Here is a 133,280-nt window from a genome sequence, read left to right on the forward strand (position 1 = left end):
CTAACCGGCTGGAACAGAGCAGAGCTGCCATCTTTTCCCAGAGCCAGAAGCTGCTAGAGAAGGTGGGAAACAATGATGACATCTGCTCGTCTATCTTGACCTCACCTGTCCTCCTGAGGGCTGCAGGTGGTGGATGAGAGAGAGAACCCGTGCCCTGCAAACCACCCGCCCCGACTCCCTCCTGTGCAGGACATGCCTGGCTGAAAGGCAAAAGTTACAACCGCCATACAGACCACAGTGAGGTGTGTTTATTAAGCAGAACCACTGCTTTATAGATGCTTATGCTGGATATAGATGCATTATCAGTGCTCTTACAGTAAACCCTGGTATTTATTCATTTAAGCAGTAATAAGCCTACAATTTGATTTTGAAGACTGAGAGCTCAGTATAAACCAGCGTTGAGTTACGAGCAGGAGTGGCTGCGCTGTACTCAGGATCTGTTCTTAGTTCCCAGCTTTGCCCCCTTGCAAATTAACCAGCTCTTTGCCAGCGTTAACCTTCGATTCAACCAGATTAAATCTGGCCAGAATCGGTACTGTGCTTCCTTTCCTGTCAGCTGATCACTGAATCTTGCTTATCAGCTCCGTGGCCTGGCATTTAGAAGCTTGATACCAGATCTTGGAAGTCTGTCTGCACGAGAGCAGCACTGTAAGTGGCAACACGCTGTCTCTGAGACCTCCACCATCAGCCTACGCTTCCCTCGAGGAAGGAGGAAAGGAATGGATGTGCTGGTCAAAAAGGGCCTCCTACAGCACCAACATAATGAAACATCCTTCCTGGGAGTGCAGGACATTCCAGGAGGCATTCAAGGAAGCTCAGGTGAGGAGAAATGAAGTGCAGTGGGATTTCAAATAGCCTTTCCCTCAAAGCAGAGGCTCAAATGCTTGGGTTTTTTTTCCTCAAATCAAGTAAATCAAAATGCTAAGTGGCAAACATCCCCAACTAGGCCCATGACAAACTGGAAGATGACAAAGGGGAGAAGTTTCTGTTTGTTTATTCTTCTTTAAAATTATTTAAAAGCAAAATTGAAACACTATTTAAAAAAGAGGGGATTCAAAATATCGGGAAGCTGAAAATAAAACCACAACTGAGGCATTACAAGGTTAGCAGAACACAGAAAGTATAGTTAGCATAAAACAGATTTACAGTCTCAGTGAACAGCAAATTCATGCTGCCCATGTAAACGGAACAGCACGTAATACTGCCCCTACCCTCTGGAACACAAAATTCTTTTGCCATTTTGTTTCACTGTAGCACTGGATAGGAAAACACAACGACTTTAAATCCCAACATTTTTCAATTGAAAGGGAAAAACATTAAAAATACGGTATTGCTCTGTAGGCACTGATAAATGTTTTTCTAGGGTAAAAGAGTGTGCCAAAGCAGAATTCAAAATTGCATAATTCCTCTTAAAAATGATACAGCCCCAGTGTGACTGCACATAAAAACTCGCTATGCTATTTCTCTGGCACAGTGGCCCTGCCCACTATGAACCGTCTGCAACACTGGAGCTTGGACAGGGCTAGGCAGAAGCAACAGGCAGCAACACTGGACAATGACTAGATCTCCCGATAAGTCAGAGCGCTCTGACAGCTCAGATCCATCCATGGTTTTCCTTACACTGACAAAGAGTGACTGTGTGTGCTTGCCAAGGCTTTCACTCTGCCTGTTTCAAGTTACACCTGACTTTGAGGTGCTAAGACCTATTAAGGAGGAAACTGGAGCAAGGAAACGTTGCTGCCTACAGGCCTACTTAGAAACAGCCACTCGGGTGGCCAGTGGCTGCTGGCAGGAGGTCAGCTACAAGCCCTGCCCAAGCTCACCATCAGCAGAGTGCTTCCTTGTCCTCTCCCTCACCGAGGACAGGAAGCTCTAATGCTACTTATGTCCTCTGCAGAGCACTCTGCTCAGACTGTGGAGCCCTTATGTCCTCTAAGGGCAGAGATGTGAACTTCAGTAGGATCTGCAACAAAAAAATCAACTCAAAGCAATCAGAGGGAAGCAGCTGCCGGGGCCCTGGAGAAGGTTCGAGCAGTGCCTGAGCAGGGCACCTTGAAGCAGGCTTTTACCTGGCGAGCACCCTCGCTTGTCCTTCCCTACCTGTTTTGGCACATGCAGTTTCCCTGCTCCCCTGCTCTAGCGGGCAGGATGCCTGAGATTAGCAGTCCCGAGCCACGGTGTCCCCGCGCACGGGGGAGGAAGAATGCGCTTCAGTCTTCTCTTTTCCTAGGGAGTCTCTGGCTTAAAAAAAAGTCACGTTTAAAAATGTGCCATGGCAGGAAGCAGTTAATCAAACATGTCCTCAAACATGCGCCGCCCCATGGCTATGTAAACCTCTTTTTCCTCCGGCGTCATCTGGGCCACCAGCTCCGGGCGCTGGCTCACTTGGCTGTAGGAGTGCGGGCGCCCAGCCACTGTGACCGTGGGATCTTCCGCCACCACCTCAAACTCTTCATCCTCATCCTCGTCCTCCAGCCCGTAGGCTGTGGTGGTCGTGGCCGGAGGGCGGGGAGGGGATTCCTCCTCTGACTCGCTTGTCTCGCTCTCGGAGTCACTAGCGTTGGGACCGGAGAGCGGGGCGGCACCCCCGACGGTGACTGTTGAAGCAGAAGGTGTCTTCTTCTCGTGGATAAGCAGGGCACGCATCACCTCCTCGTTATCATCCGGAGCTGCTCGGCCCTCCTCACGCTCCTGGAAGGCATCCAGATCCCGGCCCCCTGAAAAGAGACACAGGGGAATGATTGTTTCGTTGCAGAGATCAGGGTGATGGCTCTGACGGCTTTCTGGACCAGTATTAATTACTGCCACTGAGCAACCTTGGCCAAGTCACACCCCTTCACTACACCAACTCCTCCTTCCCCTTAAAAGACAGAGATATTTATGTTTTTCCTCACAACAGCAGAGTAAATATTGGCATCTCCTAGGAGCTGTGAGGCCTGGAGTCACTGTGGCTTCCACCTGGAAGGCTTGGCCAGGAGCACATGACAAGAGAAGACAACAAACACATGATGGGCAAGGCACATGGAAAAGACTGACACCCTCACCACCACCCTACAGGTGTCCAAAATGGTCGGCCTTCAGCTGGGCTGATGCACTTTCCTTACAGTGGAGCAGAAAGCAGTCCTTGGGACCTAAATCTGGGCTTCCAGATCCCCAGACTACGTGCCTAATGTTGACACCTGTCAGAGATACAGTAAGTCTCTCGGTGCTGTTTAACAGGCAAACAAGCACAGACTGTCTCCTTTTTGTCCGCTTGTTTCCAGGTTGTATGACCACAGCCTGGAGGAGTTGCAGTGATAACCAAGACCATGGGGTGTTGCCAGCCCGGACCATAAACACAGACCCAAACCCATGCCCTGCCCTGCTGTGCTCCCCATCGATAGGGATTAAGATGGAGAAGCAGATGCATCCAGGCAGACGGGGACGACGCAGAAACCACGTGTCACAAAACAACATTCAAAGTAGCTGTGTCTGGTAAGCTCAAAGGTGGACCTCTCAGGGAAGAAGGGAAAAGCTCATTACAGGAACATCCTGGTGGTATTGAGCAGGGACTATCTCACAAAGCAGATGCCACTTACAGCATACAGCCAAGCTGCACAGCACAGCACGAAAGGCTGCATTAGAACGGCTCCAAGCTGAGACACAGCCCAGTCAGGCTCTCTGTCTCTCTACCTGGACGTCTTACTTGAAGGGGGCTGCAGCTTCTCAGCTGACAGACACACGCCCTGTGCTCCTCTTTCAGTCAGTTTGGCTGCACAATAGCGTGAGGGTCTGAAAGGGTGCCTGCAATTCACAGATTCAAAAGGTAGAATTCTGTTCAAAGACTTCTCCTAACCCTACATTTGCTGAGAGGACTGTGAGTCCACCCAGCACCAATAAACCTACGGGAAGTAGGGAGAAAAAAAAATCCAGAACAAAAAATGAAATACAGAGAACCTTATGCAAAAACAAGGCCTAAAAAGTAGGAGAGACTCAGTGGTGAACTTTCCCTCTTGCACCTAAAGACACTCCCTATAAACAACTGCCAGAGCTGAGATGACAGCATTCGGCCTTCATGAGTTACCGCCACTTTCCTGCTTCTCCAAGATCTGGACCCTTGTGGTTTCAGTACCACATCCAGGCAAGCTGGTGCCCAAGCCTTTCCCACAGGGTCTAAAATGCACTGGTTACTTTTTTTCAGCTTGAGATGAAAAAAAATCTGAGAAACAGGTGAACTAAGGACATAAGTTCTGCATTTAGCCTTAAAAGCCAGGAGAGTTTGTGGTCACCCCTTTCCTGTGGTAAAAGAAAGGCTGAAAACCCCACCTCTAATTTCACTGGACTCATGTTTTTATTTTAAGTGAAGCTGCAGCACTGGGTGATGGCTGCAATCACTATTATTAACGCATTGGCAGAATTCTTGAAATGAAGGGAGACTGATGGCATTGCGCTGGCAGCCTTCACTCTGCTTGTTGCTTGTGACTGTGGAGCAGAAGAGGCTATTGGAGAGCTTCTCTGTCAGATAATATCGTAGCTCATCACATTAAGAGCTGTGAAACGACCACAGCCCAGGGTAGCTCTACAAAGTCTGCCTCTGCAGCTCAGGAGTGGGGCTGTCTCTTGTTTGTGAGAACGGCTCCTGCCAGATCCAAGCTGTGAACCTTTTCTGTCAAGAGTCCCAAGCTTCCTTCCTCCTTGTTTATGTCATGCAAGAGCTACAGAAATGGGTCGCAGTAGCAGTTTCAGGCTATTTCTGCAAGTCCCCTGCTCCATCTCCAGTAGAGGTGGAGGTTAAGCAGTGATGTCATCATGCTGTAAAGAGCTATGCTCCCCCTCTGTGTCCGTCAGTGGCATCTGAGAAGCACTTATGCTGTGTACACCAGAAGTCAATTTAAAACTACAGGTGAATTGAATGTCTAGCACAAAGACGGGGTGAGAACTCACCATGGCTAGTGAGTAACAACAACATCTGCTACAGACTGCAGGAGAAGGTTATTTCAATCACCTCACTTTGGCAACTGCTTGGAAAAAGTTTTGGGATTTATACGCTTGAAAGGTATTACATGCAAACAAGATCATCAGGTATCTTCTGACCCTCATTTCACATCCATTTTCTTCACTTCTGCTATACCTACATCCTCCTCTCCTGAGCACTGCACTGGTTCCAGGGTCTCATACTCACTATCTTCTTTTTGCCCTTTCGCCATCTTCTCTTCCTGGGGCATCACAGTCACATTCTACAGTCCTCAGATGACTCGGAAGATTGCATCTATCGATCCACTTTTGTAATAATCACAGGTCACAGGTCTCTATTTCCTATTTTTAGTGTGCAAGCCTAAACAGCACACTTACTACAGCAGACTGCTTCTACTGGTGGTTACAAGATCGTGACTGACCTCAACATAAATGAATATAAAGCAAAGAAAATGAGAAACAAACAAACGCAACGAAGACTCACCTGGCATGGAGACAGACCTTCCTACTGTACATCCTGAAGCTTTATCTCTGACATATTCTTCATACAGAACACATTTGGAAAAATAATTGGCAAGAAGGTGGCTGGGAGCACAAGAGCACTGCTGGTAGATATGGTAGGCTTCCAACTGACAGAATGTTAAGTTGTGTTATTTTTCAGCAGTGACCTCGTATTAGGGGGCAGCTTTCTAGATGAGACTGAAAGATCTCCATCCAAAAGCAAGAAAGTCTCAAGATGGAAAACTTAACAGATAATTAATTAACATTTTAGAAGCACAAACAATTATGTGGTAACTTAGCTCTACTGACCTGTATTTCAATCCTGGATCTAATAAACAAGGAATTTTACATCCACCTACCACAGGTGCTTTGCACAGCAGAAGGGAGCACACAAAGTCTGGAGTGTAGAGAGCAGCAGTTGTACACACAGAGGAGAACATTTTTGACAGCAATCTGAGACCAACACATAAGCAGAGCAGCACTTCTGCTCTGCCAATTTTCTTACCATCTTTGATTTCATCAGGGTCATAAGCCCCCTGCACCGTGCTCTCCCGTAGCCAAATTGGTCTCTCTCTGGCTGGCTTTCCTTCACTTGCAGGCCGGTTAAGATCCTCCTGGTCCTCCATGCTGATGACAACATTCTGGGTATATAAGTCCTCGTATGATGGTCCTTTCGTGGTCCATGCCTCCCGATGGTGTCCACCTGCAAGGCCAGCTGCTGGCCCCGAACCAGCACCAGCTGCACGCTCCTTACTACATAAAAATCAAAGAGAGAAAAACAGAGCACTTAGCACAAGCCCTTCCTCATCCAGCACTGCAACAGTAACTATGAATAGTTCCCCCTCATGCTCTGCACAGAAGAACTCGCATTTTGACTTCTAACATGCAGTGCCAGGAATTTCTACACCAGCGTGCTGACCTGGGGAAGGGGGGAGTCTCTAATGGGAAGCCCCACATGAGGCCATGGCAATTTCCCCAACAGTACTTCCACAATAGACACTAAAGCTGCTGATGCACTCATGTAAAAACAAACATGAAATCCTAGAATATCCTGGAAAAAAGAAGTCACAGCAGCCAAACATATTTGAAGAATAATCTGGTATTTGGAACAGTCTGGTTTTGGCCTTTTCATGGCAACCCTATGCTGGCAACCCCCCAGCATGCTCAGCTCTGTGAACCTTTATTAATCACAGGATTTGTGAAGGAGTTAACTCACTGTCCAAAACAGAATTCAAACCTTTGCTTGGATTTTTAGTGACACAGCCCATGGAAGTCCCACCTCCCGTGCTGCACAGGAGATCTCTACTATCTGCAGACACAGCCCTGGGTGGACTGGGGAGCCCAGGCAGAAGTGAAGGTAAGAGGGCACCTGCAGCACAGCAGACCAGGGCTGGGGAAAAGACTTGGTGTGGTGATGGTGTGTGGGATGAGGCAAGACATAACTGTCTTCATTGTGGAAAAGCTGGAGAAAGAAAGGCCACGACTGATGCGAAGGGAACCTACGGCAGTCAAAGCCTAGTCCTACTTTTTTTTTTTCCCTGGGAGAAGCTGCAGCCAGCACATTTTCCTTCGGGCTCCTTTCTAGCTCAGGAGACTGATGGAGAAAAGAAACATCCCTGCTTGGATCTGATGGAAAGAGAACATCAGGTGGAGTATTTTCTGCACAGCAATGGCAATAAATGTGAAGTCCTGCCTCTGCCCTGTGCTGTTATGTATGCATTGGTTGGAGAAAGCAGCTGAATGGAAACTCACTGCTGTCTGGGTGGAGAAAGCCAAACGTGACCATGCCTCTACTTGAAATCTCTATTTCATCTTCTCAGAGAAGCAGACCCACTACAGATTGTGCACACTCTCAGCCATATAGTTTCCATCATCTGACTGCCAGCGGCACCTAAGGCTTTTCACAAGCAAGACTCCTCTTGTCCAGACCAAATCCGTCAAGGATGCCCACAGTGTCCCCGCTCTGCTACCAGCTGAGTTGACAGAAGCTGTCAGTGATCACGGTTCAGCCGCTGCCATCTACCCAACAACCTTCTCCAAACAAGAAGCTTAAAATAAGGTCACAGTTAGAGAAGACCTGAGTAATATGCAATTTTTTAATTCAGTGAGGACTTAACCATTGCTTGATGAGCTAATTCTGCTGGATTTTTAGGGCTAAACAGTGAAGGGAAAAGATGCTGGTTGGTGATCTTCTCTCTTCCCCAAGTAAAAAATACTGGTGGTGCTCTGCTGCAGTTTGGATTGAGGGCTACTTACAGCCCCTGGATAGTGAGTTTTCTGGGGTCTGTTAGCAAAATTCTTCAGATCATCGTGTTTGCACAGGTCCCCACATTAACTGGTTCTCTCCTGCAGCCAGCCTGCCTAGGAGAGCTTCCCAGCAGCCTTAGATTTTAGGGCAGAAGACTCATGCACATGTATTGCTTATATAACCTATGGAACCACACAGAGACCTTCCTCCCAGTGCGTTATTTCAAGTGTTGGTACCTTTCAGCTCTCCAAGACAGGCGTGTGCTCTGTGAAAAGCACCACTCTGCTTCCCACACAATAGAAATCTCTAACTAGCGTTTCCCTGACGATTTTATGTAATCCACTTTCCTCACAAGATACACAATGCAGCTCTCCCCCAAAGCTCTCCCTCCTCACGACTGCAGCGTGACAGCTAAATACTCAGGAGTGCCAGGAACTGCCTAATAATACTTTTTGCACAGAGATCCCCGTATGTGTGCCTGAAATGGACTTTTTTTTTTTCCTACACAGTATTATTTAGCAGCAAAACACTTATTCCATGACGTCAGGAACATTTTAAAAATGAAAGTAACAGCTCTAAGAGACACCTACGGTACTAATTACTTTAAGCCACCTATTGCAATGTCCCACACTTCGGTGGAACCATCTAGACACTTTCTGTCTACTTTGGGACCCTGGTGAGCTTTGCAAACATGTCTCAATTTTACTTCCTTGGTTGTGGAACTGCACGTTCACCAACGCTGCTGGTAGGACAGTCCCTCAAGACCGTGTGAGCAGGGGAATACAGCTCCACTGCTGGGAGAGACCTTACTGTTCAGCTACCCTGTTCCAGAGCACAGGATTAAAGACCATGGATCAGACGTGGAAGCTGCCTTACGGGCAGCACAGAGTGGGTAGATGAAGGGAGCACACTCTGAAATCTCTCTCTGTCAGATCCAAGACCTGCTTTTTCCCCACCTAGGTCTAGGCTTTGGCCATCGTGCAGTCAGAAACCGTGGCAGCTCCATGGTCCAGATACAGCTACATTCACTGCTACCCTCTGCGTGCCTTACCCTGGTGGAAATCCCTTAATGAGTGGCTATCTGCCTTTAGAGGCGACATAAATAATCCTCGGCGTGGCTGAGGTATGGCCCACAGAAACCACATCGTGCAGTGAGGAAACAACTCGTGTTTTCATCTCAACCCTGCCCAGACCATTAAGAGAAGGTCTTGCATAATGGGGGCACCTCTCTTTGTGCCGTGTTTGAAACAAGGCGCTTTTTCACCTAGCTGCTCCTAAGAGTTTCCACTTCACAGCAGAGAGCCCGCAGTCCTTGAGAGCACGACCACAGAAAACTAATTCCGTGAAGATTTCTGTTGCATAAAATCATGCAATTTTGACATGAGAAAACGGGGGGAATATTAAAATCCATCTGGTTTAGAAAACCACAGAGAAGAAGGGTTTAGGTAAAGCAGGTTTATTTTGAAACCTGTTGGACTAATTCATGCCCTGCCAAGATGAAGAATTTCAACAGCCTCCTAGAAGGATATCAATGAGGATCTGCCCAGCTTCCTGGGGCAGGTGAACGACGCTTACGCAATGTCAGCGGGCTGCTGAGAGCTGTAGCGCTCCTGGCAAGACATGAAGTTGCCCGTGTCGGTGCAAAGAGGCAACGTGAGCATTTGGTGACCTTTTCTGTTTGTTTTACAATCACCAACTGTCAGTTTTGTCACTCAAGATTTCAGACGTCCCAGGCTCCATAAAAACAGAGGAAAAAGTAACCCAGGGTTTGGCACTTAAAAAAAACCCCACCTCACAGTGGCACTTTCATGCAATTAGTTGCTTTGAATTAATAAGAGTTAATAAATAATTAACTCATTGTACGTACTGAAGCAAGTTGCGTTCAAGTAAGCATTTAAAAAGGCGCCTATTTATTTTGTCATTCCTTGCACAAAGTAATTAATCATTTACAATGTTTTTTAAGTATTTAAGAGTCAAGTAAGTGGGTGCTGCTATTTAATCACAGGGTCACACCAGGCTTCTGCTATGATAATTCCCTGTGCACAGAAGGGGAAAACTTAGAAATTACTCTTTTTGGTGGGGTTATCCCAGTTCTACTACTCAAACTGCAGAAAATGTTTTTTAAAGCAAAAGCTGGTGATTCAGCTTGGGCATAAAGGCTTCAAAGACTCCCCGTATCACCAAAGACATGTCGAGTGACCTTGGGAAAATCTCTTCCCCTCTCTATATTGCTTCTGTTTTTCTATCAGAATGATGAGGAAAAATCAGCTACCTTCTTGGCTAGGAAAAGGCAATGAACAAAGAACTTTTTTATTATATTAATTAGAAACTGTCTATTGTGAATATGAGAGGAACACTCTTTCTCAAGGTTAGCCTGGGAGAAAAAAATCCTTCTATAGATATATCAACAGTAAAAGGAGAGTCAAAGAGAATCTCCAGCCCTTACTGGATGCAGGAGGAACAATAATGACAAGGGATGAAGACAAGGCTGAGGTACTCAACTCCTTCTTTGTCTCAGCCTTTAATAGTAAAATCAGATGTTCCCTGGCATTCAGCCTCAGGAACTGGCTGATCGGGAGGGGAAGCAGAATGAAGCTCCCATGGTCAGTGTGGAAATGGTTCTTGACCTACTTGGCCAGTTAGACATCCACAAGTCAATGGGGCCAGATGGGATCCACCCAAGGGTATTGAGGGAGCTGGTGGATGTCCCTGCCAAACCCCTTTCCATCATCCATCAGCAATCCTGGCAGACTGGGGAAGTTCCACTCGACTGGAGGCTGGGAGATGTTATGCCCATATACAAGAAGGGTCGGAGGGAGGATCCGGGGGACTACAGGCCTGTCAGTCTGACCTCAGTCCTGGGGAAGATCATGGAGAGGGTCATCTTGGGAGCTATTGTGCAGCACATGCGTGATGGCCAGGGGATCAGGCCTAGTCAACATGGGTTTACAAAAGGTAGATTGTGTCAGACTAACATGATCACCTTCTATGACAAGGTGACCCGCTTAATGGACAAGGGGAAGGCTGTGGTTGTGGTCTACCTGGACTTCAGCAAAGCCTTTGACACTGTTTCTCACAGCATTCTGACTGAGAAACTGGCTGCCACTGGCCTGGACAGGCAGACCCTCAGCTGGGTTAAAAGCTGGCTGGATGTCCAGGCCCAAAGGGTGGTGGTAAATGGAGCTAAATCCATCTGGAGGCCAGTTATGAGTGGCATCCCCCAGGGTTCAGTCCTGGGTCCAGTTCTGTTCAACATCTTGATCAATGACCTCGATGAAGGGATTGAATGTTCCCTCAGTAAGTTTGCAGATGACACTAAGATGGGAGGAAATGTTGATCTGCTTGAGGGTAGGGAGGCTCTTCAGAGGGATCTGAACAGACTGGACCGACGGGCTGAGACCAACAGGATGCAGTTTAACATGGCCAAGTGTAGAGTGCTGCACATGGGACATAACAACCCCATGTAGCACTACAGGCTTGGGGGAGACTGGCTGGAGAACTGTCAGGCAGAGAAGGACCTGGGGGTGTTGGCTGACTGAGTGCCCAAGTGGCCAGGAAGGCCAATGGCATCTTGGCTTGTATCAGAAATAGTGTGGCCAGTAGGTCTAGCGAGGTGATTGTGCCCCTGTACTTGGCCTTCGTGAGGCTGCACCTCGAGTGCTGTGTCCAGTTCTGGGCTCCTCACCCTGAGAAGGACATTGAGGTCCTTGAGTGAGTCCAGAGAAGGGCAGCCAGGCTGGGGAAGGGGCTTGGAGGGCAAATCATATGAGGAGCAGCTGAAGGACCTGGGGCTGTTTAGCCTGGAGAAAAGAAGGCTGGGAGGAGACCTTATCACCACCTACAACTACCTGAAAGGAGGTTGTAGAGAGGTGGCTGATAGTCTCTTCAGACAGGTGACAGGAGATAGGACAAGGGGAAATGGCACTAAGCTGTGCCAGGGCAGGTTCAGATTAGATGTTAGGAGAAAGTTCTTCACTGAAAGAGTTATCAGGGCCTGGAACAGGCTGCCCAGGGAGGCAGTTGAATCACCATCCCTGGATGTGTTTAAAAAAAGGGTAGATGAGGTATTTAGGGATATGGTTTAGCATAGGACGGGAATGGTTAGACTTGATCTTAAAGTTCTTTTCCAACCTTGTGATTCTGTGAAAAAGAAGTATCCTGCTTACTCTCCCATTAACTAAAGCTAAACACCCAAGGCACTGTGGGAATGCTTCCCTTTGTGGTACATTTCCCTTCCCTCCCCATATGTGTTTAATTCATTTTTTTAAACACAGAGAAGTGCATCACATTTCAGCACAGATGACAAAACTGACAGCTCCCCACATCTTTCTGCATTATTTAAACATCATCTGGTTTTGCACAGCTAGGAATGTTCTGAAAGAAAGTGTCATTTCCCATGGGCAGGAACATTTTGAAGAGTTTTTGATTATACCATGGTCTCCTCCCAAGAAGAAGAGGTGTGTAGCAAGTAGGAGAAAATCACAAAAAAAACCACCCCAGCCCTTATTGTAATGTCATTGAACTAAAATGCAAAGTGTAGAATGCAGATAGCTTAGTTTGAAAAGCTGGGTAGAAGCAAAAGGAACAGATGAAAGGTAAGGGTTGAGAGAAAGAAGACAGTGTACAGGGCACCTTCAGAGCCTTGCCAAACAGCTGCAGTAGTGTGCATTTCCTAAAGACCAGGGTAAAGGGCCTGGTATACATCCCAGCTGCAGCACAGTGAGCAGCAGGTAATTCGAGTGCCTCACCCCACAGTGCAGGAGACTGACCAGGAGAACGGTCACCTGCCTCGTTTAGTATCAAATGGTTATGGCCCTTTTATCTACTTATAAAACACCACATTCCTTAGGGAATCTGTCAGTTAGTGCTGACCAAGTCAGTCCCCCAGTGCAGCCAGAGGCCAAGGAAAGCCTTGGAGAGCAGCTGAACGCAGTACAAGGAAGCAGCACAGTGAGGGAAGACCGGGCGCGCTCCCACCTCTGCTTCAGCGCAGGAATCTCTGTGGGTTCTGGCTCGAGGATTTCATAGGCTAAGTTAACGTCTTCCGTCTCACGAAGCAGCGCGTAGATGGGCTCAATCTGCTCATTAAATCTTGCCACAAGTGTCCTTGCATCCTTTTTGGGCATCGCCGACTCATCTTCCTCCACTTCAGTCTCACAGAAAGTACAGCGGAAAGTTCCTAAAAGGAAGGAGAAAGTTGCTAAGCGTTGGAAGGAACGCCACAGGCCCCATTCTCCATTCAGCCTTTTAAACAGCAGTGCTTTGCTGCTTTCTTGGCTTGACGCTAAACAGCCTCTCTCCCCCTGACAATCCCTTCCCACACACACAGCGTACCTGGTTATTATTTAAGCAGACAACAAAGCAAGTGTTCCGGTGCCACCCAGCGATAGCCAGTCGGGTACAGCTTCTCGCTCTGAAACGCCCCGGTGGGCTGCGGTACCCCTACCGAGGCATCGCCTCGTCTCGCTCCTCCTTTCTTGCTGCACACTTTGAACGTCAGCTACGACTGGGCTGCGACAGAAAGCTTCACAGCACACTCCCAGCAGTTCTAATTTCATCTCTTTCAGGTGTTTGCACTGGTATCTCCCCGGCCACATGAACAGACCAATTTCACAATGAAGCAGGGTGCAGTTTTACACTGCACTGGCCACTCTGCAGTAGCTGCCACACATTCACTCTGCAACTGACACAAAGAAGAGGCTGTTCCTTCCCTCTCAGGGCCACAACGTGTAAAACAGTCATTACTGCAGAGTGGCAAATGCAAACATTTATCCCATTTAACCCCCATAGCAACTTCTTGAAATTAAGAATGTCAAGATAAGAATTGTATGGATGGCAATTAAGAACAAGCTCGTTTTACAGACCTCATCAGAATCTATAAAAAGAGGTCAAACATGAAAGGCAGCTGCAATGGTTGCATGGCAGTGCAGTTACAAAGAAACCCACTGAAGCCCCCTGCACAGCAGGCTTTCCAGTGTCTTTGCTCCATCTGTGAGCAGGGCCCTTAGGCCAGTAGGACCTTACCACATGGTCTACTACAAAGGGAGCAGCACACACATGACTTATCTTTGCAAGTGCTAGACTGAGAATGTACCTCTGCCTCCTCAGAACACTTATATCCAAGTGACGATCACAGGCTTCTCAATTTCTTTTGTCCCATGTGGTTCTTTTAATTCATCTATTCTGTGACATCTACACACACCTAGAACCCCAGTGAAGAAAGGAAGACATCTTACTAATTGGGAGCCTGATAGGTCGTAGCAAGGAAATGATAAGCTTACATCTAAAAATCAGCATTAGAATCACTACTGAAGCCTGCTGTATCACGATGCTCCATGCAAACACAGTCAAAAGAATGGGGTCTGCCCAGGGCACAATGTAATGAGACAGGCTGGCAAGCCAGGGCTTCTGGTGTCTTGTTTTACTGCTTACACTGAGTTGCTAGCTTTGTCACTTTCTTTTTCAGAGTACATCCTTCTCTGCCTGTAAGACAGGGATAAAAACAGACCTAGCTTTTTCACTGATGGCTGTGAGGTCTAGACAATGCTCATGCACTCCCAGGAAAGCGAACAGAAGCACTGTTTACCACAGGAGGCAGATCTGCTGCCTCTCCCCACATTCTGTAGAGATGCCGTGTTCTTGCTCGGCACCATCTGAAGTAGCTTTTGCTCATCGTTACTCATGAATTAATGTGTGTTGCATATGTGTTCTGTAATGTATACTTACTTCCTGCAATGAAATCACTCTCTTTAGAAAAGTTTGTCTTAACTACATGCAAAAGCCAGAGCATCTGACAATGGCAGTATGTAAAGCAAGGGGGTAAAATGACCTTCTCTCTGCCATCTAAGCATGAAACACTCTGCTTATTTTTTCAGGCTGTACAAGTTGCCCCATCTGATTCAAAACCCATACATTGTATAAGCTGTCAGCCCAGGAAAAACTGAAGACAAAGTTTGGTCTCCTGATCCCACATCTGAGGCTACTGGCGCGACAAATTGGCAAACAAGTTGAATCAATTTAAAATAATTAGCACATCGCCGTTCCCATAATGGACTAAGTGAACAAACACAGGTTAATGAGGAAAACTCTCTTCTTCTCACATCCCCCCAAAAGTCCTGTTACACGTTCCTGAGACAGCTCAGCCACTGCGTGCCTCCATCTGTGAAGCCCACGAGTATTTGCAAGAGATTAAGATTGTAGGGAGAACGGCTCCAATTCAGAGCACCAAAAAATCAGAAAGTAAATACAGCTCTAATGAAACGGAACTCCTAAAGCTATCATGGATTTGCTGCAACTTCCACCCCTCAGGGTTCTTAGTAGGAGAAAAAGAGAAAAAGTTAATAGATGAATTATGTAAAGAATCTGAGAATGAGTGAAATGACAAGCTTCCTCCATTAATATGCTGATTTTTTTCGAGGTGATGCAGCATTTCACAAGAGGCGTATATGATTAGCGAACTGGGAAGTTGCTTTGCCGTGGCAGATGGCATTTATACATTGCAAACCTCTTCCGTTAGGCTTTAAGAGGTCACAAAATGTCACCAGAGCTTTTATGACATGGCACATCACATCAGCAGTGACACATGTTCCTTACAGATATGAATTTCATCTGACAAACATGAAGTGGAAGCCATCCAAAGGCTGAGAATGCCCCACTCCGACAATGTATTTCTTCCTTCAGCCCTTACACAACTGATAGTTTTCCACTCAAATATGCTGCATAAGACAGGACAAGTAGATATCCTGGAGCAGACATGAGGCTTTCCTGCATCTTGGAAACGCTAACAGAGAGCACATACATCCCCTTCCTTTCCACACACGCTCAGCCACTCAACAGGCCTCTCTGGCTGCACATTAAAAACCAGCCATTCCAAAGAGATCTCCTCATCCGCTCCCAGACTCTCCAGGGCAGATACGCTGGTAATCTGGCTCCCCAAGGCATGCTATGATTAGAGCAGCTCAGGCTCTGAACTATAGGCACAGAATATTTAAAGCTAATTCCTAATGACTTGATTTCACTTGAGAGAAGGAAAAGGTCAACCGCCCACACGCATCGCAGGCACGATGTCCAAGCGTGCACACTGCATCTGCTCTCCTGGACACATTTATATGGCCACAGCCTCCTGAGTCTGAGCCCAGGTCCTGCTCACTCATGCCCTCCTCAAAGGGTTCAAGCCTCATCCCCAGCCCAACAAGGTGTCTTCCTTCCATCCTTCTCCTCTGGGATTACTCCCCCAGACTCTCACTGTTCTGACACTTGCAAACTACTATTCATCCATTTCATATTTATTTACTGTTGTGCCAAAAAACGCACCTCAGCTCAGCTAGCTTCCATCTTGCTGTCAATCCTTCAGGTACATTTACATGTTGATGTGTTACCCATCCTTCCACCTTCATTTTGCAAGGCTCAGTAAGCCACAGACTTTTCTTTCCTTTTTAAAACCGGGCACCCATTGCTCTGACCACGCTATCAGCCTCACTGGGCACTTGCTCCAGCTTGCTCTCATCTTTCTGCCTTAAGCTGAAAGTATATACAAGTCTCCAGCCAAGTTCTCCCATAAGCCCAATGGCATTAGTGCTTCGCTGATAGCCAGGGAGACCTTTTAAGATCACAGCGTAACAGGTCATGAAAGTGCTGCCTCAATTATCACAAGATGCTCCCACATCTTTCTTCCTCCTTTGTAGTTTCCAGCTGATGAACTCCACACTTAGAGGAGACATTTGCAGAAGATGCTAGGTGCATGACACTGTACTTTATAGTATAATCTTTCAGCTCCTTTTTATTCCTCCAGTCTTCATCTCTGTCCAATTCTTTGTTCTTGACTGCGTCACAAAACATTAAGCTAATTTATTTTCAAAATCTCCCACAACCTTCTTTTAGAAGTAGCATTATTACCATCACAGAGCGAGCAAAGGCACAGATGGCACAATTTCAGAAGTATCTGCTGATTCTACCCATACTTGATTTGAAATGCCTATGAAATGCTTTTCTGAAAGTTCTGTTTCAGATAAGAGCGTGCAGTATTTTTACCACTCTTCTGCCAGGCTCTAGAATCTGGGATCTCACGTTAGGCACAACAGCTAATGACAGCCTTTGAGAAGTTTGGCTAAAAACGACAAGTCCAACACCACACAGAAACTCAGCTGACTGGGAGGGTGAGACCATGTTCCTGTGGCTATTACAGCCAGTTTCTTTAAGTAATTCCTTCTCACACTGCACGTTTTCCTGTCTTCTGCAGCTAGCCAGACGTGCATTATACGCACACAGCCCCTCTCGCTGACCAAAGCACATTTTGTGGGGGGAAAAGAATTACATCACAGAGAAAAAGTTATAGGGTCCCCAAGCAACCTGGATTTCAGCACTCCCAAACCCTGAGTGCTTCATTCGATGTCAAAGAGATTATTAAGACCCTGAGGAAAAGATCCTGTCCCTAGGATCCCACCAACAGGAAGCCAGACAAACGCCTCCTGCCACGCGATGCAGCGACAGCCATATGGTTAATCTGGAGACCCGGAGTGCTCAGCTCCACACAGGCCTCTGCCATTTGACTCAACAAAGAGAATATGACAACCTGCTAGTGCTGCAGGGGGAGCAGGATGCCTTCCCAGCTTGCTTCCTGGCAACAAAGGAAGGGAACACCCTGGGTCCTGCTCTAGCTTCTTGGAAGAGATGTGCTGCTATCCTACCTGCTAGCCCCATGCCTTCCCATCTGCTCACATCCCAGTTACTGGCTTTTTCCCACTCTGATGGCCCTGTTCTCCTTGCTCACAAGTCTTAGCCTATCCAGCCCTGCTTTCTCAGCCTCGGCTTCTCTCCGTTCTCTGACTTCTCTGTCCATCCTTCTTTTCCTCAGCTGCTTTTTCCAACCTCAGCCTCTACCCACTCACATGCCTCTCTGCCACATGTTCTTCAATCAGCTAATTCTGGTTCTTGATGTGATCCCTGGTCATTGGGTCAATTTCCTATTTCAAGCCAGAGAGATGGAAGATCTTTTCACAGCACAAACATGTCATTCAGAATGTAACACAGGCAAAGGAATATACATTTCTCCAGCCTCCTCTTCCTTTGTATCAGTCCATTCTTCAATATGGCCAAACTGGGGTTTTTTTATTACATTTTTATAAATGATATAAACTTAAGTCAGATACAGAGAACAGGAAAACCTCAGCATAAAGTAAGTGTTTGACAAAGTTTTGAACCAACAAAAATCACAGAACAATTCCTATGCCCACCCTCCACAAGCAATCCCAGCTCATATAAAAGGAAATATAACCTAAGTAATAGGCAGTGCTGTCAGTACAAATTATAACTAACTTCCTTTCATTTCTTATTGATTTTCAAGATTTAGAGGACCTTTTACAACAGCACCTAAAGGCATTTCTCTCCTGAATCATTAAAGACACGAAGAGTATGCAGAGTGGCCACAACAGACCTGGATCATTAGTTACCATAACATACCTACCAGAAGTAACAACCTGAGGGGTTAAATTGAAGATAGTTTTAACGACCTTAATGGACTGAGCTAGTAACAGAGCTAATGGTTAAACAGTGTATTGTTAACTGGATTAATGATAATGCTGATTAGATTCTAGGAGCTGTTGATCTTTAGTGAATCCCAGACTTAACAGAGACTTTTCAGCCTTCATTAAATGTTCCTCAGCATCTCAAAGAGAAAGCAACCCATTGTGGCTGACTGGGAAAGCTGCTCCCCTCCCCCAAAAGATGAGTCTCTTGTCAATCTTAACAATTTGCCTTCCTGGCCCCATGTCTCTTTCGTCCCTATATTGGAGACCTACAGTACATTTGCATTCACACTTGACTTCCAAAAACCCCAGTTGTTTTAGGCAAAAAATAAGACAAACCCACCAATAAAATCAGTCTCCTGAACATCACAGCAATACCATTTTCTCCTGCAAGTAACTCACTGATTCTGCACATGAATTAAATGAGCCAATTACAGAGCACAGTGTGTTATGTAAAGTGTAATGCCACATCTCATCTTTCCCAGACAGGTTTCATGGTCCATTGGATCTCCAGCTCTCGAGGACCGCCCAGGGCTGACTGCAGTTCTCTATCTTGAAATGTGACACACAAAGTGCATGTTTTTACATTCATCCTGTTTGGGATAGTCCAGAGCAGACACTGTCATCAGAGCTTCTTATGGTGCAAGGACAAAGACTGGACCGTGTGCAGGAGGTGTCAGCACTTCGGGAGGATTTGCTATCCCCGCTTCTGGAATGAAGCATCCAGCTTTGCCACTGAAACTCAAAATGCATCAGGCTCACTTTAAACCTTCTAACGACAGAGAAGAGAAGGTATATTGCAACTGAGGTGAGTAACCTTGGTCAGAGACACTGAGAGAGCAAAGCCAGAACACGTGGGTGACGCCTGAAAGCAGAGAACTGAGAAGTACCTGGGACGGTGCTGCCCGGAGATGCTCAGTGCAGTGGCCGCAGACTGAAGCCGAGAACACCGCACGCCTGACAACAGACCCTGCAACCAAATCGTGATGCTCTCCAGATGAAGCCTGAGCAGACATCAATGTGGGCTGCTAAATACAGCATCCTGCCCTCTAAACTGACAGCTCTCTTCCTAACAGCCTAAGAAAGTACAGAGCCTTCTCCATCCCTCTCTGCCTTTCCTTAAGAGGTACTAACCACGTACGTGTAATTAGGGCCACGGGCAGGAATGACAGCAACAACCAATACCAAAGGCTGCCTGACGCAGCATATTATCAGATCCCAGACTGAAATTTGCCAAAACATCTATTATATCACAATTCTGCCTCAGATGAGTGAAGAAGCGTGTGGAGTGCACGCTTATAAAATGTCAAGCACAGCAGTTCAGCCAGAAATGGGGCTAGGGACAAATAATGTAACTAATACTGTTATCTGAAGAGAGATTTTAATCTCTTCATGAATTTTTCCCTATTATCTGAATTCCTAAAAAAGTTGTGTTATCTGCTGCTTACAAATGGGATCAAGACCCCCAAAATGAAGGAAAAAAATATTCCTTTTAACTTTTCATGCCACAAATCCAGATCCAGTTTCTCCCAAGCCTGTACATATTCCAGCATAAATCCTACTGAGTCAACAGCTATGACATCAATACTTCGCAGAAACCACAAGGTTTTCAGGCAGGTTTCTGTGAATTAGAGAACGGGCAAGGACCAGTTCACCTGCTAGTTTTCACTGGCCTGTTCAGTATGAAATGGAACTGTATGGTGGAGGGAGGAGGATAAAAATCAAAGTCCATGGGACAGCATTCGACTGTCTAGGCCACATGTAACAGGTCTGGGAAGGAGTCCTACGTACTTCTACCTTTGAAATCAGCCTCCAAAAAAGGTTTATTCTGTGAATTCAGTAAGTGCAAAACCCAGTATTTGATCATACAATTCAACATTCATAATATATGCACACCAAGATATAGCTCTGACTTTTGAGTACCTGATTTTGAGCCTTAATAATGCTTCTTAAACATTTTTCTTGTTTAATATAGATTCAGAGTACTGAATTACCCACCAGGTATTAAACAGAGAGTAAACATTTCATTTGGATTAATGTAAATCAGTTTCTTTTCAAAGCTTCTATTACTGTAATATAGATGTAGCAGACACAGCATTTAAAGGCACTTATGCAGCAGCACTATTTCTAATTCAGATGTGGTAATTCTGCCAGAAATGTGTTCAAGAGGGTTCAAAACTGCAACTCACCAACATATAAAAAATGATCAAAGCCATTGGTTTCAAAAAGAAAAACAAGATGGCAATTTATAAAAAAAAAAAAAAAGACATACTCAAACACACAGCAGGATTGGCAAAAGATGAAAGAAATACATTTTATAATTGCCATTAACTAGTGTCTCACTATAATCAGAAGGCAATTTCACTTAGCCAGTGCATATGTCCATGTATTGTTTATTTTCCCTGGAAGCAGTGCATAAATGTATAAAAATTAAGAGACTGTCAGTCCTGGATACAGAAGGTCTCTGTTAAGCTGCAGAGTGGACTGTACTCAGGCACTTAGAATATCCTAGGCATAATTTGGAAAAATGGTGGTGTTATTACAGATGTGATGTTATTACAGATGGCCAAGAATGATGTCCCAGCACTCAGCCTGGACCCTCTCAGCACAAAAGGAACCCTGCTATTAACAATAAAAGTAGGAATTGCTGAGGTAAGACACCCTTGTCAACACCTTCAAATACAGAAGGACAGGAGTTTTCTTCCCCGAAAACCTCAAGCATTTAGGAACAAGGAAACAGAAGGTTTCAGCAGCTTGTTCCTGTTGTAGGCAATGGCAAACATGAAATACTTCCCATAAAAAATGGATCATGGGTAAACCACACCAGCACTTGTGATATTCTAGAAGAGGTCTATTTTTCCACGTTTGCTGTCACTACTGCATCCCCTGGTAAACACACAACAGATTCCCTGAGGAGAGAAATTTCAACTCTTGCACACCTAGCACACTACTTCTAGTCAAAAAGAGCTTCAAATTCAATACATGGTCGCTGACAAATACCAACAACCAAAACTCTTTATTTTCATATTCTCTTCAGAGTTAATGTGTAGTAAGAAAAATTCCCTACTGCATGAGCTTCCTCCGCAAAGCTACTAGGGCCACCAACAGAGAGCAATACAGATTAATAAAAAAAATTTTAAATGCCTTTTTCTCATTATTATAGACTCCAGTTAAAAAGAAGGGTACCCAAGGGAACACACCATGGATGCTAAGACTTCGCATTTCATGCAAATCTGCTCATGTGCACATAAGAAACCTTTTTAAGAACAAAGAGCAAGAATGAAACCATCATCCCAAGGCAGTATTTGAAAGGCTAAGGGGGCCAATGTCAGCAGCACGTGCTTCCATACCAGTGCTTCAAGCAGTGCTGAGCATTGGGATGGCAGCAGCTGGCAAGGGCTAGAAAGAGGAAGCAAGGCAGCAAGTTTCAAGCCAAGTGCATCATTTGCAGCCTTATTTTCAACAGCATCACACGACAGGACAACACCAAGAGTACAAGCTACTCTTCAGTCTGCTTCTCCCTTTTTGATTTCCGACAGGCTCTGCAGGCCCTTCACAATTAACAAAGCAGGTTTTTCAGATGCTGGTTACTTAAGAACAAAACCAGCCCATTATCAGAACAGATGTCAAGTTACCCTCCTTTCTGAAGGTCTGGAATAGCTTATGGGTGACACTCAACAGCTATTTACTGATGTCAGAGCTCATGCTCCTATAGCCTGCAGTTTTTGAAAGGTACCCTAGCACTGCAAAAATATACAACAGTACGTGGTAAGAACAAGTACTGCTCTCCAGTTGACTTCTTCCGATTAGCTTGTTGCTGGGAAATCAAAGGATGATGCAAACTAGCACCTTCTAACTCAACTGATTTGTATTCTCAGCTATGCCAAAGGCAACAGATCCCCTTCTGAAACTTGTGCATATAGCTTTTGCCTGCAAATCCCACCTTTCAACTGCTGCATTACACGCTACTTTTATAAATCTGTTGATTCTTTTCATATTTCTCTGAGTTTGTAATAGGAAGCCTCACTTGTTATCTGCCATCAAGAAAACTGGAATAATCATGTATTCTTTATTGCACCTTTAGATAAATCTTCTGGATAGCCACGCCACCCCCTGTTCTCTTTTTGCTGTAATGCTATGCCTTTTATAAACGCCTCCATGCAACAGGACTTTCAAAGGACCCATCATTTCTCTCTTCCTTGTGAAAACTGGGTATGCCACATGAGACACCCCAAACCAGTATGAGTAACGCTGCATGAAGGGCCACCTCTCATGACTGGGAAAGAATTACAGCCAAGCCAGATCCCACCTGTGCATAACCCAGTGCTCAGTCCCGCAGCCAGAGCTGGCAGAAGGGAGGGAAGAGAAGTCCAAAGCAGCGCGATGGCAAAGCTTCCTCCAAAGACAATGAACTCTGCCTAACTGCCCTTCTTCCCTCTCCATGCATGCAGAGCCATTAGAGTGATGGGAGCGGCATGGAAAGCTCAGGCTGCACTTTGCGGCCCAGGCAGTGGCTGGCAGGAAGGACCCCATATTCCCATTAAATAGAAGAGAGAGCAAATGGAAAGCCAGGCTCCTTGGGACTGAGCTGAGCTCCAAACTGCAGGACGGTGCCAGAATTGCCATGGAGAGAAAAAAGTTGGCAGTTTGCGAGCAGAAGTATTGCACAGATGCCAGGAGGTAACCTGGAGCACAAAGGGAGCTAACAGAGGCCAAGCCTATGAAAACACTGGAAAAAGAAACTGGGGGGATGCAGGGTGGGGAACAATAACAGCACCAGGACAAATTGCTGGTCCATAATACTGGGCAGCGCTCTTGTGAATCTGGGGTAAAGTCTGGACAGCTTGGGGGTAGAAAGGAGGGTCACAGTTTATCTCTTATCCTTCCAGAGAACAACCTTATCTCTTAATACCTAATCTCTTTTCTTTTGACTCATGCAATGGGCACCACATGGGCTTACAGAGGAGAGAGGGACTAAAGCAGAACAGCCCCGTGAGACAGCTGCAAGTGCCATGGGCACATGCTGAAAACAAGATTTCTGCTAACAACCCTTCAAAGACCAAATTCCCAGCACTCTCACCTCAGCTACCTGCTTGGAAAAAAGGTGCTGTACTCAATTATTGCTCTTTTTAGAGAAAAAATATCTTCTACAGCTAAGGGCAATTTTTGCCTTCTGCACTGCCATGTCTGATCACAGGTTTCACGGCAAGAATGAGTAATGGTCACAAATGGCACCTCCACACTACAGGGTTTCTATACATCCCCAGTCCTAACAGCATCCGTCCACTTAAAAGGATTTAAAGAGCAAGCCACCCCACGTGCACTATAACTTTCTCTAGACCATCCGCTCACTCCAGCAACCTGCATACCAAAAGCAGCAGTTTGGAAAGGCCAGGACAATGGAATAAACTGCTTCCTGAGATTATTTTGCTTTTAAAAAGTAAGACAGACAAGATATTTCAGACACTAGAGATGCAAAATACTAAGAGTCTTACCCTCCTGCAGTGGCACGCAGTAGAGCTGACCAGAAGCAAAGCCAGCGAGACAACTCTTCCAGTTAACCTGACCCATGCATAACAAGAAATAAGCCAGTAATTTATTTCCATTCTCCTCATTTGCAACATCAGCAGGAGAAAAGGAATTGTTAGTATCAAGAGTGTTCTAACAGTGTTTCTGACCTTAAGATTACTGCTGTTGCAGATAACCCACTGGTGATTTGTCATCTCTCATGGAGCTATTAAAGAGAAGTATTGATGAAGCTTATAGTAATGCCAGACAGAGCAATATAAACCTCCTTGACACCTGCAACTTTTGAATGTCCAAAGGGACCACCTCCCTTTATGTCATTCTATCCTACTACTGCTTTAAGTTTGTTTCTTCTTACTGCTAATATCTCATATTACATCACCTGAAAAATCAGATCCGAAGAAGCTTAATTCAGCCTTGCCTCCTATCTTGGTTTTAGCTGGAACAGAGTTAATTTTCTTCCTAGCAGTTGGTACAGCACCATGGCTTCGATTTAGAATTTAATGTTGGTAACACATGGATATTTTTAGCTGTCACAGTCCAAGACTTTTCAACTTCTCATGCTGCCCTGCCAACAAGAAGGTGGGGGGATGTCCAAGAAGTTGGGAGGGAACATGTCCAGGACAGCTGATTCAAACTGACCAAACAGATATTCCATAATGTATGATGTCATGCCCATAACTGAGGGGAGATGGCCAGGAGGCACAGAGCTCAGGAACTTGCTGAGAATTAGGTTCAGGTGGTTAGCAGAGACCCCCTGGGTTTTTTTTCCCCCTGATTCTCTCCCCCATCCCACTGGGAGCAGGCGGAGAGAGCAAACAGCTGTGTGATTGTTTTACGTGTTTTATCATGATACCTTGTCTTCCATTTACTGCTACATACAGACAGAGCCCTCAAATTATTTTGCAAAGGAAATACTTCTTTAGCAACCTAAACAGCACTACCATTAAAAAAGTATAAGAGTGGTTAAAAATTGCAAAGAAATAGCAATTTTTATCCCACCTCCCATATTTTACAGTGTATGTTTGTGGAGAATGTGCTATTTTAGGCAGACTGTACAGACCTGACAGTCCTAGATAAAAAGTGTTTAATGTATCACCTGAAATGTCTTCTGAAAAAGAAACCTGAGTTTTCCCTTAATTAGCCTCCAGCAAAATGTATCTTTGGACATCAGACTGGATAGGCACTGAAAGGAAATGCCATGACAGATACCTTGGGCTAAATTATAACTAATTTAGTTTAATATACATTATTAGGTTAACAAACAGACTGCCAGGTTATCTAAGTAGACTAAGTGATCAAAATTTACTGTTGATTTCCATTACAAAAACAATAACCAAAAATACACTTCCTATTTAATTTATCTGATCAAACAAAACATCTGCTAATTCTTATACCATTTCATTAACCTCTTTAGTAAAACAAACAAAGAAAAAAACTTCAAACCAAAGTTAACTTGAACAAATTACCCTTCATGTTGCTAAAGCATCAGAACTCTGGAGTCGTACCTCCGACACTGCCTTTCAGACCAATGGGTTGAGTCAGCTTTCTGAGTGTATAGAGAATTAATGTCGTGAATTGTTTTCGGCACACCAAGTATCGAGTCCTTTCCTCTGATACAGATGACAAATCCAAACCAAGCACATGCATGAATAATGTTTCATACTATCCCTATAGATTAGTGTTCATAAGAGTCTGATATATGTTTTAATTTCTGATTATCTACAATTCCACTGAGACAAAAGCAAGAAGAAAATGACCGAGATTGCCTGATTGCTTTTTAGGTACTAGACATACCTGCAGATATATACATATGAGCACTAGTACATTAAAAGGAACAACAAAACACTTCATAAAAACATTTCTGGTTTTCTTTATGTATAGTCTCTTCTCCATCAGAAACTTCTCATATCTTCAAAACAAGTGCTTCTCCAGTAACTCATTTTACAGAGCTGCTTCTCTGCTCTTCCTTCCCTCTTCCCAGGGGACGCAGTGGCTTCACTGATCATGTGCCACAACAGCTCCTGATTAATTCTGATAGACAACCAGCAGTTAGCTGGCACATCATCATCATCGCCCTAGGATGAACAATAATCTGCCTTGCCATCTGCTCCCAAATTTATTTTTAACCCGTCATCATTTCCTTCAGTGTGGCAGCACCCTTCTCCCTGTAAGTGTTGTGCTGTGAGGCAGTGGCAAGGGGTGAGGGGGGGATGTCCAGTCACACACCCTTGAGTGTCACAGGAGATGGGGAACAGATGGATAAATGCAGGATCAGGGGACAGAAAAATTGCTTCTTCAGCACTGGAGTAGGCAAATATCTTCCAGCAGACAGCAGTACCTGCTCGTCTTTCAGTTCCTTGGCAAGCTTGATAACGTTACACAATCCAAGGTGGTAGGAGAAAGAGTGGAAGGCCATATATGTTGACCATTTACGGATGGAACACACATCTCTGCATTTAGAGAGGCCTGTGCAAAATTTCAACATAAAAGGTTTTTTTGATCACTTTGGTTCACAGACAGGCCCTGCTCCAAGCCAGCTGGGCTGCCGTGACAGTCAGTCTCAACCTATGACACCCCTTGTCTAGCACAGACTTGACTCATTAGCTCTAAAGAAGAGCAGTGAGATGCTCCATCAGCATGGGAAAGCTGGCTAGCACATCAGCTCAGGCTTGATACAGTCAAAAGGCAGCAAGGAGACTCCTTTTGTAACTGCACAGCCCTGCTCACTGCCTTCATGCTCACTTTCAGGTACAGAAGTGCAGCCCAGAAGGTGACAATTACAGTGTCACTGTGGCTATGACACTGCTGAGAAGTGCTGCTGTCACCAGCAAACTGCAGGTGGACAATGACACATGGAAACTGATGTCATGTTGTAACAGAGAAAGAAATCAGGAGCAGCCCAGGGCTTGGTACAGCTGGTAAAACGAGCTTTGATATACTGTCAACAAGACCTGATGACCATTACCCCAGAGAAAACGGCAAACTCTGGAAAGCATTTTCCAGGATATAAAGAACTGTCTCAGAGGGACAAACTTAAAAGGGCAAAAAGAAGCTCTGAGGAACCTGAGGCAGGACAGAAAAATAGGAAGACCTTTGCAGGTCTCCAGTCCAGTCTCCTGCTTAAACCAGGGCAGTAAGACATTACTGGTCATGACTTTATCCAGTCGTGTCAGCTGGGATAGTCCAATGAGTCCTGATTACTGTTCATACTTTCCAGTGAGCAGCAGATGACTAAATTCCATGAATGCAGTTCAAAGGGCAGAAGGGGTTACAAATGCTTTGGGAGACACTATCACTATTCCAAATGGAGAAATGCTTGGACTAAGTATTATGACATTCAGTAGAGACAGGTGAAAAACACTACACTAGTTCCAAAAAAATGAAGTAAAAAGAGGGGGTACAGAGAGGGATGGGGAGGGGGCAGAAGGGGAGAATTATTTCAGCAGCATGCTGCAAAAAACCTGTTTATAACAGAGGGCAAAATCAGAAGCCAACAATGTTGTGCTGCAAAAAGAATAAAAGAAAATCTGGCTGCTATGTATATAAATAAGTATGTGGTGCAAAGCATAAGACAATAGTATGTTATCCTGCTTTATTCTGCCCTATGAATATCTCTGCTGATAAATCTGGTGCAGCTTCAGATCCCATACTTGCAGTTGGGGACTGACTGCATCAATTCCAAAGGAACAATATGACACAGCTTAACACATGTTTCATCAGGGAAAAAATTGGAAAGACAGACTTGTTTAGTTCTAAGGTGGCAATGGTAGGGAACAGCAAATTTTGGCTATTTAGTATGTTACAGTAATAAAAACAGTGACAAACTGTTCTTCGGTTTCACACATACACACAAAAGATTACTCACCACTTTAATTTGGGGTGAAAAACCCTTTAGGTTAGGGTATTAAGAAAAGCTGAGGATAAGCAGCACTGGAACATGCTAGCCACAGAGGTTAAATTTATCCTGCTTCAGAATAGGATAACGGGTTATCTCTTCTAGCACTGTGCTCTATCTGAAAACAGCCTTCAACACGTTCTGAAATGCAGATATCTTATTGTATGCTCATTCCCTACTTTGTACTTATTTTTCAAAGCAGAAACAAGCATAACATTTTTAAAGCTGCAACAAACAAAATTGACAACCAAGTAAGAAAAATTCAAGCAGATCTTCCATCCCACTACCGAGGGCTGTTTAATAAATAAGATTGCTAACAGCAGCTTTCCTTGGAAAATCTGATTCTGCAGCATTGTTCTGGTTCACAAACAAATGCTTTATCTCGTTTTAGGCTTTCTCCTGTACATTTTACTCCACAGACTGTTGATTTTAGATTATAATTTTCCACTATGCTTATGCTGAAAGTCAGTAAGACAGAGTCATGGTAATTGAAGGGTACCAAACTGTACATCACCTCTGGAGCCCTGTACTCCTTACTGAAGCCAATCTGTCAGAGGTTTGACTGCAGCATCAAGAGAGACTGGTTCAGTATGCAAACTCCACGCAACGGTGCGTATACAGACAGAAAGTGCAGCCCTTTGAGAAGGCTCTGCAAAGGATCAGGCAAACTGCCCTTTTGCAAGCACAACAGCCACTCGACAGCTGAGAGATATCCCTTTCCTCTGCAGCAGGAGGGAAAAACACAGGCTGCCCTGTCTGACCAGCTGCATACTGTAGTCATGTTAACCACGAGGCCACTGCAGAGGGTCAGTGACCCACCGAACAGCTGGCCTGAGCAGCCACAGGTCTGTGCTGTGCTATTGCTGCATGTGGGTCTTGGCCTTCAGGCCTGTGCTGCACGTAGACCATGGCTGCATGATAAACTTGGCCAGTAAATCATACCAGAAGAGTCCGTAGGCAGCACTCGGACCAGCTATTACACAGTTGTGTCTTGATCTTAAAGTAAGGTAGCAAGCTCTCATACAGACTCTCTTTTGTTCAACAGCAGAAATTAATGTTTTTTTCTGTTGTTTTTTTTTGGGTTTTCTCTTTTTTTTACTTTAATGAAGTATTTAGTCTCTGACTTGGCAACAAACTTATCATGCTCTTGTCCTGCTTCCCCAGTCTGCACCACACGCATGATGAAAGAAGTGTATAAAATTGCAGGTTGATTCCTATGAGAAATTCTTGATCCTCACACTCTTTTCACAGAATCACAGAATTATCAAGGTTGGAAAAGACCTAAAAGATCATCCAGTCCAACCATTCACCTATTACTACTAGCTCCCACTAAACCATGTCCCTCAATACAACATCCAGTCTTTCCTTGAACACCCCCAGGGTCGGTGACTCCACCACCTCCCTGGGCAGTGCATTCCAGTGCCTGACTACCCTTTCCAAGAAGTAGTGTTTCCTAATGTCCAGCCTGAATCTCCCCTGGCGCAGCTTGATACCATTCCCTCTAGTTCTGTCATTGTCTACACGGGAGAAGAGGCCGACCCCCAGCTCACTACAACCTCCCTTCAGGAAGTTATAGAGAGCTATAAGGTCTCCCCTATTGCTCCTAGTGTGCTCACTCACAAGGTATGCTGTAAGGCACACTCTCACCCTTTGGAAGACGCTGGATAGGGTGAACTTGCTGATTTGAAAGTGACCTAGGAGAGAACATAATCCATCTTGGACTCATTTAAGCAATCATTATTAAAAAAAAAAAGCCAGAAATATTCTTGTAAGCAGTTCCAGAGGTAAAGGCAACAGTTTACAGATCAAGAATGTTACCAAAAGCTACCTTCATACTCAGACCACCACCCAGAATCTGAGCAAAGATACTTGTTATCTCAGTTTGCTATAGGTGGTTTTAAAAAATCAAAGCACAGTAGCACAGCAATAACTAGCATAAAAACCCCACTTTAAGTACAAACAATTGAGTTTGGGGTTATAAATTATATAATAGTTTTCTCAATGAAAACTAAACCCTATCATTTTTGTAGGACAGCTCATTGTCTCTCTTGGATTGGCCTACTCTGTACAAAAGAGAAGTTTAACATACATCACACTATATGTGAGCCTAATTTTAATACATGCTGGTTTAATAGGTCTTCCAGAGTCACAGACTGAAAGCAGCATTCTTGTGGTGCACACGACAGCTAGAGAGGGCTCTTCCCAATGCACTTAAGTCACAGAAAACCAGACATGAACTTAAGGGCTCCTTATCCTCAAGGCTGCCTTCACTGCCAACCCAGCTTCCCCCTCTCTGCTACAGACCTCTTCTGCCTCCTGTGTCCACACGTCATCAGTGAATGCCTGAAGATGAACACTTTGTCTAGTATCAATCCCCATGCTTGGTAGGAAGCTCTGTTTCCCACTCTCATTTATTAAGTTGTTATTACTGTGACATTTTCTAAGGCCCTGCAAATACATTTTTAAGTAAAACCTGTGTTGAGACTGATTTTGGCTTCTTTCCAAAGTCTTCAAAGGAGTAGATAGAATTAGCTGCATCAGTTTCCAGAGATGCATTTTATTTTTATGTTAGCAGTATTAGCTAATGAAGAGTACCACCTAGTATTGGATATTTTGCAGCATATGCAGACAAAAAGTTTTACAGTTTTGAGCTGTGACTTGAGAAAGAAAATAACACTACCTCACCCTTTCAGGTTTGCTCCTATGAGAGCCATGAAGTCTGAACTCAAAGTCTAGTCCTAGATTTATCACCAAGTTATTTCCAATCAGGAACACATCACATACATCTCATCCATGCAACTTATGTTTACATATATATAGCTTAGCCAGATCTCACTGTAACACTGACAGTTAATGCCATCAGAGAAGAACATTACTGACAGAATTGTTAAGATCTTTTTAACAAATCTTGCTGCTAATAAATGCCAGTACATTTTAATATTAATATGTGAAAATGCAGTTTAGTGCAAGCATACACTGTCTGATATGGCATAAAAAGCAGTAAATGCATTTGCAGAAAAACAATACATTGCATTTCTCTTTGAGAAGGGCATTTACATGCTGTATCAGATGCACATGAAGAAAATTATTTGCAAATCTACCTTAGCCACACTAATTTAACTGATGCTTGAGTTACTCCCTTATAATCAAGGTCAGAAAGCTCCTGTAGTGTTTAGATTTTTCACATCCATCAGTGTAGTAACTTCTAGAGTCCGATGTCAATTTTCCTTCTGTGCTATGCCTTGCCTCATGGCATGTATGCCTTTAAAAAAAAATTTAAAAAGCAGCACTCTTACTTCTCTATTCCTGTATTAAGTATACTTTTTTTACAGAGCAGTTTCCATCAAAAATTCATCTTCCCACTCAGATCAAGGGTCTTTCCTTATTTACACAATCTAAGATATTCCCTGACTTTTGCATTAGCCTTCCTTTCAGCAAAAACTCTGACTCCCCTAAATATTTCCAAATTAATTTTGCCTCATTCACTGCAATCTAGGGAATGAAGCAATTTGTTCTGGTTCCATTTGAACACACAGGGACCAGGGGATGTTTTGCCTTAGAGCTATGACTAAATGAGGCGAACACAGAATAAAAACAAAACCCCAAACCACATAACCTCACTCTGCTGGCACCTGCACCGATCACTTACTGCACAAAGAAAAGCTGAGCTTTTAACGGGAGGCAGGCACAAAAGCAATCACTTGTTATCCCTGCAGTCCCAAACCAGAATATTCTCAATTCTCCTTGGGCACAAAGATGAAGAACAGCTCTGCAAAGTTAGTGGCATCCTTTTCTGTGAGCTCCAAGGACTGACTACCTTTCAGCTAGTTCATCATTTAAGTTGCAGTCGCTCCCATTTAATCTGTTCATTGTCTGCCTGATGCACATCCAAAGAGATTCACAAAAACACAGTGATAGAGGTCAAAGATGCAAGGGAAATCTCTCTCCGTTTCACAACAAAATATTCAGTACTTACAAAGGACTTACTTCAGGGTCAAGGAAACACAGACAAAAGATTTCAGTGGGAGAAAGAAGAAACATTCAGATTTTTGACAAAAGCAGTCAGCAAGAGATCAAGGTACTTTATTAAAACCATGCAAGTTTTCTAAGGAGCACAAAACACTGCCTTCAAAAATTCATAAACAAATCCAGAGCCTGATCTAACCCTTAACAAAATGATAATTCTCTGGATTTAAAAGAAAAAAATCCAAGACAGAGATCCTGACTCTGGGCAAGGGTCTGAAAGTTATCTTTGGCAGGGAAGGGATGAAATTTGAAGCTCCAGATCACTTGTCTCCACGTTTTTGTTTGCACACACCAGCATTAAAAAGTTTGAGCACACACCCTTAATATAAGGATATTAACTTATAAATGGCACGTACTATTTACACTGCTGCATTATGTACATTAGAAAGCATACATAAGAAATATTATGAGATAAAGATGAACAACAGGTTTACAAGGGTTTTTTATTAATGTTACAAGAAATATTTTTCATATACCTCAATGGCTTGTTTTGCATGCATCCCAGTTTGGAGGCTGCTGCAAACAGCCTTTCCTCCTCCTTCCGACCCCCAAGAAGGATATCGACTCTCTTGCAGCCCGGTGAAGAACAGCTTTTACCTTGAACTAATGCAGAGATAAACAACTATGACAGCAGTGAGCCCTGTGACTGGCATTCAAGATTTGGGGATGGATGGAAGAGCGCTGAAATGCACAGCTTGTTTTGTTAAGGATTACACTTCATAACATACCCAAGGAAAACTGGAGAACAACACACAGAAGAAAATTTACTTGGGTGGAGGCAACTGAACAGGAACAGGACTTATTACAGAAAAAGTAAGCCCAATCTCAAGTTTTGGAGAAGCTAAAGGATAATGGGGAAAAAATGGGAAGCAATCTATTTTGACTGGGGGATGAGAGGATACTTAACTCTTTCATATGCTCAGCAGCAAACTAAGGAAACACAGTCCAGATAAATTAATCAGAAAATTATTGTATAACTAGTGGAGAACAACATTTAAAAAAATCATGGTTCATTGTTAGCTGTAGAGGGTGTTTCAAAGGTCTATCCTGGTTCACTCCTATTTCACATTTTCTACTAAAGATTTTTACTGTAGGATTGTATTTAGAATTGCAGTGTACTAATAAGGTAAAACTGGAAAAATGGCAAATCCCTTGTAGAAAGAAAACATGTCTTTATAAACTACAGAAGTCATAAGCTGCCAACATGATGATGTCTACCGAAGCCCAAAGCAGCATTCTTCGTATTATTGATCCATATCAGCACTTTACATTCTATGCTGCCTGCAGAAGACTCCTGTGAGCCTCAAAGGCACCTCAGAATTGGCAGAATAGGGATGAAAACAGTATGTCACATCACTGTTTGGACACTGCAATGTTGGGGTGGTTGCGAGGACCTACACAGACAAGATCAAGCCTGTGCTTGAGACTGCACCATTAGAGTTATTCTCAAACAAGGTAACTTCTGAGTAAGACACCAATTCAAAGCTCTAACTGCTATAACCCAAAAAGAAAAAGTATATCACAAAATACATTAAAGGAATTTTGCATCACAACTGATAGCAGCTCTTAAATGAGGATTCATCACAAGCCGAGGAATCAGTGTTTTGACACTGGGAAAGATGTACAGCATACCTGCAAGCAGACACTGCCATTACATTAGTCACTTCATACAGCCTTCAAACTTGTATTTGAAACTTGTCACACAAATTCTGATACAGGCAGCGATTTGAGAAGGAAAAACACAACTACATAAATGAATTCTCAGGCGCAGATTTCCAAAACCAATTTCCTGTCTTTCAGCATTCAGAAGCTTACAGGGTCTTAATGCTTCTTTCAAGACTGATTATAAACAAACATACGGACATTAATTGCAAATCTCTCAGCTCTCACTGGGAGTTTCAAATAGAAGGCCTGTCGTGCTGTTTACTTGCTTTTGCTTTCCCTCTCCTTAAGTACTCACTCATGCCTGGTACCACAAATGCTTCTACTGGAGCAAGCAAAACTGGCACAACTCCAAGATAAATTACCATCTTGCTGTTAGAAATGTATTGTGCACAGATTTAACTTGCATTTTACTAGATTTGACATAAATGAGCTAATAAATTAAAATTCAAATAAAAAAGGGTGTTAAGAGAAAAAAAAGCTCTTATTCCTTTCCTTTGCAGGTAGAAGAGCAGCAGCACACTGGTGAACATGAATTTGTGATACAACTCATCATAGGTACTTGGAAGAGGGACAAGCAGGGTTAAGAGATTAATTTTTGCACAGGTAAACAACGTCTCTAAATCCAAGAGAGGACAGAAAGACAAAAGGAACCTCAGAAATTGGTTAATGCCTGATGATAATTTTGTCTTCTAGTTAAATAAAGTTATAAAGGTGAAATTTTGGAATGGTGCTGAAGGCTAGTAGAGACTCATTGGTATTTCTGAGGCATCAGTCCTATTCCCATGGGATCTAGAGGCTCAGATTTGCACAGAATTTGCAACCTGCAAAAAAACACTTGGTAAGAACAATTCTGCTTTTAAAGCTGTCATGCTAACCAGGCAAATCCAGCAAGTATGGAAAGGTGTTACACATTTCTCATTTTGAAGATGGAGAACTTAAGTAGTAAGTCATAAAGCCACGTATGTGGTAGCAGGGGGATCTCTGGAGCACACATTCAGTGTGTCAACCTACAAGTTTCTGCTGGGGTATCTAAATGAGTCGCCCAGCAAACATTTAGAAGGATGCAAGAGTTGCATGTTGATGTGGGCGTGGGTCAAACTCAGGCTTAGCTGCTTCTCCTCCAGTTCCAGAACTGAAGCTGTTTATCTCTGCATTAGACTAAAAGCACTGCAGTAATAACAGCACACAAGGTGGCAAATCCTTCACACTCAAGCTCCTGAAAGTGTACCACGTATTCAGGCGATTATTAGGATTACATTTTGGATGCAAATATTAAACTGCTGAGAAGCACAGCAGCCTTCACTGCTTGAAAGCATCGAGTTCCTGCCTGCTTTACAAGTTACTGCTTCTGTGGGTCATTTACTTCCAGCAACAGGCAGATTAAGATGAAACAGGAAAGTATTTACCAGTGGCAAGGCCCTTGGCCAAGAGGAAGAACTACAGGGAGGACTGAGGAACTCATTACTCAGCAGAAGCATTCCATGCTGGCTATCCAGTGTTCAGTTACCATAGAAATATTTAGGAGATAGGCATCTTGATGCTATGTTGAACACACAGAGATCTCAGTTAAATGCTTTAAGATCCCAAAAAGCACAGAAAGAGCCCAAAATCTTCTTTTAGTTTTAGTTGATATAACATTATAAACAGCAGGTGAGGATTATTTCCTCTTCCTTCACCAGCTGCTTTGACATTTCTAAGATTTTACATCAATATTTTTTTTACTCACACACCAGCCAATTTAATTATGACTGTTACTGACATCTCATATGGAAAAGTGTGAATTTGTTTGGGTTTTAAAGTTTATGTTGTCTGTTCACAACAATAATAATATTCCTCTGATCTTGTTCAGAAAACAGGGAGAACCACCAAAATTGCCATCTGAGCTTGAGCAAAGCATCATAAATCACCTAATCCTTTGTTTTTTACAGCCAAGTTACACCCTTGTCCTCCACTCACTGCCAAATCCTACACCTGCTTCTTTTTAGGTTTGAGGGAGAGAAGCAAACTCCTTTTTAATCAGTTTCACCAGCTCAGGGCAATTATTATGGAAATTAAAAAGCAGGTCTCTCTTCTCTCAACTCCAGTAAATTAACTTCAGAAGTTGCTAATCTTCCCTTTGCAACCTAAAACTACAGTATTCAAGGATTCCTATAGTCACAGACATTAGAGTCTATACACTTGAGTCATGCTGTAAAACTGAAATGCATTTATCTACTTGTCAATAAGATTGTTTTCAGAAGCAGAGTACTTTCACCCTTTTTTTCAGCCTGAACTCAGTAAACTGGATCGTGCCTTTTCAGACTAACAGCAAAGGTAATACAGAGAAGACAGCCTGCCTTAGCTCCACCTGAAAACACAACCAAAGATCCTGCATTAGCCATGGTTAAGTCCACAGGAACAAGGAGAGTAAGAATAAAACTATTAAATAGTCCAGAAGGAAGAAAGTATTTGACTGTGAAGAGGGAAAATTCTTCCATGGTGCAATTTTAGCCTGGTTTTAGCAGTGATTTGTACCGCCGAGCTTTCTCCTGTTCTGCCAAAGCAGCTGCCTATTTCCTTCCTACACCCAGATTTCCTTTAATTACCGAAGACAGGATGCTGTGTTCTGACGAAAGGCCTTTCCTGGCCATCCCTGGTGTAGGGAATTAAAAGCCTTGCCAACCCTTTTGAAATGCAAATCTTCACCAAGTAGGTTTCATGCCTCTTGCTATTGTTGTCTCTCCCTAAAGAGCAGGTTAGGTGGAACAGTGAACTGTTTACTTACCTACTAAAACGAATATTGCCTTCCACTTGCAATCCCCTAATCGTTCCATTTTTATTTTCTTCTTTCCTCCTCCCCAAATCTCCCATTTTTCAAGCAAAAAAGCTTGTTACCTCTAGATGGCAAAAAAGCTTGAACCACCAGCAGCAAAATCATCAATTCTTACCTGCATAGCCAATACAGCTTCATAGATTTTATTTTTTTTCAAATATTAACCTGTTGAGACTTTAAAAATAAACATTCAGCCCAACTGTACCTCCCATGTTTTTAACAGAAAAATTCTTCCTCGTCCCCTTTTTGGGCAGCATGGGCTGAGAAATAGCATTTTAATTAAAGGAGTACATTTAAGAGTGAGCAAGCAGCACACAGATCGATAATCTAATATAGGAAAAAAGAAGTTACTGAACCTGACCCTCACAGGGAGCAAGTAAGTGTCAATACAAAGACTCCTAGCATGGTTTTGTACTTGTGGTTCAATTTCAGCCCACAGTTACTGGGGACGATGCAGAGAGATTCCAAAGGAGCCCCCAACTACAGATGACATGCATCAAGCTTGGCAGAATAAAGGTAGTGTCAGTGTAGTATATATGGAGATATACACCAGGCTGCCTGCACTTCCAACTAAAGGAAGCAAATGACAACCAACACAGCCTGTGGGCAAGGAAAGACTCTCTAGAAGAATCTGCACTTTTATTTCTCTTGCCATCTTTTTTTCTTCAAGTTGCTTTGCCACAGGTATACAGATCAGTACGTACATGTAAGTACAGCCACTAAAGTATAGGGCCACTGAAATGGCTGCCTCATTGGCCATCTCTCCAGGTTCAGAAGTAATATTTCTGAGACAATATTCCAGTTCACACACCCAACCTTCCCAAACTGTGCAATGGCTTCAGACACAGTGGATGATCAAGCTCTCCAACAGAAGCCAACTTTATTACCACACAGAAATCCCTGGATCAGTCTCCCAAATGCTGAACCTTTACCTCTCCATATACTACCCTAACATTACCTTTATCTACAACACTGTCACCCATACAGCTTCACAGCAGCCAGCCACCCTTTTGGAAAACAAGCTGTTGAATGTCATGTACCAACGTGTCACACAAGATAGAAGGAAGCAGCAACCTTCTATTAAAATGCTTTGAATCTGAGATTGCTGTTGGTAACCTCAAACCCATCTACCACATTTAAGAACCAGCTAGAATCTGGCAGGGACACAAAGAGGTCTTATTCTTGTAAGTGAAAGGAAACAGATTTTGTGCGCTGGCAGAGCAAGTGTGAATGGCAACTGCACAAGAAAGTGTATGTTTGGCATGTTAGGGCCATGGCATTACTGCCAGCTATCAAGCATTTCCATTAGGGCACCTGCTGTAGTTTCACTTGGCACACTCCTGCAAGCATCTTTGTCTGCACAATACTGAGCTATTGTGAAAACTGGCGAGCAGAAGCCATCCTTGCTGGAGCTGCTGCAGCACAATTGATCAGCTCACTATAGAAATCCCATGTTTCTCCCTCATTCATACAATTGATATTTCTTGGTAAGCTGGGAAACCAGTCTGAACTGACATGACAACAGAAACAACAGCTTGAATGTTGCCACAGGGGAAGTTGTTAATTTTTCAGACAATGTAACAGATTAGTGGAAAAGAGTATTTGTCCAAACTCACAGACCAAGGCTGTACTCATCTTGAGTACCAAATTAAACAGAGAGAGGGACCAACTTTGATTCCTTCAATGCATGACAATGCATTCATGTCTTAAAGTGTGAAAACTAAATGCAAACACCCCCCCCAAACCCAATAACCAAAAGAAATAAAAAACAAACCCCATGAAAAAAATCACAAAACAAAAATGCACATCCCACCCCCACACCAACCTAAAAGCACCTTACCAGGCTGGCAAGAGAGAGACTCTTTCATTGTCTTCCCACCCTCACACAGCAGGTAAACGGTGGAGAATGAGGCATGCAGGGTGGTCTAAGGGAACAGCACTGTTGTAACACAGTTGTGAAACAGCAACTTAATCCCAGCCTGCAGCCTATATATGGAATAGCCTATCACAGGATCTCCTGAGTTGTAAGGGACCCATAAGGATCCTCAAGTATAACTCCTGGCTCCACACAGGGCCAGCCAAGTCAGAGCATGTGTGCCATCAGCATAGGTCAGGGAGCAAACCCCAGAAAATTCCAAAGATACCAGTCAAATTTCCTTCTGTATTGCACATCAACAACATGAATCTGCATTTCATGCTGCAGTTTCCCCTTGCTGTAGTTGTGTGGCTGGGTTCTGGTGGAGAAGAGGAGGCTGCAGGGGTGGCTTCTGCAAGAAGCAGCCAGAAGCTCTCTGCAGGCCCCACAGAGCAAACACCAGCCGGCTCAAGGCTGAGCCCATCAGCAACAGTCACAGCACCTCTGGGAATCACATTTAGGAGGTAAAAAAACCATGAGCAGCTGCCTTTTGCCACCAGAGGTGGGAGAGAGAAGATGTAAGGAGCACTAAGGCCAGTGAAGGGCAAGGAGGTGCCCTGGGTGCCAGAGAGGAAGATGCCCCTGCAGACTGTGGAGAAACCCATGGTGGAGCGGGAGTCCCTGCCACAGCCCACGGAAAAGGCTGAGACCCCATCTACAGCCTGTAGCCCCGCCTTGGAGCAGGTGGAGACACACAGAAGATGCCATGAGCTGTGCTGGAGCAAGCCCTTGCCAGCACTTGCAGCCCCCAAAGAGAGAGAGGGGGAGACACAGAAAGAGGAGAAGAGACCCACACCAGAGCAGGGTGGGGAAAGATGACAGGACTGGACTTGTGCCCCATAGCAGTGACCCACGCTGGGGCAGCTGGTGAAGAGCTGAAGCCTGTGGGAAAGGACGAAAGGACTCACATTGGAGAAGTTCATGGAGGACTGTCTCCTGTGGGTGGGACCCCGCAGCAGAGCGGGGGCTAAGGAGGAAAACAACTTAGGAGAAACTGACCAAAACCCCCATTCCCTGTCCCTCCCTGTGCCACAATGGGGGGGAAGGAAGGAGCGAAATCATGACTCAAGTGCAGTCTGCTAAGAAGCAGGGGGGGAGGCACGTGCTTTAAGCTCTGGCCACACTTCTCATTACCTGACTCTGGTGCCACTGGGTGTGCAGGGCAGTGTCATCAATTAGAGAGTTTTCTGTCCTTTGTTCTGTGCTGAGTCTGTTCTGCCCATGGCACTGATTGCAGAATGAGCTCTCCCTGTTCTCATCTTGACTCCTGAGCCTCTCAATATCTATTTTCTCCCCTGTCCAGCTGAAAAGGGGAGTGATAGATCAACTTCGGTGGGCAACTGGCCCCCAGCCAGGGTCAAACCATGACACCCCTTCTGGTTGACCTGAGTTCACAATTAGAGAAGGAAAACATAACATTCATTGTATTAAAAAAAAATATCATTCAGAACCATTTTATCTAGACTTGCTTATTCCTCTCAGTGTGCAGACCATTTTTAGCCCAACTGATGTTGCTGTAACAATTTTTAAGCATTTCTCTTGAAAAGGTAAATTAAGCATTCCAAAAATGACTGCACAAGACAAATCATTTATTATTCAGAAGCACCAGATGATTCAATACATCTTAAGTACAAAACTGGAAAAGGAGAGGATTCCTTTCCTCTTTTCAGAGCTGTATCTGCTCCAGCTCATAAGCACAACATCAGCAGCTCTGAGCTGACAAGAGTTCTTCCTTCTCTCCTACAGTGGATGAGGGAAGCCAGACAGTAAGCAGAGAAAGAAGGCACAACTGGGCAGAAGGAATATTCAAAGGAAGCTCATAAGGAATTAAAGATTTTTTTTTAAACTTTGATCAAGAAATTGGTATTTTGGCATAGGATGTGGCAACATACCATACACTCAAATTGCATCCAACAGCAGAGACTGCACCAGAAATAACAGGATTCTCCATGAGCTCCTGATCCAACTTACAGATACCCACGCCTAAAAGGATGACACTTTGCAGATGGATACAGTTTCAAAAGAACAGCAAGTTACTAGAGGAAGAGATAGGAATGCTGCAGTCCAGCTTTCATCACTGCAAATGGCTTTGCAATATTCACGGATTTCACAGAGATCTTCTTGCTGTTATCTATTTCAATTTGCAAAGCCAAGAGAAAAGTTGAAGCGATAACCTTTACTTGAAGGGCAATTATTTCCTGCACTTCCAATAATAAAATGTCCTTTGCAGCAAAAAAGAAAAAAACATATCAACACTAAGTCAGGGCATGTGTTTATCAGAAACTTTAATCTGAGAGTCACAGCACAACAGCCAGAGGTCAACGTGGAATCCAGGGAAGCAACCAGGCAACACTCTACAGGCAACAGCTTTTCTGAGCTACTCCAGTGGCATGTTCTGAACAGCACAGGCTCTAACACTACCTTCAACTATTTCTCCACCAAACTGGGAGATCCGTGGTGAAACTATATGATTACCTTTCAGACAGGGTGTCCAACCCACAGAGAATGCATTGAAGTGACAGATTCACCTACACATCCCTTTTTAAGTAATTCTAAAGGGTATTCTTTCTTTTGGAAAAAAAACTATGCATTAATTCTGTTGTGTTTTTCTCAGTTTTCCCTTCCTGGTGGCTCCAGGCCTTATCAAACAGAAGCAGAATAAAGCTGACAGGAATACTCCTGGAGCTTTTGCCAGAAATTTGAATAGAAGCAGAGAAACCAAGCAGAGCATGGGAAGTTTCTTTCTCTTGGTGTTTGCCAGAAGCCCTCAGTGGCAGCACAGACAAACAAAACGTGCTTGTAAAGTCAAGAAAAATCACACTGGTTTGTTTACATACACTTGGAAAGCTAACAACAACAACAAAAAAATCTTCACAGAACTTGAAGTTGTTCAAAACAGAACTGCTCTGAATCCATTCTTTTTCAAGGGAAGTTTCTGGTATGCCAATTTACAAAAAGACTTTAAGTCCTGATTTTGGCTGGTAAAAAGCTGTAAATTGTCATAGTAGCAGTATCACGTAGCACATGCACAGCAGTATGTGGCAGACCAGGCTATCCCAGATTTCTGTTCTGAAAAAAGTCACTGAACCTAAAGGACAAGAATCAACAGCACAAAGACCAAACAGAATTGACTACATAGTGTAAATACATAGACTAAATAGCTCTAAGTGATATTTTCTAATGGCTGGAAGGGACAGAACACAAGAAGAGATGTACCAGAAATGGACACAAGGCCTCCACAAGAAAAAAGACAAGGCAAGAAATGGGGAGAAGGGGAAATCATAAGATAAAATTAACAAAATAGATAGGACAAACTCAAAAGTAATTTGAATCAAATGAGGAGGATTTGAAGCTAGTGTAGAACTTGCCTGAGGAAGTGGAAATTCAAAGTAAGACGACGGATGTGTTCTGAACAGCTCACTGGGGATAAAGTGAGAAGCTGAGCACTCAAAAGAAGAGGCAGTAGTTGTAGAAGTCAACACAACACCAAAGCAGAGAAATCAAAGACTAGTCAGATTTCTAATCTTAGTAACAGGGCCCAAACCATACAATTGCTCAGCTACATGAGGCTGCCTGAATGCGATAAGAGGTGCCTTATGACAGGCACAGAAAACCATCCTCTGAACATATTATGTGTAGTCTGTTACAAAGTACACAAATGGCATTGAGAGGCTGACAGTAAAACAGTGGGGTTAAAATTAAATTCAAGGTGCTGTCTTCCCTTCCATAAAACTGACATCATCACCTTCAGTCTGCTCTTCCCAAATTAAATTTCATATCAGCACACAAAATAAGGGCTCCAGATACACAGCAGGTTAACATTACAGCTCCATCTTCAAGAACAGTAAGACAGCTTTATCCAAAATGCCCCACAACATCCTTCTCTCTAAGTTAAGATATGTATTTGATGGGTGGAATGTTCAGTTGATAAGGAATTGGCTGGATAGTCACACCCAGAGATGGCCCAATGGCTTGATGTCCAGATGGAAGACTGTGACAAGCAGTGTTCCTCACGGGTCCATACTAGGACCAGTGCTGTTTAGTGTCTTTATTAATGATACCAACAGCGGAATTGAGTGCATCCCTCAGCAAGACTGCTGATGACACCAAGCCTGGTGGTGAAGTTAATGTGCTAGAGGGACAGGATGCCATCCAGAGGGATCTGGACAGGGTGGAGGAGAAGTGGGCCCAGGTGAACCTCAGGAGGTTCAACTAAGCCAAGTGCAGGGTCCTGCACCTGGGCCAAGGCAATCCTCCTTCTCCATACAGGTTAGGAGATGAGGCATTGCAAAGCAGCTCTGAGAAAAAGAACATGGGAATGCTCATGGATTAAAAGCTGGACATGAGCCACCAATGTGCATTTGCAGCCTAGAAGGCCAACTGCATCCTGGACTGCATCAAAAGAAGCATGGCCAGCAGATCAAGGAAGGTGATTCTGCCCCTCTGCTCTGGTGAGACCCTGCCTGAAGTACTGCATCCAGCTTTGGAGCTGTGAACGCAAGAAGGACATGGACCTGTTGGAGCGTGTCCAGAGGAGTGGTTCAATGATACGTAGTAATGCTGAAGAGATTGACATAGATGTAGTTTAAGAGACAATTAATTAATTCAGCTTTCATATAAGGAGAGTAGAAAGTATTTGCATGCTCTGGATTTTGGTAGAATATGGCTGTAGCTGTTTGAGCAGCTACAAAATTTAACCATAACAGTGGAACAGCCCTGAATATAAGTGAAGACAGGGGAGTAATAAATAATGAGACCGACAACCAATTAAGAGACAGAGTATATCTTGTTTTCAGCTAAAAGGGGTTCCTAACTAGTTTGTGCAGGAACGTGGTTTTGAGCTCAGGAATGTGTTTTGGTAACTATGGAGAAAATTGTAAAGAACATTCACTGAACTTTTTAACCTTTTCCTTCAGTATGAGGAAGATACCCAGCCTTCATCCCTGAAGGCCACCAGAAGACCCCCTGAGTGTCACTGAGCATGCTCTATCTGGGAGGAAACAATTTGCATAACCCTGCCTTTTCTTAGAAATTATAATGGATATGTATAGTTAATCTGTATAAATATGAGAAATTTTGCTTTAAACAGCACACATGTGGAGGAGTGATCCATCTCCTGTGTGCCCAGCACTGCAGTAAAGAATACTGGCTTAATAGTCACCAAGGCCAGTGAGTTTTGATTCTGGCTTTTCAAGGCTCAGTTGGGCCACAAAAGTGATCAAAGGGCTGGAGCACCTCTCCTATGAAGACACGCTGAGGGAGTTGGGGTTGTTCAGCCTGGAGAAGAGGAAGCTCCAAAGGGACCTTATAGTGGCCTTCCAATACCTGAAAGGTGCCTGTAACAAAGCTGGGGAAGAACTGCCCACAAGGACATGTAGCAACAGGACGAGGGGGAATGGTTTTAAACTAGAAGAAGGGAGATTTAGTTTGGCTATTAGGAAAAAGTTCTTCACTATGAGGGTGCTGGATCACTTGAACGAGTTTCCCAGAGAGGCAGTGGAGGCCCCATCCCTGGAGATATTCAAGGTCAGGCTTGATGGGGCTCTGAGCAACCTGATCTAGCAAAGATGTCCCTGCTTACTGCAGGGGGGTTGGACTAAATGACCTTTAAAGGTCCCTTCCAACCTAACACATTCTATGATTCTAAAATCATTCACCAAACCAAGAGCAAATCATGGGAGGGCAAAGAGTAGATAAGTAATTAGCTGCTATGATTTCCAACAACAACAAAAGACTCCAATGATTACAGCTTCAATTAACAACATCCCAACAGCATCATCTTCCCGATTCATGCTACCCACTTAGCTTCCATCTTATTCTTTCCACTATTACTCACCTCTTCTCTAACTGAACATTACAGTGAGGACACTTAATGTACAGATTAACGTTAGAGACCAATTGTAATCACAATTTACTGTTAATATCAAGATTTTTTTTTTTCTTCACAGTAATAGAAGAGAAAGAAACACAAGGCTGGTTAAAAATTATACTGCAAAGGTAGAAGAGAACAGAGGAAAGATTACTTCATCTAGGCTTATATTTTCTTTCTGATATCAAATTTACCTGCTGTGCTGGTATCATGATACAATTTGGTATTTAGAATACCTAAGGAAATTCAACACTGAATGATGTTCTGTGATGTACCGTGGGACCTCAGTTCTGTCACTTCAAACCCACTCTCCCTTTTGCAGTTTCTAGTCACATGCTCTATTTCAAACTGACCTTGAATTTGACAGTCAACTCCAACACCACACTAGATTTACAAACATGATTAGAGTATTAGATCAGGATACATCAGAGACCTTCCCCAACCAGACCCACATGTCCATGAACATGATTTCTGGTTGTGTAACATTCAGTAAATTGATCAACCCAAGCCCACATGTACAGAGAAAAGAAGGCAGCTCCCTCTTCTGGGGGAGACAATGCAGCTCCTCCTGTCCTTCACACACTCCACAGAACAGATCTGCATGTTCTTAATTCACCAACAATTTCTGGTTTGGTTTCATTTAAATCCAAACCACAGGATGGTACTGAATTGTTAAGATTACTCTGCAATTTCAGAAATTGGCCTGTAGAAACCAAATTTCTTGAGGTTCTACATTTAAAAGCACAGATAAGGAAATTCTGCCCACAGGTCTGTCTGTAACATTCTATCTCTAGGCAAAACACTTTAAAACCCAGCATTACTTGTATCACACATCCGCTTTCAGCCCAGGTGCAGGAACAGACAGGAGTTCAGCAGTATTATTTGCAGTACACATTTAACATCTGGCTTTTCTTACTGCTGCTCAAACTGCTGTGTGTCCCTGCCTCAAGAGACAGCCCTTGCCCTGCTTAATGGAATGGCTGCAGCTCTCCACCTGCCTGAGGCTTCACCACAGTTGCTAGCATGCAGAACGGAGTGACGAAGCGTCAGAGTGCAGGTAGACAACAAATGATGACACAAGTGAAAGGCAATAATCTGTATTTCAAGTGCTTACGTTAGGATCTTCTAGAAAAACTGCAGTCTTTCCTTTCTCAGACATCCCATCTGAAACACAAGGCTGGAAGTAACACTTTTCAGTCGTACAGCATTAGTGATTTTCTTTCTGCAGTTCTCAAGACACTCCATGTGGGTAAGAAATGCCGGCTCAGCCTGTAACACGCCAACCCGCACCATTTCCCAAAGGCGCTGCCAGGTCAACAGGCAAACCACACAATACAGCCTCCTGAATCAGAAAGCTCCTGCTTAGCTTTGCTACAAGCTTCCACAACAAACTTATGGCAATTAAAAGCAGGCTGTGCCCAACCTGTTTGCCTCTAAGAGCAGAGGTTATGATATTGTTTTGGAGGCAACAGTGAAAACTGCTGCCCCGGAGAAGATCTGGAGATGTGTCCCAGCTCCTCATTTAGAGCAGACGGGGCTAACACTCATGACCTGAGCACGCAGCGCTTCGGAGTTAGCAGCCACTCACTGGTCATACAACCAGGTGACTCCAACACCACAGGTGTTTCTTTTCACTTCTCAAAAGTCCCCTTTACATTGAAGCAGCAGCAAAACTCCAGGGCTTGTGTCACCTTGACTTTCACCATCTGACAGTTTCTTTTGCATAGAAAGATCAAGGACAGGAATCAAGTACCAGAGAACATTTGTTCAACACTTGACAGCGTAGTGAGGTTTTGGAACTTTTTTGGGTTAAGATGTTTAATAGCAGATAAAGGGATGGAGAAAAAAAAAAATCATATACTTTTAAAATCAGACTCAAAATGTAACTTTTATGCCATTTAAAATCTGCACTTAAAATAACCCTAGTAGTAAACTTCCTACTCTGTTCAAAAAGTATTTTGCCAAACAAATTTGATGAACAGCAATCAAAGCAAGTCTATACCTATGTGCCCTGAAAACATACTTATTGCTATGAATTATTTTCTCAGACAACACATTTCTGCCTTCCAAAACCATCAATAATTACATCTTCTGGTGAAAAAAATTAAACACCTCAGTTTATTTCACAATTATCCACAAACAGAATAGGGTACAGAGCTGAAAAAGTCTCCATTTGACAGCTGGAAACCTGTAAGAACAGACCACTGCTAAAGCCAAGAGAAACAGATGCTGTGATAAAAATTAGAGAGCACTACAGATCCAACATATATACAGGCTTTTCACAAGCACTCTTAATTCACAAATTGCAACAGGATGACTACAGTCATGGAGAGATTCTAGAAACCTCCTCACTATCTCTCATAAGGCAGGACCAATAACTTCCTCTAACCCTTTCATTCTACAACAGCTGCTCAGTTTGCATTTGAATTGTAACTAGGGTAGAGCAAAGCAAAGCAGAAGAAAACAGGGGGCATCTAAACCACCCCCATTGCTGAGTGACAAGGACAAAAGGACACAGTGAAACATGATGTCTTTTAAGACCAGATCGCCAATTTAAGTGCAGTTTGGTGTAGACTAGTGCAGGGGATGCCTTCCATGCTCTACCTGCTCCACAGACTTTGGCCCTGCAGGCCTTTTAATTCACAATTTTATATTAACATGGCTGCAGTCCAGGAGCTGCTCAGATCAACCCTGACTGAAATTCATGTGGCTTTTGGCTACCCTTCAGCAATTGTACCGCCATGAGTGGGAGAGGTTTACATATAGTGTTGATAAGGGCTAAAGACATCCTTGGAAAAGGATGGCTATTCATTGTCTAATAAACCTTGCTCCTCTACAAACCTTGTCCTCACCAGCTCCCCCTTCCCAAGACTCAAAGGTGTCTCAGTTCTTTTCTAACTGAGAATTCCAGGCAACAACATACACTTCAATATAAAGCAGCCATTCCACTCAAGAACACCAAACAATCTCCCACTTATTTATCAGGAATGGAAACTAGCAGTTACTTTATGGTTTGGATACAGTATCATTCTTTCTTAAACTCTAACTGTAGAGCCCTATCCAAACTGGTATTCCATGTAAAAGCTCTTAAGAGCCAGCAGTATCATCATGCACTGTCTAGATGAAAGCTACTGACTTACAAGTTACATAAGGAGAAACAGAATACACATAAGTTTTAGACAGGTAGGTTCTTATTGAAAGTGAAGGTAAACTGGCTACCTTGTTATTTGCATTAAAACTGACAGAAATCAACTGCTGGGAAAACAGCACTCGACCTTTCTTTCCATCTGCAAAACACTCAGTGTGCCAAGGAACGATTTTGCACTGTGGAGACAGCCAGTGCCTGTACTGCAGACAAAGCCTTCGTTGACACCTCATCAGTTCCTGGAGCACAGGCCCTGCTGTCAAAGCCAAATCCCAGCATTATTGTTTTCTGCATCTCCTCGACAGCCAGTTCTTTGCTCTTGGAACTCACCACCCACACAGGCTGGAAAGATTCACCTCCAAAGTCTTCCAAGTCCCCTTGGGATGAAGGTTTTGCACTCACAATTACATTCTCTGCACAGGATCTCTACTCCCTCCTTACAGAAGCAAGCTGCAAGAGCACTTCTCCCCTTCAGCCCGATACACGTTCTCTACAGTAATGATCATCTGTGGTAGCTACAGTTGAGTGTAATTTCTACACTCACCACTGAGTATAGAAAAATTTCTGCTGGCACTGCTAGTTTTGGTGCTCCACGAGGGAGCAGCTTCTACTCAGAGCTGCACTGGATTACAGCAACAACCATCACTTGATTTAGTGGATTCTGCTGCTTTAGTACTAACTATCATTGTCATGGTTATTCAAGAAAAAGGAGTTTCATGGCTCTTGATCTTTGGATGCCAGAAAGAGAAAGTGATAGGCTGAACATTTGTTGGATGTTTGCCCTTCTCCACAGCAGACTGGCTATCAGTAACCCTAGATTAAAAGCCTCAATACCACTAAACTGTGAATTTTTAGTTTCTCATTATGATAACTGGCACAAAGCACCACACTGCTATATTTCTGAAAGCTCACCTGACTTTAGCTCTTACTTAGTGGGGAAAGTGAAATCAGGACAAAGACTTCAAAAGGGAAAAATAAAAAGTAAACTATTTCAGAAGGTGGAAGCCTAACAACATACTCCAGCTCCTGCATGCCCCCCAAAAGTAATCCTAGATTAGACCCGCAAAATAAGATCTCATCAAGTCCAGGTGTTCTTCCTTTTCTTCCCTGGCACAGAAGCCCAAAAATGTTTGGACTGCCCCAGGGACAATGACACCCAGAAAAGCCTCTTATTTCATATGCATGAAGCAGATATGCACCTCCACTGAGACAGACTCGAAAAAGAATCTTGTTTACTCCCAACCACAGGCAAGTCTGTAATTAATTTCTTATAACTTCAGTGGCACTGCTTTACACTGGGGAAACAAGGTTGTGCAGTACAATGAACTGGTTAGAAGAAAATTAAACACTAACAACTCACTCCTTGCACGACTGTCTCCAAATTAAAGGTTTGTTTTGTATGCCAGAGTCAGCTATACATATGCCCTCTCTGTAAACTATCAGGAAGTCACACAGTTTACAGACAAAACCAGGTTATACTGAAAAACTGTCAGCTTCCAACATGGACAGCCTGTCTTATTAGTCCTTGAATTTGATTGTGGCAAGACCTCCATTTTTCTAGTGCTTTCTACTGCCACTCAAGCATTTTACTAAGACTGTTATTTGCCTGTACAGCCTGTGCAAGTCTGTATGTATTACTTTTGCATTTTGCTCAAACATTTACCACCTGCAGAAACAGAGTGCCCTCTAGCTCCAGCTGAGCTCAGGAGAAGCTTCCTAAGAGCGTTTCCTTAAAGTTCAGTACCTACAAAGTCGAGAGCAAGAGCGCTCTGTGACTTGGACTCTTACCTGTCCTGGGGTCAAAGAGCTGGTTGGCCTCCAAGTCTGTGAACGTGCTGAAGCAAATGGGGCATTTAAAGGAGGCGCGATTGGTGGAGTCCCTCTCGTCCGTCTCAATCCTCCTCCTCATGTGGTCCAGCTTGTACTTCACCACGTTAACCAGAAGGCGGTAGTTGATGAAGTAGTAGTTATGACGGGTGGTTTTGCCATCCGGAGCCGTCTCTACCCTCATCCTGCATTTAATGAACTTGTCACCCTTGAGGGTGTTGAGGACAGCCCGCAACTGCTTCCTATCAAACTTAAGGAGCTCTAACATGTCCTCTTCCTTCACACAGGGGTTCCTGATGAGAATGTCCAGAGCCAAAGCATGTTCAATGCCGTAAAAGCCACGCACGACATATTTGGCAAGGCGTTTGAGAGCTGCTGGGACCTCAGTGAGGACATCCGGGTCAGTCATAGCAGGTTCAGATCTCAAGCTTCATGTATACTGTAATGAAAAAAAAGGCAGATGGATTCTTAGATAGTCTTCTGACTTCAAAAGTTTTGATTTATCTCACTTATGGCTAAGAAAAGGATGGGGTGTTTTACATTTCTCATTCCCAAGATGTTAATAACGCCAGTGCTGCAGAAGTAAAATTAGGAAACAGTACCTCTCATTTCTAACAAAATGGTGGAAAACCTCAAGCACACAAGAAATTGGCAAAACAACATACAATAGATTTCATTTCTTCAGTCACCACCAAGAGTGCTAGAATAAGAAAGCTCTCTTGGAGCTGAGCTCTAGTAGACAGCATCATGACCAGCTGAGACTTTTAGCTTGGGTGAAGCAGAAAAAGGCTACAGCAAGAAAGGTCCTAAAACAGCCCAAGAGAGCAGCAGACTCTTATGGTCCCAGTTAATGCTACTTGATCACATTATAATTAGCCCTGCCTGCTTCTACTCCTCAAGACATCACTGGGCAGATATGTATGAGGACAGCTTGCCAGTACAGACTGGTATGCATTCAAGCAAAAGCTCCCAGCTGCACAGTGAGACTAGACAGACTTTCTCCTTACTTTCTGATAAATAGGCCTTAGTCACCTGTCTGCAGCTTGAAAGCTGTTAGCACTACCAGGTTCTACATCACCAACTGCTTCAGCCTTGATCTCAGATGAGGCCTTCGAAAGGTCTCATCCTTCATTTTAAGAGTCTCACATTCAGACCTCAGAAGCCCATAGATAATACAGCACAATAAATAAAGTTTAAATTTCTTTAAAGAATCAAGACTCAGTGAACACAAACAGATGATGTGTTTTAAAAGTATTCCATTAAGTTTCCTTTGGGTTATGTATCATGACTTACCATGCTGCAGCAAGGCAATTTCTAAAGAAATACTCTATTCTCACTTAATTTTTCTTCATATTAACATCAAATGGCCATGACAGTTACACACTCAATATACATAGGATCATGCATCACACAAGGAATTCTTCATATTTTCACCCTTGACACATGAAGAGCTTTTGGAATACTAACTCAGAGGGTTGTACTGCCAGTTAACTTCAAATAAAACTTTGAATAGTCTTTTCCAACAAGATATTTGTATACTAGTTTAGGACATGAATAAACATTTCTAAGCAAAAGGTTCCTTCAGCTGAAGGACCCCACACCTTCAGTTCTGTTTGTCACCACTAAGCACTTACCACGAACAGTAAAACTCTGCCAATCTAAACTATAACATCTACAGAGATTTCACATACCATGTACCTACTTCCCCATTATTTGAGGCTTAAATGCTGGGAAAGAGGAGAGCGACAGAATACAAATGGATCTGGATGGGTGTCCCATTTTCTTTGTTGCTATGATAAAACCTATAATATCCTTTTTGACAAACACCATTACAAAACTTTTCTGTACTCCCCATACTAAGACACCCCCTGAAATCACCCAGCTTTACATGTAATGGAGCAGCTGATGACTCACTTCTACCAACTCAGACTACTCAAAAACCTGTGATCATTTATCCCAGTAGCCTGCTTAGATTTTTTTTTTTCTTTTGTATGAGAAACACTGACCTCTCAAAAACCTTTAAGGAACATTACTCACTGAAGGTTTACATCTCTCAAACCCTCGCCCTCTTCTGCAACTGGGGAGATACGGTCCCTTCAAAGTTTTGGGACATTGAAACTGCAAAGGCTGTAGGCTGGGGAGATTCACATTAAATTAACTAACACTGTCCTTACTGACTTCTGGGTAAGAAAGAAAAAAACAAACCAACAAATCCCTTTCTTTTAAAAAGCTTCTGTAGCTGAGCTTTTCTTTTACTGTAACTTAGGGGCAAATAGTATTCATAGCACTCAAATGGAAACAAACGCCTGTTGACTGCTGGTGTGCAGGCTGAGAACAACCTTTCCACATCCAGCTCCAGCTTCTCTTCAAAAAAAAAAAAAAAGAATTAAAATATGTTTATCACAGCATGAATTTGCTGTGAAACAAATACTTTTAGAGTCAGCTTCTGCATGCAACACACAATGATTTACTCTCACACAGAGGACAGTTTTATGGAGCTCTGTGCTAGAGGCAAAAGCATCAGCAATAAAAGATGCCCCATCATGAGTTAGCCCTACAGTGTTTTTGAATCCCTAGGTCAGGCCTGATCTGAATATTGCCACAGGATGTTACCCCTGAAAGGCAGCTCAATCCTACTGGCATTTTTTTAGTCTTTCAGTCACTTGAGGATAGTTCTTGCTTTTGACTGAACCTGTCAGCAACACACTGATGCTATAACAGCGTCAATGCAGCTGGCCACAGGCCTTTATTTATTCAAGCTGATTAACTCTAATTCAGAATTTAAGCACCAGTATAACATTAATGTAAAGATCAACTTTAAACAAAACCTGGCATCCCAGAAGAGATTTAAAAAGTCAAATGTTTAAAGTCAAAAGCCTTTAAGTGCTGATCTCTAAAATAAACAATACTTCTCTGCTCAGCAATTCACTGTCACCAAAAAATTCCTTGCAGAATAACCTGGCCACAGAACCTGCAGCAGACACAGTGACCTTCAGCACATCAGTTTAATAACAAAAAAAAAAAAAAAAAAAAAAGGAGAAAAGTGTTTTTAAATAAGCACATCTCACTCTGGATACCTCATCTGAGAGACAATGGAAAGCATTGTCTCTCAATGAGATTCTTGCAGAAGACAGGTGCAGATTTCCACAGCTGCTTTCAAAAATCAATTTGAAGGTACAATTTCCCAAATAATGCTCTCAAACAGCTTAAACTGAGACCTACAAGGCACCAATAAATAAAACCACCTCTAAGAGGATACACTTTTCCCTCAGTTTCAGCAACAGTTGGAGAATTAGTAATATTTCTTAGTGTCAACCACTAGAAAACATTTTTCCCCCCATGTGTGACCAGGATTCTTTACAGATCGTTTTTCCTCCTCTAACAGGTTTTTCTCAGCAATGTCAAATCTTCTATAACCTCAAGTAATGGTGGGCAACTTGAGTTTAAGACTGGCTTTCTTCCAGACATGAATACAGAGACATACAAGCATTCTGAAAACACTGCAAGCCATTCATCTCCACTTCAAAAAGTTGATTAACCAGGATTAAATTCTAAATCCTGCAGAAGACAGCATTTGGGTGGGACAGCAATTTGACCAATTGAAAAAAAAAACCCAACCACCAAAGAGCACTCTTGCATGCAGCACTGTTGACCTTGTAGCAAAGCTTGACAAGTAACTTAACTCTGGAAATGAGCATGGGCACACCTTCAGCAACCCCTTTTTATACATTGAAGCCTAATGCTAATGAGGGCTCAAACAGGATGACAAACATTTTGCAACATTATTCTTGATAATCATTTTCTCAGTTAAGCTAGGTGATACAGAAGGAAGGCACCAGAGAACACACACCACTGCTAGAAGTGACCACAGGTCAAGGTCTTAACACATTATTTCTCTAGAAGCTGACATCTGGCCACCCTGCCACAAAGAATCCCAGGCTACAACATACTAACTCCAAACCCTTACTACCTTTCACCGGGCAAGACGGAGCATAAACCAGCTCACAAATAGTAACCCAGTGCCATGGGAATACTGGCTTAAAATTCAAAACCCAGGGACTTTACCATTGCAGCCCTGAGCAGTGATTTCACCTTCCATTGAAGCAGTAAGTCAAACCTGAATTAATTATGTGTGCAAAGAAATACGATAACATCTCCTAACGAGGTTTTAATGGACGTGCATCTGCTTCATAATGATGTGGGTACTGACCTTAATAATGTACAAGCACCAGGGATGTTGTCAGGGGGGAAGAAAAACAAAAGAAAAACAATGGCCAAGGCAAGCCACTGTGTGGTAAATACCTACAGCACCAATAATAGAGCTCACTGGACACCAGGACATTCAGAAACACCCCAAACGGAAAGTTTCAAAATTTAGAAATGGGTTTTACTAAGAGACAGCCACTGTGGAATTGTGTTGGGTAATTACGTGGATACAATTCAGTACTATGGGTATAGTAGGAGTATTCAGGTTTGCTGTCTTGTATTATCATAGAGAGACAGCAACAGCAAGAAGAAAACAGTGAGGTAGCTGGTCGGGGTTTTTTAAATTCTTTAAATATAAGAATAAATACTGATGTGGCTATCAAAAGACAACTCTGGGAAGAAAAACCTAAAGCTATACTACACAACCAGATTTGATGGGTTAAATATATATATATATATATTTATACCAGCATACAGACTGCAAAATGAAGACTAGCCTAGGTTGAGTAAAATGCATGAGGCATAGGTCTTGATCACAACTAGAGAGGTCAGAAAGGAAACTGAAAAGAGAGCAAGTGACCTCAAAAAAAAACCCACCCAGTATGACGGGATGAGAGACCATAAAGAAGCCAGAAAGTAACTGGGAAAACATTTCCACTTTCCTGATACTACAGAGCAACTGAACTCTTCTGTATGTGTAACAGTTTCAGGAATTCTTGTGTGAATTCTAACAGGAACAGTATTACAGACAGCGGCTCTGCTCTTCCTGCTTTTCCTGACTAATGCCAAGACAAAAGATTGACACAGTAACAAAAATCAATCGATAGAAGCTGTAACATAGATGACATGGGAACGACAAGTCAGGAAAACATTAAGTCAGGCAGTAAATTAACCTGAAATTGTATCCAATACCACAAATGAACATCAACTTAACTAGTAGCTTTGAAGCTTGCATTGATTCCAGTAATATGTTTTCTTAAAAAAAAAAAAGTCTCGTTTTTCATATATTTGACAAGGTAAACTTTTTAAAAAGTGGGATATTCTAAATAGAAGTAAACTACTCTTCAGACTGATTTGTGTATGCAAGCATAAACACCTTCATAACACCCCCAATCCCTTTTGAAGAATATGTGGAGCTGCAGGTTTGGCTGGGAACCTAGGTCTATCAGACATACTGCTCACACTTGTAAACGCGCTTATTTTTCCCACATTTAGTTTAAATTCTTAGTGTTCTTTTTCACTAAGTCTTTGAGACTACATCTTGATGATCTATTTGGAAAACATTTCTTCAGGCTAGTGCCGTAAGACTTTTAAAAAGACAAAAAATTTACTCCTTTACAGCACTGACACTGTGTCCTCATGAAAAATCTAAATCAGGTTATAAAATAAGAGCCTCTCACCTGTAATTGCAGCAAAGCACAACAGCCTTCCAGGAGCAAGTACACACCACACCCTACTCCAGCAGTCACTTGCAAACACCAGATCCTTGGGGTTTTTTTAGTTTCTCACTTTAATAAAATTTAAAATTCTGTCTTCCAGAAGATGATGAGGTTGAGAGGAACAACTCTGAATCTTCACGAATACGGGAGGGGAAGGCACAAGTTTCAGAACTACAGTGGGAAAAAGAGACTATCAAGATTTGGAATGTCTGTACAATGTAACCTTGGCCACTAATCAGCCTTTACAGAAAACGGCACACAGCCGCCCATTTTCAGGTCTGCTTTTTTATTTGCCTTGCTCTGTAACAAGTGGATGATCTGTGCAATATGCCCCTACTATCCAGAACTGTCTCTATTCTACATCAGCTGCAAACCCAACATCTTCTGGGATTCTACCTAAGGCCTATGGAATTCCCTTCCCTGAAGACTCGAGCAGCAGTGCTGCGCAGCCTTCCTCCTGCTCCACATCTCCATGAGAAACCACCTCTTTTCACTGCAAGACCTGCCTTGAAGTATTAAAGGAGAACAATCTGCTGTCATTCAAACCCTACCATCTGGTTGGCATTACATCAACTGAAACCAGGATGCTGCAGGTACCAAAGGGTTTCCTTCTCTTACAAGGAGAAGTTGTGCTGCAGCTGCACACAGAAAGGTTGATGGGTCTGGCTGAGATTAGGAGATTTTCACCTAATTTCACAAGTAAAAAAAAAAAATGTATGGAACCACAGAAGGCCTAAATACACAAGGCAGGAACTGAACAATGCAAGCTTGGGATGTAATTCTCAATCACATTTGTAACCTAAAGCTCACATAACAATAGCAAGCTGTCAGTAAATTAAAGGACTACCTGTGCAGGCACATACAGCAGATGCAGTAGAAGATGCAGAAGAACTCTGAACACATTACCACAATGTTAGCATTGACAAACTGTTTACAGTTGTAGCTGTAGACAAAAAAAAAAAAAAAAAGGAATGCTGTTTATTGAAGGCAAAGCTTGGTGGCTAGAATAGGGAAGGTGCAAGCTTCTTGTTATAACTTAAGCCTAATTATACTCTCCCTCCCATAAAGAGGTCTTTCTTTTCCTCCCCACGCTTCAGCCACAACCGCAGCCTGTTCCACACTAATTTTGCCTGTTACCTCCTAATGTGGCAAGGTGAATCAAGCAGATGATAAAGTGAAAAAACTAGCATGTCAAAGAAAAAAATCGGGTATTTTTGAGGTAAGGCAAGGGGCAAAAGTTCAAGAGCCAAATTATTTATGTTACTAGAACAGAGCCTACATGAAGCAGAAAAATGAAAGCATGGCTAGGGATATTTAAGTGAGCTATTCCCTACGTGGTTGCAGAGATTTTGCATTTGACTCAATTGTAACATGAAGCCACTAGAATATTTTAACCTTGGACAAACTCTTAGAATTTACACTTCTGTTTACACACGTATCAGCAGAAAAAATGTCTGTCATACTGGAGACACTTGAGCATTAGTCCTCACATAATCAAGTTAAGGGTACTGATTTTCTAAAGGCAAAAAAAAAAAGCATTCGTCACAAATACCAAGCCTAAGAAGTCACGACTGCCTTAACATACACTATGCTTAACATTGGATTTCTCTGTTAAGTCTTTAACAGGACATGAGTGGTATGTCTGACTTTCAGGAATTCAGGAGCGAAGTAACAAAGATTTATGAAAGGAATTAGGTTCAGAAAAGTTTTAGTTCATCAGTGTGCAGCAAATAAGATGCATATGCTACAGATGAAAGCAATAAAGAAACAGAGAAACTAAATAAGGAGATACTAAATTAGCTTTAATTCAAGTAGTTTCTTGTTTAGAATTCCCCAAGGTATCTGGTTCGGAAGTGAGCTATAAACAGTATCTTAAATGGACTGGAAGGCAGGAACGAAACTCCCATCATCTCTTACTGCTGTCAGAAGGGATATTTGCTCCTCTCCCAAGCATATGGCTCTGCCCTCTCCCATGCCTGCTCCAGCACTCACAACACCTTCTTATGCATCAATTTATGCCACTAAGGGACAGAAAATGACCTTTTTTTTTTTTTTGCTTTTAATCCGTCTTTCTACACTTTAATAGGTCTTTCTACAGGCTGGCTAGTCTGATGAGCAACAGAATCAGCAAATGAGAGAGGATTCCATTGCAAGAAATGGAAAGAAAGGCTACCTTTTGCAGTTGAAAAAGGTTAAGCCACCTATATTTAATGAAAGCGCCTGGAAACGGGGCTGCCAAACATCCTTTTCGGAACGCTGATTTCTCTTACCCATTGTAAACCACCTGTAATGGCCTAAATTCGGCTTAGCACTGCTAGGAGGTGTGATGTTCATCTGCTTCTCAGGGAAACATTAAGCTCCTGAAGCCAGAAGAAAACCAGTGCACAAAAAGAAGATACCTCGCTGACCCAGAGAACTGAACGGCCTCGCTACGTGGACTCGAACAATGGCCGAACCTGGCAAAAACGGGGAACACGCTCGATTTGTTCCCGTAGCAGCAGACTAAGCTCTAAAGCCGGGCAAAGCGCCTCACGCTGTCGGCGGCTGCCCGTTCCCTACCCGCTCCTGCGTGCTGGGCTTTAAACACCCGGTCGAGCAGGCTCGGGGAAGCCGATGGGCTCAGCGGTGCCTCCTGAGAAGAACCCCGGCTGGCAAACGCAGAAGGACAAACACGAGAGGAGAGGCAGTAGGGAGCCGAAGACGAAACAGGGGCCGGGGACCGCGGCCCGGCTGCGGGACGACGTGCGCGGAGCACGAACCCCCGGGGGGGCGGCCGGGCGCTGCTCGGCCCCGCAGCGGCACACAAAGCACCCGGGTGGGCCGGAGCGTCGGGCCGGGCCGGGGGCCTCCACGAGGCGGGGCCGACGAGGGGCCTCCCGGCCGTTTCACCCGGCGGCGCTGCCTGAGTCCGCAGCAGGGGCGGCGCGACCCGGCGGGGGAGCCCGGCGCGGCCCCTCTGGCTCCGCAGGGCCGGCACGGCCGCCGCTGCCCGGGGCCGGCACTGACCTGCCGCCGCTCTCAGCTCTCCCTGCTCCGAGCAGCGCTTCCGGCGGCTCCGCGCGGGCGCGTCAGAGCTGCGCACGCCTTCGGCGTCACGGGGCGCCAGGCGCCTTGCCCAACGACGCCCCGCGTTCTGCACATGCGCCCTACTACCCTCCCGCCGTGCCCGCCACGCATTCCGCTCGGTGACTGAGCGGCGAGCGACAGGAGAGCGAGCCAATCGCGTCCTCACAAAGCCCCCAGAGTTCCCGCCCTCACATGAGCTAAACCAGTCAAGAACGAATGCGGCAGCGGTTACTCGACCGGGCAGCCAATAGGCTGAGTGAAGCGGCAGGAGCGGGCGCCGCGATTGGGCAGTGGTTTCCGGGGTTGTTGCTAGGTAGAGTAAGATGGCGGCTTTGGACAGGGTCAAGGTGCTGGTGTTGGGCGACTCCGGTGAGTGTCCCACCCCCGCAGCCCAATACGGGCGCGCCCAGCGCGGGCGGGCGGGCGGGAGAGGGGTGGGGTGTGCCGTGCCCCCATCCCCCTGCCGCGCAACCGGCGCCAGGCCCCCTCCGAAGGTGCCGGGCGGCGCATGCGCGGCGCGCCGCTCCCTCGGCCGGCCCCTCCGCCCGCCCTTCACGCCCACCCGCCGAAAGCCTCTTGGCGGGTTCGGGCGCTCCCCGATCGGCGGTGCTTGGGGGGGGGGGGGGGGGCGGTCCTGTCCGCCTCAGGTTGTGCTGGTCCCTGGCGCTTTGCCCCTTGCCCTCCCCCTTGCCCCCTTGTTTGCCCTTTGCCCCTCCCTCCTTTGCCCCTTGCCGCCCGCTGTTGCCGGCCCATCCGCGGTTAGTCGGCGGTCCCGGGCATCACCTCTGGGCCGTTGTGCCTGGCCTTGCGCGGTCGCCCAGGACTTGTCTGCCGTGTGTACTTGCAGGTGTCGGGAAATCTTCGCTTGTTCACCTCTTGTGCCACAACCAGGTTTTGGGAAACCCGTCCTGGACAGTGGGCTGCTCAGTGGATGTTCGAGTAGGTGACATGCCCGACCTCTTGGTGCCCTGATGGGGAAGGGAAGGGCCTTGGCTCTTTTTTCTTTCTTTTTTCCACCTTTCCATTACTTCCTGCCCTGCAGAGAGGTGTGTTTCGGCGTTTTCATTTCGCTGAGAAGTTAATCTTTTGAAGCAAATAATGTTTAATGTGAGCCAGGCACTCAGGGGAGTGGGTGTTGACCTGACAAGGTTGTCAAAACAAAGACACAACACTTGCCATTGGTAGCATCTCTCCTTACTGCAGTGGCTGCTGTTGTGTTACACGTCACAGAGTGGCCAGATTCGGTCAGAGGGCACAGAACTTAAAGCACACTTCCCTGAGAAATACTCAGTGAACAACTAAATTGCCAGCGAAACGTACTGGGGAAAACCAATCTGCCTGATTGAGGATACAGAACCATAGGGTTCCTTTTCCTCCCTGCTTATTGCACAACCTGCTGTTAGAGGAATGATATTCATATATTTTTTCAGCCCAACCTACAGTTGTCATGGGGTGGTGATGAGTGTTTTATTCCTTCATTGTGCTTTGCTGCATTCTCCTTGAAGTGCATTGCCATCGTTAGGAATTACCCTGTCTTACTATCTAGGAGTTTCATCTCAAAGAATGCTGAAATACATGTCCAAAATTTGGGGAAAGAAACATGGCAATGCTGGTTGACTGAGGAGCAAAACTACCTAGCATATCCTGGGGAAACAATGTTGATTACTTCAGTTGAGGAGCCAATGGGAATTGGCAAGAAAAAAGATATAGTCAGTTGGAATCTGATGTGGTCATCTTGAAGTGCTACCACATGGGCTTTAACTGCTGTAAGAAGAAATGATTTTACTTTTTCATCTGCATTTGCATCATGCTATTTCTAAGCACATCGTGAGGCATTAAGTTTGTTAGTATTGAGGTGGAAAGGATACTCCCTGCTGACTCACCTAGCACCATCTCACCGAAGAGCTATGGCCACTCTTGACTCATTCCATCTCTCTTCTATTTGAGAGATTTGAAATGGTGTCAACATGAGAATTTGCAAATTTCTGTCCAAGTACAATACTCTCAGCTGAATGTTAAACTGTTGTGTGGATTAACTGCTGTGAACCAGTGCTCTGGATAATGTATGGTGTGAATTTTTCACCAGATCCATGACTACAAAGAAGGGACTCCGGAAGAGAAGACCTATTACATTGAGCTGTGGGATGTTGGAGGTTCAGTGGGTAGTGCCACTAGTGTGAAAAGCACACGAGCAGTGTTTTATAACTTGCTGAACGGTAAGGTTGCTTGGTGTGAGTCTGGCTTTTAATCACTCTTTCTGTCGTGAGCTGTCTCTTGGGTCAGGGGCAAGAGTCCTTTAAATCTGCCTGAGAGCTGTATTACTCCTTTCCTGATTGTGATATATTTATACAGGGGAAAAAAACCCAAACCTGATAGCCTTTATAGGCAGAATTTTATGGATTCAGTTTTGAACTAGAAAACTATTTTAGGCAAACCTGTGCAGATGAGCTTCATCAGCCTTTCACTTCAGGCCTGTGTAGCTGGCACAGCAGGGAGTCTTTGAAGTTAGAGTGGGGTCCCTTCCAGCTACACTTGCAGACATGAAGGTTGCCTTCACCTTCCAGGGTTTGATATACGTGCAGAAATAGGATTTGTATTTTCTTTTATATTGGGTTCCAAAACCTAGAGCAGGGAAGTAATTATTTGAATTTATATGAACTTTCCTAGTTATATCCGACCCTGGCAAATTTGAACTGTTCTCCCATAAAATTGCAATATGCTGACAACCATCTTGCCTCTGCCCATTTAATTTGCCAAATGATTTTAATAATTGAATCTTGCAATCTTCTTTAGATAGAAAGTATTTTTTATGCTTTCTGTTGAGATACTGACTTAAGGCTTAGCAGTTCACCTGTACCACTAATAAGAACAAATAAGAGATTATACACTTAATATTGCAGTATTCGAATTGTTACTTTTTGGCATCCAAGGATAGTTCACTAAAAATAGATGTATACCAGATTAACAAAAACCTGTCTCAGATGTTCTGTTTGATTCTCATTTCTTGTCCCAAATCACTCGAAGGCCTTTTGGTAATGTGTTTAGCCACACAATAAACAATTTTGCTCTGTGATTATTTAACTAGTTATTCCTTCTCCTTTCCCAGGAGGAAAACTGTGTGTAGGTGCCTCTTGCTTATCTTGTTAACCAGACCTCTGTAAATAAGGTTTGAGTTGAATTGTGTCCTCAAAGCAAGCCTCTTCAGTGTTTGAAAAAAAATGTATTTCTTTCTGACACCAAATTCACAGCATGCCAGTGAGTGAGGGCCAGACTTGGAAATATCCTAGAACAGCCCATTAGAAGATGAAATCTTGAACTTCATGTCTGAATTATAGTTGATGGCGTTCTTAAAATAGAGTTATTTATCTCTGCTGCCCCAAAGATATAACTAGGCAGCCTGCATGTGAAAACTGTTGACTTTGGTAGTTAGTTTTGGCGCTGGTTTCTTTCATTAGATTAATTCCTTTATTAGAGCTTGTCTCACAAATTGCCTCTGTTCGACCTGATGGAGGAGGAGGAGGAGATGAATGCATTGCACTCCTTCTGCCTGACTGCTTGTGCTTTCTGGGCTTGCAGTGGTTTGAGAGCCTGAGATCACAAGGCAGTTAATGATTGGTTGTGGCAGCATCTGCGCAGGCTGTCAGTGAGACTCGGCTGTTGACAAGGTGAGGTACCGTTTGCCTTTGGTTTGACTGCAGATCTTCGTGCTCTGGCTTGGCTGGCCCTGCGTGGAGCCAGGAGTTGGACTCGATGACCCTTCCGACTCAGGGTATCCTGTGGTTCTGTCCTGGTGTCCCTGCATCTGGTGTGTGCACTGTGATAGCCTGTGACAGTGACTAGGCAGTAAGGCCGTGGCTTGCAGATCTTAATGGGGGAGGAATGTTTCCTTGAGTAGCCATTGGTCCTGCCTGCTCTGCTTTGATGTTGACACAATCTTTTTCTGCTGGTGCAACTAACTCTGTAGGTTTTTGATGAAGCTGATAAGGGAACTGACCAATCAAAACCATAACCAAGGAAGGGTATCTAGAGGTAGAGAGCGTTTCCCACAGATTATGCAGCAGTGCTTCTGAATCCGTTGCCACAGGCCAAGTTATGTTGTATCAGGCTTTTTGTCCCTACTCTGAGGGTGGACACAACAGTTGAGTTGCCTTTTTATGCTGTTACTGAGATAAATGATTTGAAACAGGGCTATGGTTAGGATATGCTGGGAACTCTCATAGGACAGTCTATGCAGTGTCATGTGAGGTAGTGCAAAATGTTTGTGGAGATGTGTTTTCTCATTGTGTTTACAGTGGGTGGCACCTTTAGGACTTAAGGTGAAAGATCAAATTAATAAGTTTTCTCCACATGTGGGCTGTGAAGTGTGTTGAGAACCAATCCTGATGAAGATAAGGGGTATAATTCCATTTTGTCCTTGAATCAGTAATGGTTTAAAGTCTGGAGGGAGTGAAATTATTCCACAGGTTGCAGAAGGTGTGAAGAAATAGAAGAAATTTGCTAGTAGCAGTTAGTAATTGAGTTAGGAACTGTGGTTATCAGAAGTGGGTGTCTGTTAATAGCTGAGCTAAGAAGTTTGGCTGGCCATTTTCCTATCTCAGAATTTACATTTTGAAGGATAGTGGAAATGAAAAATGCTAGAAGCTTAATTTTAAATACGTGAAATATTAATTCGTGTCTCTACCAGCCATTTGGTGGACTGTGAAAGTTTATCAGAGTCTGTTTCCTCTTTGGATACCTTCCCAAGTGTGTAGCTTTAGTTGTTGAAAATGCACAGAAGCAATAGTGCTCTCTAAACTTTCTGAAACAAGTAAACAGCCTTTAGATCACTCAGATGCTGTGACAGAATGACAGTAAGGTTTATCAGTTAGGTAAAACAGAGAAAGGTGAAATTCTCTGCTGCAGTAATGCAGAGTTTGAGTATAATTAGGACTAGACAGAGCGGAATCAGGGAATGCCTGCAAGCCTCTTGTAGATTAAACCCTGAGCTGGCTGTTCATTTCCTCCTTTCATGAGATTTTTCTCTTAGCTCTTATCCAATTCCTGATAAGCAGCTTTAAAAAACCTGTTGCACCCTGATATTTTCAGCTTTACTCATTCACTGTAACTGAACCGGTTACATTTCCCTTTCTTCATTCTCAGATATCTGGGAACCTGCAGATGTCATTTTAGTAAGATAGGGAAGAAGAAAATCTATCATTAAATAGCATCTTGTTGCATTCTCTTTCACTTCAGGGATAATTTTAGTGCATGACTTAACCAACAAGAAATCGTCCCAGAATTTGTACCGCTGGTCGCTGGAAGCCCTCAACAGAGATGTGGCGCCAACAGGAGTTCTCGTGACGAATGGGTGAGTGAAAAACATACATGCAAGGTTAAGACACAGTAATTCCAAGATGCTATGGAAGTCTTAGTTCATCTCTAAGGCTACTTGAAGTCTAGTTAGATGTGACTAGACTTTTAAGAAAGAAAATAAATGGAGGGTACCAAAGAAAATCACTCTTGGGTAGTTTTGGGATTGAGATGGGGATTTTTCTTGATCTTGTTGGGTTTTTTATGCTGCCAGTCAGGCTGTTCTGCCAATAGATCCTCGAACTGTATAGGACAGACCTTGCTTTAAAGGAAAATATGTTTACTGCATCCTTCATTTCTCTGAGGTGTTTGTGAGAGCAGGTCCAGCCCCTGATATGTGAAGGCTTGTGTGTCTGTACTGAGTCATACAAAGCCCTTGCACAGAAAGTGTCATGGCATGGCGTGTCTCTGCTCCAAAAGGCTTTCCTTCTGTGCCCTAAGTCTGAGGAAGTTCACTTAATTATTTTTTTATTTGGGTGGCAGGGGAATTGTTTCAGAAGTGGGGCTAAAAAACAAGCTTAAAAACTCTGCTTAAACACTGTGCTCATGATTTGCTTTCCAACATCTTGTCAAGCATTTCCTCCTGTATCTCTGTGCTCCTGTTACACATCTAGTCAAGGAGGTTTTAAGATCTTTGATTAAACCTCACACATAAGCGGAGAAGCAATAATAAGGGGTAGCTTTTTGTGGGAAGAATATAAATTTTTGTCTGCCTGTGCTGGTACACAGGCATTTCTGTAGAAACAGGGGAGAAGGGCAAGAGGTTTTGCACTATATAAACTGCAGATTTCTCCAGGTTTTTTCATATACAGTTTCTTCTCAATTGTTTTAATTTTTAAAAGCCTTACTTCTCTCAGGGACGGATGCTCAGGCACTGGCAATTTCTTGGTTGAGTTGTTGCCGTGGGTTGTAAAATTACTTTCTAAAAGTCTTGCTTCAGACAAAAATTAAAGACTGGTGTGAGGGGAATGGTTGGAGCTCGGATTTGCAATGACATTTAATTGCAGTATTACTGATTGTTTAGAGGCTATCTTTGATCCTGAGTCATATCTGAAACTAAGCGTGTTGGAATTCAACTTACAGTGACTGCCTTTACTTGAACATAGAAGAATTAATAACTTGTCACCACAGAATTGTTGTTGCAACCCTCGTTGATTTAAAGTGGAAAGGGGTAGTGTTTCACAGTTGCAATTTACTTCATTGTCCCTTCTTTAAAAGTATATCTATGTAGGAACTTTAGATGTTCAGAGATGCCAGCTCTCTGATCTGTTTCTGGACACGCTTGATCCAGTACTGTAATTCCTGTTTCTTTTCTGCTTGTGTTAGTGTTTCTTCATCTATTTCTTCCTGGATTTCTTCATCTGTTTCTTCCAGGATTTCTTCCTGGCATGGTTCATCTATGCCAGGAAGAAATCCAACTCATGTGGCTTCCTTTCCTTTCAGTCCCTGTGAAGTGACTTAGATGCAGAAGCCCTTCCTTAATTTACAGATACAGTGCATTCTCACTTAGGTAAATAATGACCCTTCATAAATAAAGGACAGTTATTTGAAAGGGACAGGTCAACTTATGGCACCCCCCTAGCAACTTAAATGACCATCTCTTCATTCAGAATTGTATTTGTTTCCCTCATCAGTGACTATGACCGAGAGCAGTTTGCTGATAACCAGATTCCACTGCTGGTAATAGGAACAAAGCTGGACCAGATCCCAGAAACTAAGCGGAATGAAGTTTTGACCAGAACAGCTTTCTTGGCTGAGGATTTCAATGCTGAAGAGATAAATTTGGTTAGTATCCTTGTCACCAGTGTTGTGTTTCTTTTATGGGAGTGATTCTGATTTTTAGTAGGTAAACATATTGTTGTCAGAGTCAGGCTTTTGGAGATTTTTTTGGAGTAATGCTGGAGTCGTGCACATTTTGATTGGCCACCCCCCTTCCTTGATGAAACGATCATCTCTGTTTCACTATATGGAGGTATATGGGGTGTTAGATAAAGTCACTACAGCTTAGAATTGGTGGTTGGGTGTTAACAGTTTTCTCTTCCCTTTTCTTAGTTGTGACATGTACTGTCTTTGAATGAAACAGCAAGATCACTTTATTTATATATACATATTTATAGTATGTGTGTGTGCTTATATATAAAACATATGTGTGCTGTGGCATTGTATATAGACCCGCATGTGTACACACACATGCACAGCTCTTTGCTGCCTGTATGAGTTACTAGCTGACTGTATAGCTGGTGGCAGAAGGAAGACATGGAGCACATGGGGGGACACTTAGAATTCTTTGGTTGATTCACAGAACAGAAGTTAGCCTTTCTCTCAGATGACAGTGGAGCAGAAGCCAGCAGACATGCAGTGTTTTCCCTAGCTGTTGCATGTAAATGTGTCAGGGGAAAGGGTATAGTGTGTGTTTTGTGTGTTCTAGGATTGCACCAATCCTCGTTACCTGGCTGCAGGTTCATCCAATGCTGTCAAGCTGAGCAGGTTTTTTGATAAGGTAAGTCAAGCCAATTAAATCTCTGCTCTTCTACATATTGAGCACTGTCCATGATGTGAACATGGAATGACAGCTGCTCTTTCACATTACTTTTCTTGTGTTGGTTCAGGCCAGGTGTGGGGAAGCCAAAGATTGGCCTGATTTTGGAAACCTCCAGAAAATAGCTGATCTGCATAGAGCAATGAGAAAGAACTCACAAGTGTGCACAGACACTCTGCTGTTGGAGCCCTTTGGCAGGCCAGAGAGTTTGCAGTGTCCTAAGGTCGTAATGTGGGTATTAGAAGACTATGGTTAGCTCTCTTGCTCCTGGTCAAATTAAGAAACTTACTCTCCCTTCATGCACCAGAGAGCATCAAGGCCTGCTGTGAAAATGACAGAAGGAATCCTCTGATTTAAGCATTCCCTGGACAAAGAGATCATAGTGGAGCAGATCACCTCCAGTAACAAGTCATGCTTTAGAGGAAATTTGGCCTGAATTTTCTTTGGAGGAGGGCATAGATTGAACAGGGTGATACACATCACTTTTTGATTGATGGGTACTGCCTCCATAGCTCCCTTTAGCACAGACAATTTGTGCATCATCTCAAAGAATGAGTCAGACTGCCTCTTGTCAAGCATCATCGATGCCCAGGGGCTACTTGGAACCATGGGAGTTGTTAGTCACCCACAGAATGGGCATTTGCTTGTGCTCTGAACTGCTGTGCCTGCAGACTGATGCGTAAAGGAGACACCCAAAACATCACCTCCATTACCAAAAAGGGCTAGCTAAATTAGATATGTAGAAGTTGAGGATAACACAGCTTTACTAAGAATGACTGGATGTGGTTACTTCTACATGTAATAGAGCTTTGCACTTAAAGCAGTAGGACCAGAGAAGGGGGCATGGGTTCAGACCCTGTCCCAGTTAGCTGAGAATTTCAGTACTGCAGTGCAAAGTGTTGATTGGAATCTGAGGTTCTGCATATGCTCTGCCAGCTAAGATCATTCTTTGTTTTCCCCAGGTCATAGAGAAGAGATACTTCTTAAGAGATGGCAATCAGGTTTGTCATTTTTCCTCTTTTTTTTTTTTTTGTTTGTTTTGTTTCTCCCTGAGTCATATGAACTGCTGACAAAGCCCTCTCTAAAACATGGGCTTCATGTGACTTAAATGATACTCTGCTGGTAATCGAGCTTTTGAATCTATGGGAGCCCAGCTGGTTTTTGATAGACAGAAAAACGGCTGACTTGTCAGCTTCAGTATTTGTAATATGATTGGCAGTGAAATAATTAAGTATGCTAACATAGCATAAGTTGCAAGAGTGGAGTGAAATGGGCAAATATGATCTCTTTCAGATCTGTCAGCTTCAGACTGCTTAGTTGTAGATGTAGGTCAGAGATGCTGTCCTGAAGGGCAATGGAGAGGCTTTTTTTTGCACGCCTTGGACTAGCGGTTGATGTTTTGCACAGGCAGTTTCCACAGAACCAGTGGAGCCACAGGGAAAATGGCAGCTTGATACCAGCTTGTAATTCATTCCTGAGTGGCTGAACTAGCTGTGTTTTCAGTGCAGTTGGTGAAGGCCTAGCAAAACGACTCTCCTGGTTTGGGCAGGCCCCCTTTCCCCACCTCGCCAGCTGCAGGCTGCTGTGCCCCACTTCTCAGCTCTGTGAAGTGTGTGCAAATTACCGTGAATAGCACCACTGAAACACGATCCAACGCGTGGTTAGATGTAGCTGTGCTGAAAGGCCCTTGGGGAGAGTGGGGAAAAATAGTCACAAATTACAGAAGGATTACTTTCTTTGAGCCTTTTTTATGCCTTTTAAAAATAAATTTGCTTTTTCCTCTTTTGGGTCTGCATGATGCCTTTTTTCTTCCCCTCTCCCCTCCTCCCCACGTTCTAGTGAGTGCAAGTCTCCCTTTCATGGGGATAATAGCTTAATGCAGAAGCCTGCTTGCTGGTGTGATGGTTGTCTTTGACTCATGATGTAAGATTTTTATTTTTCTTATTTCATCATTTTCAGTGGCTGGCCAGGGATTAACTTTATAATTCCTTATGGCCGCGTGCCAAAGATTACAGCCTTCTCATGACTACTATCATCAGCCTCACTGAAAACAGCCCAAAGGCTTTAAACACATCTTAAGTAGTGGACAGTCATATTTAAAGAGACAAAATCCAAATGGGAACTGGAGATTTCATTATAACCTCTTAATGTTATTATTTGAAATGATCTACTTAATGTAAATCTTACAAATGTGTTTGTGGGTTTTCTACAATAGGTCTCTTCGATCACTCGTGTTTTGAGGTATTTCTATTATAGACTCCTTCAGGATGAAAAGAATGATAAGTGTCAAATTGTTTGTAGCTATGACTTCGATCAGATATGTGATAAATAAATAATTGGTATTCTAAATTAGTGACTTTTATCTACAACATGCTGAGGCGGATGAGTTTTGAGCCATGGTGTCCTGCTACTTATTAGTTACATGATTGGGTTTTTCCTTTCCGAATTCCCAAAGCAGTTTTGATGAGAAAAACCTTTCTGCAAAATCTGCCTGATTTTTTTCCCTTAGAGATTGCTTTTCAGAGATTAACAAAACAATTCCTGAACGAATGCCTTGTGTATCTCTCCGAGTTTGGGGCCTGAAAAGCCTAACTAAATTTAAATTGTGGGCTTTTTACTGGACTTTTATTTTGTGGTAAACTCTTTAGCTTTCTCAGTTTACCAGTGAAGCGTGTAACCTAAGCAGCCTACTTTGCATTGTAAATGACATTTCTGTCCTATACCATCGTATATGCCCGAGTTCCCCTGGCATGTTTTGCAGTGCTTGGTTGGCACCTTCCACTTAAATATACTGTGTTTCCTATGAAAGTGTGGAATTGTTTTGGCAGGATGTGTTTACTGGGTCTGCTGTTCCTGCTTGTATGTACATGTATAAAACTAAAAGTGTTCTGGATTGTAATCAAATAATTTTATGATGCCACCAGTAGGACAGACATCTGATACAGTATTAGAAAGCAGTGCGTGTCTTTTTCAGGGGGGATTCACAGATGCATTGGGTTGCAAATCTGTCTCTTAAACCAGAGAATCTTCTGATGGTTTGAAGTAGATTTTTCTTTGTAAGCACTCATTGCCACGGTGCAAGCAGTCTGTGCAGATTGGCTTCAAGGGCAGGAGCGATAATCCTTTGCACTGTGGCAGCCCTTTGTATTCTGCTGGTTTTCTTAAAGCTTCCAGTGATTGATAGAATTGTACTTTCAACTACCAGTCAAGTGCTCCTGTCTCAGGTTAGAAGGCATCAGCAGGACTTTGACAGAACTTGATAATGATATCAAGGAGGAGAAATTTTGAGGAGAAATTCTTATATGCATTTGGATCAGGAGCAAGGGGGAACATGAACTTTGAGATCTGTAAGTAACTGGGTTAGGATTTGCCTAAGAAATTAAGGCATTCATTGCTAGAAAGCCTTAAGGAGCTCATTAGAACAAATGAGCCATACTCAAGCTTTGCATCTTGCTTAATTCATGGTGCTCCTTTAGCAGTAAGCTGAAACATTTTAGTCCTGGAAGAGGAAGGCATTGTTGGCTTGGTAACAGGCACTTGAATGTAGGCTAGAGGGAGCTCATGCTGATTCTGACATGATGCCCTATCTTTCCTGTCTCTAGATTCCTGGCTTCTCTGAAAGGAAAAGGTTTGGAGGAGGAACACTGAAGAGCCTTCATTATGATTGAATGCTGGAAAAGTGGAAGATGACTTCTCAGAGTTCCAAATGGAGAATTCCCATTCCGACTGGATGCTTAAGGACAACAATGCTTATGTCAAGCAGAGTAAAATGATTCTGTGCATTGGCCAGGTAGACTGCTGAAGGTACTTTTGCTGGAAAAGACTCAGGGAAGAATTTCCAAAAATCTCTCCTGAAGCCTAGAGCGTTTCTGAGGCTTGCAGGCTGACTGGATATATGAGAACATTTGGGGAAAGTGGGCAAGGAATCCAGTGCCTCCCATACTGCTGGGGGAGGCTTTATCATACGCAGCACGTATAAACCACAGATTTGTCTCCGTTTTGGAAAACTTATGGACAGTCTTTGCAATGAATTGCATTCATCTTACCTCTGAAGGAGAGATGACACTGAGAGGCCATCTCATTTACGGTAAAGTGAACGAAACAAGTGAGGAAAACATAAAGATGGGTAAGAAATAGTCTGGAAAATAATAGAATGCTTTCGTTCAGTGAATGGTGGTGTCTCACCCGGAACACACTGTTCAGCCCCATCCAAAAGGGGTAAAAGAAATAGGCAAGAGATTTAAAAAAAATAAAGTCTTAAAAAGAAAATTATGAGTAGAAAACAAGTGTTATTAATTCTGCTGCTTAAGTTAAAATCATTTACTTTGGAGAGGACAAAGTGATCAGTTACTCCTGTTTATCTTTTCATAACTGAGTGTGGTCTTGTTCTTAAATTAAAAGGCAGTGCATTGAAAGCTGATGGGAAAACGATGCTGTTATACAGTGCTTATTTGGAACAAATGTGACATGGTCTTACTGAGCCCAAGAGCTTAGCGGATTCAGAAAACATGGTATGTGAGAACATCCTCTGAATTAGAATGGATAGAAATGTAAAAGAGATTATAAAGCCCTGTAAAAAGTGGGAATTCAACATCGTTAGGGAACTTAGCATCTGTGATAGGCATGTTTCCTTTTCATGTTCAGTACTGAGGTTAAAGGAGTCTTGACCTGATCTGATCTACTGTGCACGCTGTAGTCTTCCTAAACAGCCAAAGCTTTGCAGTTTCTCACCTCTCTGTAATTATATGGAGTGAGAAAAGCCTGATTTATGGCAGTTTCTTCTTCCCCTCCTTCCTCACAGTTACCTTTAATGGTTAAGCCTCTGGCAAAGGCTAACTAAGAGCTGGAGTTAGATATAAATACAGATTAATAATAAATGGGGGTAGAAGAAAGTAATGTGCCAGTGTGAAATCGACAGCAAGCAGAGTTCTGCAGTCTCCAGATTACATCTGCCTGCAGCTCTTCTCTAGCAGCTCCTTGGAAATAAATGGAAAACTGCCTATTGCCACTAATCAGGCACAGAAATGACAGCTCGGTGCACCAGTCAAACTTATTAAAGATAGGGTTACTTTGCTTTTCCTTAGGCCATTTCTAGAAAGGTCTTGGAGCATTTGCAGACAGGAGTGCAGGGAGGTTTTAGATGCTTGTATGAAATAGGGTTTTAGTTTACATTTACTTTGTGACCAGGGAAAACAAGTTACCAAACTGTTCATAGCAGATAAGCCATGTCTGAGCTGTGCAGCTCATGACACCACCGATGTCTCTGCTCCTTTGACAATGAAAGCTGGAATCGTTTTCTCAAAGTCAGGTGCTGTCATAGGTTGGTCAGATCTGGGCTCCCTCCAGTTACCAAGAACTGCAGAGCAGGACAAGCAAGCTAGGGCTCTTTGATCCTTCACCCTGTGGCTCCTTCAGGAGAACTGGAAGCGGTGTGGAGTGAGAGAGGCTGTTTACTTTAAGGTGGTACATGAAGCAGTGATTGTACAGATCTTTGACTTGGAGGAAGCAACTATCCTAAGTAGCCCTTTTCAGCATAATCAAAAAAGGGACATTGCTTGGTGTGCACAAGGGTGGTCCAAGCCCTGGTGGCAGCTTACCTGTATTTGTGCTTTTCACTCTTGAGGCTCCACCAGAAGAAATGTCTTCATAAGAGAAATCTTGTGATGGTCAGTTCACGCTCCAGGAAGAGGAGAGAATGTGTGGTTCCTGTGCATCAATGAGACTGAAGCTGAGATGAAAATCAGGATTTGGGAGGAAATTAGATACAGTTGTGACAGGAGGGAGAGGAGATAAAGGAAATAGCACAGAGGAAAAGTAGAGCACATGGGCAAGCAGTAAAACGTTAGCAGATTGAGAGGAAGTTTGCTGGAGTTTGTGGCTCCTGCTGGAGGCTCAACTGAGTCTGTCTGTGCTCAGTCATGAAAGTCCTCCCAGGGTACCTCCATCCGCTTGAGCTGACCTGCCCTGTGGTCTGACAAGTGACCATGGTCAGTCTGGCTGTCTCATCTGCAAAGTGAAGGAGGCTTCCCTGCAGGCCAGCCTCCGATGTATCTGTTTCTCAGATGGTAGTGCTTTCAGTACATTGGGAATTAGGGGATTCACCCTTTTCCATTTTAGTCTGGATGTTTAACTTGAAGCAAATGAGTACCAGAGTTGTTTGTGTGGTCAGAGTATTGATTCTGGTATCGCCAACCTTAACTCTGTCATACGTAAGCAAATCATGTAACTTCAGTAGTTTGTTTTAATGCACTGAAGTCCTTTAGGAAGCTGACATTGGATTATAATTCTCAGGGGTAAAGGCTAAATTTCTGTGCTCTTCTCCATCAGTAGCCCTGAAAATTGGTTTGCTTTCCCCAAATAGAATAGATTGCTTTGTAAAACACCTGCCTGGGTTTTTCCACGTGTTTCTACCTGCTACTTGTAGTATTTTATCAGGGCCAATGAAGGATATTAACATATTCAATTTGTGATTAACTATAATCCTGAAATTTCATGCATTTTCCATGCTTGGGGTTTGGATAATTGCAGCATCCCAGTTTTGATGGGGTTCTTTTAATGACTGGCACACACTGCAGTTCTCTTGAAATAGCTCCATATGTTGTTGGGGGCTTTGGGGTTTTTTTTTTGTGTGGAGTGGTTACTTCTGTTTTCCTAACTCTAATGCAGAGGAAGAACAGGCTGATAATTACAAATAAAACAAACCATGGGAATTGGCAGTAGCTGTTGCAGGCACCATTAACCCACTGAGTAGGTGTAGTGTGGGTTTAAGTGCATCCTTCTCTTTATTTTAATCAGAGAGAGAGCGGCTCCATACATGAGTGGCACCAGTTTAACACTGTACCTTGGTTTTGTGTATAGAGCAAGAATCTCTCACACCCACTGTGGTGTATATCAACTGTCAGGCTCCAGCGGGTGATGAGGAATGACCACCCTAGTTCTTTTCATTGACCTTACCCCCTGCTCCATCCCTTCTGTGCTTACAGTTTACTTCTATCTCCAAATGTCTAAACCTGCCCCCACCCTGCCCTTCTGTCCTTCTTGCCTGTGGCCACCCATGCCTCCCTTTCCCTGTCCCTCCAACTCCCTTTCTCCCAGTATCTACCCCGTTTTCTTTCCTCACTTAGTCTCACCTGTTTGAACCCTCTGTGCCATCAAGGGTTCACAAGACCCCTCTGGTTACCCCTGCCTCCCTATTTTTCTGTTTCTCTCTACCATGCTTTGTCTCTTGCTGTGCCACTTGATTTCTCTCTGTGACTCTTCGTCTCCCTGTTGTCCTACATCTCTCCTTCTGTCTGTCTGCCTGGTGTCTCTCACAGTCATACACATTTCCCACCAGTGCACTTCCACCCGGTTCCTTCAAAGGGGAGCTGCCCAAAATCTCTGTGCTATGTGCCAGGCATAAATAAATGCCCCGATGCTGAGTACCAGAGGTGTCCGTGAAGAGGGCTCATGTAGGTACATGTGAGATGTGTGGGGCTTCCCAGGCACACACAGGTGAAATGTAGACCAAACGGTGAGCCTCTCCCCTTCCCAAGGGGCTTGGCAGAGTACTCTGGGCGATTTACAACCAGTCTGATGAGGGGATGGTCAGAAGCATGAATATGGCCTAATTATGGAAAATCCCCCAAATCTGCCCCTCTTGATTTCCGTGCTGAAAAGTACGAAACCCATGTGTAAAGTAAACTCGAATTCCAGAGTGTATGTTGTTGTTCTTGTAGCAGCAGGATTGCCTGTTCCTCACAGCCATCTTTAGCAGAGGTGCAGCTGGCTTTACACACGTGAGGCCTACCCAGTCATGGGGTTTTGGGTACACCCTTAACACAAGGTTTTGTTATTGGTAATTGTATTTTCAGAGGCTGCTGCCATCTGCTCCACTTAGCACAAATGACATATGAACTGCTGTGTCGTAGCCTGCAGTCTATACAACTTTTTGGTGAGGTGTAGTGAAACTGGGGCTTGAATCCTTGTTTCTCAGTTGATGGGGAGTTGACAGACGTTACTGATGGAAAACCTGCCTCTGCTTTTCACCAAAGGGACCCTAATCCTTCTGTTTCTTTCGTCAGTCAGGTCTTCCCATTAGAAGTCATGTTCCTGTCTCACTTCCCTTACAAGGATGCCGGTTACTTTGATTCCTTTATAGGGTTGAGCGAATCTGTGGCTCAGTGCACTAGTTTTCCTTGACAAAAAGCCATTATCGTTATTGATGAACCTGTCACGGGCTGGCAAGTGGCCAGAAAGTGCTGGGACATGAAGCTTTCCTTAGAGTGTGCTTTCCCACAGCACTGCACGTTAGGTCTCCAGGCAGGCAGGCACTGGTTTGGGAAAAAAAATCAAGTAAGAGAGGGGAATGAGAACATAATCGGTCCCAGCCCTCTTTAATTTCAAACATCCAATCAACTGCAAAGCTCTCCTACCTAGTGAGGGCCTGTTAATGTAGTCAAAAAGTACTCTTCTTTGTAGGACCCACTTGTGCTGCTGTGGGGTTCTTCCAAGTCCTGGTCAGTAAATGGTGAAAATGTGTCTTTGTGATACCTGAGAACACCCAGAGAAGAAGTTAAGAGGAGGCTTCGTCACCAACTGTCGGTGTGAGAGCAGCGTAAGGGATTTCCTGTTGTGCCAGTGAAGATGCAGGAAACCGTGAGTCTCAGGGCAAGTCTCAGCAGACCCTGAAATCAGATGTAGCTGCCTACCGATGAGAGGGGTGAAGCCTGAAGTGCAGATTTGCCATTGTTTGGGGTTTTTCAGAGTGGAATCACTAGTTTTCTGAAGCACATGGTTCAGCACAGCTTTGAGGACGAGTGCCCCAGTCTGTTTGTGAGGAAGTTGGGTTAGGACATCAGAGCTATCTGTGGCAGCAAAGAGGCTGTGAAATCCAGCCTTGGCAGTTCAGCTGCTGAGCCAACCCCTGCTGCACATGCTGTTAAGTACAGTGATGTGTTTTCTTTTCCCTGTTTGGCATTGTATCACCGAGACACAGTCATTTGTGCCCCTTGGGCTTGCCAATGCACAGAAACTCTGCTTCTATGCCTCCTGGGATTACACATCTCTGCACACCACCACAGACTGCTTTCAGAAAGATCTGGAACACAAGGCCAGCTCATAAACCAAGCACGTGCTTTTTCCTGACCAGATGAACCAAAGTCGGGGCTGTGTGGGCAACCCACCTGGAAGTTCAGGCCTTTCTTTTGACTGGGAGAAGGGAGCACAAAGTGAAACTGTGTGGTTAACCCGTGCACATCTGTGTTCCCTTTGACCTGAAAGTTAACATTTACAAAGTGGGAACACACTGCAGGCTTTGGGTTAAAGATTTATTAGAGGATGAGGAGGCCCAGTAGCTTGGAAGTCTGGGACTACATTCAGAGTTTTTATCCTTCTGTCTGAGACCACCCTCTCTTCCTAAATTTGTTCTGTTGTGGCTTATGTGGGCATGATGGACTGTTCTACCCTTGATGAATAAAAGGTGGGGTTACAAAATTTAGTCCCTGTCTGAAGTTAACAGCCTCCTTCGGTGGGTTGCACTCAAGTAGGGAAGGACAGAACAGGGCGAGATGACTGAATTCTCTCCTGACTTCATGGAGTGGTGGTTCTAGCCTGAGAGCAGAAGCACCACATCAAGGTGAGCAGGTGGCTCCTCCAGCCTCTTTTCATGCAGCATCTGTTTTTTGGTGACAGGGAGTGTGTGCTTTCCACTGCAGACAACTTTTATGACCTTTCCTGCACAAATAAATGATAATGATTAACCTGTCTGGCATCTGCTGCTGAATGGTCCCAGAAAAATGACAAGGACATATTTCATAAGAGCCACTCTACAGAAAAGTGCATGTTATTAAAAAGAGCCTTTTTTGCTGCAAAGCTGTTGGCAGTGATAAAAAAAGTGTAAATATTACTGCTTTATTGTCTTGTAATATGATGAAAGGTTCCAAAAAGAGATTGAATCTCCTGGTACTAAGTAGTGCACCAGCAGATAAACAGACAGCTGCTCTTGGGAGCTGCGGTCCCATGTGGCAGTGTGCAAAGGGTTAACCACCAGACAAGAAATGCCACTTTGGGAAGCCGAGATCCTGGAGACAGGAGTGAATGAACAGATCAATAAATAGGTACATCAGTGAATACATTTTAGCCACACAAAGGGAGGCAGAAGAGGTCAGTCCTTTCAGAGGCAAGGTATGTCACCGAAAAGGAAGGGCGGCTGCAACAGGTCTGTGGCCACACCAGAGAGGATGTGTGTCTCTCACTTGCCTCTTACACACGTTCTGCACGCATGCCAGGTCTGGCAGCTTGCCCAAGTAAAAACCCAGACATTTCAAACCATTTGCTCCCGGGTGACATCTGTTCTGGTTCTGACTGTTCTGTGACATAGTCCAGTTGAAGGCGTCGCGCCGGCTTTCTGGCAGCGCTTGCTGCCTTCGCTGCTGCTGGAGCCCAGCAGTGCGGCTCTGCGCTGCTGCGTCACAGCGTGGCCGGCTCGTTCTGTTCCGCTGGTCTCCTTTTCCAAACCTTATGTGTGTCTACAGCAGGCACAGAGGAGAAGAGCTGAGCTTTTGGGCTTGGACAGCTCACCACAAGAAGCGGTGGTGAGCCGTCATCACAGCAGCACTGGCAGACTGCAGCCCGTGCTGGGAAGCACCGTGCCAAGCACAGGTAGGAATGTATGAAGAGGTGGGCTCTGCTCTGGGGAGCACATGCCCTCAGAGACAGGCAAGTTGGGTACAAAGCTGGCTTCTGCCACGTGGCATGAGAAACGAGTTGGAGAGCGCAGGGAATCAAAAAGGGGCTACTGCCCCTTGTCTGCCTCTCCCCTTTATCTCAGGAACCCAGGTCATTCACCCATGCAGGGCCCCACCAACTGAACTTTTAAACTATTTGGTGGGAAAAGAAAGGCTTTTTACTGCACATGCAACAAAGTTGAGTTCCCCTTTGGCTATAGATCAAATACAAGCTGCCTCACCTTCCATCTTCCTCCTCACCTCTCACCACTGAGACGTTGAACACCAGACACCATTTTCAAGCTGATAACTTCAAGCAGACCCCTTGGTACTGTCTCTCATTCTGCCTCTCCGACTTAGATGAGCTCCTCGCATGTCTCCATTGCCATGACTGTGACAACAGTTCACATCTATGAGCTGCTGGTATGCAGGTACCATACAGCTGTGACATGTATCATGTGGTAGCAAATGCTGTTGTGTTGGTGACTTCACACATCCTTGCACACCTCTTTTGTGTCTTGCCATGTGTTTCAGCTGGGCTTTCTCTGGGGTAAAGACCACGTGAAGCCACTCACTGGACAGATGTCCTAAACCTAGAAAGACAGCTGAGAAGACACTGAGTGCTTTTGGTGCTCATTTTTCCACATTGAATTCATTGTGTTTATGAATCATATTTATGTAATAACAATTCATTGTATTTCTGAACCATGTTTATGTGATAACAAAAACAGTTGCTAAAATATTAATGTCCTACATCTAAACTTAATGTTTTATAAAATCTGTGTTTAAGAGCTGCTGCAAGTAGCTAAAGGAGCTGTTTAAGCAAATCACAGTCACTGAGGTTGGAAGTGACCTTTGGAGGTCACCTAATCCAACCTCTCTGCTCAGGCAGGGTCAGATGGAGCAGGTAGCCCAGGATTGTGCCAGTTGGGTTCTAAATATCTTCACATCTGGAGAATATGCAACCTCTCTGGGCAACTTGTTCCATTGTTTGATCTCCCCTTCATATTCAGGTTTAAGGGAGAGAAAGGAAAGTTCACAGAGTGTCAGGCGAGGGAGCCTCTCCTCCCTCCCTCCCTCCCTCCCTCCCTCCCTCCCTCAGAAGGAGGATGCCCCTTGCTTCAAGCCAACTAGTCAGAGGTTACAGAGAAATGGGTGTTGGTCTCTTCGCCCAAGCAACAGGTGATAGGACAAGGTGGGGTGGACTCAAGCTGCATCAAGGCAGGTTCAGGTTAGACACTGGGAAAAAGTTCTTCATGAAAAATGGTTATCGGGCACTGGAACAGGCTGCCCAGGGAGGTGGTAGAGTCACCGACGCTGGGTGTATTTAGAAGATGGGTAGATGAGGTGCTTTAGGGATATGGTTTAGCATAGGACAGGTATGGTTGGTCTTGATGATCTCAAAGGTCTTTCCCAACCTTGTGATTCTGTGATTCTAGTCCTGGAAACCATTTCCAGACACTTCAAAGGCATGAAGATGATCAGGAACAGTCAGCATGGATTTATGATTTCACTCTTAAATGGTATGGGCTTGGTCAGAAACACCAGAGAAGTGTTAAGAAATCTTCTTTTCTGTATTTCATGTAATTTGGAGGTGTGGTAGGTTGACATTGGCCACAGGCCAGATGCCCACCAAAGCTGCTCTATCACCCCCCGCCTCAACTGGACAGGGGTGAGAAAATATAACAAAAGGCTCATGGGTCGAGATAACAACAGGGAGACACCATTTACCAATTACTGTCACAGGAAAAAGAGACACAACTTAGGAAAAAATTAACTTATTACCAAGCAAAATAGAGTAATGAGAAATAAAACCAAATCTTAAAACACCTCCCCCCATCCCTACCTTCTTCATGGGCTCAGCTTTACCCCAAAATTCTCTACCTTCTCTCCCAGCAGCACCGGGGGGATGGGGAATTGGGAATGGGAACTGTGGTCAGTTCACTGCATGCTGTCTCTGCTACTCCTTCCTCCTCAGGGGAATGCTCCTCACACTCTTTCCCTGCTCCAGTGTGAGATACCTCTCACAGGAGACAGACTTACACAAACTTCTCCAATGTGAGTCCTTCCCATGTTCTTCATTAACTGCTCCAGCCTTGGTCCCTTCCACAGGGTGCAGACATACAGGACCAGGCTGCTCCAGCATGTGTCCCCCACAGGGTCACAAGTCCTGACAGCCTGAGCTCCTCTCTCCATGGGCTGCAGGTCTGTTCCAGTGCAGGCTTCCCATGGGGTCACAGCCTACTTCAGGCGTCCACCTGCTCCAGCGTGGGGTCCTCCATGGGCTGCAGGACAGCCTGCCTCACCATGGGCTGCAAGGGAATCTCTGCTTTGGCACCTGGAGTGCCCCCTCCTTCTCCACTGACCTTGGTGCCTGCAGAGTTCCTCACACCTTCACATTTGTGTCTCTGGCTCCAAAAATTGCTGGTTTTGTTTGGGTTTTTTTTTTAATTTCCTTCTTAACTATGTTATCCCAGAGGTGCTACCACTGTCACTGATGGGCTCAGCCTTGGCCAGCAGTGGGTCCATCTTGGAGCAGGCTGGCATTGGCTCTGTCAGACCTAGGGGAAGCTTCTAGCAATGTAGAAGTCACCCCTGTAGCTCCCCCTGATACAAAAACCTTCCACACAAACCCAAAGCAGGAGGTCAATAAATCAAATGTCAGATCAACAGTGTCTCCTTTAACAAAGTTTTCCCCTGTGTGGAATGGAAAAGCGAGGTTAGGTGGCCTAAAACATTTACAGGTCCATCAGGTAATGTGGTCACACTTTGTCCTTTCTTAGGGCTCAGGAACAAGCAGGAGGTAGGTCTGGGCATAACTAAAAAGCAACACCTTTATTTTTACCTGTGCCACAAGAAGAAAACAAGAGCAGGGCCTCTGTAAAGAGGGGTGAGCAGGGTGAAGTGTAGGTTCTAAAAGGGGAACGTAAGCTAAAATTGGGTGTTATCTCTCCTGCTGCGTGGCTCAGGGGAAAGGGATCTTGGAGCCTCCTGAAACTTGGCAACTTTGGTTTCCAAAGCTGTAGTCAAACATATAATTCTTCACTGTCAGAAAATAAGTGAGATGAACTCTTTACTCTTAAATGTTGTCTGGTTGGGAAGGACTCTCAAGGGCAGGTGGCAGGTGCTGGGCACTTTATTTCCTTGGCAGTGATGAATCTCTGCTCAGTGTGAACTGACACATTCACAGTCTCTGCCTCAAGAATTCTTCGCTGCTTGTGAGGCTTTTTATGGCAAAGCTGGGTGTGTGGAGCATGTTCCCAGGCAAATGGGAAGATGGCAAGCAGTAATGGAGACCTAAAGAAGAATTATAACTTGGATTACTCAGTTTATGTTTTTCTAGAGCCTAACACAAGGGAGTCTGGGTCTATGGGTCAAGATTTTCAGGCACTGCTACAATGAAATGATTGAAGTTCCCATTTGTGCTCATCCTCAGCCCACCCACATTGTAGCGTGGCTAAATTTTGGTCTGTTTTAGAGAAAACATAAATTAATATTGTACATCCAGGTTGGCTGAGTCTGTTCCTGGTGACTGTGTGATAAAAGCACTAGTGTCATGAAACCAGAGGAACCCAGCTCAGCTCCTGAGCTGTCCCTAACCTGGGGGAGTTGGAGGCAGTGGGTCAAAGTGGCTCTCAAGCAGGCAGAAAGTCTCAGTGGACGAGGAAAGGGTGGAAGGTCATCTCTCCACAGCACTCTTGCTTGTTGCTTGTGAGGCACCAGCTCCAGACAGTGTCGCCAAAAAAATGTCTTTCCACACAAGGTGAGGTGGTGTGACCTGGCAGGGCTGTGGTACTCCTGCTCCAGGGAGACAGGTATTGTAGGGGAAGAGGACATCCTGTGTCCAGTTTTGGGGCTCCCAACACACAAAAGACCTATCAACTGCAGCAGGGTCGGGAGTGGCCAGCCACACTGGTTGAGGGCTGAAGCCTGTTTATGCCAAGGTTCTGGTCTTGTCCAGCTTGGAGAAGAGATGGCTTTGGGGGAATCAGACAGCAGCTGCCAATACCTATGGAGAGGATACCAAGAAGACGGAGCCTGGCTCATCACAGCAGGGCATGGTGGGAGGATGAGACAAGGGCCATCATTCAAAATTAAGTTCAATTAAAGTGCAAATTAAGTGCACAGGAAGTTCTGCACCAATATGTGAAGAACTTTTTCAGTGAGGGTGACAGAGCCCTGGCACAGGCTGCCCAGGGGAATGTGGAGTCTCCTTCCTTGGAGATACTCAAGACCTGTCTGGGTGCCAACCTGTGTGACCTGTCCTAGAGAACCTGCTCTGGCAGGGGGGGTTGGACCCGATGATCTCTGGCAATCCCTTCCAACCCCTACAATTCTGTGATAAAGAAAAGCTTTTTGACCAGGAGAACAGTTAAACAGTGGAACAAACTGCCCAGTGAGACTGTGCAGTCTCTGTCCTTGGAAGTCTTCAAGACAAGACTAGATAAAGTCCTGAGAAGCCTGGTCTGATCTCAGAGTTGACCCTGCTTTGAACTGGAGGTTGGACTAGTGACCTTCTGAAGTCCTTTCTGATCTGAATTATCTTATAACCCTGTGATCCTATAACCACAGAGGACAGTCAAAGAAAACTAGCTTTCACTCTCCCCCACCAATGATCCCTGTCTCTTCATGCACCCCCATCTTCTTCCTTGTAGCAAACAGCCTCATTTGCCAGTCCTTAAAAAGTGGCAGCCCTCGGTGTGTCTGGCGACAGGAGGTGCCAGTTTTAGAGAAGGCACAACAACTAAGACCTTTTGCAGACCAAACTCTTGCTGTTGCTGGGGTTGGGGGGCACACAAACTGGTAACTGCTTTGGGGAGGTAAGGCTCCCAGGATGCTCAAGGGAAGGAGGAGACATTCCCTCCAGGGTCACGTTCAAATTTCAGTGTGTACCTCCTATAGATTTCCTCCTAGCAGGACGTATAGTCGAGCAGGTCACAGAAAGGGGGAAAAAAATCTTGCTTTTTGCTTGTTTGTTTGGAGGTTTTTAGGTTTTTTTCAGCTTGGGGAATTTGGTTTTTGTTTGTTTGTTTGAGAAGAGATGAGAATTCAAAGTAAAAAAAAAAAAATCAAATAAAATCAATTGATTTCTTTTCCCCTGCAACTTCTGGAAATGCGGCGCTCCTTTCATTAGTATTCTGCAGCTAAATGCTTCCTGCCATGCCTTCCTCAGCAACAGCTTTCTTGAAAAATAGTAGCATTTCAGAATTTACAAGTTCCCCTCCCTAGCTCTAATCACAGGAACCCAAAATCCTCCCCTACTTATGGCCCCAACCCGCTGCGTAACGTGGCCACACAGTGGTTTGCAAATACCGCTGCCTTCTCCGGGATGGGGATGTGATCCCAATGAAACACGGCTCGGAAGAGTAACGAACAACCATTTGTTAGGCACTTGGAGGGTTGTATGTGAAGGTTGCTAGAGCTACAACTTATGAAGGATTGTAAAGCAGTTGCAAAAAATGTCTTACACACCTTGGGGTTTACCCCCGCACCCCCTGCCACGTGTGGGAACTACGACCCCTATTTCAACACCTACGCAGGGAAAGGAGCCGTGAGGGAGCCTGGTTTGCCTCACTCCCCCATCCAGCCGCTCCTGGGGTTGGTCCTGCAGAGGGGGGCTGGCGTTTGGTTAAACACAGACCGGGCTGAGCAAACAGGTTGAAAACTCCCTTGGACTTTCTCACTTCCAGCGCTGCCAGCCTGCCACCCGCCCTGCTCGGTCACAGGCTTCACTTGGCAGGCCGCTTCTGACAGGCCCCTGCTCCCGGTCTGCAGCTGCTCCAGCAGGAAGAGGACCAGGAGGAAGATGACAAGCTTGCAGGTAAAAGGGGTCAGGCACCCGCAACCCACCGGTCCTGGCTGTGGACACCCCTTCTCTGATAACACTTTATTTTGGGTGTCTCGCTTTTTAATGTGCCGTTCCTTTGCATTTCAAGGTGTCTTTTTAAAGCTCTCTTGAGGTAAAGGATTTTGCTGTGTTTTGTCCATACATAAGCTTTTCTCTCCCTCTTTCCCTTTGGAAATCATTCTTGGTCAGGCTGTCCCAGCGCTGAACCTCTTCATCATGGGATTTGTCCTTCCCCTGCCCTCTCTGCACACCCGTCCTCCCGCCCCAGCTGCCAGGGGGTGTTTCCTCCTCAGCCTATGAAATCCAGCTGGTAACATCTGCCCAGATGTTGCAACCCTGGCCGCCATCTTCCCCAGCAGTCCAGGGGAGTAGTGACTCTGTCCTGGGGCAGTTTCTCAGTGCCCCACACATGGCATGCCAGCATACCAGAGCTCCAGCATGCCCTTCTCTCCAAGTCCCCCAGGGAGCTTTCCCTGCCTCCATTTGCCAGAGCACAGGGGAGTTTGGGGAGAAGGGCAGGATGAGGTGGGTTTATGGTTCATGTGTAGGAACCTGAGGATCACAACCCTGAACCTCATGATACCTCACCGTGGCAGTGTGGGGAGGGGGCTGGCCATCCCAGGGCCACTGGGGCTCAGCAGGCACTCTTGAGTAAGGACTCACCCCAGGACTGCTGTGGATATCAAAAGCTTGTGCACAACCAGCATGTTCCTCCCCAGACTTCAGGGCTGTCATTGTTACTAAACCTTTTCCTAGCTCTGGATACACCTGAGATAGAGAGGTGTGCTCCTTCACCACATTCTGTGACATTCATCATCTTACAAGTCTTATTACTTCTCTCTGAAGAGTTCTGCTTCCTCATATAGTAAAATTCTGTCATGCTCCTTCCTGGCTTGTCCCTGTCCCTCCCCAGCTTTCACCATCCTTGTTCCCAGCAGACCCTAACACCTTGTTGTCCGGTGTGACTCTGGCTGCAAGCTGAGCACAGGTCTGCCCAGAGCTGGCAACAGGAGTGGGCTGCTCTGGCAGATCTACCTCTCCAAGAGGAAGTCATATACATCCACACTCTGTCATCACCTCTCCCCAGCTCACCTTCTCGTTGCATCTTGCCTCCAAAGGCAGTGCTTCTCTTTGCTTTTCCTGGCATCTGTCCTCTATTTCCTCCTCCACTGAGTACCCTGACCAATCTTAGAGTCGGTCATGTCAAGAAAGGGTTTGGCCATGGACATTCCCCGGCCCTTTTAGAGCAGAGGGTTGGCAAAGCCTCAGGGAGATGGCAGCTCCTGACAGAAATGGGGAAGCACTGGGGAAGAGCTCTGTTTTGGGTGCTTTGTTTTTACCCCACGAGGAGGCTGTGGAGCCCCGTGCAGAGGGTGAAAGACCTGCCCTGCTCACTGCTGTGAGTCCTCATGTCCCCCTTTCTGCGGGTTTCTGCTAGCCCCTCCGGTGTGGGCTGGTCTGAGCTGATACAAAGTGCCATGCCCTTTGTCTTGAGACGGATGTTGTTTTCCTGTGTCCTGCAGCAGGAGCTGATGGAGGAATGTATTACGCAGCATTTGAAGAAGGGCCTTAATTATTTTGCAGTCTATGTGTTCAGACTTCAAATGCGCTTTTTCCCATGCCTGCTGTCTAATCCAGTGAACAAAAGGTTATGGTTTATAGGTCAGAGCACAACACCCATTGCGAGCACTCTACTTTGCATCCCAGTTATTCCAATCAATGAGCTTTGCTGAATTTTTTATGCTGCGCTGAGCTTTTATCTCTCCCGTTTTATTGAAAAGTGACAAAACAAAAACAAAGTGGAGTCAGATGAATTCCTAAGATCCTGTCTGCATAAAAAGCTACAGGATCTCAAACAAAATAACAACAACAGTAATTAAAAGCAGAAGTGAAAACAAAGGACCACAGAGAACTTTTTGTTTTACCTTCCCAAATGCCAGCACAATGCCTATCAACCTACCCAACCCAAAGGTACCTAGAACATGGTTAGGAACTGTGGAGGCCAGGCAGAGACCTAGGGAGAGGTCACTTTGGACATAAACCATGGTGCCATTCATGGAGAAGGGTTGGTTTCCATCTTTCCAGATTTTTTCCGCCCAAGAAGGATGCTCTGGTGCAGGTGCCAGGTCATCAGAGAGGGGACATTTCCTCTGCTGTGGGGCCACCCTGTGCAACGCAAAATGAGCGGCAGGAGGTGAACTCAGAGGGTTGTCAGGGAGAAGGGCCATGGCCCTTGTGCCTCTGCTCCTGGCAGACCTGCATCTTCAGGGTCCCCACAGAGACCTGGAGCACAACGCCTCTGATGCACACTGGCAAGTGGTGTGGTGCAGCTGCTTATGGCAGCCCAAGTAATGTTTGACACCGGCCCTTAAGGGCATGGAGAGGAGAGAAGCTCCTCAGAGGTCTGCCACAGGGAAAGACAAAGAGGAGTGAATGAGGAAAGACACACCCAGGAAAAGCCTTGGAGTCACACTCAGGGTGATACATCATGTGTAGGACGACGTCTGGCCTCTAGTGGCTGTGGTCCTGCCAATGTCTGTTCTTCAGCCTTCATGCAGGTGCCTGAGGATTAATTTTTTTTAGTTGATTTGACTTAACCAGGTTGCAGCAGCTTCTGCTCCTGCTCTCAGAGCAGGGGGGGCGATGCTACCCTGCCCTAAACACTACTTCCTCCTTGCCCCAGCTCCCCTGCCCCAGACTCACCAGGCTCCCCCATTGCTGGGCAGCAACCAGCCACCTCCACAGCCACTGGTGATGTGCAGCCGAGGAAGGCAGCGGCTCTAGGTCCAGCCTGGTGGGAAGCCACCTGCATCCTGGTGGGAAGCCACCTGCATCACCGCACTTGGGAGCCAGCCCGCATCACGCGCGGAGCTGGGTGGGGTGCTGAGCAGCACCGGCGTGGGCACGGAGCAGCTGCTGGCACATGATGCTTGCTGCTGAGTTGGTTTTCTTCCCTTCCCCTGCCCCAGCAAGCAGAAGCAAAGGGGCTTTGGGGTGGGTGGACAGGCAGGCCAGCTACGCAGGGCACCAGCTTTTCATCCTGAAGGGCAGGGGATGTATTTCTCACAGCAAAATCTCTGTGCCTCCTTGCCCCACTCCGGCCCCAGCAGCATGGCAGGGGGCTGCCAAGGAGCACACACTGATTACCAAGTGTGCAAACCCGCCCAAAAGTCGAGCAAAACAGTCCATCTGCTGCATTAACCCTCTCCTCACTGTGCCAATGGCAGAGCCTGCTGGGCCTTGCTGGCTATGCCTCCAGAAAGTCAGCATGCCCCCCTCTTCCTCTTCCTCGTGTCCCCTTTCCACCAAGGCTGCCCCACAGGCGGATGCCCCCACGGAGGCTGCTGGTAGAGGAGGATGCAGTGCGGAGGTCTCGGCTCCTTCTGAAACTGCTGCAGTCCCATCAGATGTTGCTGCAGTTCCGTTTGAAGAAGGGGGGGCAGGGTGGAGGAAGAAAGAAGAAGGAAAAAAAGAACTGCTCCAGCACAATAGACTTGCCAAGGCTGCTTAGGTGACCTGCTGCTTTGCATACCAATATGCTCCTTGCAGAGCCCAGCGGGAGAGCAGGCTCCCAGAGGCTGCCTTGGGAAGGAGGGGGTAGCCCCCCCCAAACCGAGGGAAAACCTCGTCGTTTTCGGGTTCAGGCTAAGCAGGGGGCTTCCAGCCAGCCTGACCCCCCCGAACAGACTTCTCTTCCCGGTCTCTGAGAGGTGCCGGGGAGATGCACGTGTTTTGTCAGGTGGTTTCAGGTTTGGTCCCCAAGACTCTGCTCCCTGGGGAACTTCTCAGGGTGGGGTGCCACAAATCATGCAAGGCCGAGAACTCCTGGGGGGAATAATCCAGGCACCACAACGGTGTGATGAAGTGCAGGGGATTTGTGCCAGGGCAGGTGAGGATGGCAGGATGCTGGCGGCACCGCAGCCGCCCTGTCAGGCCGAGCGTGCACGTGTCAGCCCAGCGCTGCGACTCGGGGGCTTTGCCACCCCAGTGCTGCTGTGCAAAGGCCGGTGAGCAGCCTGGCTACTCTGGCACTTGGTAGAGGGGGAGCGTTAATATTTAACTGCCTCCCCAGGCCACGGAGCCCAACCATTGATCGCTGCCAGAACACCTCAGCATTCATGCCGAGTTCAGTGCAGTCGCTTCACGCCTTTCTGTAGCCTCGGAGGGGACAGTATTTACATTTCTGTCAGTGCAATGCTACGGTCTGGCTTATACCCCATTCCCTTTGCGTGTCTCAGGTTTACTGTGCGGTTTTTCACGGTGCTGCGAAGCTGGAAGCTGCATCCTCTGGGATTCTGTGGCTTTTAGCTATGCTCAGACCCCAGCGGCTGTAGGCAGGGCGGGCATGGGAGGGTATGCAGGTCTCTCTGGTCCCCAGGTCTCTTGGGCATACATCACTCTAGAAAACCATATTATCCCATGGTGAGGATTCCATTCTTGCTTACTGCCATGGTGCACACCCAATTGGGTGATAGTCATTTAAAGTAAAGTAGTGACATGGTGACTCCCAGCAGAGTTCCCTTCCCTCCCCTCTCCCTTTTCCCTCGCCCCAATTATACCCTGACACATCTTTTCCTAATGGTAATGGAAGTGTATTGCAAGGACTCAACAAACAATGACTCCCAGTGTCAATCCCCGAGTATCTGAGGGCCATGACTCAGTGCATGAATTTACAAGGCAGCCTGCAGATGTTGGAACATCCACTATTCAAGTGAAGTCAGGTTTAGCTTGGATGCTGCTAGCACATCTCTGTAATGTTTATGTGTAGTTCTTCTCCTTATACACCACCCTGTTATTCCCGGGTCTGGCCTTATATGTGATATTTGGCATATTTTTCAAGCGCCTTCATGGTGCAGAATGTGGTCTTAATGTACAGGAATGTTTAGCAGAAGAGCAGATCCTGTCTGTGCTTCTCAGTCCATCATGCAGCTAGATAACGAAGTGAACCCAGGAGGTCCGTGGCAGTGTGGAAGCAGATCACTTGGGAAAGTCTTAATGCATACAAACAGCCTGAAAAAAAAAATAATGGGGAAGTGATGGATGGGCTGTTTGAAGAGGTTTTGCTTGTGTTTTCAAAATGCTGATGAGTTGTGTGGCTTATTTTACAGTACATGTCGGGATTTGGCAATGAACATGTTTCTGAGGATCCACGCTGTCCAGGAGCTTTACCAGAGGGACAGGTACAGAGTTTTTATAAGTGCTTTATTAAAATGACATGGAACAGAGTGAATATCTCTTCCCTGGGCTTCTTTTCATCTTAACATGTTTCCATTCTCTCAGCCACAAATAAAAAGTCTCCAGGAGCCTTCTTTATGCAGGACTAGAATAATAAGATGCCAGGAAAAAATAAGAATCAAAGATTTCCATTCATGCTGTCTATTTTTAAGTTACTTGTGAGCTTCCAAGTTTCACCTTGGGGATTAAGACTTTCCAGAGTTACCTCTGTTCAGCAGCTGGTTAGGGGCTTTATTTCTGAAGGAGTTTGCAGGAAAAGTGGCTCAGACACACCAGGAAGGAAGCCATCAGCTCTGTAATAAACCTGAGCAGAAGCCTGAAGCTCAGGAAGGAGATAGTGCTCTAGCAGGAGAGGCAGCCTCTAGGATTGGGTTCGAAGAAGCAATTGGGTTTGAAGAAGCTGGCTGATAAGTCTTTGGCAGGAGAGCAGCTTCTTTGTAGGGAAATAAAGTTTGTGGTAATAACCTGACAAGATTCATTCTTAAAAGTAAGTAAATTTTAGATTAAACCAAGTTGTGTTGGGTCGTTCTGTTTAAAGAAAGGAATGGTGCCCGGTGTGATGCCAGGCTCTTGGTCCATTATGAAACCCCAAAGAAGTAAAGCTCTCTTATCTCCTTTGTGCTGGTCTCCTTGACACCGGCACATGTTTTGAGGCTGACCATGCCCTCCCTTGGATGCCCTGTAATCCCTTGGATTTGGGCGGCAGCATTTTGGGTTCAGACGATGGCATCCCTCTGGTGCAAGCGAGTTCCTCTTCCTCCCCTGTGTGAAGAGGCCAGCCAGAGGTCAAACAGGGAAACTTTAGGTTTTGGGAGGTTTTGGGATTTGCCCAGCTCAGATGTTTTGCACGCTGCTTGCCAGTGCAGGTAGCAACACGCTCCTTACATTAGGTCATGTTAAATGTGTGTATATGTCCCCTAGGTCTGCATGGCAGCCCACTGCGTGCCCATCAGAAAAAAAACCTGCTGTGCTGGACCCGGCCGGTGGCTCAGTTGGTGCAGCATCGTCTTTCTGAGACTCACTAGAGCAGATGGGGGAGGAAGGGCGTAAGGAAGAGGCACCTGACAGTGTGGTGGGTGGCAGTGGGTAGCGGTGGCCGCGGATCCGAACAAGCGGTGCTTCGGCACTGAGCCGTGGTGGGTGTGCTCCTCATGAGCAGCACCACTTCCCAGGGGAGAAGACCCCTCCAGCTCCTCACAGAGTCTGGACAGTCCAGACTCGGCACCGAAAGAGTTAATAAGAAACATCTGAAAATGAGTTAGAGAAAAAAATGTCCAGTCCCAGGGGTGGATCCTTTTTCCTCTGCAGTATTTATAAGACTGGCATCTGCAGCAGTGCTGGCTCAGATAAAAATGACAAGGGCTATTGATCCCCCTGCATACAAGACAAGACAGAGCTTGAGGGCTGGAAGCTGCGTGCGTTACGAGAGCTTTACCTCTCCCTTCTGCGTACCTGTCAGCGCAGCGCTTGGTACCGCGTGGAAGGCTGGTCTGCTCAGCCACAGCAGGATGACAGGATGCTAAACTAGACCTTGCAGGAGGGAGATGGGATAGCAAATGGTGTATGACCATCCCACCAGGGTATTTCCTGCAGTTCTTGGATGCCTTTGCTTCTTGCTGATCTCAAACAAATAGATGCTGGCCTAGTTAGATCAGAATGCTTAGTTTCTGTTCTGTCTGAGAGGGAGAACTCTGTCCTTCGGTTATGAACTCAAAAGGGCTGCTGCAACCCATACTAGTCATGCCCACAGACCTGCAAAGGGGAAAGTGCCCCCTTTGTACTCCGCAGAAGGACTGTCACTATACAGAAGCCCTGCAGAAAAGCAAAGGCTCCCACGCAGGTCACTGCTGCTCTTGGGCAGCAAAGAGCACTGGCAGGAGGAAGCAGCACGCCCCTGAAATGCCTGCCCTGGGCATCCCTCCCCTGGGCAGAGGGCAGGAGAAGAATGGGTCATTTAGTGTGTAGGAGGGAAGAAGCAAAGGTACAGCAGCTGTGAGTCTTTATCAGCCCTCTGGAAAGCCAGATGGGTATGATGCTCTGGAGCTGCCCCTCCCTCTCTTGGTCTCAAAAAGATCTGTGTATGATAAAGGTCTCCTTTGCAGTCTGTAGGCACTGGGAATAATCCCTTTTCCCCGATGCTCCTGTCACTGACCCTACCAAAGCGCTGCCAGGCACTGCTGGCTCCAGCAGCCTATGTGTTGCCTCAATGGCTGTGTCAACTCCTCAAGGCACTTCTGTAGCCTCTTGCATGTGGGAATGGGTTTGGAGTCTGGCTGGTACCCGCAAGGGCATCCAGCCTTATTCCAGCAACACAAAGTGGCTGCCAGGCCTGATGCACAGACTCAGGAGCAACATCCACCCCATGGCAGCAGGGCGCCAGGCATCTGCCACAGTGCTCAGCCGAGGAATCCAGAGTTAAATCTTGCACTGCTGCTTCTCACTCCTTACTTTTCATTCTCCTCTCATTCAGAATAATCCACAAGTCTGCCCATATGGACTGTATGCTGAACAGCTCTCAGGCTCTGCCTTCACCTGTCCCAGGCCCACCAACAAGCGAAGGTACTGTGACCCCTGGCAGTGGATGGGTGATGTGGGGCACTTGGGGTGAGCGGTGGGGGTGATGGAGAGGTTGCCTCTGTGCAGCCACTGGTTTCTGCCAGCCCAGGCAGAGAAACGGGGTTTCAGGATGGGGAAGAAAACGGGTTTCAGAGCAAGGAAAGGAAGGGGAGGGGATGTTCATGGGGGCCAAGTGGTCCCAAGGGGTCTGTGTGCTGTGAAAAACAACCTTGGGATCTCAGCCCTGATGCTATTGTGGAAACATCGCTGTTACGACTGACAAACAACACCTGACAGACAGCGTAAAAAACCAAGCCTCTGAGCAGGACTCTTCTCACTTCCTAAGGGATGTTCCTGCATGCTGGCCAGAGCTGGCCAGCCATTAGCTCAGGCTGTACTTTTTTTGAGGCTGTCCAGGGGTTCAGACCAGTGCCAGGCATCCAGCACACTGCTTACCACCTCGTGTTCCCTGTAGCGCTGGGGACAGCTTGTTCCAGCCAGCAGCAAAGATCTCGGTGCTCTTCCCCGGTCACCATGCTCCAGCCATGACCACATTGCAGAAGATGGGTTTCTCATTTCACTCATCCCAAAGAGGCTTTTCTGTCCCTTCTGTTGTTCGTTCATATGAAAGGCAAATGCATCATCTGAACTGCCAAGCAGAGCTCTGCTCCCCGGGCTGGTGCCAGCTCGCGGTGTGCGTGGGAAAGGGATGAATCACTGTTTGCTGCATGAAGATGTCCTTGATGGAAATTTTCCAGCTCTCACAGGAGAGCTCCCTCCTCCCCTCTCCCACCCACCCAAACTGCAACTGCCACTGTTAACACATCAAAGGTGCTGGTAGCCATGCCTAGCTCAGGCTTTCTGGATTACCTCTGCTCTCCTGCCAGATTCAAAGCCCAGCTTTGGCATGCAGATGCTGGCTGTGACCACTGGAATGGTGGGGACAAACGTGGGCTGCAGGCACAGACACAGCATGCAGCAAGGAAGGAAAGTGTCAGTCCCGGGCAGCAGTGGAGGCATGGGGGACCTCCTACACCAGTAGGAAGCGTCATCCCACATAAAACTCTTGGTCTTTACTGCATGGGCTCACTGGTGGTCCTCTGGGCATGGCCAGCCAGGCGTAGGATGCTACTCTGAGTAATCCGTACAAAGTCAGATGCCAGCTGTGACCTTCTGCCTCCTGAAAGCTCCTCTGCACTTTCAGCTAGATGCTGCCCTTGTCCCTGGCTGGTGTCTGAGCTGCTTTGTAGCTGTGTTTAAATAGGCTTTCCCCCTCCCCGGCCCCCTCAGAGGCTGCTGTATTTCAGCCACAGACAAGGCTGTGTATTTATTTTTTGTGTTCATGTACATATGTGCGTGTGAGAATGTAAACATATGCCATTACATATGCAGTTGTGTGTAAACACACTTGTAGACATCTAGCTGCCCACAGCAGCATGTATTTGTATTGAGAGCCCATAATGAAAAGCAGTCTGCCTGGAAGTGTTTGATACTTCATACCTTTTGGTCCAGTTGCTACCAATGTAAGTGTTATTTATGGCTGCAGGAGCTCAGCCAGCTGGCAGCCACCCAGAAGGTTTAATCTCTTCCCCAGGCTAATCCAGGTCTTCTCCTTCTTTGTAGTTGGCTCTATCGGATCCTACCTTCCGTCTGCCACAAACCCTTCAAACCCCTCGAGGAGGGACACTTGACACACAACTGGGATGAAGTTGAGCCTGACCCCAACCAGGTAACCGTGCTGGAAAGAGCCCTGGTCCTGCCAGGAGGACAGTCAAATATTAAGCTAACCAGGGGTGCAAAGGCTCTGGAGCTGCAGGAGGTCTGAGGAAAGCTGTAGGGAACTGTTGGTCTGGCTAACACAGGAGCTGGTTTCTCACCTGCTGTTCCTCACTTAAGGGTCATCCATGGAAGGACAGCCCTCGATGTGGTGTGATGCTTGTTGCTTCCCACCCGGATTGGCTGGTTCTGCTGCTTCCCAACACGGCCATGGTATCACAGGGTTTGGTCCCTGCTATCTAGCATCTCCCTTGGGGGTCCTGTTGGTCACCTCTCAGGCTGCATTATCATCCTCTTCACTTTCGCCCATCAAAGGCTTGTCATGCCCCAGCCCAGCAGGCAGAGCAGCACGTCTCTGCCATCCATCCCCCCTTCCCTGAGCTTTTAGAGAGGCTGCTGGCTGCCAGCCTGTTTCTCTGAAGCCCTCATGGGAAATCAAGCTTCATTCTGGAGACTCATGCAGAGACACAGCATTTGTCTTCCTCTGTTACGGCCTTGCCATCATTTTTAATCATTATTTCTTCCCTGCCAGCCCCAGAACATTTGGCTGTGCTAATCGGACTCTCTCCTCCTGCCATTCTCCTCTCGACACCATCTTGCGCTCAGTGGCTTTTGCTCCTCTCAGGCTTTGCCCTTTGATGTGCCATCATTAGCTAATTTCCAGCCTCCCAGCAGCCTCTCCATTTGTCTAAATACTTTCCCAGTTCTGCTGGAACATGTTTTCCAGCCACTGACCAAGGAGCGGTGACAGGCTCGTAATTAGGTCCCTTTGCTGGTCGTTCCCAAATGAAGCTCCCATGGCTTCTGTTGCCACCTCATCCATCCCCGATGCCCTTTTGCAGCCTGCAGCTGCTGTTAGGGTTATTTATGATTACAGGAATCCCAAGATGCTCTCAAGCATCTCAAGCCATGTACATCTTTTACCTAAGGGAAGGGAAACGAAGCTCCCGCCTGCTCTCCCTCCCACTGCTTTCGATGGCAATCATCAAACCCAAGGGGTTATTTCCTAGCAGTAAGTGGGAGGCATCTCCATGCTTTCCTTCTCAACCTCTCTGAAGCCAGAGCCAGAGACCAGGTTCAGTTTCTTGGACGAGACCGACGCTTCCCCACGGTGCTTTGTGTTTCTCCCAGCTCGCTTAAGGAGCTTTTCCAATTGTCATCCATCTAAAAGGACGGCCATATGGAGCTGCCTTATGCAAAGATCATTGAAGTCAATGGGGAAAAAATATCTTTTAACATTGCCCAAAGACAGTGACAGAACTGTAAAAGGCACAGGGGACAAAACAGAAAAGGGGACAAAGGTAATGAAAAATAGGGGGGGGCATCCATGCAGGAAATGCTGAAACAGAAGAAAGCCCTCCAGCCTGGAACAGACATGACCAGAAATGGATTGAGAGGCAGGGAGAAAATTAATACCAATAATTAATGTCACTTTAAAATAAGAATTAAAATGCATAAACTGTGGACCTTCTTGCTGGAGGACCAAGCTGGGTTCAAAAAAGAGATTGGACAAACCTTGGAGAGAGAAAACCTCTGAAGTAGTCGCAAGCTCAGAGATGCTGTATCTCAGGAGGCTCACGGATCAGACAGCAGGGAAACAGCACTGAAAGCTTCCATGATTTTAGCACCTGGTGCTGCAGCTTCAGGCTGTCTTGGGCATTTCTTCTGGCTCGGGGCGCTTGTTCTTTTCCTGCCCCAGTGAAACCCAGACACAGCAGAGAAACACCAGACACACTGTGTGCAGAGCTGGGCCACATCTTACCAATGTCTTAGCAGGTCACATTGCCCACCCTCCTTGGCCCACAGTAATGACAACTATGGAGGTGTCCACGGGGGCCAAAGGGAAAGTGAAGGTGTTACATAGGACCTGCACTGTACTTATTACTTCATTGGTAGACTTACTGTCATTTTCCATATTCCTCAGCGAGAACACTTGCTTCCCTTAAGACCATCTTTATACCTGACATTTATTTCTCTTCTTTTGCTCGCTCTCCCTCTGCCCCCCTCTCTCTCTCACCCTTCTTTTCAGGGTCATCTCTCTTTGCCCCTCTGCATGTCCTTTCTGTCAGTATTTCCCAATCATTTCTGTCAACCAGGTCCTAATTCACAACCTTGAAGGCTTAGGACAATCCTTAGAGGAACAGTTCAAGATGAGATGACAAACGCTGTCCTTCCCCACTGCCATGAAATAAACAGGAGCCAGGAAAGGTCCCACTGCTTCGAGCACAGAAGGCTCAGGAGCACCTTCTGTTTTGGCTCTGGCTCATGCCTGGAAGGCTGTCTTGAAACCAAAGGAAAACACTCTTTAAAGAAGTGAGAAAGCAAAACCTGAGGTGCAGACCTGTCTGCTGCCCTATCTGGCTCATCTATGAGGTATTGGCACCTTGCAAGGGTCAGATCTGATCTGCTAGCAGGTGCGTTTGGTGTCTCCATCCAGATTATGCAACTTCTCCAGCAGCCTCTTTCCCTCAGCCCAGCACCCCAGTAGTGTCGCCCCGAGCAGACACGGGCACAGAGCTGCCCGGGTCTCCTAGGGAGGACAATGTGGCTCTGCTCAGCAGCAAACAGGATGAGGGGAGGAAGGGATGAGGGGTGGGTCCAACCTAGGCAACCTGGGGCTGTGGTAGTGGGTCCCTCTTGGGAATCAGATGGCTTCGGAGAGCACAGCAGAGAGAGCCAAGATGTGGGGCCCGGCATGAGGTGCAGCTGATTAATTAGTGATCAGTCCCTGCTTCACTCAGCTTCACTGGCAGATGTATCTGCTGGGTGCAGTTTCCTGTCCCCTCTCTCTGGTCAGATCTGTCCTTATCCCAACCCTTCAAGTCCCACATCAGGCACCAAAAAGAACGGTTGTGGTTTGGCCCCAGCCAGCAGCTGAGCACCATGCAGATGCTTGCTCATTCCATCCCCCACCCCAGGGGTTGGAGAGAATTGAAAGAAAAAGATAAAACTTGAAGGTGAATTTACTGGGACAGTTGACTGGGACAGCAAGGGAAAAGGAAAATAACACCCCCACTACTTACAAAGGAATATACAGAGTGGGTGACGACACACAACGCAATTTGCTTATCACCCAGAATGTGATGCCCAGCCTGTCCTGAGCAGCAATTCCTCCTCCTCAGACATCTCCTTCCCTTTACATACTGAGCATGACATCCTGCTATCGAATACCCCTTTGGCTAGTTTGGGTAGCTGTCCTGGGTGTGTCCCCTCCCAGCTTCTTGTGAAAGTTAACTCTATCCCAGCCAAAAAACTGGTCGCCTCCCAAGGCCAGGTCTCCAGAAGAGCCTGGCAGGTCACCTAGGAACCCACATTTTTATTTGCGTTTGGAAGATTTCCATGTGGCTCTGGGGAATTTAATATCTTTGCATCCCTTTCAAATTTACCTGAAATTTCACATAGTTCAATTTTGGGGGGGGGGGGGGGGGGAGCAGTAGGCACAGACACAGAGCCCCGTAAGTTTTGTTTTCTCAGAGCACCAGCCTAGAGACATGTCAAGAACCACCAGGTTGCATAGTTAAAAGCTAGAAAAAGTTCTTGTGGATGCCAAGAGTACGGGCACTTTCACCTGGGGTCCAGTGTACTGATGTAGGGGATATATCTGGCAGCTGACCATGTCATCATCCTCCTAATTTTGGGTGTTTGGGTTGGTCTGCACCGAGTTCACCCCCAGTGTGCGGCTGTCAGCCACAGCACCTCATTCCCAAGAGCTGCAAAGATCCTTAATACAGTACTTAATAAATACTTTTGACTTTTCTGGCACCTTCTGCCTGAGGATTTTGACAGGCTTTGCAAGAAAGTCATTAGTGTTCCTCACAGCTCCTACTCATGCAGGTAGAAGAGATATTCCTGCTTCAGACGTAGGGAAAATGAGGTGGTGTAAACAGCAGTGTTATGCTTGGGTCATGGAGGGAGTGAATCATCCAGTACAGAGCGGTGCACAGGACCATGACAATTTGCCTGTGGAAAGTCAGCTCATCTGAATTTCTTTGCTCTCAAAAGAGTTGTTATTAATAGAGGAAGAGACAGTCTTTAAATAGGATTATTTTTTTTTAACCTTGGCACTACTCAGGCCTGCCAATTATTTTACAAAACCATGATTAAAAAGGAACAAAAAAATCTCCATAAAGCCAAAGAAACCTATAAATCAAAATAAGCAAGGCAAGGGGGAAAGAGAAATCTACCTCAGCTAGCAGAGCACAGGGAAGCAGGAGGGGGAAGTGGCGGGGGCGGGGGGGGGATCAGCTTTCTTGCCACGTTTGCGTTATAACCACTGGCATTGCTTTTGTACTTTATGTTTCCCACAATCTAGCTACGATGGAAACCTTTTGAGATCCCAAAAGCCCCTCAGAATAAGCTGGACTTTGTGAGCGTAAGTTGGGGGGACCAGGGCATCTGGGCATCCCCCACCTTTGCACTCCCTTGGCGGGGGTGGTTGGGCACACGGGATGCTCCACGTTGGGTTAACAGCAGTGGGTTTGACACCTCTGGGCTGGCAGGTTTCATCCACCTGACAACAGACTGGATTTTCTTCACTGCCTTTCAAGGAGCTCTTCAAAACATCCCCAGCCCCCCGGTCTCTCCACAGTCCTTGGGCTAGAAAACTCCAGCTTCCATGGACTGCTAAGATACCTTGAGATATTAAAGCCAAGCCAGTGTGCTTGGCCAAATGCTGTACACGGACAAGCTGGTAGCAATATGTAAAGTGGGGAGAGGGGGTGAGCCCCAGCGAGGGGGTGGAATGAGGGGAGAAGAGGGGGCTGGCCCCAGCCCCACTGCCTGCTGCTCACTCCCCCTGCTTTGGGTTTGCCCGTAGGGACTGCACACCTTGTGTGGTGCCGGTGAGCCCCGAGGACGCAATGGCATTGCTGTCCACATTTTTGTCTGCAACACCTCCATGCTCAACAGGTCAGTGACTGCTACACTGGAGGCTCAGGCTGTCCTGGGCTGCCTGCATGTCCATTGCTGCTGTGCTTGTGTCCAGCTGCTCCCAGCAGTGCTGTCTCTATGTCCCTGAGTTCCTGTGTGCACAGGCAAAGGTATTCATGGTGTCCATGGCAGGTGTTTGTGAAGCAGGTTGTGCTTTATGGCTGAGAACTGGGGAAGTGGGTGGGGAGCCACCAAGAGAAGGACAGAGCTGGGCATGGGAATGCAAAAAGAAGAGGCTCTGTTGGATCCGGGTGTTCTCATCCCAGGGACCGGAGCTGCTCCTCAGAGCTCAACATGCATGCAGCCTCTGATGGGCATCACTATCCTCGGCAGCCCTGCTTCCCAGCTTACCACACCTGATGCACCCATGGGCACAAAGGCATGGACCTGGCAGAGATCAGAGAAGATCCTGCATCCAGGCCAGGCACATTAAACCTCCCTGCCTCCTCTGCACAGGCCCATGTATTGCATGTGCTGACCTGCAAATAGCATTTCTGGTGCTGAAGGGGAGACCTCCACCACGTCTGTCCCCCAGCTCAAAACTCCCCAGCTGTGGCTGTGGTGTGTGCCTGGGGCTTGCAGCAACCTGTTTTCTTTTTTCTTTAGATGCCTTTATAATTCGGATGGTGACTTCCTAATTGGTGAGTTAACGTTTTGGCTCTTCCTTTCCCCCACGAGACTCCACCTGAGTTGCCACCTGCCTGCCTCTTGCTCTTCCAGAGCCTGCACCCTATAGCCAAGATTTGGAGGAGAGGGTTGGCCTGACCCTCAAGCCACACAGATTTTGTCATCTGGCACCATCTGAGCAGTTGGGCAGGTTGCATTGCTCCTGTGCAGCTCAGAGAGCACCTGTCTGTGCCAGAGCTCAACTTTGGTTTTGAGCAGTGACCCAACTTCCTTGGCGTGGTGCTCAGGAATCGTTTCCCTGCGCTCCCCGGATTGGTGGCATTTGGCACACCACAGGTAGAGGTTTTCTGGAAAACACAAGCCTCAGGGTTTCAGAACAGTTTATAGCTAGATGCCTTTGTCACTTCAGTCCAAGAGTATTTGGCATGACAACTTAGCTCCTGCGCTCTGCCAGCCTCAGGCAACCAGACTGCCGCCGTGAGTGTTGAGGTTGGCACATAAAGTGCCGAAAAATATTCCGAGTGGTATCAGAAGACTGATATTTGCTCATATCTTTCTTGACCAAGGGACAGAAATGCCTTGGGGTCACCAACAGAAACAATTCTCCAACAAAAATATGTTCTCGTTGACCTCCCTTGCTGCCCTGAAGTAAAAGAGCTAGGACAGGCTTTGTGATTCTGCTGGTGTTCCCTGCCAATGTGTGGGCTCCCCTGCGCCAGGACAGCCCAGGGAAATCGTGCAGACGTTAGTAAAGCGTGACTTCTACCCTCAGGAAGCAGGGAGAATTAGCTGTTCATAGACACCTCACACTGACAAGCAAGGATACCTGCATCATTTTACATGAAGATCATGATATGGACAGGTATGGCCCTGGATACATCAAGGCCCATGTGTCTGGACTTAACGTCTGTGGCACAAAGCCTGTGTCAAGGTAATGTGAGGTGATGGGTGGCTTAACCTCATGCAGGCTCCTGATGTGACGTGGGGGCCACAGGGCTGGAAGTTCTCCCTCCAGTTCAGGCATCTCTCCTGCAAGGCTCTGCTCAGGAGAGTGAGCCCCCACTGTGAAGCAAAGGGCTCATTGCTCTTCCTTGTGTGCTGGGTGCTCTGGATGGACAGAAAGGAAGGCATTCACCACGTCACTACAGCTCCTCTGCCTGCACATTGTTTCCACAGTGCCCCAGCAAGGGAAACTGCTCATCACAACCGAGTTTGGGAAGATGCTGGTGGAGCCCAATGAAATCTGTGTCATCCAGGTAAGGGCTGACTGCGTCTTGCCCATAGCTTAGAGCCCAGCTCCTGCATTCAGATATTTGTGGTTTTTAAGGAAAGCCCTGGGAGAATACTAGTATCTTCCTTTATTTTACAGCAAGGAATGCGTTTCAGTGTGGAGGTGTTTGGAGAGACCAGAGGCTACATCCTGGAGGTGTACGGAGCACACTTTGAGCTGCCTGACCTGGGACCCATAGGTAACAATCTCCCCATCAGACCTATAGTGAATTTAATAGTGAGTCAGGAATTACAAGCCCAAATCCATCCTTTCATCTCCTATGTAATAAATCCTCCTGTGCACATACTCCTTCTCAAAAATGCTTTCCATACCAGCATTATTATTCCCCAGAAGAAGAAGGATCCCCCCCCCACTATTCTTCCCCAGAAGAACAAGGATCCCTCCCCCCCCCCAAATGTGACAGCCTAGTTGTCCCACGATTCCCCCTTTTCCCCTTTCTCTCTTCCCTTCTGATCTCAGTCACCATCTGCTGGTTCTGACTCTGTTCTTGCCAAAACTGACTCAAGAGGCCATTGTCACTGATGCCCCTTAGTTAAGGTAAGTAAGCTGGAGGAACAGGAGATAATTTACCCACCAAAAGGCAGATTTCAGAGGAGGTAGATATTCTTAAAGCCCCATTTTAGATTTAATCAAGTGGGTTCCCCTCCCCCCCACCCCCCCAACCTACGTGAGCAGAGGGGCCTTAGAGCTCTAGGAGCTACAACGCCAAAGTGTCAGAAGGTGGACATTCAACATCAATAAAGTGAGCAGGATAGGACTGGGATCAGCATCACATTTGTATCTCTGTGCTGTGCTGCCGGGGTGGATCTGCCTTCCCTGCACGCAGGTCTCTCAGAAATCACAGAACCTCTCTGCCTCCTGGTCCGTGCAGTGTGACAGACCGTGAAGGCACCCTCCCACAGCTGTGACAAAGACACTGCAAAGGTTCACAGCACCTGAAGCCCCACCATCCCTGCTGTGATTTCCCAGCTTTCCAGAGGTGCTCAGGTTATTTCACTTTCCTGCCAAGAAAAACACCTCCAGGTTGCTGTTACTGAGACTATCTAGAAGGAAAAGAACTGAAACTCCCCTTGTAACAGCTCAAAAGTAAACACAAAAGCAGTACCAATAGTTATCCACTTTCAGACTGGTGTTTTGGGGTTGACTGTTTTCCATTTTAGGTTGGGTTGGTGGGTTTTTTCCCCACTAGGCTGGGCTTGTTTTATAGTTCTCAGCGAGATCTAAAAGACTGGCCATGCTTGAAGTAAACTGACTCAGTGTCACCAACCAGTAACCAGCCTGGCATGGCCCTTCTGCATTGGGAGGGCCTTAACAAACACTTCATGGCCACAACAAAACTGAAGCTGGCTGTTCTTGCCCTAGGGAACCAATGCCATTGGCAACCATCTAATAGGACCCTGCTCAAGCATCTCTCCCATCTCCCATGTGACATGCAGCTTTCCTTTACAGCAGCTGAGGTTACCTGGCTTCACCCACTTCTTGCACTCTCTGCCTGCTCCACTCAGTCATTGCTGTTGCTGCCCCCAGCTTGTTTACAACAGGTTTTCCCATTAGCTACTTTTTCAGACACTGTTGAACAGGGTTTGGGGTTGGTTTGTTGGGGTGGGTTTTTTTGGTCACCAGAAGGCAGGAATCTATTATAAGGTTTCCCTTCTGGAGAAAAGGAAATGAGTGCACTTGCCTGTAAACCTTTTCAGGAGGTGGTAATTATAAGAGCTCTTCTTCTCACCACCTACCCACCTTCCCCTCAGAGACCAAGATCCTTTGTGTTTCAGTCGTATTTTATTCTAACTTCACTTTTCCCTTGAAAAATGACGGCTGGAGAAAAGCACTGACTGTTAAACCTTAGCAGCAGGTAGTAATGTCTGCATTTGTTATCCAAGAAATTCAAACCCACTTTGTAACAATAATACTAACGAGAAGAAGAGGAATACCTCAGCAGCCATATGGTGCTTTGCACTTTGAAAATGCACTTCTCATGACAACCAACCCCTCAGTATGCCCAGACTCTGTAGGTAGGACTAGCCTTTTATTTATTATTCTTTCTGTGAGCATTCAGGAATGTATTTGGCCCCCTTGTGATATGCCTTGTAACTTCTGCATGGCTAAGTATCTGGCCAGTAGGATGCCCAGGAACAGAGAGCAACTCACCCTTAATTTTTTGCTTAATTCCTAGTTATTACACACCTTTAATTGAGGGCAAAGTACTAATCTTGTTCAGAAGGGAACTTGGGGCAACCTGTCTTAGTCACCTAAGGGGAACATGGGCTTAAATGCTAGGATGTATTACAGTCACCGTCTCGTAGGAGCACAAGAAGTACCTGGCTATTTCAGGATTCATGGTGGGCCAAGAAGCAGTAAGGTAATTCAAAATGCAGAAGGGCAACCCACAAACCCAGGAAATTTTGCCAACCTCTCACTTTGCTTGCAGATTGCCCAAAGAGCTCTGGCATGTCTTTTTCTTTCACAGGAGCCAACGGCCTGGCGAACCCACGTGACTTCTTGGTGCCTGTCGCTTGGTATGAGGACCGCCAAGTGCCGGGGGGCTACACAGTGATCAGCAAGTACCAGGGAAAGCTGTTTGCAGCCCAGCAGGTGAGGAAACCCCAGGAGAACAGGTAGCACTGAAGTGCAGTGACTGCCAATGCGTGGCCTGGGATATCGATTCTGTAACGTGCACTGAGGAGTCTCAGGAGGTCCTGCTGGGATAAGTGGAGCGGGACTGAGCCCTTGGCTTGTTGAGTCATTCAACTTCCCAGCTGAGGCTTCTTAGTCTGGAAAAAAAGTGTTTGTGAAGTCTTGGTTGCCCAAAGACTCAACAGTGGTCTTTCCCTCATTGTTACCATATGTTTATAGTGACAGAGTACAAAAGAGAAGCTGGGGCTGCTGTGAAAAGCCAGTGTTTCCTTACCAGAGAGCCAGTGTTGCAGAAGGACTTGTCCAAGCACTTCCTGGGAACTCAGAAGCCCTCAGAAGCCCCAGAGGGAGAGCTGAGGCTCACCAAATGGAAATGCTAGGGAAAACTACATCCTGGCAATGCCAGCCTGTGGCTAAAGGGCTTTGCGCTCTGGGTTGCCAGTGTACCTCTTGCCAGCACTAAAACCATTTTTAATTTGGGAAAGAGCAGTGCCCACATGTGTGCATCAAGTTGGGAGGCTGCACGTATGGTAAGCCCATGTCTCTTTGCTTTGGCAGGATTTCTCCCCCTTCAATGTTGTAGCCTGGCATGGGAACTACACACCGTACAAATACCATCTGGAAAAATTCATGGTCATTAATTCTGTTGCTTTTGACCACGCGGTAAGTTCTGGAGCTGGGCAAGGCAGAGCAATGCTGTGTGGATACCATACCCTTCACACTCACCCTGAGGTCAAGGGGCTCAACACCTGTTAAAAAATATGGTGTGCTCTAAGAAACAGTGTGAAATCTCTTGTCCTGCTTTCCCTGGGCCCAAACCAAGGGAAAGACAATCTTCTTTGTGATACAAAGAAATAACAGGAGGTTGATCATTTTCTTAGACAGCTTTACGCAGGTTAGTGTAGAACTTCTGAGTCCTGGAGGAGAGATGAATACTGAAGCCAACACACACCATGCAACTCAGCAAAAAGACCTTTGCATTTAAATTCATGCCTTGATTTATTGCACAGGCTCCTTCTCCTGGTTCCTCTGAGCCCAGCACTGAATTTTGTTTGAAGAGCTGGCAGCTTTCATCACAATAATTTCTAGATCTTATGGAAAACAACTAAAGCCAAAACTAATGTGAGCAGATCTTCTAAAAAAGAAACCAGCCCAATGGGAGAGATGCCCACAGTGATGCCATCTCTTGGCCTGCTTCTGCAAGTGGGTGTGCAAGGAGACTGGAGCATTTCTAGTAAGACAACCAACAGAAAGTATTGTTTAAACTCCAGAAAAACCTGCCAGAAGAAGGATGGTTTGGGATCAAAGCCCAGAAAATCACTTTACTGGACTTCAGACTTCAAAACTCCTTGAAGCAAGCCACAATTTCTCTGTGCTGAGATCTTCCTGTTTGTAAACTAACAGGGCTGCGAGGCTAGATGCCCCCAGCAGAACATTCCTGTCCTCTGTAACCAGTTAAGGAAGATGCATGATGTCATGGTAGGAGGAGTGTTGGAAACTGCTCTTGGAATTAGAGTGTTTCCATCTTGTGGGGCTGTCCCTCCCCTGCATCCCTGCTCATAGTCCCAAGGGCATCACTGCAGGTGCAGGGAAATCTCTCCAAGGCTGCCTAAAGAAGAACCAACCAGTCCCATCACTTATCTCCCATCTTCAGCATGGGTTTTGAGATGCTGTCTCACAGGGTCACAAAACTCACCCACACAATCTGGTGCAGGAGTTAAAAAGTGTTTTGGTAAGGGAGAGGCTGTATGAGTCAGGCTCACTGGCTGGATGACCTAAGCAGAGAGCTCTGAGCCATCATCTGTTTCAGGCTTTTTGCTTTGTTTCTTTTTCAGGACCCTTCTATCTTCACTGTCCTGACAGCCAAGTCGACCCGGCCTGGAGTGGCACTCGCTGACTTTGTCATATTCCCCCCGCGATGGGGTGTAGCTAACAACACCTTCCGTCCGCCGTACTACCACCGTACGTCTGCTCTTGCTTGGTTGTGCTTGAGTGCAGGACTGCAGGGGGAGAAATCGAGCCCCCTCCATTTATTTGAGAGCACACGCAGGGAAGAAGCAGTCTTGACTCACTGCCCTTGGCACTGTTAGCATCAGCTTCTTGGAGTCAGTCAGTCCTCCCTGGAAAATGAACAGATCCAAAGAGGTTCCTATTTAGAGCATCTCAGGAAAACTCAGGGGTGATGAGCTGGTAGAGTCTGCATAGATGGATGTGGCTGTACTCAAGGGGCTCCCACTGAGACCAGGTGCACATTGAACTTGGGATTTCACAAATGCATCCAGAATTATCCTGTCATCCAGCCATGAACTGCTTAATATCTCATCAGAGTACTTAGAGAAAGAACAGGAGGAAGGAAAATATGACATCAGAGGTGGTGAGAAGGAGTGAGACGTGGAGCTGCCCAAGGCCACTTGCAGGGTGAGATCAAAGTTACAGCAAAGGATTGACTTGGCTGTCCTGGGCCCTTCTTCACCACCTGTACAGTGATGTAGGTACCTCTGGCATCTAAGAAGCCAGAATTCAGGAACTGGGCTCTTTCTCAGGCAGCTGGCTGGTTTTTGGGGGACTTGGTTGCCGTGACCAGAATCGGTTTCTATTTTGGCAGTTTTTCAGTTTTGTCTTGGCAGAGCATGGCCACATGTTGCATTGAGTGGGTGCTAGAAATCAAGTTGCCCATGTGGGATTGTCTTTCTGGGGCAGGCATGAGGCAACCCAGTCTATGAGACTGAGGGGGAAAGCTTGTTCATGCTGCACCCCTTCTTTCAGGGGCTAAAAGGCCCCATCTCAGAAGCTATCAAGGTCACACTACGGTCACTTCAAAGTGCTGAGAGGCTTTCTGCACACTTTCTAACCACAGTTTAATAGCCAGCTCCTCCTGCTACTTAGACATACTTCCAAGTGTCTTGTGGGCTGGAAGGAATTAGTGGCACTAGCAAGCACAGTAGGCAGCCATCTGGGTAACCCCCACAGGCTAAGTCCTGCCCTGTCATTCTGCTTTCATTCCAAATAATGCATCTGATGTGGAAACGTGTCCTGACCAGCTGGGATAGTGCCAGGTCGCAGTCACCTCTTTTATTAGACCCTAAAACATGAGATACAAGATGCTTTACCTCATTTTAGTTGCTGTTCATCATCAGAGCTGTGTAACCGTCCACAGACGTTTTATGTTGAACAGTGTGAACTTGTCCAACCTCACTTAGTCTGTGGTAAAAGACATCTGAAATGACTCTCATTCTCTTGCCTGTGTGGTAAGCTAAAAGTACCCATGCAGATGGCTACCACAGCTACTCACTTGACCACAGTACCTCAGCCAAAGGCTTGAGTGCTAAATGCATGATGAACTGGTTGGCCATCTACTCTGGCCCAGCCATGGAGAGGAAGAGCTTGAGTGGGAACAGCAGACATCACAACAGTCAGTCATCAAGAGGCTGCACGTTAGTTCCCTCTGAAATTAGTGTGACTATGAGAATCCTGTACCATTAGAGAGCTGTAACAGGACAGAGCAACTCCAGGGGAGGAGTTGCACAAGTTCAATGGTACTGAACTCTCCTCTATCCAAATATTTTACAAGAGGCCTATTTTGTTTGCCAGAATTCCCCTGTTGCCTCCTCTTCTCAGGTGCAGTGGAAAGCCCATGTTCGGAGAGCTTTAGTGCACTCACAGTCACGTTTTTCATCTTGTCTTAAGTTTGCCCCAAGTATAAATGGTGGTCCAAAGATTCCTGCCTAGACACCGTGGCAATTTCACACACAAAGGTGGCTGTGCAGCTTATAAATAGTAACTTTTCTTGGTCACCTTTCTACAACCCTGGAGGCTATGAATTACTCCTAGGGTCTTTGGACCACAGGGTGAAAAATGCATCTGATACACAGCTTTTATACCATAAATTGCATCTGTGTCTGGAAGAGTACTTGTGTGATTCTCATGTCCATGGGACCTCATATCTACTGGCCACTGAGGGCCATTAGATATAACTTCACTGCACCCTGCTCATAGGGGATAAAGCTATTTTAGAAATAGGGAATCGAGGTGTGCCTAAGTTCTTGGGGTGAAATTTGCAAACGAATAGGAAACTGGACTCAGCTCATCTCTGAAACCTGTTTTCCTACTCACCAGCCCCTTCTTCTTAAGTGACAGTATGCACTGGCAATCCAGCTCTTAGGGTCTGTGCAGCACATGAGCGAGTTTGATGAAAACCCCATAACAATCCAGTTTTACGTGAGATACTGGCAACTGGGGATGGGAATTACTGAATGTTTGCATACATAGATAGGCCAGCTCTGCTTTCAGCCAAATTAGTTCTGTTGTTAAACATTTCAGACCCTGGATTGTACTTAATGAAGACTGAACTAGGGCCACACATAGCATAGCTACAAAAGCATGTCCTGCCTTTGCAAAACCTGACTGCTAAGTAGCAAGCTGCCATATTGTTTAGTTACATTGGGTCTACTTGGAAGCTTGGGATGGCAGTTGCCAAAGTACTTCCCTTACAAGGAACCCAAGTCAGTAAGGACAGAATGATTAGATATAACCATCTGTACCTGAGATAGTGGTACATTACTCCATTGGTTTCAGAGGGTCTACTTACAAATATTCTTCCTTGAGGAAAGAAGAATTTGCTTCTGTGTCTTTGGGCATACAGTGGCTCTCGGGAAATAAGTAAATAATGCAAGAATCAAAAGCATATAAAACTGAAGAGCCTGACTGGGCTGGAGGTGGTAGAAGAGTATCAAACAAAAGGATTTCAATCTCATAACCTGGAACAGCAGACCAGGCTCTCTCACCAGACTGCCAGCCAGGCATTTTGTGCCTCAAAGACAGGGGTGAACGTACTGAGCCTCTTTTCTAGTGCCTTAAGATCTCCAATCCAAATCTGTAAATATCATGTTACACCACGCAGCCCATATGTAGGCGTAGTACTTACAAAGCTTGAGGTGGTAGAAAAAGCACAGGTCCACCAACATCAATGCACCTTCATTAGAGAGCCCTCAATTATAGCCAAATAACTAAGAGTGCAATAAAACCTGTACAGCTTTCCAAGCATCACCAGTAGGATCTGTGATGTGATGCCTTTCTTGGGAACCTCAACTCCACCCACTGCCTGGCCCAGCTTAGCTCATGTGTTTCAAGAAGCTCACATCTCAGCAGTGATGCCTCCCTATCTCTCTGCGTGGCAACCTCTTACTCTATGCCTCTTGCAGGGAACTGCATGAGTGAGTTCATGGGACTCATCAAAGGCCACTATGAAGCAAAGGAGGAAGGCTTCCAGCCTGGAGGAGCCAGCTTGCACAGCATGATGACTCCTCATGGGCCAGATGCTGACTGTTTTGAGAAGGCGAGCAAAGCCAAGCTGGAGCCTGAGAGGGTTGCAGAAGGGACCATGGTAAGCAGCCAAAGGAGCTGGTAAGATTTTGAATACAGCAGAGCATACCGCAGCTGTGCCACTCTCAAAGTACAGCCTCACTTCTCTCTGGCAAGTTGGAAAAGTACTTGGACCAAATGGCTGCAGCATTCACATCCCTTACCAATCAGCACCACTGAACTCCTGGGAGCTACCCTGGAGACGTGTGATGCCAGGCAGCTTTGATCATCTGCCCACATTAATTGTTGCCTGAGCAGGAAGCAGGGAATTCTCATTCTGATTAATTTAATTTTTTGTCAGCCTATGGACAAAGAAACGAACCCCCTGACTGTTGCCTTTTCTTCACCCCCCTAAAATCTAATGATGATCATCAACAGGCCTTCAATTAGAGCTTTTGGAACAACATGGTCTTCCTGGGTATGCAGGGAATCCAAAGTCACTCCTGAGACCTAGTTAACACCAGCATTGCAGTGGCAGCTCTGAAGAGCTTTCTCCCCCTGGGCTGATGGGGCTGGAGGCAGAACTTGGCAGGGCTGGACCATATCTGGAGCTCTTGTTTGTGGTAGAGCAGAGCCACCTTGCTTGGATGCAAACTCTCACCCCCTTGCCCTAACCTACCTTCCCTCTTCCCAACAGGCCTTCATGTTTGAATCTTCCCTCAGTATGGCCGTCACCAAATGGGGCCTCCAGACCTCCAACCGCCTAGATAAAAACTACTACAAGTGTTGGGAACCTCTGAAAAGTCACTTCAACCCTAAGTGCAAGTAAAGAGAGGTATTTGTTCCTTCCAATGAGTGAGTGAAGACAGGGAAATCCAGCATAGCTGCATGTGGTGGCACAGTCAACTCGGGCGACACAGAGTACTCCATCACAGAATGGCATTTCCAGCAACCACCAAGCCATGGAAATCATCATCCCTGTGTAATTTGGGAAATGCAGTAAATATCTACCAGTATTAACTTTCTGGTATCCCATTAAAGCTTTCTTGATGGCATGCTGAAGCAGGTACTTGCGTGGATCTTACTGTGCATACTTGGTGTGAATGATGTACCTGGTGCAGATATGAGGTAACAGCCAACCCTGGTTCACGGGGCCTCCTGAAAACATGACCCAGCGTGTCTTTCACAAGGAGAAACTAGGGACCAATAAAGCGTTTTGTGCTGTCTGTAAGGGAAGAGCTTTCCAAACAGAGCTGAAGGTTCCAGCAGACCTAAGCCTCCTATTAGAGCAGGCCATGTCAACCTGCAGCTCTGTGGAGGCTCACCAAGGAAAGACTCCATTGTCAGAAAAGCAGAACGCCAATCAGAAGAGTTGGAGAATCCAAAGCGCTTCACTGCGAAGTGAGAGGAAGTTCCCTTTCTAATCCCACGCTCTGGCCACCCTTCAACATTGACTTGTTTGTCAGCACTGGACAAATTGTCTGGGGGGGGTAAGTGCTAATTTGCAGCATAGAAAATGCAAAAGGGCTTTTCTAGCCAGTCCATGCAGTTGTTCCTGGGAAGGTACCTGGAAGTAGGCTCAAGTGCAGACAACATGACGGAGGACTTCTGTGGTGGTTTGGCCCTGGCTGGAGGCCACATGCCCACCAAAGCAGCTCTATCACTCCCCTTTTCAGCCGGAAAGGGGAGAAAATAGATTTTGAGAGGGTCAGGAGTCAAGATCAGGTCAGGGAGAGATCATTCTGCAATCAGCATCACAGGCAGAACAGACTCAGCACAGACTAAAAAGAGGTGGGATAAAGCATCTAATTTATTACACTACTAGTGACACCAGAGTTGGGTAATGAGAAGTGTGGCCAGATCTTAAAGCACCTTCCCCCACTCCTCCCTTCTTAGCAGACTGCACTTTAGTCATGATTTCAATCCCTTCTTCCCCCCCATCATGGTGCAGGGAGGGGCAGGGACTGGGGGAATGGGGGTTTTGGTCAGTTCTTCACAAGCTGTTTTCCTTGTGGGGCAGGGGGGAAGCCTGCTTCACCATGGTCTTCTCCACAGGCTGCAGGAGAATGTCTCTCTCTGGCACCTGGAGCGCCTCATTCTTCCCCCTTCCTCCTTCTTCCCCGGCCTTGGTGCCTGCACAGCTCCTTACATGTTCTCACTCCCTTCCCTGGTGGCAAAAAGCAGCTGCTTGTAGTTTTTTTTTCTCCAAATTGTGATTTCCAGAAGCACTGTGATCTTTGCTGATGGGCTCAGCCTTGGTCAGCAACAACTCTGGCCTTGAGCCGGCTGCTGTTCGCTCTGTGGGGCCTGCAGAGAGCTTCTGGTTGCTTCTTGCAGAAGCCACCTCTGCAGCCCCGTCCTCCAGCAGAACCCAGCCACACAAAACTGTGACAACTTCAAAATTCACTGGAGCATGCAAGCCTCACCCCAGGTGGCACGTTCCACAGGTGGAGGCAGAAAGCAAAGCCCCAAGTAGGCTGTGAACCAAGGGCAGCCCAGGTGCCCCAAACCTCAGGCCTGTGATTTAGCACGTACCCGTGTGAAACAGTTACTGGGCTTGGTGTTAGAGGATCGATGTTTCTTGCTTCCCAAGAGAAGCAATCCTCAATTTTCCAAACAAGAGAGAAATGTAGAGCTGCAACACCTAACTTGAGTTACATCCATCATCGGTTTTGGATCTGCACCAGATCCTTGAGGGAAAAAAACATCAGCTTTGAGCAAGGTATTGCATTATAAAATCTACAGGGAAATGTTTACTCTAAAGTAGCCAGCTTAGAAAAGGACGTTCAGGAGAATCAATTTGCCAGAGAAGCTGATTTAATCAGACTGATCCAGGGGTAAATGAGATCTAAATGTTTCACAGGCAGATGGGAAAAAGCTTGTTTTCTATTTGGGGCCTAAATTACCATCCAGTGACCCGTAGGCTCGAGTTTTTCTTGCTACAGACTCATCACTGAAGCAGACACGGGTGGTTAAGACATCAGTCAAGGGCAAGATTCCATGAGGCACATTGACTCTCCTGTCCTCACCCTACATTTCTGAATGCAACACTCCCCTTACCTTCTACGTGCCCAGCACCACTGCCTCAAACCATCAACCCCAAATCCAGTAGCAAAGCACGCTTGTTCTTTGCAAGAAAACAGCTTGGAGAATTCTGCAAGCAACAAGGGACAGAAAAGTAGGGCAGCCTTTCCCCAAGCACCACGCTGAAATCTGCAGGGACGTAGCATCTGACATGCTCATCTGCAAAGGAAAGGGCTGTGGCAGGTGCTGCAAGCGCCAATCCAAGGCTGGTCTGAAAGACTGGAGGCGCTGCGCTCATCTGCAACCCATCCCAAACCATTTGCTCAACCGGCCTGAAACAAATACAGCTGCAAGGGAGAATTCACATGTGTGGCAACTCAAGTTCCAATTAGCTGAGGAAATGGGTCCTGGGAGATCAAATTAGTTTGTGACAGCAGGAAGATAGTTAATTTAGCATGCTCAGACAAGCAATTATATCTTTCCCTAAATACCACTTTCTCTGTGCATTGATGCCTCTCTGCACTGACCCACAGCTGTATCTTGTAGTATCATTTGTGACAGTCTTTTAGAAGCCATTCTGCAGAGGATCACCTGAGTTTGCTTCAGTTAAACTAGCAGAAGAACAAGCTGTGGAGCCAGGTGCAAGAGGGGTGCTGGGAGCACGAATGGGATTGCAAAAGCAGGTCACAGCCTTGCACAGCTGCTGAGTGCAGCATCACTACCAAGCTTCCCACAGCCTGAAGGCTTCATGACCCAAGCAGGAAAGGGAAGAGTTACAAGAAACACCTTTAAAAAAAAATATATATATAAAATGAAGAAAAAAAGATCTGGAAACACATTTCTACTTTGAGGGTTACTGAGCACTGGCACAGGCTGCCTGCAGAGGTTGTGGAGTCTCCACCCTTGGAGATACTCAGGAGCTATGTGGGCATGGTCCTTGGCAACCTGCTCTAGATGAGCCAGCCTGAGCAGGGGGCGGGACCAGGTGACTTTCAGAGGTTTCTTCCAACCTCAACCATCCCCTGGTTCTGTGAAAAAGTTCAACAACTCACTCTGACACAGAGGAACTGCAAACAGCCCATGTTTACAGCCTGGCCATGCAAGAGAGGGACTTTTTTTTGCCGACTTCACACAGGCCACGGGAAACTTTCAACTTCATCATCAGACTGAGCAACACTTGGGAACTGCTCCCATACAACATCTAAAGAACGAGGGTTGTTTGGATCATGATGGCACCTACAGGCCATGTGAAATTCCAAGTTAGAATTCAAATTCTTCTCCTTGCAGTCCCATCTCAATACACTGACAGTGACAATTCCAGAACCCTCTATACCAGCTGCCCTGGACAGAAAAGACTTGGGCTCTTACAGTAAGATGCAGAGAAGGCATCTTTGCTGGCACAAGGTTCAGTTGCACCTCACAGAATCACAGAATGTTAGGAGTTGGAAGGGACCTCAAAAGATCATCTAGTCCAACCCCCTTGCCAGAGCAGGATCACCTAGACTAAAGCACCCAGGAACGCATCCAGGAGGGTTTTGAATGTCTCCAGAGAAGGAGACTCCACAACCTCTCTGGGCAGCCTGTGCTGATGCTCCATCACCCTCACAGTGAAAGTTTCTCCTGACCTTCACATGGAACTTCTGATGCTCCAGCTTGCACCCGCTGCCCCTTGTCCTGTCACTGGCCATCACTGAGAAGAGCTCAGCTGCATCCTCCTGACTTGGCAACTTTTTTAGTCACAGCCCATTTGCAGGGGTGAAATGGAATTCTGTGCTGGAAGGGAATCAGTATGAAAAATAAAAATCCTTTCTATTGTCTCCCACTCACAGAAATCACAGAAATCATGGAAATACAAGTCCCATATAGCATGACAATCTTCTGCTCACTATTTCCAAGTCTGGCACAAGAATTTTATACAGAAGTTCACTGCAATAAACAAATACATGGTTCAGGCTTGTATTTTATTACGGAAAAGAAAAATTAGCTTATTGGGAGTGGGCGGGCAGGCTCCTAAAGTTATTAAAAATGTATCACACAACTTGCCAATTATCCAATTAGGGCAAACTACACAGCCAAACTGACGCCAGGGAGAAATACCTAGCTCTTCAGGAAACTGCTTTGGGCTTGCCTAACGTTTTAGTCTGCTACTGAACTTTAAACTTCAGCCTGTGCTGCTCTGACAGCAGCAACAGCCCCAGTTTAATAGGAACCTCCATGTGTCGACCAAAGGAGTACACTGGTTGAGTTCAGGATGGCCTCTCTGTGTTAAAGATCATGCATTTCTGCACCTTCCCTGAGTGTTAAAAGATGCAAAACAACCAAGGAGCAATTAAGATTTATTCTCACTAAGGAGAAACATCAGCACGTGATACATCTTATTTTATTTATATCCCATGAACAGCCCTGCAATTCCAGGAACTTAAAATACGCTGAATGGTCGCTTGTACTCCCCTTGTTGGATAAGCTTCTCCTTACGATCCTGTGGAAGAAAGAGAACATTCATCACTGCCCTGTTAGAGACGGAGTTTCAATCGGCCTGGGGTGAGAGAAAAGCAGTTCCAGCATTTCAGCAGGAGCTATAGCAAGGTAGCACCACATAATGTTATGGGTCACTTCCAACCTAAACAGCTCTCCTGGCATAAACTCTGGTAACAGCTGTTGTGATTAAAAAGTTTAAAAAACCACCAAAAAAACAAGGCATTTAGCCTCACCTTCCAGGTAGGTAGGGAAGACGTGCCCAGACTGACCTCTCTGCACGTCTCTCCACTCCCACAGGCCAGCAGGGACCAATCCCCGTGATGTATTTTTCATCAAAGCAGCTGTGTCAGTTCATCCATACATTGAGCTTCTACCTCCTCCTTCTGGCTAAATAATCCAGTTTAGAGATCTAATTATGGAGAAACTTCTTAATAACTTGCCTAAATGTGCCTGTGTTCACTTTCAGCCCATTTGCATCTCACACTGTTACACTACACAGGCACTGCAGATCTTGCCCAGACTCCTTCTGCTGGGTAACACCAGAAGACTTGCTTAAGACTTTGCAATTTATCTCTTGCTTTCCCAGATACGCAACCAACACTCCCCAAAGAAAAGGGTATAACAGCTATTGTGCTTCATGTACTACCAGAACACCAAGAAGAATCCCCAACATCCATAAAGGGACTGGAATAAAAGGAAAACAGGTTGTCCTGGAGACTGCACTGAAGACATCAGCTTAAGTATTACTGGTCAAGTATGTCTAGATTTCCCTTTCACAGGTTTATTTTCAAGCACTTACATGCTGAGCTTCATGTACAACACAAAATCAGCCTGACAAAATACTGCAGAGATGCTGAACTCTCAGAAACATTTTTAACAGCACACTCAGTATGTTTTCTAAAACCTGTACTTCCAATTCATCCTAATAAATGCTTTCCCTATAAATATTCTATTAATTTTATGTTTACACTTCCTGATTTATGACTTGATCCATAAATTGCTATTTTTGTGCAAGAGGGAAATAAATTCAAATTTACAAGTAAAAACAGTCAAGTCACCTAGCATTTTCTTATGTATGCATAAAAGGGAGCATTTTCCCATGGTTCTGATCCCGATGCTCCCATTCCAGGACTCAGAACAGAAGCAAGACAAAAAGACAGACCTTCCAAATTAAAAATCCAGCTGAGATCAGGCACTGTAACCAGAAGTACTCCCCTCCATTTGCTTCATGAGATTAGCAGTTAAATCAAGCATTTCAGAGACCTTGCTGTCATCTACAAGCTTCCTGCTTATATTTCAGAATGCACAGTTACTGAATAGCAACAACTGAAAATAAAGAGTGCCTTACAGCTAATTTACAGTGTCACTGTAATCAAAATGCCTGATTACAGCAAAACAACCTAATCACAGAAACTCTGACCAGCCGTGCCTAGGTACTAGTGCAGGTACTTAGTACTGCAGTACTTTGCAGCCGGCTTGGAGAGACCAGGCTGGGTATCAGCCTTCCTTCCCTCATTACTTCCACCGCATTAATCACTCTGAGGTGCAAGAGGATCCCACCAATTAAGACCCCAGGTGGACCTACATTATTTAATTTGGCGTTCAGACTTACCCTGTCAAATTTGAAGACAGCAATCCAGAAAAGGAGAGGCCCTATCGCATAAAGCGCTCCTAGAAAGGACGTCTTGGGAGTCGGGCGGAAAGTGGGGTAGACGTTGTGTGTCCTGGCGTAGTCCCAGCGAAGCAAGGCAGGATCTTCCTGGGGTGGGAGGAAGAGACACAGGTGAGGACGCGGGGGGTCTGCCACAGGCACCCAACCCGGCGCAGCTCTCGCCGCGGGGCTGGGGCATAAAGGCCGCAGCTACCTCCAGGCCCAGGCCGGGGGAGGGCGTCAAGGTCACGGGGAGAAAGGCGCCCTGCCGAGCGCCCGGGCCGCGCTGCGGGGCGCCAAGCGAGGGGGACAGGCGCCCCGGCCCCCCTCCCGTCCCCTCCCCGCGCCCGCCCTCCCACTCACGATGACGGGCGGTGGGTTCGGGTTGTTGAGCTGCATCTGGTACTGCAGCTTCAGCCGCGCGCGGATGGCCAAGCGCTCGGCTTCGGCGCGGCGCTTCTCCGGCGACGCGTCGAAGGCGGCGGGGTTGAGCTCGGTCGGTAGCGAGACGTAGGTGTTGGGCCGGTACGCCTCGGCAGCGGTGGGAGGCGGCCCCGACGCCATCTTGCAACCCCCGCCGCCGCCGCGCTGACCGGCGGACGCGCAGGCGCGGGGGGGGGGGGCGGTGCCGGCCTCGCCGCGCTGTAAGAGCCCCGCCCCCGCCAGAGGCGAGAGCGGCGGCCCCGTCCTCAGCGCGGCGCTCCGGGGACAGCGGGCGGGCTGCGGCAGCCCAGCCAAACGTCCCGCACTGCCCAGGCGGTGGTAACGCTGGAGGTGGCAAAGTCCCGCCGCCGTTTGTCCTCCGGCTTCGCATCGCCTCTTCCACGCTTTAACCGAGGCCGGGTTGCCCGCAGCAGCCGCGACACGGACCGCCACGGCTCGCTGCCCTGCCGCGCTCCCCCGGCGGGCTCCCAGGGGACGCCCCGCTGGTGGCTGCCAGCCTCTGCATCAGAAGAGGGGTGGCCAGCAGGGACAGGGAGGTGATTGTCCCTCTCTACTCTGCCCTCATGAGGCCCCATCTGGAGTACAGTGTCCAGATCTGAGGCCCGCAATACAAGAAAGATGTGGAACTGTTGGAGAGGGTTCAGAGGAGGGCCATGAAGATTGTCCCTCTCTACTCTGCCCTCATGAGGACCTCATGGAGTACAGTGTCCAGCCCGGCAGGGTTCCGTCTTGCTGGTGCTGGTTCCCCAGGCGCGCACAGGCCTTGCACCCGAGTTGTCGGCCCAGGAACAAACCTGCCGGCAAACAGGTTTTCTGCTGTTTTTCCATCTGGGCACGCAAGGCAGCAGCCAGCGCTGGTGGGAGCCAGTGGCTGCATGTGCGTTGTCTCGGCCCCTTGCTGAAGGGAGTTGGGGGGGGGAGGTGGAGGGACAATGGGACACACATCAGGTGAGGGACAACAGCCCGCTCCTAAGCACACATAAAATCACATTGCACAACGTAACTCTTCTACCTGAGCTCTTGGAGAACAGATTATTTCCTTTCGGTCTCAACAGCTAATCAGGGCCTCTGTGACTTGCTTCCAGCAGGGTGAAATGCACGTTGGAGGTACGTTTTGTGTGCCGTGAATGCATCGGGAGGTACTTTTCCTTCTCTCAAATACAAGAATCACAGAATGGTCTGGGTGGAAGGGAGTAGAATCTGAATGGAGGCCTGTGACTAGCGGTGTTCCCCAGGGCTCGGTGTTGGGTCCAGTCCTGTTTAATATCTTCATTGACGATCTTGATGAGGGTATAGCATCCACCCTCAGCAAGTACGCCGATGATACAAAGCTGGGAGGATTGGCTGACACGCAGGAACACTGCGCTGCCATCCAGCGAGACCTTGACAGGCTGGAGAGCTGGGCTGGGAGAAACCAGATGAGGTTCAACAAGAGCAAGTGTAAAGTCTTGCACCTGGGGAGGAACAACCGACTGTATCAGTACAGGCTGGGGGATGACCTGCTGGAAAGGAGCTCTGTGGAGAAGGACCTGGGGGTCCTGGTTGATGACAGGTTGGCTATGAGCCAGCAGTGCGCACTGGTGGCGAAGAGAGCCAATGGGGTCCTGGGATGCATCAGGAAGAGTATGTCCAGCAGGTCGAAGGAAGTGATCCTCCCCCTCTACTCTGCGTTGGTCAGGCCCCACCTGGAGTACTGTGTCCAGTTCTGGGCTCCATGGTATAAAAAAGACAGGGATCTCCTGGAGAGAGTCCAGAGAAGGGCCACGAAGATGATTAAGGGCCTGGAACATCTCCCATATGAGGAAAGGCTGAGTAAGCTGGGTCTGTTCAGCCTGGAGAAAAGAAGGCTTAGGGGAGACCTAATTAGTGTTTATAAATATCTTAGACTTGGGACGCAGGGGGATTTGGCCAGCCCCTTTTCAGTGGTCTGTGGGGACAGGACTAGGGGCAATGGCTGTAAGCTGGAGCATAGGAAGTTCCGCACCAACATGCGGAAGAACTTTTTCACAGTGAGGGTGACGGAGCAGTGGAATAGGCTGCCCAGGGAGGTGGTTGAGTCTCCTTCTCTGGAGATATTCAAGTCTCGTCTGGATGCCTATCTGTGTAATATGAGATAGGGAGCCTGCTTTGGCAGGGGGGTTGGACCCGATGATCTCTTGAGGTCCCTTCCAACCCCTAAAAAAAAAAAAAAAAAAAAAAAAAAAAAAGAAGACCCCAAGGATCACAGAGCTCCAACCCCCCTGCCACAGGCAGGGACACCAACCTCCAGGCCTGGATGTACACAAGGCTGCCCAGGGCCCCATCCAACCTGGCCTTGAACACCTCCAGGGACGGGGCATCTGCCACCTCTCTGGGCAGCCTGTTCCAGCACTTAACCACTCTCTCTGTAAAAAAATTACCCCTAATATCTAATCTAAACCTTCCCTCCTTTAGCTTTAATCCATTCCTCCTTGTCCTGCCATTATCTACCCTTTTAAAAAGTTGATTCCCCTCCTGTTTGTATGTTCCCTGCAGGTACTGGAAGGCTGCAGTGAGGCCCCCCCACAGCCTTCTAGTCTGCACAAGCCCAGGTCCCTCAGCCTCTCTTCGAAGGGGAGGTGCTCCAGCCCTCTGATCATCTTCGTGGCCCTCCTCTGAACCCTCTCCAACAGTTCCACATCTTTCTTGTATTGCGGGCCTCAGATCTGGAGACTGTACTCCAGACGGGGCCTCATGAGGGCAGAGTAGAGAGGGACAATCACCTCCCTGTCCCTGCTGGCCACTCCTCTCCTGATGCAGTCCTTTCCGAAACTCTCTCCTGGTGTTTTCTCCAGCTTTTCCACCCTCATCTTCTTCACAGACTTGCAGCTGGAAATCCAGGTGAAAACTTGAGCTGCTTCATTCACGGTCAGCTCCCAAGAAAGTACTGAAGTGCCCTGCTGCTTTGATTTCAGCTTGGGGCAGTGGCTCCTGTTGCATGGAAAATGTACTCACTTCACCTTCCCATTTCACGAGCATCAGATTTAGTGCGCGCTGTGTCTCCAGTTCCACAGTTGCCTCTGTAACTGGCGTGTGAGAGCTATGTTAGCAACACCATACGTATACCAGTAGCACTGCCATGTGGTATTCCTGTGGTACTTTCCTCTCTGAGGGTTCCCAGGGGCTTGGCAGCCTCTGTTTCCCTGCCTGTGCACAGTCGTCTTCTTTAAAAGCTGTTCCTCCCTGCTTCCCCTTATTCCTTAATAAATGACATGTGCAACCTTGAAATGGAGATTTCTGGCAGGAACAGGGGTGCAGGTTGGATTAGCGTACCGGCAAGGGGAGTTTGTTCCCTTCTTTGCTGCATCACAGAGTGGAAAAGAAAACTCCCAGTCCTGGGGATCTCCTAAAGGACTTTGAAACAGCCAGACACCTTCCCCCCAGACTGCTGGCTCCCGAGGCCTGTCTGTAATGGCGTGGGACAGTTCCTGTGGGCAGGAGCAAAGATGGTCTTGCAGTGAAGTCACTTGGCAAGCGCAAGGGGTTCAGCTCCCAGCCCTGCTGCAGACTCTTTGCGATCTTATCTGTGCAGGTCCAAGCTGTGCCTTCTCCCTCTCCCCGGAGCTCACAGCTGTGCGTGTACATGCTCGGCATGCAAACAGTGCTGAAATTAATTCTACTGGGAGAAAAACAGAAGGTGCAAAGCTACATTTCCATTAACAACGGAATGTGCTGTATTAGAAAACCGAGCATCCAGCCGCTATGCTGAAAACACCTTTATGTTTCGTCTCTAATCGCTACTTCATCCTCCCTCCCAAAGGATCAAGTTCCCCATGGGGAGTCTTTTCTGAGATGTCACTTCTTTCACGGGGTGAGAAAATGACTAAATCCCTTCCAGAGAGATGTATTCTTTGGCACACGAGCCCGTGCATTGCAATATGTTCCTTTCACCCCTACAGAGGTGATTTTGTGCATTTTCTTCATTTCCCAACAGCGACATCCCTAACTTAAAACACCACCCTTGAGCAGTGCACCAGTGTTAAGTGTATAAACCTTGCATAAAGCGGTGCAGGACAAAGACAGAAATACTGCAGACCAAGCACTTGACAGAAATCAGTGACTGTTTTTTCTCCCTGCTGACTAGAACCTCTGCATGCAGTGAGAAACGCTGTGGTGACAAACTGGACTCCTGTGCACACCTCCTGCATCATCTGCTGCTTCTGGGCTGCCCTATGGCAGGCTGAACGTAGCCTGGCTGCTAACTGCAAACCACCTTTGAAGCAACATACTCTGTGAGAAAGAACGGGAGCCTTCTTGTCCCTGTTTTTGCCAGCCAGATCACGATGCTCATTTGACTCTCCTGACTGCTTGTGTTGACCTGAGGCAAGCAGCAGGAATATAAAACAGGCACTCGTGAGAATGGGGCCACTCTCCGTAGGGTGACACAGGCTTGATCTACGATATCTCATCATAAACCCACATCTTTGTGGACTCAAATGGCAAGACTTAACAGGTAAGACCCCAAGTGCTTTATTTATAATTTTTTTCTTTTTAATCAGGATTGTTGATTATTGAATTTTGGGGTTGGCAGTATTGAATCAATGGACAATTCCCATGAAATTACCTTTGAGGTTTACGTCATCTGTTTTCTTTGTGATCAGCAGTAACCAAAGTGGAGAGAATCAGTCAAGAAAATTAATCTTTGTCCAGAACCCTGTGGTGGGTTGACCTTGACTGCTGCCACACACCCACACACTCACTCTCCCTTCTCAATAGGACTGAGGGGAGAAAATGAGATGGGAAAGCTCGTGGGTTGAGATAAATACAGTTATTAAGCAAAAGCTATGTACTAAGCAAAAGCAAAGCCTTCACTCCTTCCCATCAGCAGCTACGTGTCCAGCCACGTCCTGGGAAGCAGAGCATCAGTGTGCATAGCAGTTGCTTGGCAAGACAAATGAAATAACCACAAATATCCCCCTGTTCTGTGGATGTGGATGTTGTCTACTTGGACTTTGGTAAAGCCTTAGGCATCATTTCCCACAGCATTCCCCTGGAGAAACTGGCTGTATGGCTGGGCCCAGAGTCCTGGTGAATGAAGTTAAATCCAGTCAGTGGCTGGTCACAAGTAGTGTTCCCCAGGGCTCAGTGCTCTTTAATATCTTTATCAATCGTCTGGATGAGGGGATCAGGTGCACCCTCAGTCAGTTTGCAGACAACACCAAGTTGGGCAGGAGTGTTGATCTGCTTGAGGGCTCTATACAGGGGTCTGGACAGGCTGGATCAATGGGCCAAGGCCAACTGAATGAGGTTCAACAAGGCCAAATACCACATCCTGTGCTTGGGTCACAGCAACCCCAAGCTACAGGCTTGGGGAAGAGTGGCTGGAAAGCTGCCTAGTGGAAAGGATCTGAGGCTCTTGGTCAACAGCCAGATGAGCATGAGCCATCGGTGTGCCCAGGTGGCCAGGAAGGCCAACAGCATCCTGGCCTGTATCAGGAATAGCGTGGCCAGCAGGACTAGAGAAGTGATTGTCCCTCTGTGCTCAGCATGGGTGAGGCTGCACCTCGAGTGCTGTGTTCAGTTTTGGGACCCTTACAATCAGAAAGACATTGAGGTGCTGGAGCCTGTCCAAAGAAGGGCAGCAAAGCTGGTGAAGGGTCTGGAGCACCAGTCCTGCGAGGAGCAGCTGAGGGAACCGGGGTTGTTTAGCCTGGAGAAAAGGAGGCTGATGGGAGAGATTATGACTCTACAACTTCCTGAAAGGAGGTTGTAAACGGGAGGGTATCAGTCCCTTCTTCCAAGTAACAAGCAATAGGACAAGAGGAAATGTCTTTGAGGTGTGCCAGGTGAGGTTTAGGTTGGATATTAGGCAAAATGTCTTCACCGAGGGGGTTGTCAAGCCCTGGAACAGGCTGCCCAGGGGAGTGGTTGAGTCACCATCCCTGGAGGTATTTAAAAGGTGCGTAGATGTGGTGCTTAGGAACTTGGTTAGTGGTGGACTTGACAGTGTTTGGTGTATGGGTTGACTTGATGATCCTCAAGGTCTTTTCCAAACAACATGACTCTGTGATTCTATCCTCCTCCTTTACCTCAGCTTTAATTGCTGAGTGTGATGTCACATGATGTGGGGTATCCCTTCGGTCAGTTTGGGTCAGCTGTCCCAGCTAGGTCCCCTTCCAAAGTCTTGCCCATCTCCAGTCTGCAGACCTTTGAGGTTGGTCATGGGGCACTGGAGAGAAAGCCTTGATGCTGTGCAAGCATTGCTCAGCAAGCAGAACAAAACAAAACACTGGTGTGTTAACAATGCTATTTTAGCCACACATGCAAGGAACAGCAGTAGGCAGGGTGCTGTGAAGACGATCAACTCCACCCCAGCCAGACTTGGTTCAAAAGCATCTTGAATACTGTCCTACACACAGCTTAATTTCTGAGAGTGTTCCCCTCCAATTCAGTCTGAAATCAGCCACACTTCTATGTCAGACTCTTGGGTTGAAGATGCACATAACTTCCAGCGTGAGTTCAAGCTAACCCAAGATACTGTCCTTCATTTTAGACCTATGTGCTTTTGTAGGTGACTTTCCAGTTGCACTCCAAAACACAGGCTGGGTTTGTTTGCCTGTAGACACAAAGAAGCCACATCTTTTCAGAGCGGCCAGGCTCAGTGCTTCCAGTGAACGAAGGGAAAATTAACTGAAATCACAGACCTGTCTACCCACCTCCAAGGTGATCGTGCATGACGCTTTCAGAAGAGACAGGTTAAATGTGCTGTCATCCTGAAAAATACTTGTGTCTGTCAAACTGGTGCTAAGGGCTTGCAGCTGTCCTGTTTGCACCAGTTGTCAGGTTGGGTCAACATGTGTGCTGGGGCTCTGTTTGGAACTCTTGCTGACCTTTTGCAAAGAAATAAAGCTGGGAAACATGGGGGGCGGGGGGGGGGGACACGGACACCTGACAAGATCACTTATATCACAAGAGGCTTCCTGAACAGAGGTACCTTACTTCTAATTCCCACCTGTAATGGGTAAGAAGGGTCTTTTGGCTCCTGTTCCAAATCCATAGAAATGAATTAATATTAATGTGTGTGCTGATGATCTTTTCCTGAGGGAAATTGGTACCAGGCATCTGTCTGCATTGATGCATCCATGGTAAAAGGCACAGTAGATACAGAAGGGGAGCAGTGTAAAAGATATCAGGAGACTTGACTCAGAACAAGTGTGTCTAATTGCAGTATATAACTATGGGAATAAATCATCCAGATAAACACGATTCATTCTGTGTTAGGGGCTGAAGTCCCCAGTATCTTTATCTTACTGTTATTTAAAGGAAACCTGGCACACAAAGGAAGGACTTAACATGGTTAGGGGAATTATGAATAGTTCAATCGTTATTACAGCCAACAGGCCACCCATAAAATGTGTATCAAATGTTGAGCTCAGCAGGAGTTAGTTACAAAACTAGGACACTTAATGACTCATAAAGTGCCAGGAATAATGAGCGACGGCATTAAACAAACCATTTCTGCCTCTCCTGGGCTTGTCCAGAGCCGGTGACAAGAAGCCCTGTGCTGTTTCAGCTTTTCCTGCAGAAATAAAATTTTTTACTCACACTGAATTGCAGCTGTGGCTGAGCTGCCTGAGCCGAGGAGCGGGTGCCACCTGGGAGGCTCTGGTGGGAGAAGCAGCAGCGAGCAGCCAGCATTGCTTCTCCACTCCTTCGCAGGGCATCAGTTGTAGCATTTCAGAATATAATTTTCTCAGCTCTCCCTCTGCTTAGAGCTTCTTGCAGGAGAGGTTATTAATAGTCACATAACATTGAAGACTGGGAGAGGAAAAGGTCTTAGAATAAAGTGTGGTGGCAATTAAAAAGCTGAATGTCTGAGGATAATTCTTGTTATCGGCTGAGGATTAGAACTGCCTAACCAGCCAAGGGGGTGGCATTGAAGCTCAGTCTTAACTCTAGGGCCTGAGCTCTTGCCTGAGCTGCCTCGAGTGTGTGTTGCATCTAGCCTTGGACCACAGTGACTCAAGTTCCCAGCTTGCCCTCAGACCTCCCTGGTTAAATCAGGCTTGCCTGGACATCCCTGGGTCTGTGGCTGATCCATGGTTATTACCACTTGACGTGCCCTGGTCACCTTGTTTGGCTCCCAGCTCACCTTCCGCCATGGAGCCAGTCTTGCTATCCCTGGACTGTACTGTGCCTCATGGAGCAGTGTGCAACCCCTTGACCACAGGGAGTGTGTGTGGCACCAAAGGTGGACTCATATTGACAGCAGTAAACGTTCAAAAAGTGGTTCAAGAGAGAGTCAGTGAGAGGAAACTTAAATGTTGCAGAAAATGTCTCATGCAGGGGAGGGGAGGCGTCTGCCCTGGCCTGTTGCTCCTGACACAGATCACCACCAGCAGCTAATGTTTCTTTTTCCCCCATTTCTCCCTGGGTGTTTTGTGCTGTCCACAAAAGAAAGGACAGATCTTCCTTGGTCAGTCTGAGTATTGGAAAATCAGCAATGCCCACTGTGAACTGCCTGCATCTCCCTGACTTGATGGAGGGAGCTCCAAATGGTAAGCCCTCCTACCCTGAGACATTTCTGAGAGTCTCTGAGCTGGAGATCCTGTCTTTCTCTGTGGACTGTGGAAAGGGTCCAGTTTAGCCCAAATGATTCCCAGCCCCAGGAGTATCCAATGCGTGTCAGAGTGCCACATGTTACACGGCCTTTATTTTGCCTGTGAAGTCTGCTCAGACCCATGGGTGAAACCCTGGACTAGCTGGCAGCAGAGGAGAGCCCTACAAATAATGGCTTTAGCCCACAAAACCATCAGATTTCCTACAACACCCTGCATGAAGTTACTTCATGGGTTTAGCAGGATTTCCTTTCACAAACAAAATCAGAGTGTGAGGCAAGGCTTCTGTGTGAAGGTCCATCCAGTGGGGGCTGGTGGGACTTTAATCCCCAACAGATACAGCCACTTGTGCTCCTCAAGACAGGAATAGTTTGGTGCTAGGGACTTTGTGTGTCCTGGTGGGGTCCACTCATGAACACCATCTTGGAAGAAGCCTCACTTTGTGGGATCATCCAGCCCAAAACTTCTTCTCAGCCCAGAAGTAATTTTTAACTGGAAAAGGAGCAGTTAGAGACAGTAACTCTTTAAGAAGTCACAAGTCTCTTCTTGGTACAGGAAGGCACTCACGCCCTGTGTAGGGAAAAAAAAGAACAGCCTAAAATCAGTGATAGAGCAGCCTTGAAGGAGATACAGCTCCATTGTAGCTACGTAGAAAGAGATACTTGCTTTATTTTGCTTCATATATTTTCTTGGAAGTCTGGAGCTTAAATTTTACAGCAAGTCTTTGGGAACACACTGCGAAGCAGACCGTCAGTATGAATAAAATATGTTAGCAGAGACATGTTGAATTTAGTGTGACTGTTTGGCAATCTCTGTATCTCAGTGGGGAAGTACTTAGTTGTGGCAATGCAGAGTGGGTTTTTTTGCTCAAGTAAAAGACAGAATACAAATGAGGCTGTTGCTGCAGAATGCCAGCTAGTGGGAAAGACATGCAGTGTCCAGCCTGGGAATTTTAGTGCTTTTTTAAAAAAAAAGAAAAAGATGGCAATACTAAAACCTTAAACTTCTGACCTATAGAGACAGAATGGCAGAGCACTGCTTTTCTTGGGCTCTTATTATCTTTGTATAAATCAGGAACATGAACTAAACAGGAAATACTCCTCAGCAGCGCAGAACCCTGTATCCATCAGGTTTCATCTGCCTTTTTGGGGAGACTGGGTAGAGCAGCTGTCAAGGTTAAAAACTGTAAGAGACAGGGTTTTTTTTTTCTTAAATGAATGTCTCCAAACATCCCTAGATAACCTCTTATCAGAGAGGTTTGCTCTTTGGATAAACCACTTCTGTTTACAGTGGCATGTCTCCCTTATCTAGGCAATGTAATTGTGATTTTCAACCCCAAAGGAAAGATTTCCACTCATGAGGTGACCTTTGCAGGGCCCGTTAGACACAGTGCTTTCCCTGCTCTCCTACTGCTTCTCACTCCCTCTGCTTACGAGCATGTCCTTGCCCCCAACTCACCAGAAAATGTTTTTCCTGTACCCAACCCATACTCCCATACTTTGAACATACTCTGACTCCTTCACTTGCTGCTCAGTCTTCTGCCTGCTCTCCTCTGGCCATATCTCGCTCACTTTCTTCCAAGTGTCTCCACAAGAAGCTGTGGCAGCCACTTGCAGAACCCTTAGCAGATGGCAACTGGCACTCTGCTCTTTGCTTCATCTCCATCACCTCTGTGTCAAGCAACCTGTACATGACTGTGGTGGTTTGGCCCTGGCTGGAAGCCAGACGCCCAGCAAAGCTGCTCTATCACTCCCCTTTTCAGTTGGACAGGGGAGAAAAAAAGATATTGAGAGGCTCAAGAGTCGAGATGAGGACAGATCGTTCTGCAATCAGCATCACGGGCAGAACAGATTCAATGCAGGATTTAAAAAAACATCTAATTTATTACACTACACACACACACACAGAATGACACCAGAGTTGGATAATGAGAAGCAAAAGCAGATCTTAAAACACCTTCCCCCACCCCTCCCTTCTTTGCAGACTTAGCTTTATTCATTATTTCTCTCCCTTCTTCCCCCCAGGAGAAGCTATGGAGAAGGACCCAACCATCTCTGAACAAATGCCTTGCGTGGTTAATTGTTCATTTCTTTGTGTGTGCTGGTGCCATCAACAGTGAGTTTGTCTTTGCTCAGGTACAGGCATGGTATTCCCACCTTCTCTTGCTGTGATGGTCTTCCTGCAACCGGCTCCAGGGAGGCAGCTCCCTCTTGCTCATGACACGGTCCACCAGTCACTGTAGCAACCAGAGCTGCCCACAGTGCATGATGTCAAATGAGATGAGTCCAAGGGAAATGGAAAAGCCTAATGCTGTTATGCCTGTATCAGCCTTTCACAGCTGGCTGGGGTGCCTCTTTGGTTGGACCCATTAGTAGGGAGGTTGCATTTTTCCATAATTTCCCTGGGGACTGAACACATACTGTCAGCTGAAGGAATAAGGGCAGTGACTCACCCCTCAACCTGCTTAATTCTTTCCACCAAGGACTGAGAACGTCTGGCGTATACCCATGGGGAAAGCTAATATGCCAAAATATGTTTGTCTCAAATCCAAATGAAAATTTGAAATATGATAAATCACTCCACACAACAGTCACCAAAGTACTTTTTCTTCACAGCTGTATAACTCCTCCCCAGCACAGAGCAACACCCCATCTCCCATCCCCCAAGTCCACCATCCCTTGTTTAACCTGATTGTAGAAAGAGTTTGAACAAAGCAGGAGATCTGAGCCCCTGATCTTAAAAATCTCCTGCGTATGTTTTAAGATAAGTGAAACTATGAAGCTGAAACCTTTTATTTCCTTGTTCTTAGACACAGTTTTTTGAAGATGCAAGATCTGCTCCTGACAGCAATGCTGCTCTTTATTCAGGCAATGATGGAAAAGGTCCTTCTGGCCTTCAGAGCAGAGTTATCTCTGGCTGTACCTTCCCACCTGTGATAGTTGTTAAGCAAATAGCTTCACTTGACAGCTTATGGATTTTTATCATATTTTCTCACAGCACAACCTCTTCCAAATGCCAGCCACTCTGTCTTGTCTGAGTGAGCATGTATTGTTTCTGGCACGAGCTTTATCAAACGTTGAGTCAACCTGTCCAGCAGCTGCATCAAGATTTGCTAAAAGATTTTGGACACATTCCTCTGACCTGCTGTATTATGTAGCATACTTCTCATACAAACCTTTTAGATGCCCTGCACATGATGCACATGTCTGCAACTGCAAGATGTGATACTGTGGTGAGAGGTCTCTTCCTTGGGACCTCTGCTGTCACAGCACATCGTCTTGATCTTGCTCATAGATTGCTAAAGCAAGATCATCTAGCACACATGCAAAAGTATTTCATGGTCCTAGACAGTCACAGCTTTGATCAGTACTGAGTTTAAGTAGTTTCCTACAGAGGGTGCTGGCCTTTGCCCATGGCCCTGAGGAGACTTAGGGTCACAGCACGCAGCCCAGCTTCCCGCAGGAGGATAACCCTGGAAGTTTAGGACTGACAATGCTGTTAGCATTGCCTTGTCCTTGCCTGGTAACAAATTCTTGGAGGAATGGAAAATTCAGAGAGTGGTTAGGATCCCCCTTGGTCAGAACAACAGAGCATAGATATTTTCAGGTGATTTCTTCCAGCAAAGGATTACTTTGTTGCTTGAGAGTCGCTTCTTGTTTGCTGTCAGTGACAGTGAAAGATCAAGATGTGATGAGGAAAATGTGGTCATTAGTCCAGGGACAGGAACAAAGCTGGAGTTGCCCTTGTGACACAGCTTGACACATTCCTGCTTTTATGGCCTGACCCAATCTCAGGAATTGAGGTCTTTGGATTCACTCCAGGACTTCTGAAGAATTCATCAGTATTCCCTAGCAGTGAGAGAGAGCACTGAAAGCATGTAGGTTAATGATGATAAAAACACCAATAAAAATACCTATGAAAATAGTCTGACAAAATTTTCCCCAGCAACCACTTTCACAGATTTTCTGTTTTGATGCAACATTTCTGTTTTCTTTGGCAGAAACAGAACCATCCTCTCTCCCTTCTATTAAAAAAAAAATACTTTCATTTGTTTATTTTTCACCTCTTTTTCTCCTCCTTGCACCAGTTGCTAAGACAGAGGAGTAAACAAGAGAGAAAAGTGAGAGGATAAAGGAGAAGAAAACAATTTGGGGTTTGTTGTTCTGAATACATTTTTTCATCCAAACCCAGAAACATCATCCCAATAAAAATGAGAAAGCTCCTTTGAGCACAGGCTGTCGGTTTTCCATGCCTCCTCAAATCAATTCCTGCTGCACTGTGTGTCCCGGAGCGTAGCAAAGGCAGACTAGCATGAGGCACCCAGAAGATGTTGGCTCCTGACAGCATCCTCGGTTCAGTTTTGGAACTGCAGCAAAGCAATGGCAAACTGTAAATCCTCTTTGGTTTTTTTTTTCCCCTCAACAATTCCCCATAACTGGTGCTTTGATTTACAAAGCAACTTTTGGTTGCTCCTCTCTGCACTACTGATCAAAGCCTTCTGAGACTGTACGTACCCTGGTCTGGGAGGTGTGCTGCAGCCTGGCCGGGCTTACTGGAGCGTGCTCGAGTCCCGCTCTGAGAGGATGGTTATTGATGTGAAACTTCAGCTGCCTTTCCTGAGATGGAATCAGTGAAGCACTACAGAAAGCAAGAGGTGAATAGCAGTGACGCAGCAAAACCGTTTGCTGGAAAAGGAGATCTTTTCTTTTTCTGCTCTGCAGAGACCAAAAGGAGAGTCAAAACAAGCTCTCTACTCCTGTCAGTGACATCAAACATCTTGTAGCAAAACTGTTGTTCGTTTTTAACGCCCTAGAATACTTGAGCATCATATGGATTAAAACTAAAGGAAGGATGGAAGGGTTAGATTAGATATTAGGGGGAAGTTTTTTACAGAAAGAGTGGTGAGGTGCTGGAACAGGCTGCCCAGAGAGGGTCCCTTCCAACCCATGCCATTCTATGATTCTATGATTACGTAGTCAGCAGTTGTGCATGGCTGAGTGGGGAAGGGGGCTTGAGGGTTACAGGCCCAAATTAGGAAAACAGTGGAAGGATTAAAAAAGGAAAGGATCTCTGCTCTAATTAAATACTTAATATGTGTTTTCAAGATGTGTCTCAGCTGCAGCAGTAAAAGTAATAAAGATCAATAGTAATTCTGTCCGGTGTGCTGGGTTTCATCCCAAAGAAAAATTCCTAGAGGGAAAAAAAAAGAGGTTTATAATAGAAGCACTGACCAGACTGGAGCTGTGATCAGTAATGCTTTGTCTACACTTTCATTCTTAACCCTGAGCTCCTTTCTGCAGGTAAAAGCAGCTGCTGCCAAAATACCAAATACTTTAAAGAAACTGCAGTGCCATCACTCCCAGAGGAACTTCCTATTATTCCTGTGTACAGCCTTAAAATAAGCATCTGGTTCTGAGGCAGCACTGGAGTTGAACTAGAACTCTTCCAGCCTCTGTTTAACATTCCTGAAGAAAACAACATAGAGGGAAAACAAAAATACAAGATCCTTACTTACACAAAGCCGTCTCTCTGCAGTAGGTAACTCTGAATACATAAGGTCTTGAGCTGAGCTGAGACAGAGCCCTGTGAATCCACCCAGAGGGGTCCCTGGCAGAGGGCTCTGGTGAGAGTTGGTGACAAAGAGAGGCGCTGGCCTCTCATCAGGAGTGTGCTGAGGCTGAGGACTCCTCACCAGAAAGGACAAGCTGGTGTGTTGACCCCTCAAAAAGGCACAAAGCCAGGACAAAAGCAATCTCTTTCAGACACAGTATGACGTAAAGATGGAACACCTGGGAGGGCTGGAATGAGAAGAAAATCACAGAATCACAGAATCACAAAATTATAGGGGTTGGTAGGGACCTTGAGAGATCATTGGGTCCGACCCCTCTGCCAGAGCAGTTCCCTAGGACATATCACTCAGATAGGCGTCCAGACGGGTCTTGAATATCTCCAGAGAAGGAGACTCCACCACCCCCCTGGGCAGCCTGTCCCAGGGCTCTGTCACCCTCACTGGGAAAAAGTTCTTCCACATGTTGGTGCGGAACTTCCTGTGCTCTAACTTGCAGCCATTGCCCCTTGTCCTGTCCCCACAGACCACTGAAAAGGGGCTGGCTGATTCCCCTTGCATCCCATACTTAAGATATTTATAAACATTAATTAGGTCCCCCCTGGGGACCTGGTCGTCTTTTCTCTAGACTGACCAGTAGAGCTCACTCAGCCTTTCCTCACAGGGGAGATGTTCCAGGCCCTTAATCATCTTCGTAGCCCTTCTCTGGACTCTCTCAAGGAAGTCCCTATCTTTTTTATACCAGGGAGTCCAGAACTGGACACAATACTCTGCCAGGCTCCAGTCTTGGTGAATTATTAAATGTCAGATTTAATTAGACCCCAGTAACTAACGGTGGAGTCAAAACTCATTCTTGGGGCTGCTCTGAAGGGCCCATGCTTAACATGCCATGCTACAAAAGGGTGAGTGGGAGCTCTGTACCACTTCTTTGGGGCAGAAGTGCTCTTGGTAGGGCAGGGCATGGCTGCTGAGGCATGCCAAAAGGCTTTGCACATGATTTACCATCAGCCTGCACAATGGGCTTTGCCTGTGATGTGCAGTTGTATCCCATGGCCTCCATCGCCTTTGTCAGTGGGACAGTTGGGCTCGAAGATGTCTGTTGTTCTTACCCATTAAACCAACATGACCAATGAGCATCTAGGGTGATGGCTGTCCATCTCCTTTGTGGGAAGTACTCATTTATCCCTCACCACTGTCAGCTGCAGCCCAATGGGTTGTGTCTAACAGCAAACATTTCAAGGCCTGATTTTGCTCTTGGCTCTCTTTCTGACCTTAAGAAATCTCTCTCTCTGCCTACTTCAGTTTCCCTGTCTGTATAGTGGTAATGATATTTTTTATCCATTTTTGTTGACATTTTTGGAATTATAAGCAGGCCACATCCCACATGCTGGAACTTCTTAATGGAGACTACGTATTTGGCTTTCTAAGAAGCCCAGGAGTACATTTGGAGTGTCATGGTTGCTACATTTTCATCTTGAGGCTTGACCCTACTGTTACAAGGGAGGCATAGCCCAATATCTAAGAACTGAAGAAAAAAAAATATCCATGGAAAGCTTGATGAAGAATCCCTTGTGGTAACTGCAAAAGGACCATTAGAGCAGGTCCTCCCAGGCTAAACTGCTGGATAGAAGGAGAATTCAACGTGAGAGTTATTTAGGAGTTTAGTGCACAAGGTCAGGAGGCAGTCCATCTTCTTCTGAATTCCTAATTCAGAAGTTTTGCCCAGGGACAGTTCAGATTACTCACATTGCCTAATATTTGGAAATAGATATAGAGCTGATTATTATAGCACCAGAGATTTGCATCCAAGTTTAATGCAGTGGGATTGCAGTGCTGCCAGAACAAAGTCCCTCAGTGCCATCTATGTTGTGCCTTTGGCAGAAAAGACCAAGAGCCATTTGGCAACTGGAGGATATAGGTCTAAAAAGGGACAGAGTGAATGGTTTTAGTTGCCTCACGTTGGGCAGGAGGGTCACATCACAGCAGTTTTTACCATGATGATCACGATGGGTTCTCATTGCTGCTGCTTTTGGTGGTGAGACTACAGATGCTGGGCTGGACATCAAACAGAGCAGTAGCAGTAGCTGTATCACCTTGTGGGCATCTGCCCACCATGTCCTTGGGGTCCTGCTTTAGGCTTTTTCAGTGCAACTGCAGCCCACAGTTTTAGCACCCCAGTTTCGTGTGTCCTTTGGGATGATCTCCACTGATCCCCTGGGAAGGCACCCCTCAGTCACATTGTGCTCCTCTCGCTGGTGATAACTGCCTCTCTCCTTCTGAGTCTCCAGAGCTGGCTGCCCTTGTCACACAGAGGGGATGAAAACAGAAATTTAAGGCACTCATGAAAGCCCTGCTGATGCCTGGTCGTGAGCCTTCTTGAAATGCTGATTTGTGCAGATTTTTGCTTATATAAAGTGAATCCTTTCAATCTTCCAGTATTTTCCGTAGCTTGTAATTTGCATGGGAGTACAGCCCTGGTTGCCTAAAGGTCCGAAGTCACTGCGTGCGCACTTCTGATCTTTTCCAGCACGACAGGCTCTGATCGCTGGCACTTGGACGAAGCAGTGCCTTAGAGTGCCTTTTATTTTTGCTTTTACTACTGAATTGCTAAATTCCAGTTCATATCTGTTGTATCTGCTATCTGCAAAAAATGAAAGTCATGTTTATTGTTGTTATTCCTTATTATTACACGACTGCTTTGGTGCCATCACATTTTCCTGCTTTGCCTGGACTTTTGTTCCTATGGAAGGAAAGTCGCAGCTATTTGTAACTCCACACGTTTGTATCTGAACAGTTGTATTCATCGTGATCAAAATTAGTAGTAATTAAGGATAAACAAAATCTTCGTTCAGCAAACTAAAGCAAAGAGTGTGACTAATTCAGTTTTTGTTTCTCCTGGCTTTTAATATTTAAAAACAAAGTTTCATTATTCTAAACAGCAAAGCCAGAAATCCGACAACGCCACTGCTGGAGACCAGTCATATGAGTCCTACCAGGGAGAGCAAACAGTTTGCCAGCACCTCACAACCTGAAGCACATTTGCATAAATTTTTGGATGAACACTCATCAGTGAGAAATACAGCTGGGAAATTAGTTCTGGGTCTTCGTACAGCATCAAAAGGCCTGTGCTGGTTTGGAAACCCATTTGTTAGAGAAAAGGTGACTGGCTTTGCTGCAAGATAGAATTTTTTTGCTTCCCAATAGCTGTTGGAAAGCATCACTGTAAACAGAGTAGGACTGAGCCTCAGGCTAGTGCAAATTACCATGCACAGAGCGTTTCCTCTTTGTTATACTGTCAGTGTTCCTGAACTCGTCTTATCCTGACTTCCCAAAGGGATCACTAACATCCTATATTTCACCCTATATTTTATTTATGGGGGGAAAAAAAGGGAACGAGACAAAAATGGTTCAAATCCATGGCTGCTCTGGTTGGATTTCTACTGTCACCTCAAAGAGGGGGATATGCTGGTTGTCACTCTGCTGGCAGTGGCTGCTGGAGGAGAGATAAAATCAAACGTGCTGTTTGCCAAATGGTCTTTGCAGAGGGAGGTCACTGTCCTCTTACCCTCTGCCTTGTGTGCCACGGTTCTGAAGCGGCTGTGAAGGAAGAGGAGTGAGCATCTGCCTCAGTACCCAGCTCACTTCCCACAAGGTCGGGAGCTGCGGCAAGCCTCACCTATCCGTGCCCCGGTCTTTGCCGAACGGCGGGGTGTTTGTCCTGGGGGGATGAGGCAAAGGGTTAGGACTTCAAGCAGAAAATAAGCTGCAAAGTGCCTGGTGCTGTCTTCGTACAAACCCATTTCAAAGAGCTCTGGGGGACAAAGAGTCAGATCCGCTGCCTGGGATCCTTCATCTGCTCTAATAAGGTTTTATAAGCCTTATTCAGCTTATCAGTATGTCTCCGTTGCCTCAGAAAGGGACAGTCCCTGGCGTTGAAAAGAGGCCAGTACAGGCTTGCACAGCTACTCCTGTGGCACTGGGAAACATCGCTGCCACTGAGGGGGCTCATTACTGTGGGGTCCACGTCCAGTCAAGCTGTATCAGATGCTCTCCCAATCTGCATGAAATGACAGGTGTCTGCCTTCTCTTTCACCTCGGCAAAAGTTCTCCAGCACTTTTTTCTTCTCAGACAGGGCTTTAGGTCCAGCCAAGAGGCTGGAAAGCAAGCACAGGGGGAAGTGGGAGAAAAAGGACATCAAACTTCTTCAGCAGCCCTTGCTGGCTGATGCTTCCCCTGGCAGGGAAGAGAGCCATGCCCTCTGGTGGCACAACACGGGAGAAGCCACTTTAAAACCTTCCCAAATCTCCGGGTCCAAGTGCACCAAGGCAGGGCCTGTACACCGTGACCCCCGCCAAAATTTTTGGCCTCCAGCTAGGTTCATACAACCCTTGAAATTCAAGTGTCTTCCGTATGAGATGGGTTCCACCGCTGTGGTCAGGGTTTTCCTCGATGCAGCCAGATGCTCTCCTGTCCTGAGCACGCCATTGTCCAGCCAGGTTGGAGGATTTCGGAGGAGCCCTTCAGCGACATACAGAGACCAGGGCCCGCTGTCCAGCTCAGCTATTGCAGCTCCTAAGTAGGCAGCCGGGGTTATGGGCCTCTGAGTGCTTTGCTGCTGGCTCTGTCTCTTGGGGCTTTATAGCAAGCCTGTCACACGGCATGGTTGGGAAGCTTCTAACCATTCGCGCTGAAAGATTCAGTTGACTCAGATGCAGAAGTGTGTGAAAAGCGAGCAGAAGAGTTCTGCTGCTTGCTGGGAGAGCCCAGATCGGATGGATTTTGGTAGCAACACCTGTGATTAGGGTGAGCGAGCTGTTTATCGAACCATGAAGCTTTTCTTTCCTATGCATGATATCTTTATGCTTCCAGAGCAATCTTCTGCACGGTGGCCACATTGTTCCTGGCATCAGTGGTACCCATCTGGCATGGGACCATAGCTTCACAATTTACCAGGTGCTGTCCTTTCAACCTCACTTCCTTCTTTAGGTGTGAACTGCAAAGTCGTTGAAGAATTAGTTTCTTATAGTTGCTTTTCACCTAAAGGAAGGTGGAAAAAGCATCTTGTGTGAGCTACCTCAGCACAGCATCAGAATGTTGCTTGAGCAACCGACCATCTCCTTCCATAAT

General features: G+C 46.1%; 4 protein-coding genes across 5 annotated transcripts; 2 read left to right on the top strand and 2 right to left on the bottom strand.

Moving 5' to 3' along the window:
* Positions 1-984: 984 nt before the first annotated feature.
* On the bottom strand, positions 985-49,317 carry GTF2E1 (general transcription factor IIE subunit 1; the record flags this gene model as incomplete). The annotated part of the gene is made up of 4 exons (XM_084265148.1): positions 985-2,717; positions 5,960-6,207; positions 12,680-12,881; positions 48,870-49,317. 4 exons carry the CDS (start codon positions 49,315-49,317, stop codon positions 2,287-2,289), a joined length of 1,329 nt encoding a protein of 442 aa, XP_084121274.1. The 3' UTR covers positions 985-2,286.
* Positions 49,318-57,916: 8,599 nt separating this feature from the next.
* Positions 57,917-69,904, top strand: RABL3 (RAB, member of RAS oncogene family like 3). 2 transcript variants are annotated; one of them, XM_084273492.1, is made up of 9 exons: positions 57,917-57,988; positions 58,467-58,558; positions 59,706-59,835; positions 62,852-62,966; positions 64,603-64,753; positions 65,397-65,468; positions 66,470-66,508; positions 67,723-67,748; positions 69,110-69,904. In XM_084273492.1, the coding sequence occupies exons 1-9, from the start codon at positions 57,943-57,945 to the stop codon at positions 69,153-69,155; spliced, it is 717 nt and encodes a 238-aa protein (XP_084129618.1). In that variant the 5' UTR covers positions 57,917-57,942; the 3' UTR covers positions 69,156-69,904. The 2 variants fall into 2 exon arrangements, with proteins under 2 accessions (XP_084129618.1, XP_084129619.1); XM_084273493.1 differs by lacking the exon at positions 67,723-67,748.
* Positions 69,905-81,915: 12,011 nt separating this feature from the next.
* Positions 81,916-107,474, top strand: HGD (homogentisate 1,2-dioxygenase). The gene is made up of 14 exons (XM_084262522.1): positions 81,916-82,034; positions 87,170-87,241; positions 89,767-89,855; positions 91,476-91,581; positions 95,941-96,000; positions 96,445-96,536; positions 97,164-97,198; positions 98,361-98,440; positions 98,554-98,653; positions 100,946-101,070; positions 101,671-101,775; positions 102,948-103,074; positions 106,314-106,495; positions 107,111-107,474. Exons 1-14 carry the CDS (start codon positions 82,020-82,022, stop codon positions 107,240-107,242), a joined length of 1,320 nt encoding a protein of 439 aa, XP_084118648.1. The 5' UTR covers positions 81,916-82,019; the 3' UTR covers positions 107,243-107,474.
* Positions 107,475-111,379: 3,905 nt separating this feature from the next.
* On the bottom strand, positions 111,380-114,180 carry NDUFB4 (NADH:ubiquinone oxidoreductase subunit B4). Its single transcript, XM_084273877.1, has 3 exons — positions 113,930-114,180; positions 113,528-113,674; positions 111,380-111,916 (listed from the first exon to the last, which is right to left on the bottom strand). Exons 1-3 carry the CDS (start codon positions 114,128-114,130, stop codon positions 111,857-111,859), a joined length of 408 nt encoding a protein of 135 aa, XP_084130003.1. The 5' UTR covers positions 114,131-114,180; the 3' UTR covers positions 111,380-111,856.
* Positions 114,181-133,280: the final 19,100 nt, after the last annotated feature.

The sequence above is a fragment of the Gallinula chloropus genome (assembly GCF_964237585.1).
Source record: "Gallinula chloropus genome assembly, chromosome: 1".
NCBI lineage: Eukaryota > Metazoa > Chordata > Aves > Gruiformes > Rallidae > Gallinula > Gallinula chloropus.

Excerpts from the sequence above, each read along its gene's own strand:
- RABL3 (XM_084273492.1), top strand. The coding sequence starts at position 57,943 with ATGGCGGCTTTGGACAGGGTCAAGGTGCTGGTGTTGGGCGACTCCG. Across the intron at positions 58,559-59,705 it reads GCTGCTCAGTGGATGTTCGA|ATCCATGACTACAAAGAAGG; the intron begins GTAGGTGACATG and ends ATTTTTCACCAG. Across the intron at positions 64,754-65,396 it reads ATGCTGAAGAGATAAATTTG|GATTGCACCAATCCTCGTTA; the intron begins GTTAGTATCCTT and ends TGTGTGTTCTAG.
- HGD (XM_084262522.1), top strand. Across the intron at positions 96,001-96,444 it reads ATAAGCTGGACTTTGTGAGC|GGACTGCACACCTTGTGTGG; the intron begins GTAAGTTGGGGG and ends GTTTGCCCGTAG. Across the intron at positions 101,776-102,947 it reads CTGTTGCTTTTGACCACGCG|GACCCTTCTATCTTCACTGT; the intron begins GTAAGTTCTGGA and ends TTTCTTTTTCAG.
- NDUFB4 (XM_084273877.1), bottom strand. The coding sequence starts at position 114,130 with ATGGCGTCGGGGCCGCCTCCCACCGCTGCCGAGGCGTACCGGCCCAAC. Across the intron at positions 113,675-113,929 it reads CGAACCCACCGCCCGTCATC|GAAGATCCTGCCTTGCTTCG; the intron begins GTGAGTGGGAGG and ends CTCCCACCCCAG. Across the intron at positions 111,917-113,527 it reads CTGTCTTCAAATTTGACAGG|GATCGTAAGGAGAAGCTTAT; the intron begins GTAAGTCTGAAC and ends TTTCTTCCACAG.